General features: G+C 35.7%; 3 protein-coding genes, 2 long non-coding RNA genes and 2 other non-coding genes across 8 annotated transcripts; 2 read left to right on the top strand and 5 right to left on the bottom strand.

The window, feature by feature from the left end:
• Positions 1–5,996: 5,996 nt before the first annotated feature.
• On the bottom strand, positions 5,997–19,595 carry LOC149502553 (uncharacterized). Its single transcript, XR_016323482.1, has 2 exons — positions 19,263–19,595; positions 5,997–8,327 (listed from the first exon to the last, which is right to left on the bottom strand). It is a non-coding gene; the product is annotated as an uncharacterized LOC149502553 (long non-coding RNA).
• Positions 19,596–51,044: 31,449 nt separating this feature from the next.
• On the bottom strand, positions 51,045–54,222 carry LOC114251278 (uncharacterized). The gene is made up of 2 exons (XR_016323365.1): positions 52,963–54,222; positions 51,045–51,359 (listed from the first exon to the last, which is right to left on the bottom strand). It is a non-coding gene; the product is annotated as an uncharacterized LOC114251278 (long non-coding RNA).
• Positions 54,223–57,008: 2,786 nt separating this feature from the next.
• Positions 57,009–66,908, top strand: xmas (RRM_XMAS2 and SAC3_GANP domain-containing protein xmas). Its single transcript, XM_089729517.1, has 10 exons — positions 57,009–57,375; positions 57,458–57,667; positions 57,769–57,881; positions 58,028–58,178; positions 58,991–59,146; positions 59,252–59,369; positions 60,559–60,741; positions 61,323–61,410; positions 62,096–62,331; positions 62,939–66,908. The coding sequence occupies exons 1-10, from the start codon at positions 57,293–57,295 to the stop codon at positions 66,824–66,826; spliced, it is 5,226 nt and encodes a 1,741-aa protein (XP_089585643.1). The 5' UTR covers positions 57,009–57,292; the 3' UTR covers positions 66,827–66,908.
• LOC114251263 (zinc finger HIT domain-containing protein 3) lies at positions 66,897–69,217 on the bottom strand. Of its 2 annotated transcripts, XM_089729521.1 has the most exons (4): positions 69,080–69,217; positions 68,975–69,039; positions 68,744–68,892; positions 66,897–67,134 (listed from the first exon to the last, which is right to left on the bottom strand). In XM_089729521.1, exons 2-4 carry the CDS (start codon positions 69,034–69,036, stop codon positions 66,968–66,970), a joined length of 378 nt encoding a protein of 125 aa, XP_089585647.1. In that variant the 5' UTR covers positions 69,037–69,039; positions 69,080–69,217; the 3' UTR covers positions 66,897–66,967. The 2 variants fall into 2 exon arrangements, with proteins under 2 accessions (XP_089585647.1, XP_028041273.2); XM_028185472.2 differs by having other exon boundaries at positions 68,975–69,173.
• An 855-nt stretch (positions 69,218–70,072) lies between these two features.
• LOC114251271 (beta-glucuronidase) lies at positions 70,073–120,117 on the bottom strand. The gene is made up of 13 exons (XM_028185484.2): positions 119,810–120,117; positions 92,884–93,147; positions 92,397–92,579; positions 79,654–79,820; positions 77,956–78,098; positions 77,183–77,376; positions 76,713–76,859; positions 76,045–76,217; positions 75,154–75,297; positions 74,472–74,556; positions 74,125–74,301; positions 72,129–72,267; positions 70,073–71,670 (listed from the first exon to the last, which is right to left on the bottom strand). Exons 2-13 carry the CDS (start codon positions 93,145–93,147, stop codon positions 71,489–71,491), a joined length of 1,998 nt encoding a protein of 665 aa, XP_028041285.2. The 5' UTR covers positions 119,810–120,117; the 3' UTR covers positions 70,073–71,488.
• An 8,838-nt stretch (positions 120,118–128,955) lies between these two features.
• On the top strand, positions 128,956–129,026 carry TRNAG-GCC (transfer RNA glycine (anticodon GCC)). Its single transcript has one exon. It is a non-coding gene; the product is annotated as a tRNA-Gly (tRNA).
• A 6,863-nt stretch (positions 129,027–135,889) lies between these two features.
• On the bottom strand, positions 135,890–135,962 carry TRNAK-CUU (transfer RNA lysine (anticodon CUU)). Its single transcript has one exon. It is a non-coding gene; the product is annotated as a tRNA-Lys (tRNA).
• Positions 135,963–144,179: the final 8,217 nt, after the last annotated feature.

The raw sequence follows: 144,179 nt of genomic DNA, 5'->3' as shown, positions 1-144,179 counted from the left end.
ATATAAATTCATTACTAGAACCAAAACAGTACAGTTGGCAACTAGTAAACTTAGTGACGAATTAAAATCACGTGATCACTTAATTGCTAGAAATTATCGTTTGTTATCAAGAAAAAAACCTTACATAAATGTAAATAATAATTGTTCACCTGTAAATAGCAGCCGCCAGCGAAGAACGAGTATTTATTGAGTGAAATAAGAAGTCGGTTGCCTTCGGCCGACCTTCGATCGGCGCGCAAGAAGCGAGCACTGTGGCGAATGTCGGGCCGAGGAGCGCGCGGCGCCCGGCGTCGGCGGTGAACGAACTCACCTTGACAAATGCACCATTTGGCATTGTTCGCGGGAAAACCGGCGGCCTTGCGCGCGCGCCGCCGCCCCGCGCCCGCCAATCACAAGCCTTCGCGCCACAGCCTGCGACTGTTTTGGCGGGAATGACTCGTCTCGACCGCTTTGAGCACGTTGCACACAGTCACCGCAGTGCGGCGCTCTTGTCGCTTAATATACCGTTTCAGCATGACCACTGACTCGCCACTGAGGACGAGCCTTCAACCTGACCTTATGAATTTATGAATGATCCACTCACTTGCTTCCATAATTTAAAATTACAATGACAGGATGAAGTAACACCATATTAACTAAACATATTTGGTAATATTTTCAGTTACTCTTCTTTTAGTGTGTTTCTATTTTCTATTCGTGAACAAGCGCACAATTTATGTTAAAAACAACTTACTGAACGAGATTATAATTAGGTTTAGTTAGTCTATACCGCCTCTTACAATTATTCAATTAAAAGTTAATAAGAAGTTGTCTCGGCTACAATATGATGTATCATAGTCACGCACGACTGAAGCAGAGCCCGCTAACTATTTCACACTCAAATTGGCTGATTATTTTCTAGGTTTCGTTCAAGCAGGACATGCATTAGTTGAAATAATTGGTACTGAATTATTCTCTGGTGTTTTGAACTGCATAAATGCTTAATTATTAGGTCGCTGGGTTTATTTCGGCTGTTCCTCTGAGGACAGTGCTTTCTTTTTTTGGAACAGTAAAGATATCAAGTTTTAATATTCAATAAGTAGGCTTCATTGATTTACATTTAAATTGAAATAAATTATTTTAATACTTAACAGTACTATATTCAATTAGATTTTCCTATTACGCTCTACACAAACATCTGTATCATTCGAATTACCCGTGATTTCAAAGAATAATTTGATTTGTTACTTATTTCAATACGTAAAACATTTTGTTACAGCGGTCATTTTTCGATGATTGTAATTATAAAATGGCGGATGCAGCTCCGGCAATGACGTCATCTGCGCGGTGCCGACGCCGGTGCCATCTGTGTTTCGTGTTTCGTGGAAATTTGCTACGGCTCCAAGGCAAATTTATTTTTTCAATTAACATTCGACAACTCGTTAGAACTGTTCTTGAATAAAACGCTCAAAATATCAAGTGATCGCTTATTAAGAATTTTAAAATTAATCAACACATGAAAATAATCTATGAATATTTATAGTTTTGTGACTTTTTGGCGGGAACGCGAGGAGTGAAGTTGTGTGATTTGTTTTAATTTGTCTATTTAGTGTTTCTTCAGGTTTAAATGTGTAATAGCGGTGGTTTATTAACTGTTTATTATCTGTGAAAGTGCACAAATGTGGGAAAGTGAAACAAAGCCGCTGGACGTAACTTCTCGGGATCCTCCAAAAGGTCCACTGAAAATTTTTCAGTAAATGACCACCATTTTACTGAGATTATATTTCATCCCATATCATTTCATTTCATTTCATCCCAGTTGATTAATGTCTCATTTCATTTCACTCCATATTATAATTTTTCATAAGAATATAAATTAAAATAAGACTTGACCTAAAGGTTAGTTACCAGGTCATAAAATCCCTTAAAAAAAGTATTAGACTGAATTTTATTTTTAATTTATGTATTTTAAATTATCTCATTAAAAGGACTTTCTTTGGAAATTATGGAAATGACACTTTGGAAATGATGTTGCTTTGTGATCGTAATATGAATAAATATATTATTATGTTTAAAGTAATAATGTATTTTATTATTAAAATTGCTAGAGGTGTGATGTTAGATTTTATATTGTATAATTACATTTCCTTTTCATCGCAATGCCCTGGGAGATATTTAGAAATAAAATATGGGAATAAGTAAAATAATGCTACGCCGTAGCAGTCGCGTAGCACCAGCCGCTTATATTAAATTGTAATTAGTTACTTTTTTTCCTGAAAAATAAAAAATATTATATTTATTTCATCTCTGCAGTAAAAATGGTAATTAATTCGATTGGTGGTATCCGAAATATCTGGAGTGAACGTGGAGTCAAACGAGCACTTGTAAATAATTCGAAACGTGACAAGAATACAATTATATTGTTTAACATTTTTATTGTATAAGACGCCTTTCGGATAATGTTACTAATATGGGTCATTTCGGGTATACTTTTAAACCTCAGTTTATGAATCAGACTGTTATTAGGATCCTAATTAATGTGATCATCGCTGGGAACCGTAAATGTCAGAACTGGTTTTTGGAGAGGTCGTTTGATTCATATCTTGAAATAAAAATATGTATTATGTGTTTTTGGAACAATCCTTTTTGTTTAGGTGACTTGAAGATAATGTTGGCTAGAAAAAAGAACGTTGGTACAAGTATATATGTAACAACTTAAGCATTTCTACATTAGAATCTTTGGTATTTAAATTTAGACAAACTGTATTTTTAATCTAAAAAGGCAGATAAGTTTACGGGCTGACTGGCTTCAAATGTTAGCGGTTATATATATTACAAGGTTAGGTCGATGTTATAAGTAGTTGCATTGGAAAAACGATTTAATATCCCACCCCATTTAGATTGAAATACTTGATTACGTCATGACAGCAAAATATGGCCTACCTACCTACCGGTATTCTAGACCAGAAATAGAGTAGAAGCAGAAGACTTCGGTATTAAAGAAAAAGTATTAATCTCTAAATTAAACGGTTGTCTGGCAGAGATCGCTTTTAGTTAGCGGTAAGACCGCCTATTTTACAAATCTATCTGCTTTTATATTGTTTTTGAATGTAAATTGTGTTTTGGTGTGCAATAAAGGGTATTCTCTCTCTCTCTCTCTCTCTCTCACCTTCTATTAATATTAATTTAAGCCATAGACGAATAAAAGGCATTTTGTCTTGGAGACAGAAATAAAAACTTTTACGGCAAACAACGTTTCAAATTACATAAATTTAATTAATTAGTATCATTTTAAAACATTTCCATTAGCGTTTCGAATTTAATATTAATATTTTATTTTGTGATAAATTAATCTCAAATGGTATTAATATTTTTCGAAGGAAATATAAAGTAATAATTAAAAAAATTATATAAGAATATTTCGAACCTTTTCAAAAACATAATTAATAGAACAGGTTCTGGTAGGTTAATATTAATATATTACAAAATTTTATATGATAATAACTTGAAAAAGTTTTGAGCAATTAAAATATGTTTACATATTTTGTTTTAAAACCCGGTCGACCTCTAAAAGGAAAGCAGCGCGGCAGGTTCGGACAAACGGTGACTCACTGAGCAGAGAGTACAGTCTTCGCAATAATATTTACATTTAGTTTCTTAAAAACCTTCGCATCCTAATAACTTACGCTAATAAGTTGAGAAGGAACTGGAACTTATTGTTTTTTTTACATACTTTGTTTACTTGAATTGCATAATATTTATTTAAGGTAAATAAAAGGTAATAATAGTGATTAAGTCTTCAAAGCTCTGAGGTCGACATAAATGTTGAAATAAGACGATCATACGGCTCATGTGGTAGTGAATGGTGAGAGTCTCTACTCATCTATCTCATCGGCAATAGTTAAAGGCATAGATGAGATGCTGAAAACTTATTTTCAACATTCTTGGGGATTTAAATGATACGTAACAAAAATGTTTTCTATAAATGCAATTGGCATGAGCATAGGTATTTCAGCCAGTAGTTCTGCTGCGATGGTGTACACTGCGATGTCATTGTGAAACAACAGGAATATTTTATTAAACTATTTGCCAGAACATTCAACGTAAAAATCTTACACATCACAGAGATAATTAAACGATGTAGGTATTATCTATCTATATATATAAAAATGAATTGCTGTTCGTTAGTCTCGCTAAAACTCGAAAACGTCTGGACCGATTTAGCTGATTTTGGTCTTGAATTATTTGTGGAAGTCCAGAGAAGGTTTAAAAGGTAGACAAATATGAATATGCTCGGAATTAAATAAAAATAATTTTTTTTTTGTTTCCTTTTGTTTGTTTTAAGTTTATTTTATACAAAAGTTTAGGTCTTTTATTTATCGATTGAGGCACTACGAAGTCTGCCGGGTCAGCTAGTACATACATAAAAGAGTGTATCAAACATATTACGCAGACATAAAAACACAAATAGGTACTTTTTATATACGTTTATACATTATTTATATTACGATTTACAAAGTTATCACTTACACGGGCCTGTGTCTTAAGCGCGCGAGGGCAGGCCGTGAGTCAGGTGTCATTCACCCGACTGGAAACGTCATCGAGATAACTAACGTGCTCTTCGCAACACTTTTAATGTGAGGATCGCACATTTAAAAATTAGCAATCGGTCTTAATTAAGCTCGTTTTCTTTTTAATCCAAGGGTTAAGGGAAAAACTATGTCTTAGTTGTCCCCCAAACTTAAAACAAATTGGAATTAAGGTTCTGCGCTATAAACGATGGAGATTAAGACGAGATGCTCTGTTCTTTTCCCGCAAAGCTAATGTCGGTAAAAAATTGCTTGGTGCACGTGAACATTGACGTCATTTTCCACTATATTGCCTTCTCTGTCTACCATTAATAATTTAAGACGCTTAAAATATTCTTATTTTTTCCATAGATTTTATAATAATTGTAAATTTTTTCATAGGCTGGTCATATCGTTAATTTTTAATGAGACTGTAACAATTTACATATGTAAACGAGCAATTACAAACTTAGCCATGAATGGTGTCCTTTTTAGACATTCTATGTAAATATTAAAATGCAATCATAATCTATGCAATGCTAAAATATGAAACGAATATATTATTACTAAAAACGCGCCTACACATGTATATTATATGATTTGGCTTATATAATTAATGATCATTAAATACTCATCTATAGATTTAGTAGATACAAATACTTCTCAAAAAATAATGTTATATATTTTTACTGCCTTTGAAAGCACGGACGTGGGTCATAAACACAATAATGCCAAAGAAGCGGTCACAGCAAACAAAGTGCTAATAGGACAAGTAAAATGGCTCATGATTATTCCGCACAAATTCAAGTAATGAATGCTCTATGTTCGAATCTCAGTTAAAATCGATAACGGTTAAAATAAAAAGTAAATGTAACTCAAATTTTGTGTTCAATGATTTAGAGTTGTACGTCTAAATGCGTGGTATCTACGGATAACTTGTCGAAGGTTTGTTATAATCTTATTAGTAAACTAGCTGTACCCGTCCGCTTGGCTGTGTATTTAAAATTAACATCATTATTACTCACCCCCATAAAGATTCTCATCATTAACGCCCCCGCAACTGGTGTAGGGAGTCCAACACTCATAAATATTAGCCTATCCATTAAATACATGTATTTCTACATGGATACCAAGTTTCAAGTCAATCGGATGCACGGTTCAGTAGTTATAACGGAACATCCGTAAAAACCACTGTACATTTATATATTAGTATAGATTAAATTGAAATTTTTGAATAATTCAGAAGGAATCTGTTTATATTTTCATTAACCTTTAATTCATTTATTATTGACGCTGGTAAAAAAATATCTACTGGAATGAACTGGTCTGATGCTGTTATCCACATCGCTCCGCAGGTGACAGCGGAAGTACGGCGCCGCATTACCAATTGAGTAGTCACTGTTAGGCATTACTGAGCCGATAGCCTATTCCTAGTCTCGACATATTTCCTTTCTTTTCTTTTGTAATAACATTTTTGTAATTTATACTTGGAATAAAAGTTTATTGTTTTTATTGCAACCCAGGGTTTTGAGATTCGGTTACGACCTTGCATTGTTTTGTATTCTTACTTAACGCAACTTAATCGTGAGGTTAAGTTTTTTTTTTTAATGAATTATTTATCAGTCAGTCGAACATCCGGGAATGTGAATCACACATCGGACCACCGCTATTGGCACTGGTTGATGTCAATCATTTCGTATGATGAGTAATAGAAATGGTCTAGTATTATATAGGTATGTTATTGCAGTGAAACAAATTAGTTTTATAATCTTATACCTTTAAACGAGCAATTCTTGTATATATATATATAATCTGAATCTCGGAAACGGCTCCAACGATTTTCATAAAATTTAGTATAGGTACAGGGGATTTTGATAAATCGATCTAGCTACTAGTAGTACTACTACTAGCTACGATTTATTTTCAGAAAATGTTGTTTTATTCGTGTCTTCAATAATCAACTCTTTCCGACAGCGAATAATAATACTATTTTTCTTGATTGAGGGCAACTAACCGCTCTTAAGACACAACAAGATGGCGTCATCAAAAAAAAAAAAACGAGCAAAGCTTGGTCATCATCTAGTAATACGAAATAGTATGAAACGTTTTCACGATTTTGTATGTGGATACTAGCGGAAGAATGAACGGAGAAGGATTTTTGATTTTCTGTGTTTTGTACTGTATGTCTCATGAGGTTCTACTCTCAGTTCCAAATAGTTGTTAGAGATTATTCTTATGCAATTATATTTTTTGTCACCACTACACCGGTCAGTACGTTTCTTGAATTTTTTTTAATTGGCGTCCTTGGAATGTGTGTTCTATTACGGTATTTTTCGAAGGCTATAACCATGTCCAAACGAGGCATTATTAACACCTTGACCGATTTCTGTAGAAAAATAGCAATTAATATACAAGCTTTCTTCTATATAATTGTTGTCCTGAAATCATATTTCTCCTACCTTTAGTTCGTAGCTTTTTTTTTCCGGGAGCTTATTCTTTCTAATAATTACGCGTAATTTAAAAATTAATTCATGTATTTTTAATTAAGGTCCCAATGAATAATATAAACCACAGCTAAATAACTTCAGTCATGGTAGAGATTTTCAAACGCGCGATCGAAAACCTGTTTACGATTTGAATACAACTAAAGCTAAAGTAATTTCCTAGCAACTAACTCCTAAGAAGTTATATTAATAGAGCATTTGCGAGGCAGACGTTTTTTCTTAACCTTAAAAACAAGAAATACTAAACAAATTATTGAAATATGTCCCTGTAATCATTAAAAATATGTTTTTCCTTTCCGAAAGTGACGCATTATTAAAACTGATTTCGTAATAGCACGTACCGGTCGCCTGCAATCATGGGTCTAGTTCCATCCAGATTGAATCCAGTTTTGATTTGAAAAAGAAAACCCACTAAAGTTATAAAATATTATCAATGTAGTCGAATTCAAATATGAATTATTAAGGATAACTCGTAAACTAATGGTCAGCTTTTGATCAAATTTAAATGGAGCCACATGACTAACCTAGCACCAGCTCTCAAATAAAAAGAATCATCAGAATCGGTTCACCTACAAAAAAATTCTAAGGTACACCCAATTAAAGAAGTAGTCGAATTGAAAAGCTACCGCATATTTTTTGAAGTCGATTGATAATATTTTCCATTGCAAGCGTGTCTTTTATATTTCAAGGATTCACATGGACTTGTGGCCACATTTAAAACATATTTTTTGTTGAAGTTGTTGTGGAAATAATTATTTAAAGTAATTTTCTTTTAAATTCACGTGGAGTAAAGGACTTTAGTAGTTCTAGTACTTAAAAATTCGTGTCTAATTCAATGGTGCAGAGGTGCAGTCATAGGAATTTTAATACACTACAATATACATATTTGCTTCCGAAAAAGGAATTGATAATATTTCTCGATTAGCGTGGCTAGGGTGGTAGGGACATGTGATGCGTAGAGAACAGATGCATGTGACTAGGAGATGTATGGAAATGGTAGTGCAAGGTAGAGGGGAAAAGGTCGACCGAAGAAAACATGGATGGAGTGTGTGAATGATCATATGAGAGAGAGAGGAGTAAGTGTTGAGATGACGGCTGATAGAAGAGAATGAAACAGAAAAATTCGCTGTGCCGACCCCACCTAGTGGGATAAGGTGGAGAAAAAGGAGAAGAAGACTATTTAGTTTTGGTTTCTTTAATTTTCCAGGTACTATCATACTTAGCCAGTTTTCTATTGATTTATATTTATCTCCGTCTTGTATGCGTCCTTCGTGATCTGTAAAGATAAAAAAAATTGGTTTGGTTAAATTGAATTTTAGTGAGTAATATTGGTTAGTTAGATTAGTTAGTTGAGTAAGTGGCGATCTGTAATTACTTGCCTACTAGGTACATAGTTTCAATGACTTCTACAAATAAGTGAAGTTCAAATGATTCAAAATGTGTTTTCCTCAAAACATATTACTGTTGCATTCGGTAGTTCCCATGTGACGGAAATGGCTCAAAATATATATTTATGATAAAATAATAAAAAAATAACCAAAACATCAAAAATCTTCTTTCAATCAATACTGTACAAATTGTGGTTATTGTATGTATAAAGTTTGACAATCGATTGAAGTTAGTCAATTACAGTCAAAGTACACAATTAAAAACAGCTGACAGAAAGCAAGAAAAGCTTCATGTCATGGAGGTATTTCAGCCAGCCGCTTCACAAAAATGTGGAAAAACGACAGTCTCCAAAAGTTCCGCACAACCCTGTTCTTCATCAGGTAATTTATAGGAATTAATGGGTTGTTAGTGGCAGTCAACAAATTGCGTCAAATGAGTCATGATTCTCCGAAAAGAGGGAACGATTTAGGAGAACGAGATTTTTTTATCGCTTTAAGAGTTCCCTCATATATTGTATGAGTTCTAAAATGTTGCAACAAATAAAAATCTTTTGAAGATTTCTATCAGAGCCGGAACATCTGTCTGTCTCTCTCGCATGATTTGCTGTGACATCATAAGCCGCAATGGCCATCCCTATGCTATTATTTAGCAAATTCTCACGAGCCTTGAAATAAAATTGTTAGGCTTAACTTAGGTAAAACACAGTTTACATAATCGTAATTTTCATTTCATTCCCTCTTTCACAACACCGTGGCTTGACATATTTGAGTGTGTATCTATGTTATCAGCGGCAGTGTTCTGATAATTGCAATGTCGTATGTGACGTCAAATAGCTCAGCTGGTGCTCGGTATCTGGTATAAGTTATTTCGTTTTAAAAAAAACGATAAAAATTTCGATTTCGGCAAATCAAACAAAGCCAATAACAACAGCTTACGATAAAATGTTGAGCGCGTTAATAGTTCAGTTTTAATTTTTTTGATTAATTAAAAATAAACTGGTTTTCAAGACAAATTTGTTTAAATAAGCATAGCTTTCATTGGGTCTCTAATGCTCTTTATGGTACTGTAGTTTGTAGGCTCCAGTTGGTGTTTTCAACTGAAAATAGCTAAGCTACTTTTTTTAATTTAATGATCAAATAGCCTATAAAAGAACGAGAGAATAAAAATAATATTTCTTATGTAGAGCCCATGGAGAACAATAATCTAATACCACTGTCCATACAAAATATCTCTATATAGAGTTCATATTTATAATTATCATGTTGAAATCTATGAAAGCAAACGCAGCTAGGCGAAATTTGTGACTTATAAGTTTAATTATAAATATATTTTTTAATTGATCTTAAAACGAAAATATTAGTTCTAGTTGATCTAACGTATATCATGAACATCACGCGGTTGTCAAATAGGTTTTTTATTTATTTATTGCTGATGTTAAGTGGTTATCGCAACAAATAGATATGGACAACGTAAATGTTGCCAATCTTTTCTAATATTTAATTTCAGATCGGTGTATGTATGCTGACTTAACAAAAGTATTTTAGTCTTATATCACATGCAGACCCTACAATGAATTGTAAGTTATGTGTATAATTTCACATTACTCTACATTCGCTCCAATATATCTCTTTTTTGTCTACCTAATGTCAATAACCTCGAGGGGTTATGCTCGTTTCACCGATTACGTAGGCTCACGGGGCTCAACCTGTGAGAATTTGCTAACACTAGTCCTAGCGAACTGCTTCGCTACTCACTTAGAAGATCCGCCGAGAAACTCAATGGGTTCTGTCTCATTTAATTAGTTTTCAATCAATCATAAATTGTCACTTACAAATCACAAGTGCCGTTACCATCCAAATGAAACTAGACAAAAGATCGTTCTAAAAATAAACCAGAATAATTTCACTTTCACTGCGCATATTTCGGAGCGTTAAAATTAGGGTTCCGATGGTTTTCCTGTTGTATGCTTGTTGTATGCTTGCCTGTTGTACTACTTTTGACAAGTTTGTGAATACATACGTAAATCAAGAAATTACTGTCTATAAACATAAATCACAATTAATGGAAATATTAGGGTTCAATTCTCGTGTCATTTTATTGATTGTGAAAGAAGGAAAATATTTGAAACATAAGATTAAGGACCATTTTAATTATTTCTATGACAAGCGAAAACCTAAAATTAATAAACCCTTTTTTTATTGTTTTTGTCTACATTACTTCATCGCTATATGCAGAACCATCGGAACTTTGTTCACTCTTGTTTTTTTTTCTATGTTGGTGTTGGCACGATCGGTTGGCGTTCCCTCAGGAATGCAGCACGAAACCTGTTCAACAGCTGTGCTGTGATGTAACGCGCACAGAGCTCTTTTTTGTCTAAATACGTCATGATTGATTCGATAGTTATCCAAATTCGAATGACCATTCATCATTTAAGCGCTCCTATAAAAATATATTTTACAAATTATTATATTTTTAGTTTTTTGTTTCGTTTTATTTCCGAACGGTCATAATTCGAATTCAAAAGATTTTATTCAAACCTTTGCCCACGCTATTAAATCGTCTCGACTATGGCGTCTATACCATGGTATACTCGTATATGTGTTTCAAATTGTGATATAGACGTGTGCAGTTTTAAATAAACATAAACAGGCCTTAAATATTTTGTGATAAAAAATTAGATTTGCGATAGTAAGCGATTATCAGATTGACAAAATCAACTTAGTTGTATCAACTGAAAACACTAGTTTCGGGTATAGGGTTGTTCCAAGTCATAACGTTAATTTACTTTATATACTCGAATAGACCGAATTGGATTAGCGTAGTATTTGTTCGAAAGAGTTTATTGACATTAGCGAGTTCCAATAAAAATAAAACGTTAAAATATTTTGAACCGTATACGATAGGACGATAAGACACATACTCGTATTTTATAGAAACGAAAAATAACTCAACAATACATTATCATTTAGTGATTTAGTCGTACCTATTATTTTGTAAATGTCATTGAAAAGGTCAATAGCCTTTCGAGATATCGATTCTTGATGTACCTACGCGTAATATGTGTAATTCTGTAAGTTTTTTGTGCAATACAGTTTAGTTCAAAACATTTATGAGACGAATGACTACGGAGAGATCTTTAGACGATCTGGTGTTTTTCTCGGTTGATCAACGGTTCGAAGTTTATTATCCAGAACTAGGAAGAGGCTGGAAGGTGGTAACTACCCATGCGGTCTGCGTCATCGTAGGGCGTTTAATTAGTAATTCAGAGAACGCCGCTGCCCATATTCCGGTTAATCTCTTTTATGACACCCACGGTAGAATATCAGGAATGGGATTATATATAAATATATATAACCTTCACAATGTTGTTGGCGCGATCCAAGTTTCATGGAAGACCAATTTAGCCTATACAATTAAATTTAAGTTTTATTTATTTATTTTTTATTGCTTTGATATGTGGACGAGCTCATAGCCAACCTGGTGTTAAGTGGTTACTGGAGCCCATAGACATCTACAACCTAAATGCGCCACACACCTTAAGAATTAGAATCATTTTAAAAATAATCACCGTTCGATGATTCAATCAGGCAAATCGAATTTAATAATTGACGTGTTCCTTGCACGATAGAAACAGAGCGGTACTTAGAAAGGGAATTATTATCTCATTCGGAATAATGAATTTCAATAAACAACAGTTACACAACAAGTGATCAGTTGGAAGTTGCTAAAACATTATTCGTGTGCGTTTTGTGCGCCGCTCCCGTTTGAGTAATTTTAGCCCGTACCGTCCGTTCGTCCATTACTGTCGTAAACGTGCTCCAGCAGCGTTTTTAACGCGACAATTTCTACTTACTTTTACTGCACAGACAATTAATTATTGGGGGATCGATAATCGATCCTTATAGCCTCTACTGAAATAACGATTATATTTTTATGATATGAACTTCACACGTAATAAAAGAAAACATACTGTATATTTTATTGGTTATGAAAACGATTTGGGTGACATGCCTAAATTTTTTATACATACAGGCTACCGCCTCTCATGGAGTCCGCTGAGTATTCCCAAAGGCCATTTAAAGTCTTGTTAGCGTTCGAGGCACATCAGAACGGTACTAATGCTTCTATTATTACGTAGATTTTCTAAAATTTATAAGGAATATCTATTATATCATAGTCCACTCCTATATTAATTAGGATATCTCAAATTCTTGAGAATTCATTGAACAGCTACAAAAAAAACATTGTTAAATGTTAAATCTGCGTCTAAACTCGTGTGACCATTGAATCAATTACAAAATATGTTGATACATTTACGAAACGGAAAGAACAATAGGTCTACAATTTTTTTTTATTGCTTTGATGGGTGGACGAGCTCGCAGCCCACTGGTTACTGGAGCCCATAGACATCTACAACGTAAATGCGCCACCCACTTTGAGACATAAGTTCTAAGGTCTCATATATAGTTACAATACATTATTTGATTATCATTTTCCTACGTTTGTTGATTGGCACACTTCATTCACTCTATCACGTTATGCGGTGGATTGTTCGGCACATACGTTAACGTTAAACTTGACCGAATATTAAAGGAAAACTAAATAATTAGATCATTTATTGAATTGGTATAGACGACATATTAGTATTGGTCTTATAATGATGTCATTTGCAAAATACTTGTGTTCGGTTTACGTGCGTGTATGTATTTAGTCAAGTGGCCTTGTGTATGTTAGTTTAAAACAGTGAGCTCGGGTTTCAATTGCATCTTACTGTGGTCGGCAATATTTTAGAAACAAACAGACTCAATTATCACTCTTAGAATAATTACTAACTAGCGACCCGCCCTCGCTTCGCTTCAGAAACTGTAATTTATTATCGATTTCTCCAATATTTAATGGATGTTATTATACATATAAACCTTCCTCTTCAATCACTCTATCTATTAAAAAAAACTGCATCAAAATCCGTTGCGTAGTTTTAAAGATTTAAGCATACATAAGGACAGACAGATATAGGGACAGAGAAAGCGACTTTTTTTATACTATGTAGTGACAGACGAGTATTCACCGCTGGATCCTTAGCCTCATTATTAAGCTATCGTATCTTTATGAACATTATTTTTGTTGATATAATATTTTTAATAATTACACGAATGATTTATATCACGAAATGCACGGAATAAATTAGTTTTGACCGTGTAAATACTGGTTAATGTCCTAATTAAGGAATATTTGACTACGGCCGTCATAGTTCGTTAATTGATTAGATTATCCACTCGTTCCGGATCCGCTCGAGATCCAATTTCATACATTCATAAACGTAATTAACATAGAAATAGTTAATGATTTAAAAATCAAATACCTAATTGTTACGTGTTTCTTATAGTAAAGTTTTTTAACCTAACTAAAGTATTAGGTACCTATATTTTTTTCTCCATAAACAAATGGGTCCATCATAAAAGCGATTAGAAACGACATCATTAAAGAAAATAATAATTGACGAACGTATTATCAAATTCAAAGTCGGCTGGTTTGTGAATCGGTACTTTTCCAACTAGTTTGTCCCTTATCGTCACGTATCATCGGCCATCAGATACGTGAGGATCGATAGCCGGAATGCTCTTATTTGTTTAGTCTGGAACGGCGCCAAAATTTTCCGGAAACTTATAGGCGTGTGTTCGTACATTTTTTCACATTCCGTTCTAAATATATTAGTGACGACGTGAGTATCTCGCGTGACGTGCGCTGACGCCGCATGGCCCACGTCAGCGCCCACCGAATCACGCGCTCCTCCCCCCAAAGCCATCCGATAGCACATCGGAAAGCAATAATTAATATCCGTTGAGGTGTAATGTTTGAACTGCACACGTGAACGTGTTCGGCCAAACATAATTTTGGCAAATCCAAATCGGTTGGCAACAGTCGTTCGCTCTTTTAGTATTCGATTTAAGGTCACGTAAGCCAAGGTTGTTCGGTCGTGTCCAAATAAACAAGGACTTTGAACATATCTTGGTCGAATTAATTTCGCGTTTTAAGAAATGAACGAGATACGGTAGAGATAGTTCATTAACGATGCTTGTGACAACTTTTATAATAAACATAGTAATGACGGGTCATGCTCCGCTGTGACTCATTTATTGAATATCCAAACGCGCCACCAGTTGTACATTCATGGTACTATGACATAAACCTTCCCTGAACTACTAGCAACGACTGAACAAAGTTTTATCACGATTATATGAATATATTAAAATGCATAGAGGACAAATATACAAACATTCTTATTTATTTATGCTGTATGCTTTTGACGTACTTTGTCTTAAATCTCCTTTAATATTTCTTCTATTTCTACTCGTAAATGACTTCCTACTTTATATTTAATTCTATTATGAAATCGATTTTTTTTCAGTATTCTAAATATAAAATGTCAAGTAGGTACTGAGTGCAAAATTTAGATAAATATTTTAGTGAAAACATCAAAATAGTTATTTTCTATGTATTTATAGCATTGTTACATGGACATTAACGTAAATAGCGAGTTTTTGGCAGGTGTACCGATCTATTTACAATTGCCAGAGTGGCCGGCTATTTCAGTTTGCAGATAATGCACACATCCCCTTCTAGTACTCAGCTATTATTGTTTCTTTTGTATATTTGAACGTGTTTAATTTAAAATTCAACGCCTACAGGAATATTAAGGTAAATATTAAACGATAAATAATGACCACAGCTACGTATTTGACCTTAACGGAATTAATGTAATGTCATTCGTTCTAGTACCGACAAAAATTTAATTAGATGATATCTCTTAGAATTGTTTTTATCATTGATCGGTGTTAGGTACTTACAGCTCACCCGGTTTTAAGGTCTGGTTTTATATTCACAATCATATTTCACTAAGTTATGTTTTATCTATCAGAAAACATGAATATTTCGCGCTCGAAATATACAGAGTGAAGGTAGCTTAGCTTATTAGCTAAACCATATTATTATATGGTTTTCTTATAACCAAGTTAGTGGTTACCATCGCCCATGAACATCAGCAATGCCGGAGCAGAGCTAATAAGCCACTGCCTACCGTTAAAATGAGATGATGAGGATACCTAGATGATAAATGATAATGACATATTGACGCAATAATTACGCATGAACGCAGACAAGGTAACAGATTACAGAACTAAGTAATTTTAGCAGAAACATATCAAGCATATCTCAAAAGTTGACACTAAATAAATAGGAGGGCAAATGCATTGTCTTGGATTATCAGAATGTAAACAAGCATCAGTGCACTATCTGATAAAGAGTGAATTATTGTGCATCTTGTGTCTTGAATGCAATCGCAGTTTGCTTCGCGGCACGCCTTTATCTTTGCTCAAATGCAAGAGAACAGAGCATAATTTCTATATCTTATAGCCATATAAGGTGTTATTGTAGTGTAGCAAACAAATGGTGCGCAAATGACATTGTAATGGTAGTTAATATTGAAATATGTCTCTAGTGATTGCAGAGAAGAAGATTAATATTATAATTTTTATTATTTTATTGGAAATTAAATAAACGATTGGTTTGCATTAGAGATTGATTGTCAGATACATAAAGTACATTTACTGAATATTTACTTAAATTTGGTACTGTTTTTATTGTTATTTTGAATAACAATAAAAATATGTAGGTAATAATGTTATGTGAAAAAGGTACTTATGAAGCGGAATGAGATGAAGTTGAGATTATTAATTTGAGATTTTAATCAATTGGTGAAATTACGTGAAACGAGTTGAGATGGGACGAAATAAAGTCGCAGTAAAATGGTAGTTGTTTACTGAAACTTTTTTAGTTTACTTTTTTTTTTTTGTTGCTTAGTTGGGTGGACTATATAGTTACAACGGCTGCCCCACCATTCAAACCGAAACACATTACTGCTTCACGGTTGACATAGGCGGGGTGGTGGTACATACCCGTGCGGACTCACAAGAGGTCCTACCACCAGTAATAACTACTAAAGTAATAATTACTTTTTGGAAGAAGCCGTGGAGTCAAGTCCAGCGGTTTTGTTTCATTTTCCTACATTTATGCACATTCACTGATGCTAAAAAGTGAATAAACCATCGTTAAGTACACGTTCTAACCTGGAGAAACACTAAATTAACAATATAAAACAATTGACACATCTTCGCTATTCGTGTTCCCGCCAAAAAGTCTTCCCGTAGTGTTTCAAACGCATTGCTTGAAGAGTATGCCCATTGTCATTTTATTTTTTGTTCGTGTCATTAAATAATTAATCTACACTATTCTACAATTTTAGTTTATGTTCTACTATTGTATCTAAACACAAAATTGACAAAGCAGTTCGCATTAGTTGTGCTAGAGTAGCTAGAGGCATCAACGAAAATCTTTATGTGTGAATTTTTGTGTTCGTTACATATTACGTTATTTGTATTAAATAAAACCTATTATAATTACACTTAAAAAAAATTGAGCTAGCGAAAACCAAATATGATATGGGAGATGAGATGTATATGGGATCTTAATTATATCCAAATAGCGAAAACAATATGGTATCAGCACCAAATGAGCTAGGTACCCTACCTAACCACATTTTGCTAGCTAGCGCCATTTATAATTAGGCCTAATTCCTAAAATTCGACAAGGATATCATAAATTTATATAGTTTTCGTGTTATCGGCAAGTTCCAAGTAAAGATAATTAAATACATTTACAAATTATCTTTGTACAGTAATGATCCTTAATTACATAGATTTGAATAAAAGACTATTTCCAAACGCATTTGTGTGTTTCATAGCGTGTTTTCAAATATATTTTGTTTCATTTTAAATTGTGGTACAAAATTATTAAGGAGAGGTCTAAGTTATCGTGAAAAAGTTATGAAAAGTCGATTTCATTTTCAACCTAAATCATGTACTTTGTTTTTTGGTTTAAAAATACATAAATTAATCATCAAAATGGTGGCATCAATTGACGTTGTTCGTATTGATCAATAAGTTAATTAAATAGTAATTACAATTACTGATTATTTTAAATTGTAAATTTAAATGTTGAACTATATACAATTTACAAATCAAATGCACGAAAATCTATCATTACTTTAAAACAAACAGTAAAATTAACGATTGTAAAATAAAAATGTAACTCAACAATTTTATCAGTCTTAATTATTATTTTATCGTAAATAATGTTAGTTTTGTCTATGATTCTAAATTGGTTGGCTTTGAGATCTATATCTGTCGTATCCGATTGTGTTCACAACATTAAAATTTCCGTCTATATACATAGATGTACCCATTGGGATTTAAAGTCTATATACTAAATAGCTTGATTTAAGTAAGTAAGTCCGACGAAAGTAATTATTTATTTTTGGATATTATCTTTATTTCAGAAACAATAGAAACAAATTAAGCATAGCGTTTTCCTTTGTCTGTTATAGAATAGTGTTTGGTATTACCCGGCCGCGACAGGTCTCGACAGGTTGCACGGAGGCGATGGCCGGGGTCCCAACGATAACCTCGACCACTTAGATCGGACGCATATTGCACGTCCTCAGTGTCCAACGTGTAAGTATACGTACAGATAAATATTATAATATCAATCGCAGGCCGAAATTCAAGGCAGTTTTCGCATATTTTGCCCTAGAACCCCGAATTTAACAGATCGATTATTCTCGCCTAAAACTCAAGGTAGAGAGAGATAGCGACACTTTGGACGGAGACGTCGTATAATATGCGGTGGCCTTTGGGCCTTTGTTGCTACCCAGAAATAAATGTAAATTTTATTAAATAAATATTACTCCTCGAGGGAAGCAACTGACAAAACAACTGCAGTTAATTAAATCCATTACTACCTATATATTTATTTAATGTACAGACCATTACTTATTCAGCACGTGGCCTCTACTTGGTCATATTACTAAGTTTTGAGGTTAGATCGAATTCGATGAGGTGTATTTTAATGAATATAATGACTATATCGCTTTTTTCCATATTTGGTATTAGTCAATAAAGTGCTGTTATCAGTGGCAATGTCGCAAAGTTCAGCGTTCGAACTGCGACGGCGGCAGTCGGCACTTGACGTCACGCGCATGATAGCTCCTTTATCTTTCGCATGCTATGTTACCACGATTTTTTCGAGCAAAATTCAGTATATTCTTAAACAGTACTTTTATCATTTTCAGAGCATTCGCAATTTATCATGGTGTAGGTCATAAATGTGTTTAAATCATAAACCAATCACAAGCAACGTGTTCATATTTTATTCGTTTGATTTGCCTCGAAAATATTCAGCGAGCAACGTGCTTATTTATTGAGGAAGGTTTAATAGCGATAGCTCCAGCTTTCAAAGACTTGGACAGGCGTAAGATAATTTATAGAAAAAAAGAAGAGCGGAAATGCTCGTCCGTCTGTCAATGCGGCGACAATGTCGTGCTATTTTTGTTAAACGAGCGCTTTATTTCAGTTGGTCGACGGCGTGAACGTCCGCGACGGAATTTCGGCCGCAAGGAATCTGATTCCGTTAGTTGCAGCTAGAGGCAACTGTAAGAGCGCCCGTCCGCGTGGACGTCCACACCACTGGCGCCGGGCGACGTGACGGTGGCGTCTGCCCACCTCTGTGGCCGCGTGCCGACACCCCCTCTATGACAATGCCATTCGTTTCATGCATAAGGAAAATTCGAGATGCCGCTGACTCATCAGCCTGTTGACTGACGCCGTCGCGCTGTCCGCGTGGTAACACACTATCTCTATGAATATTTCCCTCGTTTTAGCCTTTAATAAAGGGGTTTTCAAATTATTCCTTCTCCATTGCACCTTACCTTAAAAACCGATCTCGCTCTACGCGAATCCACAGATAATTTGAAATAAGTTGTCCATCGAAGCCACACACATTTTATATTTGCACAATGATCCGTTCACGAGCTGCACTAAACGTCAGTCAGTGGATGGCCGGTTGCACTGTACGCACGCATAGACGTCGTGCAGACCAGCGAGCGCTCACGGAACTGACTGCGTCGGCGTTCCATTTGGGTCACTGTCATACAGTGGTGGGTAGTGGGGGACACGCGTTCGCCAGTTCGCCTCTGAAAAATTAGCGTCTCGCGAATATGCTTCATCGACGCGGGCGTTTTCCCTCCAAGCCGTGCACCAATGGGCCGCGTTCGCGCCACTGCCGTTCACTTGCTGCGCTGACAGTTTTCGGTGTTCATCGTCGCTTTCATTATTTTGCTACGCGATTAACAACTTGGATCCGATGATTTTCTAATGTTTATAATGTTAAGTTTAAAAGGTGTTTTAAATGTCTCATTTTAATAACTGAAAAGCTATTCTTTGTAATTTTGACAATTTTACAAAAATAAGAATACCGAAATGATTAATGTTAATGATTTAGAGCAGTGTGCTTTTTTTCGCAAACTAGGTCAAATGTATACGATATATGTAAGTGACTTTCTCGAAAACTCTTAATTAAACACAAAACTTGAAGAAAACTCTGTTATTTACTGATCTTTAAATAACGAATAAACTTGCAAGTCATAATCTGAAAATTATATTCATTCATAGGCCTTGTGAGTTTCCGGATTCTCATTGCCGTTTCTTTATCATGCGGACACGAAGCGGGCAATCGTTCTGTCATTTTAGGCACCGTAAGAGTACATTCAAAACGGTTCTGCGGTATTACAAAAGCCTCTTAAAATGTGGGTCATCAAAATTTCAAATAGCTCGAGTTGAAAACCGCTTGAATTGTTTTCCTCTTTGATTTCTAGTTAAAATAAAATTCGAATGCTTTCATTCATAAATCAGGCGCCATTTCGTCTGTTGCGTTCGCTTTCGGAGAAAGTTCTGACGGACCGGACCGTTCGATCGATCAAAATGAAATATGCGTTCGAAGCCTCTCTGATTACGAGCAATGAAGGTTTTATGAGAAAGCGTATGACAGGTTAAAATCTATAAATAAATACGGACATAGAACTTGAATGTAAGTGCGGAGATTTTAGAACGTCTTTGATTAGATCACGACCGTGTTTTGTACGTGGGTTTCAATTCACATCTATTCTGTGCTCGTTTAAAAGTTTATTGACTTTTATATACGTTTTGGAGCTATTTCGGAATCGAACAGCTTTTCGTTATTTTTTAGCGTTAATTTTACGTTTTATTTTCTAATAGTTTGCGTTAATCAGAATAATGTGGTTAGTCAAAATTACTCAAAATAAACATACCGTATTTTTTTTTTTGTTACAGGATTAATATTCGTCTGTGATTACCAAAACTGCAATGTTCAAAGCGGCGGAAAATTGTAAATGAATGAAATTAATGCGCTGTAAGAGTATACATACTTTTATTAGAATGTTAGAACATCACTTACTTCGATTTTATTTGGAGCATAGGTTAAATTTAAATATGGCGGAACTGTTGTAACTCGCATTGTAGGTAGCGACTTGGTTGTATCCAATGAAGCATTGCTGAAGTCCATGAACGTAAAGTCTTTTTTTTTATCCCACCTATGCTGATAGCCTTGAGAGGCTATATCAGCTTCTCCTTGACGTGTAGGTGGTGAGCTCACGGGGCTCAAGCCGGGAGTGTTGCTAACACTGGCCCTAGCAAGAGCAGTGCTTCACAGAATCTACCACCGGATTAGAAATGCGAACCACTGAGAAGATCCGGTGAGAAACTCAGTGGGCGGAGGCCGTCTATACTTTTGTCTAAAATGGGAATAAAAGTCACTACTTAAAAGGAGACTAAATCGCAATTTGAAACTCCAATAACACCAAAGTGAATGTTTTCTATCAAACACTTTCCACGTGTCTTGTCTTGGACATGTCTTAAAAGTTAGCATCAATGTTTGTTAGTAGCTATGCTGATTGCCATAAATTGAGTAAAACTACGTAGAGCAGTTACAAAAAAAGGCTACATTATTTATGTAATTTTAGGCTCGCAACCTTGAGGTTGTAGATTGGTGAGCGCTTGTGACGTAAACAACAATTGTCTGTTAGCGATGAAGTATGAATCGGTTCTACATGTATATTCTGATACTGTCATTTTAATTATTTTTAGATTATTATGCATTCGTTTGGAATTAAGAGGACATTTATCGAAATTATTTGATTTAATAAACTTGTCGTCAACGTGTTGTACCTACGTAAAGTTAGGTTATAATAAAAAATAAAATAAAACAAAAACGAACATTTGAAAAATTGAAATGTACACTTAAAGTATTGCTAATGTTTCAGATAATTATGACTGATAAGTCAATATGCCGTAGTATCTGTTTTTTTTACATTTATATAGTTATGTACATTATCTCGAATAGAAGTTTCTATCCGAGTGGGTCGGAATATGAACATGGAAATAACAAAAATTATGTTGAATGCTCATGTAGCGCCCACTCCAGTAAAGATCGGAAGCTCTACGCTCGAAGTTGTTGACGAGTATATTTACCTGGGACACACTGTCCAGCTAGGTAAGTCTAACTTCGAAGAAGAGGTCAACCGTCCAATCCAGTTCGCAGGGGCAGCGTTCGGAAAGCTACGTAAAATCTTCTCATCCCAAATAACAAAGTGTCTCAAGACGAAAGCCTTTGACCAGTGTGTGTTGCCAGTCATGATATATGGCACTGAGACGTGGTCGCTCACAATGGGCCTTATGAGAAGGCTCAAGGTCACCCAAAGAGCAATGGATAGGGCTATGCTCGGAGTTTCTATGCGAGATCAACTTAGAAATGAGGAGATTCGCAGGAAAAGCATGGTAACCGACATAGCCCAAAGGATTGCGACATTAAAGTGGCAGTGGGCAGGACGCATTGCTCGTAGGACGGATGGCCCTTGGGGCCAGAAAGTTCTTGAGTGGCGACCGCGTACCGGAAGAGGTAGCGTGGGTAGGCCTCCCACAAGATGGACCGACGATTTATTGAGGTTCGCGGGGATCCGCTGGATGCAGGCAGCGCAGGACCGGACTTTGTGGCGAGGCTTGGGGAGGCCTATGTCCAGCAGTGGACGTCTGTGCGCTGATAAGAAGAAGAAGTACATTATCTAAGTTACATACTGAAGGCAGAGGAGGTGGCGCACCTGATGGTGATCCGACGGTCGCTCACGACGTTGAGGATGCTGAAGCACCTCGTATAAAGAAGAACATATAACGCTCTGAAAGTACCATGGAGGTAATATCATTTCGTGAACGTTCGTCAACTCGTTGGACCAACATCGACAGGGGAAGTAATGGATTCATCACATTCCGATGCTTCAGGTCGATAGAAATGGCAATAGAGGTAAAAGTAATGGAACATCAAAGGGAGGATCCATCTTGTCACCATTGATGCAGCTACGACCAATACGAATAAGATTTAGATGAAGAACATTACATAGGCAACAAAGGCTTTTGTTTTCTTTTTGTGTATTTTTTTTCGTAACTACGAATCAACAAGGTTTGGAGATCGAATGTTTATTTACGAAATAATTAAGCGGCTGACGAGTGGCATATGCTTCTTTTATTCAAAACTAGCTGACCCGGCAGACTTCGTAGTGCCTCAATCGATTTTGTATAAAATAAACTTTAAAAAAACAAAAGGAATCCGTCCGACACATCAAAGAAAAAACAACATTGATTCTTTTTATATAATTTTCATATTTATTCACCTTTTAAACCTTCTCTGGACTTCCACGAATAATTCAAGACCAAAATTAGCCAAATCGGTCCAGCCGTTCTCGAGTTTTAGCGAGACTAACGAACAGCAATTCATTTTTATATACATAAAATATATAGATATGGAATTAAAACGTGTTTTTAAATTTAAAAAAAATCAAAATATGAAGACCAGTGAAACTAAAGTGTGCTTAGTACGAGTTTTTGCACTTCTCGACCGCGTAAAAGTTAACTCAGATTTGTATGGAGTGGTCCAACTCCATACAAATTCGCTTCGTTTGCCGCTAGGGGCGATTGAGAAGTTAAAAAACTCGCACTAAGCACACTGAGCCCTCCAATTACAAATTATAATTATGAAGAGTGTTAAAACCTATATATTTACTAACCAGATTATTACTGGGATCCGAATGTACATAAAATTGAATTCATGTGAAAAAATAACGATTTTTCTGTATATTCATACTTTACAAAGTAGCGTCACCGTTTCTTTGAACTCCAGCAATGTGTGTTTACTTGTAAACTTTTCCTCAATGTGGATGTACAGTCATGTCGTTGTTGCGATCGTTAGGTTATATTTTACAGCGCTTGATAATATATTTGTTTTATAATTCCCTAATTTAAGTGTACTCTATGAATAATAAGTTTTATGTCATATATTTCTATAATTTAAATGTAGTTATATTTTTGAAGTGAAGGTAGGTAAATCATGTCTTTAGTAAGCAGATTATTGATAGCATACAGGCATGTAGATTCTTTTTCTTTTTTCTTTTTTTTATTGCGTTCATAGCTGGACGTACTTACGCCCTACTGGCGTTATGCGAAATCACTATTATAAGGGCTACCGTCTGTCTTAACACATGAGGATAAACTCTCAAATGTATTGTTCGGCCACCCTTAAAACCGGAACGTATGATAGCTTCGTGGCAGAGAAAGGCCGGGTGGTAATACCGGTGCGGCCATACAATACGCAAACCACCAGTAAATGCCAGTTCGCGAACGCAGTACGCTGGTGTAATACTCAAAGAACACTGCTGCCCATTTCCCCTGATCTCTTTAAGGACACACGAGAAGAAGGTCATGCTGTTCCAAGCTTAGGATACAGCCACATTTTAAGCAGTTTTCCCTAATTATCACCTCACATATTCCCTGTCTAGTTCAATTGACCAGTTCCACGTGTCTGTCTTCGTTCTCTGGGCCTCTTTCGCTCGATCTTATCGGTCATCAACAGGATCAAGCTTCTCCGAGGTTGACTATCTGATTATAGGACCGAAATATTCAATAGTCTGCGGAGACACACAGTCGACATTTTCAGCTCACGCAATTTGCTTCAGGTAATGTACTTTGGTACGATTAATAGTGCATTGAATACTCAGAATTGTATAATAAATAATATGTATTATATTATGTTTTGTTTGAATTCATTCGAATTGTTTTTATAATTCGGTTAAATCAGCTTTATGTTGACTATGACAATTAAATTTTTTAGCAATCCGAAATTGATAAAAAAAATGCATTCTTGATTACTGTATACCAATAATTATACCCAATTTGCTTAGTGTTAACATAGTGTATGTTATGGATGCTAAGAATCATTTAAAAATATTTTAAAAGTATCTGTAAATTTGTAAATACCCCAAATGGAAATCGAAATAGTGAACAAAAAAATTAAAACGCAATTAAGGTAAAAAGTATGTTTTTTTCAATTGTGTTTGAAATTAAATCGTAATGCGGAAACAGAACACAATAAAGTCCTCCTAATAAAAAAAAAACATCAATAAGTGATCAATAGTGAATCAATATATGGTAATATGTAGTCTCTTTGCACAGTATTGTTTGTTATTATTGTAAATTTTCCATACAAACTACTTCCAAGAATGACAAGAAATAAAACGCAAAATTTTTTAGCAAAAAATTTAACATCCACTGAAAGTATCTCGCGACAAGTCGGGTTTTGTATTATAGTCAGGTTTTGTAGAGAAACTCTACATTTTAGTGTCCAGTCGAATTTATCTCAGACTTATTCTACACTAGGATTATAGTTTATAACAGACATTTTTTACATTACTGCCTAAATCTATGTAGAACTTATTACGAACATTAAGATGGATACTAGTACTTATTCACTGGATATTTGAATATACATTGAATGAATGAAAAAAAAAGTATTGAATAATAAAATGAAAAAAGTAATAGACCTACTTTCTATTCTTATATTTAATTGATAACACATTATCATTCCGGTATAGATTGCTATCGTGAAAGCTGATCGAGTGTATCGGAATACATACGATATCGTTAGGACTAAACTAGCCACTATCTTAAAACATTGTGTATCAATACTTTTATTTTCATAGTTGTCGTTATTTACAGCATAAGTTATTAAGTAAAATAACTCTTTTGTATTAAGAGAAATAATTGCACACACACACACACGTGAGATATGTGTACATATTTATATCTTATCTTACTAATAATAATCTGCCTACGTAGAGTTCTGGAATACTTTGGCCAATTGCAAGAAAAGATAAGAAACTAATGGTGACTGGCAAGGTGGACGGAAGAAGGTCACGAGGTAGAGGCACCACACGTTGGACTGACCAAATCCGCACTACCCTCGACACCACAGTTTACGATGCTCTACACTCGGCGGCAGATAGAAGCAAATGGCGTGGCATGATCCGAAATAAACTCTTGCTGCGTGGAGGTGGTCACGACCCTCAGTATTGAGGAAACCGAACCGAGAAGAAGACTAATAACATTCCAAACAAGAACGTTTCATTAAAAAAGCAAACTTTATATTCAAATTTCTTGTCAAGTATACCTTAGTCAGATTTTGTTTTATAAAATTATTTTGATGGGCTCACAAATATGTCATAAAATTACAAAATCAATATGATGTATAGAAAAAAAGTGACAATTCGAAATAGTTATTTAAGTGGTGGCATAAAAATCGCTCTATCACAAACACTTTGCCTTGCACTTTGATTTATTAATTTATTTATAAGAGAGGCAAGAGTAAGGGGAGTAAGTAAGCGGATATTGTCGAAGTTTAACCTTTAACTTTAATTATTTAATAAATAATACCTCAAGAAATAATCGAATCTCTATGATTGCCTGTAGACTTAAAATACTGTTAACATGACTTTTTTGAATTACGATCGCTCAGAAATAGTTATATTGTGATTGTTATTATATCAGCATTTTTTAACAGTATTTTTATTACGAATTTTAGGTTTACACGTAACAGATTTATTGAATGTGAATTTAATCCTCATTCCAATTGCTTGCAGTTAAAACATAATCAGAAAACACAAATTATTGTATGCTGTGGCACTTCTTTGTGTTATCAGATAAATATTGAATAATTATGATTATTATGTAACGAGGATTGCAACTCTATTTTAGGACTTAGTGTTTGATAGGCTTTGCTGAAATAAGTTAAGAAAATCAAAAAGGTTTTATTCGAGTGGGCTTTGACAGTTCCTTCCGATAGTCGACTTCTCCAACCATCCGAAATGCAGTTTCATTACTGATAAAATGGAAATTAGTTTTTTAGAGGTCTGATTGATTATATGCGTCATACATCCATTATCATGGCGTGTCGGTCGCAAAACTCCAATTGTTAAAATCATGTTTATTCAGTTTTTTGTTGTTACAGATTAATCGTATATTAATAACTATTTCTGAATTAGAAAGGAGAACACGTGTTGATGAACGAACACGAAAGCATTAAAATCCTATCCAAAAATTATATTGTACAAATATTTTTTGAATCACACTCAATCCGTATTTAATATAATGCCTGCGTTTGTGACTTGGTTTGTTTGTGATGCTATCTGATTTCAACTAAACAAAAGATAATCATGAAATTGCATACATTTGGTCAAGGGTGCAGAAAAGAATATAGGGTACCTTTTATTTGAAAACTAGTACTTTCCTCGAGGGATATTTTGTTTTTCTACATTAACGCGAGAAAACCTCATTTCAAAGCTAGTCCTATTTATATAAAATTAGGGATTGTTTATTCGTATTTCCTGCGATGCCATAAAATTCATCCGATTGTGATCAAACGTTTTTTTATGTTTGAGAGGTTACTGGTGGCCCGGAGTCCTTTCTTTATTCTTTATTGTACACACAGTTAATATTACAATAATTGCGTAAGATATAAAAAATGGCGAGCTTAACTCAACAATTGAGTTTTCTACCAGCTAACCGTTCTTAACGAAGGAAAGCTTTAAATGAGTGGGTAGAAGAATACAATCTAAACAATTTACAATTTACAATCTAGACAAGAACTTAATAAAAATAAAAATAAAACACTAATACATAATATATTAGACTACATATATATACATACACACATAAATAACGTAAACATATACATACACGTACATATTTAATGACGTGTTTCCAGTTTTACCAAAATAAGTAAGCGAGCAAGGGCTCAGCCAGGATGGGTGGGATTTGCTAACAGCTATCCGAGCGCCTCTAAAGGAGACCTAACAACTCAAGAGCAGCTGCTTCGTGAATGAATCTACTACCGGATCGGAATCGCGACCCGCTGAGAAGATCCGGAGAGAAACTCAGCGGGCTGATGCTTAGGTTAGGTTGCACGTCGAACTCTTTGCCAAATTCAACGAGTACCTACGGTTACCTGGGTCCCTACTCCTAGTGTTAGAGCTAAAGGTTTTTGGCAAGGATTTTTGGATCTGATGGATCCGTAAGACCATTTCTATGGCTTCGACGGTGACTGACTCCTGCGTGATCCGGATTCGGGAAGTAGTGAGTGGCGGCAACAAGGTGATTATCATGACGATGATCAAACTCTATCAGTTCATTGACATTTGTGCGAATTACTATGACTAATACTAAAGTAAGATAATGTAGCGTGCTTAATGTTAACTAATCCCTTTTTTCATACGCCTAGTCATAGTAATAGTGAAGGGTGCTGACGTTTCACGTGAACAATTTAATTAAAAGTCATTTGATGCCCGGAATAGTCTATATTTTAGTGGTAATATTTAGTCTAGAGGGGACGCGTGCTATTGTGCGTCCATGAAACATCAAGAATTTATGCTTGATTTAATTTGCTGATTAAAAAGTATTTATGCATCCTTTCGGGCTGGCAACACATTCTACCACTATTAAAAATAAGGAGAATGAGGAAGATAACACGAAGTTCCCACCACCACCGCATTAAATGTGTAATGTCCTTAAAAATATTTATGTATTGGGATTTGTTGAAATTTATTGCAAAGGAATGTATGTATTTGTACTGTTTTATATATTTTATATTTAGTTATATGAATATAGAGATCGTAAAAGTTATAAATTTAATTATTTAGGTCTCTAGTATTGCTTTTATTGTAATGGTGTAAAGACCTTTCTAGAACTAAAAATTTTAAAGGTTTAAAATTTAGTGGTTTATTACGGTGCAGCTTTTGCATTTTCTTATTTGTAGCTTTAGTATTGTGAATTGCAGCTCATGAAACCACTTTGAAGCTAAATTTATTAGATAAGTTACTAATAATCCCGGTTACGTTTTACTGTGACCGTGGCAAATTGTATGAAAAACATCGATTTTTTTTTCAAACTATTCTCTCGCCATATTGAACGTTGATGGAACTACAATAGAAGGAAGGACAGGGAAGCTTTCTTGGTGCGCCAACTACAATAGTTAAGAAACGTATAGAGGACAAATATTGATCTTTATTTAAACATGTAATATAAATAAACCGTAGCATACTAAATAAAATGTTTAGACTTTCAATACTGCGCCGTCTATTCGATACCTACCTAGCCCGGACACTAAAGCATAATCTCGCTAAGCTAACTTACTTACCGATATTAATAACTCTTTGTCATATATTAGACAAATAGCTTGCAATAAAAAAAGATTGTGATTATAAATTGAGATTAAAACAATCGTGTCTCTCAAATTGGAACAAAGCACACATTTAGAAATAATAAAATAAAAAATCGGATGGTTCGTTTCAGAGTTTATCCCGGACAATCATCGTGACATGTTAATTACATAGGTCTAAGAAGTTTTTCGTCAAAAAAAATTACAAAAGATTGACTGGAATTTTATTACAGCACAGTAATTACTTTGCAAATTATACAAAAACATTTAAAGCTTAAATACATTTAAAAATTAAATATTTATTGTTTTTTACTATTATTTTCTAATTGAACTATTAAATTAACTAATATAGCTGATTGCAAGTAAATCTTGGGGTAGATTCCATATTCAACAGCAAAATATATTCGGTTTTTTTTTATTGCTTGGGTGGGTGGGCGAGCTCACGGCGCACCTGTTGTTAAGTGGTTACCGGAGCCCATAGACACCTACGACGTAAATGCCGCCACCCACCTTGAGACATCAGTTCTAAGTCTCAGTTTCAACAATAAAGCAGCTGCCCTACACTTCAAACTGAAACGCATTACTGCTTCATGGTAGAAGTAGGCAGGGTACTGGTACCTACCCGTGCGGACTCAAGATGTCCTACCACCAGTAAAGCTGCAGTAAAAATATGTATTACATCAGTATAGACACCAAATTTTCATATCAACTTATTGTTTTGATATCTATTAGTCTTCCGTGACACACTGAAACTCGAAAATATTCGAGAGGTCGAGACAATATTATAATGAGAATAAAAAACCTAAGATTATATCGTAAAATGGGTTTTAATTCGACACGCAAAAGTCGGACAAAACAGTTAATTCCTTATTTTAATATTCTATGATTTAGACAATATTAACTTATGATAGGCCTATCTAGGAATTTTTATCAAGCGCTACTAATTATTTCGAACGTACAAATAATGAAGTTTCGTTTGGAATTTACAACCCGTTCTACATGCAATCAGCTCGAAGCTGTGAGAGCGTGCATTCTTCGAAGAATTACTCTAAAACATTGTTAGAACGCTCGATGATTATCTATTTAGCATCAGCATAATTAAACGAGCACCTCGGGATTTCAGATTACAGATTAACTTGGTACGCGACATTTGGTTTTCTTTGTGCACTACGAATTTTAATGTTGCCTATTTGTTCAGGAATGGGCACGTCTTATTATTGGTAAAATTTTCGGATAATGAGCAGTCTAAAGTGTGTAGGAAGTATTAAATGAGGTTTCACTGTAATGAAATCGTAACTCACCCGACAGCGAAGGCAAGGTCGCCGTACAGCCTCGTATCTTCAGAGCGTGAAAAAAACACGGCACAACGCTAGTTTTACACGTCACCGCGGCCATGAGAATCGATCAGAAAAATGCTCGAGCACGATTGTCGATAGACGAATCGAGCCGATGTCTACAATACTGTTTGGCAACACATTATGACTGGCTCTGATTGAGAAAAAAAAAGCGCGGCAAAATTTGTGGTACTGGGCGGGGCGGGGGGCGGAACAGGGCGTAGCGCCCTTGGTACCGCCCCTCTGACTCACCGCAGCCGGGTGCGCTGCCGCAAAAAAGAACACCAACCGTAGGAAGGAGCACTTGATAAATTTTATTTATGTAGATCGACATTTCAGAACATGACGTTAAAACTTATGACGCTACTTTATGTTCGCACTATTGCACTATCGTTCCGATCACTATTAGCAAAAAATAGACTACAATTTCCCTAGTCCTACCTATATAGTGCAGCTAATTGTCATTTCAAATTTGCGTATCAAAAGGTGCCATGCTGCTTGACAAACATGAATTCTTTTTTATCATAATTTTTTTTACGATCCGATAGAACCACAAAGTTAGTAGAAATAAATAGAAAATTTCAACCTGTTTTTATTGCAGTTATAAAAGTATACTTGTCTTATGAGTCACACATAAACCAGTTGCCGCAAAAGTAGGTACATCCGTGACTTTTTTGGAAATCGATAAAATGTTTTATTGAATCGTTTAACATACATTGTTGCTTCGTATACGAATCAATTTAATTCTGAGATGAAACTCGAAAACAAAAAGAGCAATGTATTTTAAAAGGTATTGAAGGTGAATATTTTGGTTGAGTTAGTAACAATTCTGAACGAATAATGTCGCGGGGCAAGGACGACCAGATATTCCTGGTTAGTGGCCGGTGGGTGGCCATTGAGACATGTATAAACTTGCCTCCTTGAAACTAGACTTTGTAACATAATTTAGTACAAAGAAATTGACTTGTGCTTACCTTTTTTTTTATTGCTTAGATGGGTGGACGAGCTCACAGCCCACCTGGTGTTAAGCGGTTACTGGAGCCCATAGACATTTACAACGTAAATGCGCCACCCACCTTGAGATATAAGTTCTAAGGTCTCAGTATAGTTACAACGGCTGCCCCACCCTTCAAACCGAAACGCATTACTGCTTCACGGCAGAAATAGGCGGGGCGATGGTACCTACCCGTGCGGACTCACATGAGGTCCTACCACCAGTAATAAGAACCTTCACCTTCTTGAAAATTTATCGAAAACCGACTGTGTTTCGTTTAACGACATGAACTTGTATTGAATGTAACTGTCGAAGTGCTAAGCTGTCTTTGTTCTTCTCCTCCTTGCATCGTGTTCCTCAGTGCTGAGGGTCATTACCTTTACGAGGCTTTTTTGTTTGGTCTCATTAATTCGACATTGGACTCCAGCTTTTTTTTCCTATGTAAGCTGCAGACCTTAGAGGGCTATGCCAGCGTCACAGAGCGAGTAGGTGAGCTCAAACTTGAGGACGTTGATAACACTAGCCCTAGCAAGAACAGTCGCAGAATCTACCACCGGATCGGAAACGCGACCCACTGAGAAGATCCAGCAGAGAACTCAGTGGGCTCAGTATGTGGGGTTAATTTACTCGCTGAAACCTTCGTCGCAAGCGACGGGTTCAACGAGTACGGTGACCGGGGTTCCAGGAAGGAATGGAGGAACATACCCAGTCTTTGTCTTAAAGACAATTTAATGTTTAATGATGGAATTTTTCTTCACAAGTCTCGATTACAATTTCAACTGTTAGGTAATAATACGATTGTCATTTGCTAACTCGTCGTAGTCTAAAGGTTAAGTCGCACTGCTGTTGCTAGGGATAATGTTAGCAATTTCTCGCAGGGTGAGCACGTGAGCTCATTTACCCGTCCGGGCATAGCTGGGATAGCCTCTTAGGCTACTAGCGAATTATTCCTATTCGTACACTCTTGACAGAGTGGTCGTGGTCATGCATCAGTCGGATCCTGCGATACCGATGCTCTCGCGATGCGACGCCATGTGGCACGTAGTTTCGCAGGGTGAGAGCAATCATTTATGTTGGAGTGAGTCACAGATTTTATGGGGTCGGTCCATCGTGTTGGAGATCGTCCGCGAGATCGAATAGGTAGGGGAAAAAAAGCAGGTATCTATCTATTATATTTTTTTAAATAAAACACGTGCCTCAATATTGTCATAAATGATTTTCACTGCGAAAGAATAACATTGTGTAATGCAAATAAAATAAAATATAATTTGCATTACTACTGGTGGAAGGACGTTTCTTGAGCTCGCATCGTTAGGTATCACCACCCTGGTTATTTTTAGCGTAAAGTAGTAAAAAAAAAAACCACATCATTATTGTTATGAATTACACATTATTTATACACCGAAATCAGTGCTTCAGAGCTAAATATTATATCAAAATGTTTTCGACTGTTGATCATTGCATAGTTTACCCTGATTACAATTACAAAGCAAACATTAGAAAATACATAAACAAGTATAAGAAGTTCTTAATAAAAAAAGCGGTTTTCCAAACCAGTTTCTTAGTATTTATGAGCATCGATTGTTAGATATATGTATGATAATGACGAAGTTACGTGACTAACTAGCTGGCTGTATTAGTGATGTCATTTTCACAAAATTAAAAAAAGCAACGCACGTCAACGCATATCATCTTGATAATGAGATGGATTTTAAACATTTTTGCAATTATGCAACTGAGTTGTATTCATTTATTGCTTCGATGTTTGGACGAGCACACGATCCACTTGGTGTTAAGTGGTTGCCGGAGCTCATAGATTACTGGTAGTAGGACCTATTATGAGTCCGCACGGGCAGGTACCACCACCCTGCCTGTTTTCTGCCGTGAAGCAGTAATGCTACTGCAGTATGCAGCCTACTGAAATTCTGCCGTGCGTTCTGAATTTACGTTGTTGATGTAGATCGGCTCTGGTAACCACTTAATACCAGGTGAGCCGTGATCTCGTTTATACATCTAACAAATCAAAACTGTTATAAGGCTTAAAGCGGCTAGGCCATTTGCCTTTATAAAATAATAATTTATGCTTATTGCGTAAATTAATAATCATAATTTAAGCGTAATAATACTCAGAAATGTTATGACTGTGGCGATTAAATATCATCATCATCATCAATCAATCATCATAGGTCACAGTGGTGAACCCAATCCTTCAGCAAGAAAGCAAATGGGGAATTTGACGGTGAAGGAATAACATCGTGTAATAAAAATCAAACCCGCAGAAATTATAATTTGCGTAATCACTGGTGGTAGGACCTCTTGTGAGTCCGCGCGGGTGGGTGCCACCACCCTGCCTATTTCTGCCGTGAAGCAGTAATGCGTTTCGGTTTGAAGGGTGGGGCAGCCGTTGCAACTATACTTGAGACCTTAGAACTTATATCTCAAGGTGGGTGGCGCATTTACGTTGTAGATGTCTATGGGCTCCAGTAACCACTTAACACCAGGTGAGCTGTGAGCTTGTCCACCCATCTAAGATATAAAAAAAAAGATTTATTTAAAAATCTTGATAAAACATAATCGTAACTGAAGTTAAGATGCACAAAAAAAAAACTGCTTCAAATCGTTATACGATAAGTTTAGTTTTTGGTTAGAATATTTTTCCGAATTCGATCATCTATTCAAATTAAAAAATACCTCAACTTATATCATAAATAATTTAAAATTATATGTTACTAAAAACTTGAAATGCGTCAAATCTTAAAATTCTCTCCATTGATATGAAAAGTATATAAAATCTTTTTTTAATTTAATATCCGCCTTATTCGATAAATTAGTAATTTATTTTAATAAACATTTACTCTTTAAGCCGTATGCATACTTAATTTCTTATCGACTTTATGGATTTATGGCCGACGAACTGACGGCCCAACTGATGGTGAGTGGTTACAGTCGCTGATCGAAGTCAGCAATAGCAGGGGCCCAACGAAGTTGCTGACAACTTCAAAAACAAATATTAATAATCTCTATAAGTATTTAAAAATATTTCGCCATATTCAAATAATCGACTTCCTGGCGACTTGGAACGTACACTGATCACTCGCGATCAGTCTCCAGAGTGACAGCTCAGCGTGGATTAAGTTGTTTCATCATGGTTCAAAATAATAACCAAAGTAGGTAGAAGGTACTTATAGGCTATAGCATTTAGTAAGCAGCTTAGCAGGCAGGCACAGTACAACTTATTGCGAGAATTAAGAGAAATTAGAAGCCGTCAGTCGCTGGAACGTGAGAGAGATAGAGATACAGAGTATGCTGTATTGTACACAAAAAAGATAAAAATTGAAAAAAATAACACAAGATAAAGTACAATGGGCCGTCTTATTTCTAAGAGCGACCTCTTCTAGACAACTATCAGGTGGACAGGAAGAATAATTTTAGAAAAAGAAATACATGCATTAATTTTTTAAGATCTCTTGGCATAGAGAGACATTGGTTTATTTATTTATTTATCACCGTAGACACACAAGAGATACATATCTTAATGTTAAGTGTTCATCGCTTTTCGCTTTGAGAGATGAGGTTAAAGTTTCAATTAGACTCCGTAAAGGCTATCAAACCTAGGGCAGGTCAAATCGGAACGCGTTATCGCTTTGCAGTAGAAATACGGCGGCTTAGAATACGCCCCAACACAAATAATTTGTTTTAAGCGCTTTCCTATATGTGTATGCTTTATTGATATCACTGTGAAGGCTTACGACGCGTTAGAATCCTGGAGAAACGTCATCGTCATCATCAGGTTACAGTTGTCCACCGCTGAACACAGACGTCTTTCGGAGAGAAAACTATTTCAAATTAATATTTACATTCCACGAGATCAATATTTTAATTTCATATTCAAAATTCAAAGCATCTCAGGTTTTCATAATGAGTCTTAGATCATGCATACGCCTATTATCTAATCAGGCTACTGCGATCGTTTTCTGTGTCCAGCCTTATTTGTGCGTGCAGCCTTCGAGGTGCGACTTTCAAATCCACGCTGAGTCACGCGAATACAACGATGACGTCATCGCAACCTGACCACCGTGCCGCGGATAATGTGCTCCTGTGAATACCTCACGAGAAAACCCTCTTTGTTCAGAATCGAAACTACATATCTGAAAAAAAAAAGGAAATTAAATTAACTACCTACCTACTTAATTAAAATAATATAAAAACTCATTCCTAGTTTGTTCTGACAAAGAGATGTCTTAGGTCAATGTTTTAAGAAAAAAAATACTGACAAATTTATGAGTGATATGATTCATGAGGACGTTTTAAATTAATAGATACTTATAAAACTTCATGAACTTTGTGCACATTCATAATCACTCACTAGCGGATGGGCTCAATGCGTTTGCCTCTTAAGGTAATAAACAAAAACCTTGAATATTTTTTGTCATAACTTTTATGTGGGTATCGGCTTAAAGCCGTGAATTATTATTTAAAAATTTCAGTAAAATTTGAATGTTCAAAAACACCTTCACAATAAGATATTCGGATATGAAATTCATAATAATGTTACTTATCTTTTTAATGTAGCGGCATTGCATGAAGAGCGGTGCTATGACCGGGTGGGGGTGAATGACCGCCAAACCGCGCCAATCCGCCATGTTGGATCCGTCACGGCGCGCGCGCATTATGTCTTCACTACGAACCTGCTCGCATCATTTTCATCCACTCAGTAACATCTCATGCTCCCATTTATATTCTACTTGAACACGTCGTCAGTAGTATGGTCAACATCAATCAAAATTTAGGTAATATCGATAAAAATCGCCATGTGTTACATTGTGGTGTTCTAACGGTGAGTGACACTGAGTTCACCATTATTTACTAATCTAGCCTTCAAACCGGAACTCGTAACGACTTTACTGCACCAATGGACAGGACTGTAGTACTGTACTCTCAACACTTGCAACCCAGAGAGTTGTTAATAACACCATAGTGGGCACAAAAGAAAGAAAATCCTTAGCGTAGCCGCCACTGACTTCAACTCAGACCTATTTCCTGCAGCCACCAATCACCATCGTCGCTCTAGACATGTCCTGAATAATCCACCCGGTTCACCCTCTGAGCTATGGAGAACTAGCCCATCCCATCCCTTTGTACCTAAGTACAGTATCCAAAGCACAGCTTAAATATTAAATGTGTGAAAATGTCGTTGCGTTGTTTTTGGAAACATAAATAAAATTCAAATTACATATATGCAAGATTTATTCATTAATTCGAACGTTTTGTCTCTACAAAAGCTTTTCTTGTAAAGGCGTTTTTGGGGACCCACGTGTCAGAGAAGTACGCGTAATCTGTACAAAAGATTCACACATAGGAAGAAAAAAAAAATGTTAAAGTAAGAAAAGAAAAAAAAAACTATACAGATTAGTGCGCACGCATTAGTACAGGCGAATTACAAAAACAGCGGCCGTAATGATGATATGGCACGTTGAGTGATCGCAGTTATCTGATTACACGGTGGCCGGCGGCTTGGCAACAGTTGTCGAAACGTCGATTTCTCCGCACTAGCATTACAGCCTTGGTGCAAGCTACAGAGCCTCACGCTCGAATGTTTGAAGCACTTCGGTTTTGGATTATTTGCAAGACTAGATGATGACCCGTTTTTTTTTTGATAACGCCATCTTGTTGTGTCTTTAAAGCGGTTAGTTGCCCTCAATTAAGATAAATAGTATTATTATTCGCCAATAGATGTCGGGAAGAGTTGATAATTGAAAACACGAATAAAACAACATTTTCTGAAAATAAATCGTAGCTAGATCGATTTATCGCCCCCGAAATCCCCTGTATACTAAATTTTATGAAAATTGGAGTCGTTTCCGAGATTCAGATTATATACCTACATATTATTATATATTAATATACAAGAATTGCTCGTTTAAAGGTATAAGATGTATACAGTTTGAAAGGTTAAAGATTACGGGAGAATATGTATTGCACGATCGTATTCAATCGATTGAAGCTAAAAAGGAAATGCTGCGGGAAAATAAATAATTGATTTAACGGTAATAAATAAAGCAATAATTCACCAGTTCAGTTATTACTTGTTATCGCGATGGTCAAACACGGTTATTTAAAGTTTAAATTTCTTCCATACGCATCCTATTCTGAATATGTATATAGTTTTTTCAATTTAATGGAATCGCACTAAATTAATATAGAAAATCAGTATTAAAAATTTTTTAAATTTTTAATTTCAGTTTTTTATTAAATGTTTTGAGATATTACTTACTTACAATTTCATGGTGATTTCTTCCTAAAACCCATCATTTATGTTTCATAAGAGAACAAATCAATTTTATAATATTAAAAATTATGTATGGAGGCCATACAAATTTTAGAAAGAATACAGTGGGGCATGGCACTAAAAATATTGGGAAACACTGATCTAGAGGGTATTTTGATGTCTCTTTGAAGTCCTAAGATATATTTTGTTGACTATGAACAATATGCATTGCTAAGAAAACTGTATTGCAGAGGTTGCAACCAAGTCTTGCCTTCAAACGTATTTATCTAGAACATTAGCTTGTCAGTGACTATACCTACGATAATTAAGCCATATTGTTTTTGATTTTAACTAAAAAAAGAGTTCGATTTACCTTTTACATATTTTTCGCTTCAACATTTTTTTTAATGTCAAGATTAACAATTTCGTTATTGAACTTCAGTCCATTACTATTTATAAGACAAAAATCAATACAAAACTTGAACAAACCGTTAAATAAGACTACAGAAACATTTACTTAGAATTATTTTTATTATGTTTATATGGGTATGCAATAAGTGGCATTCCTTGCACCGAGAGACTAGTTGGGCTGCATTCAGGGCTCGCCCTTAACCGCCAAGGAGGTCGAGTACCGTTGCTACCGACAGACATAAGTTTTCATTCATGGTTGCCATGCTTCCACTGTCTACACTTTGCTTATCATTAGACCATCATTGGTTTTTTGTTTTTGTTCTACCTATGCTGATAGCCTTAAGAGGCTATTTCGGCTTATCCTTGACGTGTAGGCGAGCTCACGGGGTTCGAGCCGGGAGTGTTGCTAATACTGGCCTTAGCAAGAGCAGTGCTTCGCAGTGCTTTGAAGTCGTCGTGACCTAAAGGATAAAACGTCCGGTGCATTCGTATGTAGCGATGCACCGGTGTTCGAATCCCGCAGGCGGGTACCAATTTTTCTAATGAAGTACGTACTCAACAAATGCTCACGATTGACTTCCACGGTGAAGGAATAACATCGTGTAATAAAAATCAAACCCGCAAAATTATAATTTGCGTAATCACTGGTCCTTGGGTAATCTTGGGAGTCCGCACGGGTAGGTACCACCACCCCGCCTATTTCCGCCGTGAAGCAGTAATGCGTTTCGGTTCGAAGGGTGGGGTAGCCGTTGTAACTATACTGAGACCTTAGAACTCATATCTCAAGGTGGGTTGCGCATTTACGTTGTAGATGTCTATGGGCTCCAGTAACCACTTAACACCAGGTGGGCTGTGAGCTCGTCCATCCATCTAAGCAATAAAATAAAAAAAAGGATCTACCACCGGATCGGAAACGCGACCCACTGAGAAGATCCGGCGAGAAACTCAGTGGGCTATGTCTATGGGCGACATTGGTGACGATGTTTTAAATGTATTATAACAAATATCAAATCATCTTATCACGAAAATTTTAAAATGTATTATTGCGGATGTTATTCTTAATTTTAATGTGGTCATTTTAAATTTAGATATTTGGTTATATAAGGCCTCGGATACGATTAAGAAATTAAGTCTGTAAAACTGTAAATCTACTTTGGGTCTCAATTAAGCACGTCTATTCGTTTGAAAAGAAGTGATCCCATATGTTATTTGTTTAAAAGGCCACAATTACATCAAACGCAACTTGATGACGCACGTAACGAAAACAATTATTTACATTTTTTGTTGCGTGAATTGGAGAAGAAGCTCACATTCTACCAGGTGTTGAATGAAGGCCATGGACATTCTGCCTTCCTCCTACAGACGTGAAGTTGAAATTACAGTTGTATTTTCTAATAATTAATGACCCCCAATGACATTAGGCGGCAAATATAGGCAGGAAGGTGGTACCCATTGTCTACACAGTTCATTCTACCACTAGCAAAAGCTGGCTATCGCAATATGTTGATATGATATTCAGAGAATCCTGTTAGCTCAGATTACCTTAATCGCTTTTTAGGCACACACGGAAAAAAGGGGTGATATTATACCTATAGGTACATACAGTATTTGCTACATACAGTATTTTATAAATATCTTTACAGCCAAGAATGCTTTACCGTTGATGAAATGGTTGGTCATTTAATTGGCATCACTGACTTTTTCAATGTCCTTGAGTTATCACGAATAATTTGAAGAGCAATTATGAATTTATTTTTAAATCCTGTTTAATTTGTCCAAGCCTTCACGACTTGCACAAACACCATTTGAGAAAACTGTTTAACATATGATTGGGCGGATTTCGTAGTAAATAATTGATAAGGTTTGATCGAAAGCTTCAAGAGGAGAACATATTACATGCAGCAAATTTCTCCTACCTAATCTATTAGTCCTGTAGCCTCAAGGGAATATTCCAGCTTCGCCGAGCTGGTGAGCGAATTCACGGGGTTCAACCTCAAAGACTGCTAATATCTGCCCTAGCAAGAGCAGTGCTTCGTTAAATCTACCACCTCATTGGAATCGCGGCTTTTAGAGCGTTTACGAATTTAATTTGTAATTCCTAGAAATAATATGAATAATGTGAAAGTTTTTACATTTGGTACTCAACCGCGGAATTAGATGAAATGTTACACAACGGTAGCTTATTTAACCTTAGCTAATAATACATGTAATTGTTTTTCTTTAAGTAAATTACTAGGCAATGCACGATAAATCCGGTATAATAGATACGACAATGTGTTTGCTTGTTTCTGATTTTTATATCAACGAATCTACAAATTTACTAGTGGTTTATTGATCGCAGTACAAGCAACTCTTTGGAAAAAAAACATTTTGAATAAGAAATTTAACGAAGGGTGAACTGCAGGCCATGTTTATTAAAAAAAAAAACCAAATCGCGTTTATGAATCAATAACACCAGATTTCTAAAGCGAAACAGTTATAGACTTCTTACTTTTCCTTTTCTTATGCAATATTATGTGGGATAGGCTCTTCTCATGTGGCATATGGATTTGGTATGAGTTTTACGACCGGCCGCACGTCGTCACCGTCCTTGGGTTATATCTCCAGATGTAAATCGATTGCTACGTGCCATAGAACTTCTTCCGTTTCTTCTATTGTTGTTTCTTTTACATCATCCGTTTCTAGTCCTGTGATTTTCATTTTGCTATTATAAACATTTACCAAAAAGCTATGAATATCACATTTCATTCGGTTTTCGGTATTAACGTAATAATGTCGAAATGTCATTGTTACTAATCATCATTAATTGCGTCGCTAGAAATCAATAGTGCTTAATATGTTTTAATGAATGTTATATAAATGTTAATTTTAGATAGATTACGACATCCACCCGTACATCCAACATCTGTGCACACAATTGAAAAACTTTAAACATTACGTTCAGCATTTATATTATTTTTCACAGTGAGAAAACGACAGAAACCTATATAAATTTTATCACATAGATGAAAGATCTCAGGAGCTCATAGGTAACATAACGCGAATACCACTAACCATCTTGGGACTTGGTTGAAATCTCAAGGCTAATTTAAATTTTAAGTTAATTTTAAATTTTAATACACCCTATTATCAGTAATTATTTTATATAATTATAGTATTTTGTGGGTTTGATATTTATTACATTATCTTATTATTTGTTTGTGGAAATCGTTCGTAACACTGTACTGTATATTTGTACGTATTTCCTTAGAATAACTCAGCCCACTGAGTTTCTCGCCGGATCTTCTCAATGGGTCGCGTTTCCGATCCGGTGGTAGATTCTGCGAAGTACTGCTCTTGCTAGGGTCAGTGTTAGCAACTCTCCGGTTTGAGCCCCGCGAGCTCACCTACAAACGTTAGGGCGAAGCTGAAATAGCCTCTCAAGGGTATCAGCATAGGTAAGAAAAAAAAAGAAAAAAAAAAGAATAATTGGTGGGTATTTGAACATCGACATACCCGTATAGCTCTTGATATGACTGTAGTGCTTGTCGTTTATGCTACGTTGAACTTTAAATGAATCTTATCAATTCCCCATTATATTTAATGTATGAGCTTTGTTATAGTCGATGAATAAAATAATTTACATAACATTTATTAGAAGACAATCACGAAGGCAAGATTATTAAGCGTATCCGTGAATGGCATACGACATTTATTACATGATAAATGATATAATCCTATATAGATAAATAACACAATATAATATTTAATTACATGCAAAAAAAAAACGAAAACTAAAAAACAAGTATAATAACTAAAATACATTATTAAAAGGAGTCCTTTTAAGCAAGGTTCCGAAGATACTGGCAGCGTTCCCCCTTTGAATAGCTAATAATTTAGTTACTTAACTTAAAAATATAATATAAATTGGCTAAAATAAAATAAATACCAACTAGCACAGATTTACAGTTTATGCAAATATGTACTCGTTACAACATTTTAATTAATCACCGCGTTTTATCATTGCGTATATCTTTTTCCAAAAGTGACTCGATTTTGGTATTGGCCGTATTAATAATAATAGCAATATATAATACAATAATGTAGCAACCATCAAATTTCATAAATACTTTTCGCTTAGAATAAAACTTTGAGAAACTTTAAAATTTTTAATTTAAAAGCGAAAGACCTATTAGAACGGCATATTTGCCAAAATATTTAATCACGTATTTTCTAGACAGCCCTGCTCGGCACGATTCTCCTGATATCTCAGCTTTAGTGGCTGGCACGAACTGTCGTATCAGGTTGGTCGCATGCGAGCAAGCACACTATATTATTAGATTCGCGAGTCTAGAATAATGCGTTCTCAACATCGATACAGTACCAATTCGTTCTGATCTTTCTCACCGAACTAGTCTTGATTTATTTATTGAAGTCAGTTGAATTGTGAATTGATATTTTACACCGGTAAAACGAATCTTTTGATACAAGAAATCGAATAATCAATATGACTGTGTATTCAGATTTAAAATTCCAAAAACAAAAGAAGTCACATAGTGTATAGAGAAACATTGTAGCTTCGAAAACTACTTTTTCGGTCGGTTGTCTTAAGATCCTAGTACCTATCTTTTTTTTGGATCTGCGTACGAATTTGACAACGATTGTATCTTTGGAAGCGTCGCTTCGACTCTATAGCAAAAAATATTAAGCGTCCATCAAATACGCCGATGCAATTAAAATTCAATAAATGTACAATAGAATACAACAAGTACGTGATATCCACAATTGGTTAAACTAGTGGTCCCCCGATAGTCGAAATTCCACTATAATTAATTGAAATTATAAGTTTGTACACTGTTATGGTTCTATTGTCAAAGACTAATAAACTTCTATAATCACACAAACCATAATTAATCTATTCTCAATTTGACCACAGACTATAATCAATAAGAAAAGTTTGACAATAAACAAATAGTAGGTATGCATGCGTGTCTGTGTCAAATACTTACATGGTAGTGTGTGTAATGTTTTTTTATCGATTCAATGTATTTTTATGCATAATTTAAAAAAATATTAGCATTATGCACTCCTTCTCTATATTCTCTATAAGTATGGGAAATTTCTTACTCCTCCGTCCGCGCAATTTTCGTAAAAAGGGGTACAAAGTTTTTGCTTCACGTATATAGATGATCAAAGACAAGGAAGGAATGACCGGCCTTGAGGAATGCCGTAGATATAAGTACGTATAGGTGCCTATATCATACAGCGGCATACGTAAATAGCCCATGAGACTTGTATGGGTAAAACAGGTTTTGGTCAGACAGAGGTCCTTAGTATATTAAGGGACTAAGTTGAACTTTAAATGTACATCAGAAAAATAAAAGCCTGTAAATTTCTTTCTCTCTCTCTCACACACAGATTACTCAAGTGTCAAAACTTAGGATATTATTATGACGATAAGGCTTGGGACATATTATATAATCAAGAAGAAAGATGATTCACGCCTTAAATATAATGGTGGCTTTCTTGTATTTTCTAATTTAAAATAAATGTTAAATAATTCATTTTAAAATTAAGTCATGTAGTTTTTTAAATTCGTATATTATTTATTAAGTTTATTTCATTATTTTAAAACATGGAAAGACATATCTTATAACAAGACTAGACACGAGACTTCTTAAAACTAATCTTAATATATGTATGTGCAAATTATTTAAATGAGCGAATAACAATAATTTCGTGAATGTTTCAATTCAGTATTTCCTCGTTGAATATGGTTAGGAATTCCGAATTATAATACATATTATTAATAAAGCCTATGTGACTTTAGGCGGGAGCACAAGGAACGAAGTTGTTTTATCTTGTTTTTTAGTGTTTCCTTAGGTTTCAATTTGTAATAATGGTGCTTTTTTTAGTATCTGTGAAAGTGTAGAATATGAAATAAAGTTGCCAGACGTGGGATCTTGGGTTCCAAAAACTTCACCAAAGTTTCAGTAAATTTTCATCATTAAACTGAGACTATTTCATCTCATTTTATCATTTACTGGTGGTAGGACGTCTTGTGAGTCCGCACGGGTATGTACCATCACCCTGCCTATTTCTGCCGTGACTGAAGCAGTAATGCGTTTCGATTTGAAGGTCGGGATAGCCGTTGCACTGTTAAAAGTGAGCTGTGAGACATTACAACTCAAGTCTTAAGGTGGGTGGTGCTTTTACGTTGTGGATGTCTATGGGCTCCGGTAACCACTCAAGATCAGGCCGTGAGCTCGTCCACCGAAACAAGCAACGAAAAATAAAAAAAATTGCAACTGATATTATCTCGTTTCATTTCATTTTATTCCAATTGATTATCTAATATCAAATAAATCAGCTTCACTTTAAAAGGCACCATAAGAAGCCGATTTTTTTCCTGAAAAAAGAAGACGAAGAATAAAAGCGAAAGAACAAAAAGAAAAATAAAAGTTTATAATTGGAACATTCCAGACTATATAAGATCTATAATAAAATTTTATTATTGTTTCAAATAAACCGGGCAAACTAAAAAAGAAAAAAAAATTGTTTCAAATAAAACACCAAGTTATTGGAGTCTCTTGTAAAAAGTACTCTGAATTGGACCGCTGTAAAAACAAAGTATTCTATTTTATTTGTTTCAATAATATACCAAATAATAACCTGCAAAAACGACATTTATATAATAGTAGTATATTTTATAGTAGTTCAGTTGACAATTCTAAATAGAAATTAGTTGCAATAACTGTATATTTTTTTATTTCTGTCACCGCTGTTTTATTGAAATTCCATTTCACATTATTCGAACTGCTTTTAAAATTCACTTTAAAGGAAGTTAACTTTCTTTTCATGTATTCAAGTGATATTTTGGAATGTAGGTGAACGGAAGTTAAAAGAATATGAAAAACTGTCATCTCGAAACGTAGGAGAGAAAAAAACATTAATAAATAACAACATTAACGTCGTTGTGGCGATGTCTTGCCTCGAAATATCCCTGCAGTTTCATTCAGACGGCTCTCATCAAAGAATTGACTCACCTTACTTAAGTATGATTCAGAGGTTGCGTGTTTTGTTCATTTCTCAATCCACGTGAATGTTTTTATTTCTGTATGACGCTCGTTTTGTAGCCATGACACGATGTTGTCCCATTCGTTTTAGTTATTTGAACTTTCCGGAATTTAAATTGTGTTTTTTAAAGTTTTGGTATTGATAAAGTAAGTGTACTTCGATGATTAAATTGTTTTCTGTCAAACCAATCGGCCTTAACACAATAAAATAATGAAGTGACAATTTTACGTAGTCCTCCTATGTTTTGAGTTTGTATGCTAATAGAATGTTGATTTCAATCTGTGGTACACAGCTCTGATAATTTTATTTTTATTTTATTGTTTGAACTATCAATAGCGACAATTATTAACGATCATTAGTCATGAAGCATGTTATTAAATCTGTCCTAAATGTATCACGAATATTTCTCACAGATATACGGAAGTGGATTAATGGTAAACGAATAAAAATTGTATCTAAAAACATATTGACACACACGACAAGTTAGCATTTAAAATTTAATGTATGTATAGCAAAGATTACCACGCACAGGCGGGTCATCTGCCTCGCTTAGTTACTTTATTTATCATTTAAACAACTGCAACGCAATTATAATATTACATTTTGTAATTGTTCATAAATTTACATTACAGTTACCGGCGATGTACAAGACTGTACCACCAAGGCGCATTTAATGAAATGCCTAATTAACTTAAAAATTGAGTAGGCAGAGGCGTCAATGTCCCGAGCAAAGACCGTGACGAATAAAATGGGTTTCATTTTTTTATTTCAAAAATTAATTTGTGGTATGCTCAGTAATTAAAACAGAATAATTTCTTCACGTTCTGACGGTGCTTAGATGAAATATTAAACTGATTATTCTATGTACGGTGCATAGCCAGATCAAACATTATAAGTGCTGTACACGATGCTATTAGGATCGAAATTTTGCTTATTTATTAAAATGTTCATCTGTTTCTTATAAAGTTTAAAATGTAATACGAAACATCACTAGAAATGCCGTAATTTATTACGTTTTTGCATACGTCACGGAACTGTGTACCTCTAATCTAGACAGAAGTAGACATATTATGAAAATTCAGGATAACTACAGACAGATATCAATGTTGATACCAAAGGGCGTCTCTAGTGCAGGAAGAACTGTTTATTTGTAAGAATATAAATAAATTATTCAGGATATAAATTTTGCCAATCAATAAAATGTACATATTACGGCATTTAGAATATACAGTATTGAAAGGAAGTGTAATGGTATCAAAGAGGATGATGAAGGACCACTCGTACAGTATAACTACTGTAGTTTAAACATTCATAATATCTCGATCACAGTGATTGACGCAGCCGCTGGGACTACAAACATGAAATTTTGATAGTTGATACTTTTAATGCTGTCACCATTTACTAGGGAAGTATCGACGTCGCCCAAAACACGTCATTTCAGATCCTCAAGAACCACTAACGGTGTTTTTAGACTTTTAGGTATCTCAATCACCGGTCATCGTTCTCGTCGAACCCGTCCGAGTAAATTAACCCACAGACACAGCCCACTGAGTTTCTCGCCGGATCTTCTCAGTGGGTCGCGGTTCTGATCCGGTGGTAGATTCCGCGAAGCACAGTTCTTGCTAGGGTTCGTGTTAGTAACATCGTCAGGTTTGAGGCCCGCTGAAATAGCCCATCAAGGTTATGAGTTTTGGTAGAAAAAAAAGGGAAGTATTATTGGAGCAAATACTTCTAAAACGTTAAAATAAACGATTAACGGTTGACGGTCATTTTCCAAGCATCAAAAACAACATTTTCATTAGTCTGCTTCTGGTCAAAAGTAAATGTACGCCTATCGGATCCGGGATTATAATTTTGCTCCTCTAAGAGGGTGACTCAGGGGTCGAACGTTTATATGGGAAGCTCGTCACTTTTAAAAGAAAGAATATATTATAATATTACAGCTCCTTATATAAAATTTACTAAAAACGACTGCAAATAATACAAATTTACATACACAGTGTACTCTTCAGCAAAATATAGAGCAAACAGTCTGAGTGTGTCGGTAGTTATCCTTAAAACAAAGCAATCTGTAAGCTAGCAATCTGTAAGTACCGAAAAAACTGAGATTTAGAAGTCATGTCTCAAGGTGGGTAGGGCATTTACGTTACTGATGTCCATGGGCTCTGGGAACCACTTAACACTTAATTAGAACGTGTCACAGACTCTTTAATTTCGAATATGATTTTATCGAATTTATCGCTGATATTATGTTTGCTTGTTCTAAAGATCGATATTAATTCCGAATCTACATATTTAATGCAATATTGAAGCATGTTGTTAATTCGTACTAAAGATCACAGAATGTATACTAGTTTATAAACAGTTACATATTCTCATATTTCAGAACGAGTTTCAATTTTATCAAACTTAATAGTTAGGTACTATTAGAAGTACGCATGTCATTTCTACAAATTCTTACGTAGGCCTATTTGATAATAGGGTTTTTCCTAGAATTACATAAATATAGTTTAAGTAGAATATTTTAGAAATTGTGCTTTAATACTGGAGTGTTTCTTTAAAAATATGGTTCATAATAATCTGGTTCTAAAATTGTAAAATGGATCAATGTTTGATGTTTATACAACCCCCTTAGTGGGTACATGTTAAAATAAAATTAATATGAAATTGTAATAATTAATACGTGAAGCAAAAACTTTGTATCCCTTTTTACGAAAATTGTGGGAACGGAGGAGTATGAAATTTTCCACACTTATAGAGAACATCGGGAAGAAGTGCACAATGCTAATATTTTGTTTAAATAATGCATAAAAGATACATTAAATCAATAAATAAAACATTACACACACTACAGACCATGTATTTGACGCACACACGCATGCATACTATTTATTGTCAAACTTTTGTTCTTGACATCTGTTGTCAAATTGAGAATAGATTACATATTGTTTGTCTTTGTTAATATTTTTATAGTGTAGTCTTGGCGAAATTTGTAATTATAGAAGTATAAAATACAATTATAATAGTGTACAAACTTACAATTCCAATTAATTATAGTCGAATTTCGACTACTGCGGGACCTCTAGTTGTAATAAATATACCAAAATTTGTTATTTAAGCGTTCCAATCTCCTCTCTATATGTTGACGTAATAGTCTGGAAATAATTACGGAGTTGTTTGCGTTATAAGTGATACACGGATATGCTGTTTTAGTAAAGTCTCTAATTTAAACCAATATGATTACTATTTTAATGCCTACAGTGATCAGTTTCAATACATCCCTCTTTTTTCTCTACCTTACCATTTGTAGCTTCAGAGGCTATCCCAACTGGCTATACAAACGCGCCGTTTGATAGGTGATCCGATGGGGCTCAACCTTGAAGGACTAGGAAAAAAAATAAGATATATACATTACTGTAAGAATAAAATATCAAAGCAATGTACATATAAAACTCCTGTAAATATTAATTATATATAAGAAATAAATAGAATAGTAAGAAATAATAAACCTAGCAGCTAAAGCTCCGATAATGTTGGAGGTAGGACGCATTTATAAAAAAAAAACCTTGAAGGACTTGCTAGTAAGAGCAGTGCTTCGCTGAATCTACCACCGGATTGGAATCGCGCCCACTGAGAAGATCCGGCCAGACTCTGTGGGTTATGTCTATGGGCCTCCCTTTTATCACACTGCGAGATTTACAAAGTTAGTACTGAGTATTGCTATTGTATTAATATATCGTCTTCTCGCATTAAAACTGTATAATCTCAAAAATTACTAATTTTACGGATGAGTGTTTTAAAGGTTTAACATGTGATATTTTTAATATTAATTATCTTTGCAACATTTTTTTTTTTTTTTTTTACCAGTTACATTATCTGTCTATTAAAGTAAGATAAAATTATGAATTAATTTTGTTAATAGTAGTAGTAGTAGTAGTAAAAAACTAAAACTAAACTACGCTCTTTTGACAGTATTTATGAGAAAAATACTGGTGTAACCAAATGATTCCGTATATTATCTCAATTTCGAATATTTTAGGAAATTGTACACTTTTAATGCGAAAAGACGATATGCTAATATATGTACACGAATGAATATGTTTGAATGGCGGGGCAGCCGTTGTAACTATACTTGAGACCTTAGAACTTATATCTCAAGGTGGGTGGCGCATTTACGTCTTAGATGTCTATGAGCTCTAGTAACCACTTAACACCAAGTGGGCTGTGAGCACGTCCGCCCATATAAGCAATAAAAAAAAGGCGTTAGAACGGAGGCCCAATCAGTACCACCTTAGGTAAACGTTGGAAAACATTGTTCTGCTAATCTAATTATCGTTTTAACAGTTTGGTATTTTGCAAGCTCTCGATGTGAAGGGTACGAAACTCAGGGTCAATGCATTTATCAAAGCTAATCACTTAATGTTTTTGTAATGTGCAGTATAAAATTGATTGCCGAGAAATACATTGTAGAAAATAAAATAATAACTCGCTATCTTTATTTATTGTCTGGTTCTTTACGATACTATCTCTGGAACGGGAGGCAATGCTATCTATTTCGACACAATGTGAACGTACAAAAGATTCATATATACATGCTTGAATTATAATTATTAAATGACACTTGGATTGACAGATAATTGAGTCGTGACTTTTGGACAATTATTGGTAAATCAGAAAAACGAATTATTGAATTTGTATTCCATTGGCAGTCACAAAACTCTTCTGAAGGACATCTTAGATAAATAACAGGTTAAGTATTAACCTTTATTTAATGCAGGTTTTGAACCGTATTCTTTGAAGGAGACGATTATATTCAAATCAATCTGTATTGACATATCAATAACATTTTTTTGTCCAAATGCACAGATTGCCACCTTTGATAATAGACGACTCAATTATTCAAACACAAAATATTGTCTAGTTGTCTCAATTTTACTATTTCGAGTTTCGTATATCATCATGCAGCCTTTTGCATTTAATGGAATTATTTCTAACAAAATATGCTTATATCAAGATTTTTTTCCAATGTTCAATATACGCACGTAATAGGTAACCGGAGACCAACAACAAAACAAAATGAGAAATAGTCACAAGGCAGGCTAGTTGAATTTAAAAGGATTATCCAAACATTAATTTTGCGATAAGTTAATGCATTATGTTTAAACTTCTAAATAAAATCGAAGAATCGTAATATTTTTTAACACCAATTACAACGCATAAGTATATGTATATTTGTATTCGGCTTATCGTTCTATTTTATTCGTACGTTACATGGTTCAGTTACAAAATATCAACCGGTAATTACCTCGATATTATCAAAATAGTGCTGCAAATACTGCTGAAATCAGCACGAAATTCCTACTTTATGGTTAGATCGTCGCTTATTTTGGCCCTAAATTACGTCGATTAAAATAATGCAACACTTGCGCGCCAAAATATACCGCTCTACGGTTCCCTATTTATCTATATATTAATACGTGAAGCAAAAACTTTGTATCCCTTTTTATGGAAAAATGAACTATCAAATTGAATGAACTATCAAATTGACAGAACGTTAAATGGGACAATGTTCTTCTGGAGAACCTTCAACAGTTACACATTGTGACCGCATCACAAGACCGTCGGCGGATGTTCTTTCAATTTATTCCGTAGATAGCGATCGATCGCCCGTGATCAGGGGAAATGTAGCAGTAATTCAATGGAGTGTTTCTGATCAATACAGTCCCTATTTGGGTTTAATTAACTACGGGTGTTCACGTCAAAAGTCTGTAGCGTACATTTTATTAGTCATCTTCGAAACTTTCATTGAACAGTTTAGTTACTAAGAAATCTAGGAGGTCATGAAAATGCAGTGAGTTCGTTCACATTGAACGATCGTGTCACTTACGAAATTATTGTGCGTTTGCATTAGATTATTTAAACTTAAAGCATTTTAGACTAGCACCGGCAAAATACCCGACGTACACAAATGAAAAATTGATAGTTTATCCATAGTGCTAGAGATTATAAATAAATTATGACCGTAATTAAAACAACAAGTTTTTAAAACGAAATTTTATTTGAAACTTATACTATCTATCGAGAGATAGACAATCTTATAGCCCATAGGATAGTTGCTTTTAAATGAAGAATTCTCATTTCGTTCTATCTTATTAATCTCAGATGTATAATAACTGAGAAATTTAAGAACAGTGTATAGGCCGGTATAGACAGTGAGCCAGACAAGCGTAGGATCGGGAGGGGGCTGCAGACAGCGCGGGGGCGAGGGAGGAGGCGAAGGCTGCGTTACGTCAGGCGCATCCGGGTTCGCGGCCGCAGCACGCGCCTCGCGACGTTGTCTGTGTTCCGCTGCCGCTGTATACAGGTGGACTAATAACATTCTAAATGAAAACTTTATTCTTAAAATAAGAATAATATTATTCAATATCAATACCAATCTTAATATATAATAGTCCCGTTTAAAATCGCGTCCTAATGTGCAGACAGACGGACGATTTATAGCAACTAGCTTTTCGTTTTTTTTTTAATCCACATTATACCTACCTAATTAATGAATTATTCAAACATATTACTGGACAGAGGTTCCTGTCTAGTCAATGCCGTATTAAATGTACATAATAAAATAAATAAAACCGATATCGAAATATCAAGCAAACTTATTGTGGTGAAACGTTGACTCGAGACGTTGTTGAGCAAAATTCAATGCCTATAATAGTTTTATGAAGGCACGATGCCTGGTTTTGTCTGTTGCTAGGCCGTAGCGCGCCCGCAGAGCGTGCCTATCGGAAATTGCTTGGATTCTAGGCCAACACGGCAGTGAGCATCGCCGTCTCGCTTGCACGCTTATGAATCAACAAGCAACTACGAACTTGGACGAACTTGGACTTTATCTCTTATTCTAATTGAGTGAATAAAGTTATAGGTAAATTTAAGTAATACTGTAATTATGGCGCCCTGTTTGTGAATGGTAAAAGTTTTTAACTTTTGATATTGTTCAGTCTTTTAATTAAATAACGAGGCTATTATACATATCTAACATATAAGTAATATATATAATAGTTGATTTTAAAGTCTACAAAATGAAATGAGTCTTATGCAATTGTGATATAGGCTCTATTGCATTTATCGAGTTAATAAGCGAATAAGCTAAATGAGCGTGTTTATCCCAGTATCAAGAATACCTTTTTGGATTCTAAATGCATACATTCTATTCTAGAAAATGTTTGACACAGATAGAAGAATAAGAATGTCTACTGCATTCAAACTTGAGTTAAAAATAACAATTCTGATCAAGAAATTTTATTTTAACAATGTAATTATTTTTATGGTTTTTAAATTAATTTATGATAAAAATGTTGAAGTTGTTACACTTCCATATACACCGAATTTTTCTCTGCCAAAGCTTACTAAAGGAAGCTCATGACTATTGGTAATTGTTTTATTTTTATAAAGTAAAATAATAGTAATAACAAAATAATAATAAAGTAAAATAAAGTACCTAAACCAAAATATAAGGAACAAATGCATGTAAATAAATATTTAAAATAATGTATTTCTCAAAAGGTATCTCGAAGGAAGCTAAGGTCGCTATTTACAGAAACTTAAATATTTTGAACTGAACTATTTAGCTCTCTGAGCACAGAGAGATGCCAGCCGAGTGACTCAAACGTGGAGTGCATTGAACGTGGCCGACTCTACAGCGTCCTTTGCCGTAGACTTTATTTTTTTAAGTTAATCATTACTGTATTGCTTCGTTGTTTTTTATATCCCATAAACGTATCTCGTTCAGTGCTGAAGTTAATCACGTTATAAATATTGTTTTTGTATTATTGGAATTGATTGACAGAGCAATTCCAATAATACAAAATTAAATAACAATTCGTAATTGTTAGCATTATTAAAAAAAAACATTTTAAAATTACCCTATTAAAACAGTATTCACATAAATAATTCATACCACACCATGTTTTATGTCCGCGTTCTAAATATTGTTTGCTGGCACCGGTCCAAGTGCGACAGTTGCATTTTTCGCTAATTCTCAACCGGTTACCGAAAGTTGCGCGGGCGCATAACGGCATGGCGGCGGGCGAGAGGCGCGGGATCTTGATCCGTGGGAAGAGTGAGTTCCGGCTGTGCCACTTGCACCACGCCTTTCACCGAGCAAGGTCGCCTCGCGACCGCGCCACTTTCTTTTATATAACAGCCGCGCGGCCGCCGACGGTATGCGGACGCCGACACCCGAATTTATGAGTATGCTGGTGACGTCACGCTCGAGGTGACTCACGGAACTGCCTCCAAAGCCCATTATCATATTTAAATGGCCTATAGATAAATGCGCTCGTGGTATCATATCGTATAAAATTGATAGTTGACAAAATAATAATGTATTTATCACTAGAATTCTTGGATTACATAAGTATTTAAGAATTTGCAAAGGCATTAAATATTACTTTTTTTTAAATACTAACATTTTAGTTTGTATCTCTTGTTTTGTAGACCGAGCTCCAGGACATCAATGAGTTAAGGCGCAGGAAAATAATGAATTATAAAATGTTATCTACCGGACTAAAAATGCCATTTTCATTGCTGTGTTGTTCTATTAATTGACTAAGTAAATATTTTTGTCTAAGCAATACTTGGTTCATTCAGGCTGAGCCGAAATAGTCTAAATATCGTTTCAATCTTTGAAAGTGAAGGGAGCATCCGGCTGTTACCGGAACTTGGTGCCTTGTGCGACTGTGCGGTGTTACATAATCGCGTTAATCAACCGTTCTGCCGTCACACCTTTCCACTAACCAACTGTGTAATTACAATACGTAAATTCCTAATATACATTCTCTAAAACGGTGACTAGCATATATTTATAACAAATAAGAAAATAAGAATGGTTCTAATTAGGTTAAGCGTGATAGCAATATGAGAGGACAATAAATGTGTCTAAAAATCCTTTTTTTTTAGTTTGGCAATAGACAGATAACATTTTTATTTGAGAAACGTTGAAGTTGCACTTTACTCGACAATTATCTTGAGATGTTTTTTTTCTTTTTGCACTATGGCGATCAGCATTCAGTGTCCAGTGTCAAATATAAATTTAATTTAGTATTAATCTTCAATAATGCTGCCACTGGATCCACTGCTATTTAGGCACGAACTATCAAATACCGGCCAAACGGTTAGTTTTGTTCAGTCTTTAAATTAAAATCATGACTACGAACAATGAAATCCCTTTACGACATTTATTACATCTAAGCAATAAAAAAAAACCTATCTACAGTGTGTATGATAACTAATGTTCAAAATTCTCAAATATATTAAGTGTATAATCTATGTTCAAAATCGTCAATGATTGTTTTTAACATCAATTCTTTTTTTTTCATAATGACTTTTGGATAAAGGTGTTTTTTGCTGTCTCAAAGACATTTTCATCTTCAACAGGAAAGGTGGGCGAGCAGGGGTCAGCCTGAAGGGGTGGGATTTGTTCTTCTGATCTGTTCTTTGGATGCTGTTACCAGTAGTTTGCAGAAGCACTAAGACTAGATTAGTTTCAGATCAGGTTCCGTTAAAACGTTTCTAAGGTGTCGAAGATGACTGGCTACTGCATGAGTCTAATCAGGAGAGTCAATATAGCTATCGGCTTTTTGCGATGCCACTATTTCCCGCGGCGAGCTTACATGGTATTCAACGATCTACTTTGTCATTTGAAAAATGAAAGGGAGCGGGAAAAACAGTTCATTAATTTAAATTTAAATCAATATGTATAAAATGAATGAAAACAAATGGAATGAAACGAATACAAATGAAATAATATATCAGTAAAATAGTGGCAACATATAAAGCCACATTAAATAATGATTTGTTGTTAATAGCTGATTCTATACATATTACTTATTAGGTATATTAATACGAGAAGGTTTTTATTTTTAATTTAGTTTCTACATAACAATTCAGCTATGTATAGTAAGCCATTTTGAATACCTAATATGATCATAAAAAATACACATACTTGTATTGTATTATTTGTTCTGATAAACTAATGCCATCTAGTTATGAGTACCTCAATTTTTTTATTACAAGTGGGTGGATGAGCTCACGGCCCACTTGATGTTAAGTGGTTACCGGAGCCCATAGACTGAAATGAAATATATTGTTTTAAATTCGTTAGTTAGCTTCGTTGATATGATTTCTGGAAATACTGGACTTTTCCTAAAAACTGCAGATATCTTTATGTACTAAAGCATTGTTTGTACGGTAGATTCATTATTATAAGTCATTAAAGATATTTTAGGATCTATCAGAACACAAAAAGGCAAATCATACTGTCGACTAATGGAAAGGATTCGAGGTTGGCGACATCATCGCCATCTAGTTTCTGGTGATGGTGTTCTAAAATATTTATTACTGTATCACAATGTTGTCGGTGTAAATATTATTTTTACCGTAAAGCAGTGTGAAGGGTGAAGCAGTGGATAAACCTTAAAATTGAGACTTCGACCTCATGTGTCCCGGTGGTGTCAGTGACACTATCTACAAATTTATTTTTTTGAAGATTTTATGGCCTGGTAAAACGAGACCTTTAAGTCGAGCCTTCTATTTTCTTCTTTTATTTTATTATAGTATGAAAAAGACATAAAACGAAATGAGATGATGTTTTGAAGGCAGAAGAATTAATTTGAGTTCATTTTTAAGATCTTTAATCAATTGGGATGAAATTAAATGAAACGGGGTGCGATCATATAAGATGAAATAAGTCCTCAGCAAAATGGTATTTTATTAGGTATTTACTGAGTTTTTTCAGTGGACTATTTGGAAGAACCTGAGAAGTTACTTGCAGCGGCTTTGTTTCATTTTCCACATTTGTGCACTTGTTACAGATGTTACACAGTCAATAAACCACCGTTATTACATATTTCAATATGAGGAAAAACTAAATTAACAAAATAAAACAATTGATACAACTTCTCCACTCGCATTTCCTCCAAAAAGCCATGTAAACAGACTCCGATAACCATTTATTTTGAAATGTTAAGTGCATTATCTATAGTCGCGACCTCCTTCACCTTAATAGTACAACAAAATGGCTTAAATAACTAAAATCTATTTATCACAGAAATATATAAAATACATGATGAGAGGTGAGAACTATTCCACATGGATGCTGGAAAGTGCAAGAGTAAGACCAGCCGTTGCTCATTAGCAGTACCTCAAAGAGCATACGGCCCACCTAATGGTAAGTGGTTACCGTCGCTCATGGACGTCAGCAATGCCAGGGGCAGAGCCAAGCCGCTGCCTACCATAAAGTACTCTCCGCAAGCCTCGTTTGAAGAAGGACATGTCATAGCGCTCGGAAAACACCGTGGAGGGGAGTTCATTCCAAAGCCGGATGGTACGTGGCAAAAAAGATCTTTGGAAACGCACTGTCAATGAACGCAGCGGTTCCAGATAATATGGATGAACTCTCCTCCGATGGCGGGAGGTGCGATGATAAAAAGGAGATGAAATACTAAATAATTTAAATTTGTATGAACTTGAATGGTATATATATACCTTTAATATACAGAATTCAAATATATCAAGTATTGGGTTTTTAAAATCGTAATATTTTAAAATGAATTTTATTATTAAAATAATCAAAAATACGATTTTGTAAAGACATGTAATTAATTGGATAAAATATAATGTGATGAATGTGAATGATCTGAGAAAGTGTTTGTGTCGATCTCTCATGGCTATTTGAATTCATGCTCCTCTTCTGCTTAATTCGATCAGCACTGATGCTGCTTTATGTACGCGTTTCCGTTTGAACATACCTTTTTTCAGGTACATATATATTGTAATTGAGCTGATATGTTGATTATTCTATTGCCAAATCGTATTATCTTTTGGCACTATTTTTAGAAATTTGTTCCATAGCTGTCAACACAGTTCTGAAATGTCAATCTGTCATTATTTGTTAACTTTTAAACTGTCAACGTCAACGCTCATGATTTTGGTGGTACCTACCTCAAATATATTAAGTGTATAATCTATGGTACCTACCTACCTAATACTTTAAACAACTAAAATAAACAGTGTTAAATAAATTCTGTTCTAAACTTCAATGTGATGAGCGTCATATTGTTAAATACCAATACTGTGTAAATGGGAAGTATGTTTAATTACTTTGTGGTGACAAATTTGTGTTAAACGAAATAACCTGGAAGTTGTGTTAAAAAAAACAAGTCATATCGAGGGTAAACAGTGGCCTCACTTGTTATTTTTTTTGACAGTAATTTTGTGATTTTGTAATAATGGACCCGGGGCCGGCCTTCCCCCGTAAGGTACCGAAAAGTCCTGGGGTAGAGCCTTTTGGAAATCCAAAATCATCTATCACGTACGTTATTTTTAAATTTGAAACAATCTGAGTACACATTTTTTACTTAGTTCTACTGAAGCTCATATTATTGTTTGTTTAGCTGTTCCAATGTTCCGGACGACTTATTCGAAGCTGCTACAGCCAAAAAGCATTTCAGTAAATTTGGTAGAGTTCAAAAGATCAGGCTTTTCCCAAAGAAACAGATGTGTATAGTAGAGTATGAAGAGCCCGTCTCGGCTGAGCGTGCTGTACTGAATGCTGGTGCATTTGATGGTTTTATGTTTGATGTGACTCGTTCAAAGCAGAGAACGTGAGTATTGTTATTAATTCAGTTAATATAAACCATATAGTTGTAATTTTTTGAAAAAAATGTATATTAATAATATAAAATATGTTTAATAACATCTGTAGGAGACGCAAAAGTATGTTGCTTGATGATCCAGATTGGCTACCAGATCCTGAAGTAGAAAAGGAATTGTCAGCTTTGAGTGGCATGCCAGTCTATAGAGTTCCACGTCAAAAACGTATGTAAACTAACAAAGACTTTTGTTTACTAAAAATCTATCAACAGTTGATAGATCAATAAATAATATTAGTTTTTTTAATACTTTAACTTGTCAAATGGGTAAAATCACACCATACATAAATAATAGTACTAAATATTTTGCAGCAATGGATATTGAAAATTCATCATTGCCAATCAAGTTGCCAAAAAGTCCTTTGAAAATCAACAAGAGTACTATGAAGTCCAAAAAAAATTTAGTTGTAAAAAAGACTATTGTTCCAAAGGTCCCTAGACAGTCAGTTGAAACTACTACAGCGTAAGTTTTATGCTCAGAGTATTTATTCATCATAATTAGTGAATTAAAGATTGTGATACAAAATGCATGTTAATTAAGTAAGTACCATGTGCTACTTGATTCTGCCAATGTAGCTATAATACTGTAGATATATAACCAAGGGGTAGTTCTTCCACCGAGCAGGTGATATTGCTTAGTAGATCGACGGTCCCAATGTCATTGTTCGGAACTTGTATACATTTCTCAAATATCTTGTGTTGTTGTATGATGACTACCAGCCACAAATTTGTAAGATAAAATATATTATCTACAATTATCTACCTTGTTGCCCACTCACCTCAATAGTGTGTATATTTTTATCTCTTCCTCAACCTTAGATGAAATTAAGGCGTGTAATTATATTTCTAGTATTATTGAAATTATTTTTCTCTACCTATATCAATAAATTAAGCCTGCCATTACCGATATATGGATAATATGTATGACTTGAGTCATGCTCAAAGCTGTTTACTTAGTAGGTTGTGTAAGCTTTATGTTAAGTAAAAATAAGTATTTTTTTATTGGAGTAGATCTGCAAACATGCTCATGGTCCACCTAAGATTGAATGGTTACTGGATAGCCCTCGGCTCTAATCAGTACATGATTATATGAACAATCACACCTATTAGGTGATAGACTTTTACAAAACTTCACTAAACTACTGAATTTTAATTATATCATTAAAAACAACAAACATATAATATATGTTTTGTGATTTAACATGTATAGGATTTAACATGTCATGTTGTGTATCTTAAATTATTACTCCACTATCTTAAAATATTTACACATAGTTCACAGATGGCCAGCGGAATAGAATCACCAATATTAGTATCATCTACACAAACAAGTATGAGTACATTTGAAGCGGCTGCCGAATTACACCAGTTGCGTTCAAGAACATCATTAACTCCTGATGAGAAATGGAGAACTTTAGATGCAAGGGACAGGTATCTTGTCGGAAAAATTCATTGAGTTGTTATGATAGATTCATTTTTAACACACACATTTTGGTTTTTTTTGCTCATTAATTTACATCAAGTATTAATTTATAGAGTCCTCAGAGCATGGGGCGGTGCAGGTTCACGTCTCAAGGTTGGTGGTGCCACTATTGGAACTTGTCCGGATATGTGTCCAGAAAAAGAGCTATTGCATCGACAAGCCGAACATCAGGTAATCAAAGACTATTTGTATTGTTTCTTACAACTGAATGATAATCTATTCACGAAGTGTGTGAAAGTTTTGTTTGTTTGTTGTTGTTTGTTGTAGTCCTAGGGTACCCTGCTGCTATATAGGACCCTTATAAGCTGTCTCCACTTGACCCTGTCTTGTGATTGCCCTTGACATTACTCCAGGTCATTCTGGCAGTCCTCATATCGCCCTCTACGGTGTGTCGCCAAGCGTGTACAGGACAACCAGGACTTCTCCTGCCACGCAGCTGCCACTCAAACGCAATTGATGCTGCATTGACTCTCCAATAATTTTTTTTTATAATAGTTTGCGCATTTAGTTATTTTTTCTTTTCTCAGAAGATAAATGTGTTTATATTGTGCCGCTGTATATAGTAAGTGGCACGTAAGTTGGCAAGGTTTTGGTTTAGTGGGGGTAATGTCGCGCATAGTGCACATTGCAACAAAAAAATGGTCACTTTTATTGCCCGCATGTAATTTAATTTTATTTTATTTTGTATTTGGCATAATTTATTTTTAAGCCTGTGTGGATAGAAGAAAGTTAAAGAAAAGAGAGAAATTCGTGAAGTGTATTAGGTGTTATAAATAAAATATAATTAAAAGTTTTTATTTAAAAAAATATACTTAATATTAAAAATTATGTGTCGCCGTCGTCACTATCATTTTCTAATAATGCTACCCCTTGGATTAAATTTATGGTAGCACCTGAGCTGGTGGAAGGAGTTGGCTCCTCATCGTCGACATAACCAAGAGTCGCTGTCGTCACTGGCGTAAATAATAAAATGCTCAGTGACTGGATCGACTATATGGTCATTGGTATTTGGTCCTCGCATTGCAAACAAATTTAAAACAATAACACTCGTAACAAAAACTAAATTTAAAACAATAATAACAACTCGTAACAAAAACTCAATATAAACAAAGGGTTCCTACAACTTTAGTAGGCGCATGTGTAATCGGGAGCGAATGGAACGCGGACGCGATGGGGGAGGGGAGGTCGACTGAGTTAATCGCGCGCTCGGACCGGTTCTACGTCTTTCCCCGCGTCCCGCTTGACAACCAAAGAGACCTAAAAAACGACTTCTGCGCATCTAACGACTCTTGTCAAGTTGCGTGCCGGGGACTATACAAATTAACAATTAAATCATATATCATGAATTTAATTGCTGCAGGTGATGACTTTGGAAACTGTGCTGGGTTCTGATGGGGAACTCGAGCCATGGCGCGCCGTGAAGCAGTACAGTCGCAGTTCAGCCGACCAGGAGATACCGATGTGCTATGAACTGAGACCTGCTTCTGTCCTCATGAAGACTTGTTCGTATCTGCTGCACGAAATAGCAGACACCACGAGACAGGTATCATTCATAAATACACATGGACTGCTGACTATGAGGAACTGTAATATAATGTAGGATATCGCAAAATCACTAAAACAGAAAAGAAAAGAAGCCAAAAGAAACATATTTCTAATAATGCCTACAAAACAAGAAAATTCTGAAACGCAACGATACAGTACAATTTGTCCATAGTTTAAATATTTTGTAGTAACACAACAATGGATTCGTGTGTCATATTCTGCGCCTCTTAATCATGAGAGATTTTATAACCCTGATCATCTGTCTCTATGTGTGGTACCGTAGCCATATTTGTAGCCTAAACCTAAGATTGGATCGATGTGTTTCCATTTTTTGTGAAGTAATATGTGAACTGAAATGTGAAATGTATCATACGAGGTTTACGGTTTGGGGTATGCTAGCTATGTTATTTGTTCTAGCTGATTGAAAGATAAATAATTTTTGTTTTGCCCTTGTAGGCAGACGAGCATACGGCCCATCTGATGGTGAGGGTTACCGTCGCCCATAGACTTCAGCAATGCCAGGGGCAGAGCCAAGCCGCTGCCTACCGCTAAATAAATTAATAAACGATTTTCTTGCAGGTGTCATTGGCCGACTGGTTTCACTTCATGTGGGATCGTTTCCGTAGTATTCGCAAGGATATAACGCAGCAGGCACTGTGTTGTGCAGGTGAATAGACAATATACCAACTAATAATATAAGCATAAAAGTAATTCTGTCGGTATCGTTTTTACGCCAAAAACATTCTACCGACTATGACGAAGTTTGGTACCGATCACTCTATAGTGAACATTTTTTGTTTGAGACCGCGCACTGGTGGTCAAACCTCTTGTGAGTCCGTACGGGTAGGTACTACCACCCTGCCTATTTCTGCCGTAAAGCAGTAATGCGTTTCGGTTTGAAGGGTGAGACAGCCGTTGTAACTACACTGAGACCTTAGAACTCATATCTCAAGGTGGGTGGCGTCATTTACGTTGTAGATGTCTATGGGCTCCGATAACTGCTTAACACCAGGTGGGCTGTGAGGTCGTCCACGCATCTATGCAATAAATAAAAAAAAGGCATGTCGGCAGGCATGTCTTCTTCCCGGCCAGGTGGATCATTCAGAGACAGGAGACACAAAGACGGTTCAGTAGTGTAAATTGACAGAGGTCTAATTCCAGCAGTGTATGACTGTGGGTCGATAATGATGATGACCTTATCTTGGAACCCGAAGATATCGCTCGACATCAACTACGCTTTAGAGGCGTTAGGCGGGTTATGTCGGAGTTGTGGCAACTAAAACCCGATAGCTCAACAACACGTTCGAATCACGGGTGAGATGGAAATAACAAAGTGTTGTTAATATTTTCAGATTCGATACGTCTCGTCGAGATGTGTGCCCGATTTCACGCTCACTGCGCGGCTCGCCTCGCAGACCTCGAGTACACGCAGTTTGATCAGAAATTGAACACCGACAACCTCACAAAGTGTCTCCAGACTCTGAAGCACATGTACGCGGACGTGGGACCGGAGCAAAAACCCAACGAAGCCGAATTTCGGGGATATATAGCACTTTTGAACCTCGGCGATGCCAACTTTTGGTGGGAGGTTAGTTGAAATGACTAGTGTTAATTGAAGACATGAGTGGATGAAGGGGATATGATACAATTTGTTAATTTTGAGAAAACAGACAACAAACTTTTGTTACTTGTACTTTTTCTTCATTCATAAATCCTTCGTCACATGCAATTTCTAAAAATAGCCTTTAAACCAGGGTTGTTAAGGTCTAATATGGTTTGTAGGCACACAACACCTTCATTCGATGTAAAAACTCAAAAATCTTAAAAATTGTACTTAACCGCTTCATCCACTCATGTCTTCAATGATCGAACTGTCTATTTAATGGTCAATACATCTATTATTGTACTTTATATAGGTAGGTAAACAGATATTCTTAAGAAAACACAAAACGTAGCTATGAAGGTTCAATTAATCCAATATTAAAGAAAAATAAATTTAAATAACAGTTAAAAAAATAATTTTTTGTATGTTTTAAATATTGATATTAATCAATGCTCAACGTTTGGTTTGAACCCAAATTACGTATTTTGAATAATAAGATCGGTACGGTTTCCTTTTGGGATCCACGAGTTTGTAAGCAGTTATGTATGTATAAAATATATAATATAATTTAAACTAAATTTATTTGTTACAGATCAAGCAACTTCCGGACGAGATACAAAAATCTGAACCTATAGTTTTGGCGATAAAAATATTTAATTGCTTAGATAATAATAACTATGTAAGATTCTTTCGATTAGTGAGTGAGAAGGCAACATATCTGCAAGCGTGTATTCTACTTCGATATTTCAATGACGTTCGCGCCAGAGCCTTGGCCAGGATTGTCAAAGCCTACGCTCCAAGAGGTGGCTCTCGGTTTCCGGCGAGCGACCTCATGAATGCACTCGCGTTTGAGTCCTTAGAACAAATGGGATCCTTCATAAGTCACTATGGCTTGAGATTTTCTAAATCGGATGATGTAGAATTTTCAATAATACTCGACAGACATCAGTTTATTGAAGACAGCGATCCTTATGCAATCGAACGCGCTGTTGAATTGATCGAGAGTAAAAGACAAAGTTCCGTGTGCGAAGTTATTGCTGGAGGGCACATACTGAAGCAAGATTATAAAAATCACGTGCTCAACACAAGTTTTTACTCGGACGGAAAATTAAAAGAGTCCGCTCTTATTGCCGAAGACCAAGGGTATAATACTGTGAACGATAGTAATAAAGATGTACAAGCATTAAAAGCTGAAATTCAGAGGCTCGCCCAAACAGATAAAACTTTTGTAAACACGCCTAAAGTGAATTTATTAGTTAAACCTGAAGTGAAGACGCCGTCAAGCTCACCATCCAAAGGTGTGCCTGAAATGACGAAAGGCCGTCAGTTATTTAGTTTCAAACCGGCGATACCCGTAGCACCAACAGAAATAATCAAACAGTCGCCAGAGAAGATTTTTTCTTGCGATTCACAAAATGTATTTTCTTTTTCGAAACCGCAAAACACTGTCGATTCAAATATTCGAACAGATGCTATAAGCAAATTCAAAGTGCAACATGGAAGAAGTTCATTCGAAGTCAAAAGCAGTTCGCCAGAGAAATCAAATGCAACATACATTCGTCCAAGTAATAGCAATACTAGTGTTTTCCAGAAGGTTAATGAAAAGGTAGATCCATCCCAAAATTCACGAAGTTTGTTCAGTACTGTCAATGCCGAAATAAAGACAAAACCTAAAACTCTACCAGTTAGCGATAATATATTTGCCAAAGCAATAACTATCAAAACAAAGGAGAACACCGCGGTTTCGATATTTCAAAACAAAAATACTAGTATTGGAAAAGATAATATATTTACGAAAAATGCTACTCACTTCACCAAATTTAATGAAAATACAGCGGGTAACAGTATTTTTGCAAAGCCGGAGAAGGTAGACGAGTCGGATGCCAGGTGTCAGAATATATTTGGCGGTTTTGGCAAAACAGACAAGAACATATTTTCTAAACCGCATGTTCTAGACGGTGGTTCATTTAACAAATTGAACGGAGAAGATAAATCAATAAATAAATTATCGCCCGGCACTCTTTTTAAAAGCGCAACAACTGGCCTACCTCCCAATGAAACAGATAAAACCTACTCCATATTTCATAGTAAAAATAGAGCACAAACTGTAGCTGATAACATATTGAATTCTCTGAGCAATGTCCAAAAGGGGGAAATTTATGACTTCAATCAAAATGACGACGAGGCAAAAAAATTAGAAGAAGTGGAACGAATTAGACAAGAGCACCTTAGGCAAGAGGAAGAAAAGCGTCAACAACAATTAAAACGTCAAGCAGAAGAACAAGAATTGCGGGATCAAGAATATCAAAGGCAAATAGAATTAGAGGTGCTCAAAGAAAAGCGAAAAATTGCAGCAGAGGCCCAACGAATGAAAGAAGAGATACGACGAAGGGAAGAAGAGGAACGGCGGATAGAAGAAGAAAAGAGAAAAAAGCTTGAAGAAGAAGAAAAGAAAGCTGAGCTAAAAAGGAAAGCCGAAGAAGAAAAACGCCGTTTTCTTGAAGCTGTAAATAAAGAGTCCAATGAACTTGTAGAATTATTAGTAAACGAAGTAGGAAATGAAACTATAAAACAGCTAATGAAAGACGAAATCGACCGTCTGCAGCAACTTGTCAAATATGCTGGCACCGTGACTGAAGAAATCATGACAGAGCTATGTAATGAAATATGTAATTCCGAAATGAAAGCAGAAATGTTTTGGACCGACAAAATACGCCGAAAGTGGTTTAGTGTTTGGAGAAGACATTATCTCAGAAATTACAATCGACGTTGTCTCTTAGAAGACACACCCGTATGGCTAACGGAAAAAACATCTACAGAAGAAGCTTTGCGACTTAGGAGGTCAGTTGAGTCGGCAACGTTAAAGAACATGAATGCAATTCACAGAGGATATAAATTCATTGGTGAACTGAAGCAGACACCTCTCCCAGACCCATATAATATAGTCGAACTCATCCGATCTCCTCTGCTCAAACGTATGAAACAAATTAGTTATCCTTACGACAAATGCTTCTTTTGGAAAATAACAATGGTTAGCCCTGAGGAACCAAGCTGGTTGTATCGAAAAATAAATATAGAGAAATGGATAAGACACGCCTTCTCTGATGGAAAAAAACACGAATCTAGTAATCTGATACACGTTGGAAAATATACCTGGAATCATTTGATGGACTTTGCTATTTCGGTTGGCTTCATGGGTTCTGGGAAAAGTGATGTTGTAGAGGCAATTGAAGGTACTAATGGAATTTTAATTTACAGCACGGAAACTGATAAATATTTATTAAATAGAATTCAAGAAATAATAAAGCAAAAATATCCATATCATATTATTCCCGTTGCAGTTGTAATGCCAAGAACTAAAGACTCTTCAAAAAATTGTGACTTGGAAAAACTATTAACTGATTTTGTCAAAGACAAAGTAATATCCGCCTATAAATTGTTTCATGTGAATTCGAACAATCTACCAGACATGATAAATTCATGTACAAAAAATGCGTTAAAATGGCTTGCTAAGCATTACCCACCGACGCCGCCTTTAGAGATCGATTTGTTGAAATCTGTCTGCCAAAGATATCTTGGCAATGAAATATGGTGTAACTTTAGAATAGAAAAGGATAACAGAGTGAGTTCTGTTCTCAAAGATTTATCGAAACTCGTTAAATGTTATAACACCGCAATCGACAAATTAACAGAGGTGATTACAAATGAAGATAATTTTAACTATCCATCATTCGCCTTGGAATTCAAGAAGTATTTGGATGACAATTCTCCATACCCAAAACCTTATGAATTCATCTCAAGCAGTGTCAAAAGTGATGAAAACAATATGGCCATAAAACATTTAATGTCTGATCTGAAATTAGCAGAGCCAACTTTTATGTTCAATCCTGTGGATGTTGAAAATATGCAGTATCAAATTCGAACTTACTGCAAACAAATTGGTTGGCTCGAAAATTCCGATGAAATTGTGTGCAAAGTAATAACAGTCCTACCTAATGAACTCACTGATTTGAATATGTCATGTGAGAATTTTAAAAAATATTTTATGAATTATAATTTAATAGATATGCTGAACGTAATTGTGTATGAAAAAATTAATAGCTTAAAAAATTTCGGCAATAGATATGCTATTTATAAGCCTTCATTACTAGAGGAATTTCGCACTTTAAATTGGTTATTTGAAAATAAACTTCTATTTGAAATAAAACATAAAGCTATAAACTATGAGGATGAAGATGAAATAGAGTGTTTTATTTTAGCTAAACGCCGAAAATTACATATTGATTCTCTTGAAAATCTCGAGCTGGATGACAAAGACAGTACTATGGTTGAAGAAAATATTACAAATGCTGAGGTTGGCATTTCAAAGTATAGAAATTGCACAGAAGCTGTCAAACAGCTTGAAATGCAACTCGAAGAGGGTAGACAAAAATCAATTGAATTTGAGAATATGCTCCAAGCAGCTCTCGCAAATGTTTAAGTGTGGATACATAAGTCTAATTTTTTGCATGAAAATTCTGATAATTTAATTAGTTAACAAATAAAAATGATTTGTTTTGTTATCGACTTTTATTTTTTCACAAAATAAATTCTCATAGACACTATATTTAGTTTCATGATATTATTGAGGTTGAACAACTTTCAAACATGCATCAACAAATTCTGTGAATATGGGTTCTTGCATATATTCTTGAACTAACTCATCAGGATTTACAGAAGAATCAAGCAGCTCTAATATTTCTCTCACATGGGGATTTTCTAGACATTTCTTAACTTCTGTTGAATTTTCTGAAAAATAAACAATTCTTTTAGTGACTACATCCCTTAGGCTATGTGGTGTTGGCCTAGAGTAGCACCATCCCTGCTTTTCCTTTGGGTGCCATTAAAGGGATTTACTGGAGTTTTATTTATTTATTGCCCTTGTATGCAGATGAGCATATGGCCTACCTGATAATGAGTGATAATGAGTTACTCTCGCCCATGGACTTCAGCCTACAATCAAGTACTCTCCACAAGCCTGGTTTAAAGAAGGATATGTCATAGCGTTCGGGAAACACCGTGGAGGGGAGCTCATTCCAAAGCCCAATAGTATGTGGCAAAAAAGATCTTTGGAAACGCACTGTGGATGAACGCAGTGACTCCAGGTAGCATGGATGAACTCTACTCCGTTGGCGGGCGGTGCGATGGTAACGAGATGATGGTATCATCTCAAACAATACCTCAGAGAACTCCCCATGGAATAGCACAAAATACAGAGGAAACTGAAGTCCCAGAGGCTCCAAACGATCTATGAGAATAGGATTATCGACAATCCAAACGGCCCTCTTCTGTATGGAGTCCAATAGAAGTAGTTGCTATTTGGGAGCCCCGGCCTAGAGATGGGAGCAGTACTCCATACGAGGCTGGACTTGTGCTTTATAAAGCAAAAGTTTTTGTTCAGGTGTGAAGTACTGCTTAGCTCTGTTGAGGATTCCCAGCATTTTGGACGCCAACTTGGCATTCCCTTCCAAATGTCTCCAAAATTTGACATAGCTTGAAATGTCGACCCCAAGTATCCCGAGTACCAAGTACTCTCGGAAGGATGCAGGGACACTCCTTGGAATTGCAGTGCCATAACAAAGGGGTCCTTCTTCACAGTGAAGATGCAAACTTGTGTCTTTAACGGATTGTATTGAACAAAGTATGCAGCAGCATTCTCTGATTATTTTACCAGCATGCCAATGCCATGGTAGTGGGGCATACTTGTAAACAAAGCTCACCTAGTTACCATCCTGCTGCCTATTCTTGTATAGAAGCAGTCATGTGTTCTTGAATGAAGGGTGGGATATCCATTATATGACAAATTTGAGATTTTAACCTAATATCTAAAGAGAGTAGTGAAATGTACACTGTATTCTGCAGGACTTAGGAAACAGTTTTACAAGGTCAAAACCATTACATACAAGTCAAGATTTCTTAGGATTTACTTAACTATTCTTTATAACTATTGTTGTACAATTCTTCAAATAATCAATTTTGAGGTGAAAACTATAAAAAAATACTGATCTTACACAGTGTTCACATAGGTAAGTACTGAAAACTAAATAGGTGTTTAGAAAATAGTTTCAGTTTATAAAGCCAGAAGATATATTGCAATCAACAAGGTCAATTATTTGGAAAGAGTTGTTATTAGGAGTTTAAAGTTGTTACTATAACTGCGTGAAACAATTAATAATTTTTTTTATAACATAAAACTGCCTTCTACTTGTTTGAAGGAAAAGTAAAGATCTAAACCACATTATTCCTAGAGAAAAAAAAACTGTATTCAAATTGGATCAAAAGAACTACGGTAGATTTCTAAATTAGTCGTAACTATTTTACTAACACAACATTATCATATAATATACACACAGGGTACCTAATAAATTGAGTCTATCCAATGGTACCGTATCTTCTGTAGGGTATAAATTTTCAACAACTTGCTTTACGCCTATTGTTTGTTTCGGCGGGGATGGTGGTTTGATACAAGGATTTTGTTTGTGTAATTTATAACAGGCGACTGAACAGCTGAAAATGGTTATAATAATATTATAATGGTACCTTATACATCTATTTAATTTAAATTTGTCTAATATTAAGTGTTACTTACTAAGGTACCATGCACGTGGGACACTTATATTTAGGATCTGATCTACAAGTTCCACAATTCATTTCGGAATGGGTAGGTTGGAACTTGATAGGGCAATTTGTGTACTTACTGTCACTTAATTAAGCGAGTTTATAGTTATTTTCATAATATATTTTTAGCCTATTTTTTAAGTGTTACATATTTATTTCGGTTATTCGGTATATTTTATGTGCCTAATTCGGTTTTATTTTTTGTTATTGTACTGTATTGTTATTAATGTAATTTTTTTGTCATTGATATCATTGATATCGTATTTTTTTATCCTTTATGGGCAAAAACATTTATAGCCATACAGCCCAATCGTGTATAATAATCTAAAATATAAATCAAATAAACTATGTATTATATTTTTTGGAAGAGCCCGAAAAACCACATTTCGTTTTTTGTTTCCCATGGGACCCTGCCTATATTTGTCTTGAAGCAATATTCCGACTTGACACTCGTTTTACAATATGAGGCTAGTTTTTATAATATTGTAAAAACGCTTTTACTTAGCTTAGACTTTTTCAGATATTTAAATTATTTTGTATTTTTATTTTATCATATATTTTCTTGTTTTTAGTTCTGTTTAGTTTAGGTCTGTGACTCGGTTTCAAGTCTTTTTTATTAATTTGATCACAGTTCTGTTTAATTACTTTTATTCCCAGATAGGAGTGAGCTTTGCACTGCTTTGATCGTTCACTGGTGATAACCTAATTACATTAGGAACGTCCTTGAAATTCGTTTTTTTTAATAATCAAATATTGCAGAAATTGAAAAATCTCAGTAGGTGTGTAACTGCATCGGGGCAGCATAATAATCGCGACTGAGGTTATTTGATAGCAACTGCCTGTACCCACCGAGAAAGGTCTAAGAGCTCAACAGCAGTTGCTACATACACGGGTACATTTACCGCTGAATTGTAATCGTAACCCATTGAGGTGCGACGCGAAATTCGGCTTTTCGTCAAGTTGGACTGTTGTCGAGTACGGTGACTGCTGCGTGAGTTAGCGCTTAGATTTCCAATCTGAATTTTCTATGCAAATTTGAATGATTAAAAATTTCAATAAAACACATTAGTAATTTTGTACTTTAATCACACTTAAATAAATATGTGCTTACTTATTTTGGTACTTCTATTTACTTAATATTTCAAGATTTTTAAACTTAACTATGAATCCTTTTTATACTGAACTTGATTTTTACGAATATACAATACTTTAAGTACCTCTTCAATACTTCAGTATCTTGAAATATGCAGATATGCGCTTCTGGATGTAGCTCTTATGTATGTCGACGTTGTTTATAATAAGTTGTTATAGCAAAAACCAATATGAAGTTTGTATATTAATCTACCTATAATTAGCTAAAGATTTATCTATTTGGTAAGAAATTCATGGCAAACCGTGCATTCGTGTAAAACAAATACATTTAACACACACGACAATCATTAACTTTTCACTATTACGATATTCAACTAATCATAAGATTTAAAACCATTTCAATACACTTTTACCAATTTTTTGAGGATTTAAATGTTTCAAAATTAATTTCGTCATAGATAATTTTAATACAGACCACCTAAATCAATGATTTTAATTATAACAAGACTGTATGCCTTTCTATGAAACTATGATCACATCAAACGAACAAAACACTAATAATGTTATAAATTACAATAAAGATCAATGCTCTGAAACTTTTTCCAAGCAATAAATCCATAATATAATACATACATTTTTAAACTTTACTTCAACTGCATAATTGCAATACTATTGAGAACTTTAAGTCAAACTTAAAAACTTATGTACCTATTAATATTTTTTATTTTATGAATTTACTAAAATTCAGACATAGACAAAGTGTCATCGTCATTCATCATTATTTCCTATTACCCTCTGCTGGGGTGTGGGGCTCGAATCAAATTTTTCCATTTATATCGGTCTTGGGCAGTCTGTTCTAACTCCTTCCACGTCATGCCCAAGACACCTAACTTCTGCTCCACCGAGCGACGCCAAGTTGTTCTAGGGCGGCCTCTCTTCCTTTTTCCAGACACTTTCCAGGTCAGTGCTCTCTTTGATAGATAAAATGTAGTAAATTTAATACGAGTTCATGTCTTGAGTTCGTGCCTTTCTACACGATAGAATTTTCCTCATAGTAGAAATCACATTGTATCAATAGATTAGATAATTTTAACAAATAAACTCCCTCGGTTCTGTTTGATTATCAAGTACAATGTATTGAACTTGTAAAAAAAAAAAAAAGTTATTGTAGATTATTAAATGCAGGCGTTTAATTCTGCCAAATCGGGCCAAACGTACGCACGAGCGGGCGCTGTTCGGGCAAACGAAATTCTATCCTGAATTTTTAGTGCGTCAGCCACAGATTATACACATAAGCGTCAGCGTGGGTTCTTTTACTTAGTTACGCTAATGATAAATTATTCAGTTGGATAATAAATGTATTTGTATCTTAATGTGATATTTGGGGCATAAATTATAGATCTTCGTGTAGGGTGGGCTTGTTGTCGGAGATGTAGTACGTGGGGTCCGGTATGTTGGCGGCGCCGTCGGCGACCGCGAGCGACAGATAGCGCGTGCGGAGGTGATGCGCGGACGCTTTAGGCTGCCGCGACCGAGTGAATATACCTTTCCTGTTGCCGCCAACGCGGGTTATTGCTGCAACGAATTGTTATATTATTATTATTATTTATGTAAAGAAATCAGACTTCCTTTTATCACGCTTGCGCTGTTTGAAAAGCAGTTCGAATAAATAATGTAGAATGTAAATAAAACAGCGATGACAGAGATGAGGAAATATGGAAGTTTTAAATTCATTTCTATGTAGAATTGTGAACGAATTTACTATAAAATATACCTTTAAGGTCGTTTCTTTGTTATTAAACAGTAAAATATTACAGAACATTGAAGCCTTACCTATTTACAAGAAGTTTATTAAAATTTGCGTATCGGTTATCGTAACAGTTATAGCAACACATACGGTTTGAGCCCCGTGAGCTCACCTACACGTTAGGGTGAAACTGAAATAGCCTCTCAAGGCTATCAGCACAAGTAGGAAAAAAAACTAAACCAGAATGTTCGCGAATATGCGCGTTCTGGTTTTAAGTAATACTAACTTTGCGCTGTTTTGAAATCCGCGAAATTCCATATGAACTCGCCAGCGAAGAAGCCGGTCTGTCTCAGTTTATCGAACGCTTTGAAATGTTCTGACATCAGCGCCACTTGGTATTCTTCAGACCACACATATTCTGGAATCTGAAATTAAAATAAAAAAATCTTTTCTAGATCCTTAAACGTCAAACTGATTTTCAACTCTCCAAGTTGAACTATACTTATACATAGTATACATACTATACTATACTTTTATTTATTTATTGCTTAGATGGGTGGGTGGACGAGCTCACAGCCCACCTGGTGCTAAGTAGTTACTGAAGCCCATAGACACCTACAACGTAAATGCGCCACCCACCTTGAGACATAAGTTCTAAGGTCTCAGTATAGTTACAACGGCTGCCCTGCCCTTCAAACCGAAACGCATTACTGCTTCATGGCAGAAATAGGCAGGGTGGTGGTACCTACCCGCGCGGACTCACAAGAGGTCCTACCACCAGTAAGTACTATAACTATATATACATAGATAATACACTAATGTCTTGTACGAATGACACCTACTAATGAATGTTGCCATTTCGTTCGTTGGTTTTGTTTGCATAACGCTTTGAGCAAGAGCAGTCGATAGATCGACTTTCTATTAGCGCGTACCTAAGTGCGGTGCGTTGGAATACTGACAGATTATTAGCCGCTATTTGCATTTTGCGCAGTTTATATAAAGGTAATTCTGATAGGTATTTCTTTGATTTTTTTAAAGTTAAAGTTTTTTATAAGGTACTTTATTCTATTTAATCCTTTAGCAATTTCTACAAAATAGGTGAAAATAAGTTCATCCACTAAAAGGGTTCAATAATTTTAAACATCAGTGTCGAATGAAGCTCATTATCACAACTATTCTGCTGCCTAATTCCAACTTACTAGTTTTGTCATCGGGACAGTAATAATTAACTTGAACATTTTAAGGTATTCTTCCACTAAATTCATTTTTTGACAAAAAGTTTTCCTTTAATTATAAGTATTCGATACCTAGTATTTACGATGTGCTGTGTGCATTCTTAAGCTCTTAGTCGGAAAGGATGCAAGAGAAAAAGGATTAATATTTTTATTTGATATTTTTTGTGTAGCACTTGCGTGTAGACATTATAACTCATAGTAGCGTGGTGGCGCGTAATCTGCTTCTGCATTAATGTATTTCATAATCTATTTAGCGTTCATAATAAATTTTTTATTGCTTAGATGGATGGATGAGCTCACAGCCCACCTGGTGATAAGTGGTTACTGGAGCTCATAGACATCTACGACGTAAATGCGCCACCCACCTTGAGATATAAATTCTAAGGTCTCAGTATAGTTACAACGGCCCCATCTTTCAAACCGAAACGCATTACTGCTTCACGGCAGAAATAGGTGGTGGTACCTACCCGTGCGGACGCACAAGACGTCCTACCACCAGTAATAACGCAAATTATAATTTTAGGGGTTTGATTTTTATTACTCGATAGAATTATTATGGATTTTCCTTCACCGTGGAAGTCAATTGTGAACATTTGTTAAGTGCGTATTTTTATTAGAAAAATTGGCACCCGCCCGCGGTGCCGACCGAGAGGGCTGGTGGTCGTGGCGCCGACGACCGCCAGTCCGGCGTCCCGAGGGGGAGGGTGATGGGAGAGATGTGCTCCGCATTAAACGCTTCACTTCCCCCCCTTTGCCTTTTCATGAGTTTTGTCTCATGCGAGGTTTGGACGTTGGTTGTTGAGAGACAGGAGGTTTTAGTCAGTTCGACTCCGACATGCCCCGCCCTCCACCCCCAGTGAAGGGTGGAAGTCCGGCGATTTAGTCCTGACAAAAATAAAAATAAAATACCCGCCCGCCGGGATTCGAACACCGGTAAATCGCAAGATACGAAGGCACCGGACGTCTTATCCTTTAGGCCACGGCGACTTATGGTAGGGTTTGACGAGTGAATGAATTGCTTTTAGTAATTGATACAATAAAACTCACAAAGTGTAGGCCGGCAACAGTGTCAGCGCCATATTCGGTCATGATGACCGGCTTGTTGTGTCGCCGGTGGAACTCGGTGGCTTCTTCCACCACCTTACTGACGATGTAGTCCAAGTCGCCGGTGTTTTGGTACCAGCCGTTGTAACGGTTGAAGCAGATCACGTCTAAGTGTTGACCCTGAGAACGAGTTATACTTAAAGGAATTGGTACACGAAAATCTAACTGACCCACATACGTGGAAGAATAAATAAAGATTCCAATCAAATGTATCGAAAAGGATACCTTACACTTGTTTTTGCGTATTTACATAAACATAACTAACTATAAAGTGGTAAAGTAAGACATACTGCTCTATCGGTGTTGTAGTATTGCGAGATCGCGATGGTGACGGGTCTGGAGAGGTCCATGGACTTCACGTGTTTCACTACTTCACTGAAAATTAAATGACCATTAAAAAAGTTTGAAAACAAAAATACAAATTATATAAAATGTACGAAAAAAAAATGAAGTCTTTCTGTCTTATTTTTTTTTTTTTAAATATATTTGAAGAGTTTTCGAAATGATAATAAACCGTAAACAATATTTATTTGTATTTATTGTGTCATCAATATTTTTATTTGCTTTACAGCGAATGGATATAACACACCCCGTATACGAGCATAGTACTGTAGGATTGGTAAGAACGGAACGTTAGAAAAGAGTGTGGAACGGAGCGTTAAGATGTGAGTGAGAGAAAACGAAAAGAAAGGGAAAAGAGAATGATGACAGAGAAAAGGAAGATGGCGAAGAAGGTTAGATGAGCAAGGCGTAAAAAGGTGTCAATTATTTTTTTAATATTTTAAAAAGATTTTGGAAGAGTAAAAGTGCAATAGTATAATAATTTTATTTTATATGGCACGATCCCAATTCTGCAGTACTATCAATGATCTACGAGCTGCTCGTGTGACGTCATAGATATCGAAGTACATTGCTGCTTGAGTGACGTAAGGTCAATTAATATAGTTGGCTCTGAAGGCGAAGGAGACTTACGCAAAATAGGCATCGGCCTGTTGTTTGGCAGACCGCGGCTCGTTGGAGATGGACCACATGATGACGCTCGGGTGATTCTTGTCGCGTCTGATGAGCTCCGTCAGTGATTGTTTGTGCTTATTCAGTAGAGACTGCGTGAAGATGCTAAGGGAAAACGGATAAACAAGTATTTTTTGTGAACTTTAAATAAAGATTTTTCTTTTCTTTTTTTCTCTATTTTTTTAACCAGAAATGACAAAATATTTATTTTTCGCAATAATTTATCGATTTGAAAGAAATGAACAGATTTGAATTGGTATTAAATTATGGTAAAATGATTAACCATATTATGTTTGATACCTTTTATGGGAACTTTGTTGGATAAAGGCAATGCAAGACCTATCGTTATGCCAAATTTTGGGGAAGTCTATCCCCAGCATTGAACGTCTGTGCGCTTCTAAAAGCTTTTTTGGTATTTCGTCGAGGGTTTTTATCGAGATTCCCAAGAATGTACGAAATGATTGGTGTAACGACTTGACGTCTTCTATACTATTTTTATCTATTCGCTGGTGGCCTAAGAGACTATTCCAGCTACGCCCGGATGGGAGCTCAAGGGCTCAACCTGAATTTGCTAACACTGGCCCTAGCAAGAGCAGTGCTTCGCTGAATCTACCACCGGATCGGAATCGTGACTCACTAAGAAGACCTGACAAGAAACTTAGTGGGTTGTGTCTATGGGTTAGTTCTCTCGTCGAACTCTTGTGTGACCGGTACTTGAGGGTCCTAAAAGCGCCAAAAGAGGATCCGGGAGATAAGACAATACATGTTTCGGGCAACGTCGGTTTTGCGTTGCTCCGTCGCGTTTGGATAATACGTCTGAAAATTTTGGCCATAGTCATTTAAACAACTCACTCTGTGTCTCCGCTGGGACACTCATCAATTATCATTATCCCATATTCGTCGGCCAACTGGTATATTTCCTCAGCGTACGGATAATGTGATGTCCGGAATGCGTTCGCTCCGATCCATTTGATCAAGTTAAAGTTCTTCACCCACAAAACTGGGTCCCATCCTTTGCCTCTGAGCTGAACATCAAAAACAATAACTTCATTGAAAACTGCCTTATGGTTTATAGGGAGCGAATGCAATAAAGTTGAAAAAGGCTGTTTGTAATTGATTCCTGTAAAACTTTTTACAGAATTAAAAAGTCTAAATCAATTAAATCAATAAAAACATCATTACACACACTACCATGTATTTGACACACACTCGCATGCATACTATTTGTTTATTGTTAAACTTTTCTTATTGCTTATAGTCTGTGGTCAAATTGAGAATAGATTAAATATTGTTTGTCTTTATTAATATTATTATTTGTCTAAAGATTAGTCTTGGCGAAATCTGTGATTATAGAAGTATTTTATGTGATTATAGTATTTGATAATAGAATCATAAAAATGTTCAATCTTATAATTTCAATTAATTATAATCGAATTTCGACTATGTAAGGACTAGTATTAACAAAAACTTAATAAATAAATATTGAATTTGTCTTGTTGGCGAAACTACATTGAACTTACATCCGAGTCTTCATGCATCCCGAATCCCCTCAGATATAATGGTTTCGAATTCAAGTATATGGTTGTGTTTGTCCACGTGACCGTTCTAATACCGATCTTCTGACTGTAAGTGTCGATTATATCTCCGCGTCTACTTATTAGAGAAGCCTTAAACAAAAAAAACAGTACATTATCACGAGACGCGAACATGTCTTTGATGTCTGGTTTGTAAATATGTATATTATATGAATCACACAAAAACCGCACCGGTGTGCTTAGTGCTAGTTTTTAAAATTCTGGATTGCGTAAGAGTTAACTCAAATTTGTATGGAGTTGGAACAGCTTCCCTTCGTTTGCCGTTAAGGGCGCTGTTCTAAGTCCATACAAATTTCAGTTAACTTTAACGCGATCGAAAAGTTAAAAACCCATACTAAGCACACAGTACAATTTGTTAAAGAACGTTTTTGAAGTTGACTCAATTTTTTGCTCACCCTAAAAGTGTACAAGTATCCCGGCTCGGGGTTCATGAGGTAAGGCCACCAGAATCTAGCATTCGCTATTTCCAATAGACCGGCGCACTCGTTTGAGGCCACGACTTGTGTGTCCGACTTATCGAACACTTGAATGAAGCAGAGAACGTCTTCTGTGGTCGGCCCCTTATGGGTTACGTTGTATACCACGAATCCTGTGTGGAACAAATGCATTTCGTCGAAATATTAAATTATTCAAAGATATGTTGAAAAATTCTTCAAATTTTTTTTTTATCAAACATTAATTTATTTTTCAACAAGTAGGTATAAATTCAATCGAACACATTACTATTGTCACTAAACACATGGTCAAAGACAGAATTTCTGAAAACTAATACCAAATACCTTACAGGTACTTATTAATTCTCACAGTCCATGCTCAATCATTTCCTTACTCCTAGAGGCTCCCTTCCTTATTATTGACAGTTTGACGTATTCGTTAACAGAGCTGTGCAGCCCAATACGATCAATAAAGGTTGCACAGTTTAATTCTCGTAATGTCTGTCTTCTTTAATTTTACCAACTCATTTATTCTGTATTGTAAATATTTTTTTCGTGCCTAGCGTGCATTTGATGCGAGAGGGCGTAGTTAAGAAACTGGATAAAAATGTTGCAGTATGTAGTTAGTGCAATTTGGGTTCACGAATTCTCAAGATTGACATGTGTATAATATATTGAAGATTGTGAGCATAAGAGAATATTAATTGGCCTGTACGTCGGAAGCATACATTTACCTGTGAATCCTTGAATGTCGGTGTTAACAATAACATCGTCAATATAAACTTGAGGCGTTGAATATAAGAATACCGTCCTATGAATACCAGCGTAATTGAAAAAGTCAAACGTGTACGTCTGCTCCTGTCGCACTTTATCAAAACTGAAAAAAAAAAATGTTCTCTATTTGTTGGCTGAATAAGATTATAGTTACCTAAATTAATCTCTTAACTAATACTTCGTAATTCGTTGTATTCTGGTTTCTATAAGCTTTGGTAGTTGAAAACTCGCAAGGTTTTGACGCAGTAATTTTTTTAGGGTTTCGAAGATATGCTTTTAGACGAATATTAAAGTGAATTACTAAGGGACAAGGTTTTTGCATCGGGCCGATTCTGGTCCGCGAATACTTTCCATCATGGCCCATTACGAAATTGGGCCCCTTAATAAATAATCTGCTACCTCAGAAGGAAAATCAGCTTAGTTGAGGCCCATGAAGAAACAAACTAATACGGGGCCGTGGAGTGCAAAAATAAGTCTTTAATCGTACTTCTGAGAAGAGCACTTTGTACAAAATTTTATGGATAATGAGATGGAAAATAGAATTAGTACTTAGAGTAGATATTATTAATAGAGCTTCTGCAGATACCATTTAGTTAGCATTCACTTAGTACTGCTATTTGATATCTTTGATTTGATTTAAAGTTTTGGATGGAACAGGTAAGCAGCACACTCTTTGTGTGTGAAAAAGTATCAAGTCCAAATATTGCTTTAAAAGTTATCAAATTTTCAACTCCGTAAATTTCACTCCGCTTAAAACTGTTACATTCATTCACAATAATTGCTATGCTGGTTTTATTTCGAGGAGTTTTTGAGTTTCGAGGGGTTTGCTCACAGTTGGATACTTTTTTAACTTGTCCCCTATAAAAATATTTTTTACCGCTACCCTCCATAATTTACAAAATCCAATGTTCCTTGTTTTGACAGAGGCCAATGGACTACCGATTGCTAAAGACTACAAATACAAAAGTCAATTTGACAGACTGTCTTAATGTAAAAATAATAATAATAATAATTGGGACCAAATCGCCCACGGTCATCCGGCCCCAAATTAGGATTCTCTGTGTTATAGGTACCAGAGACTGACATACATACTTATATATGTTTTAAATATATACCTTTATAGATAATAAACATCCAGACAAAGAGCTAGCAAACCTGTTCATAACACGAATGTTTGCCCAATGTGGGAATCGAACCCACGACCCTTAGCGCAACAGTCAGGGGCGCTAACAACTGCATTACCGAGTTACTTAAAAATATATCTTAACGAAAACATTTCAAATTGTTAGATAGTTACAATATAAAGGTGACTTTTCAATATGCTAATTTAAATATGTATTTGCTTTTCAAAACACAAACATTAACCGAAACCACAAAATCTTTATTATCATGACGAAACCGAAGACGTGAATGTGACTTACGATTTATCAAGATTATCGCTATATTGTATTATGGAACAAAAGAATCAGATGATAAATACATTTGATACATTTAAATTGGCTTTAAAGGATTTCTACTGCAAATCAATTGTTTTATCGGACGTCTTACAGATCATATCATAAAATGATTGAATTTGATTAAGTCTTAAGTTAAGTACAGATCTGTAAAGTCACTTTCATGTCGAGTGCTCTTCAAATTAGCTAGACCGATGTACTTACTCAATAATTTGTTTGACATATCCCTGTGGTACAGTATCGCTTAGTAGGGTGTTGTCGACCGCAACAGTGAGGAGATTGCTCGTATTGTAATTCACTACATCCGTGATCTCTACTTCGAACGGTAAGTGACCTATCTCGTGATATGTCACTGATTTGCCGTTTACAAACTGAAATGAAAATTAAACACTAATTATAATTAAATAATTATAGACTTATATAAATATATAACCGTAGTATTTTAACCTGTATTTATTTTGTATGAAAGAGTTTTCAAGACCATTTTGCAAGATTAATAAAATGTAATCTACCCAATCAATTTGTTTTTTAGTACCCTACGGATAAATTAATTAATGGATAGGGTGCCGATATTTGGAGGGTACATAAAACTTATTTTCATAGGGCACGTAATGGTAACGGAACGTGAAATAGACACGGATGCACGTTGTTTTATTATTGGTAGATGAGTTATAATTTTTATTTATTTATGAGCATACTTAGACGTGTATACCAGGCCGCGCTCTGCTAAGAGTATGAACTATTAGCTAACCGTATTAAAAACATCGATTTCGAGAAAGTACTTGCGCGCCATCCATACTACTGCGACCTTCCTTGAAGTGTCAAAAACAGCTGTACTGTGTGCTCAGTGCGAGTTTCTTAACTTCTCGATCGCGTAAAAGTTAACTTTAATTTGTATGGAGTTGTAACAACTTTCCTTCCTTTGCCACTAGGAGCGCTTTTCCAACTCCATACAAATTTGAGTTAACTTTTACGAGATCGAGAAGCTAAAAAACTTCACACTAAACACACTGATGTAATCTTTCCTACCCTTCACGTGGGCCTACCGTGCACGTGCGCTTGATCGTCGAGAGCAATGATCCACGGAGGACGGTGCTGCGATGATAATTATCTTTGCGTAATTATGTGCTATAAATTTCCATAAATAAAAATAAAATATGATGATGTCTTAGTGTTGATTGATTTCTTGTTTGAATATGTACATAATATACATTGAATTACCCAAGCCTGGGACTATGACGAATAGCTTGCTCTTTGTCTGGGTGTTTAATATCTATATAAGTATTTATTTAAAACATCTGATTTTTATAGTACAGGGAATCCTAGTTCGGGACTAAATGAATGATCCTGTGTAATTTGTCTTTTTATTCCCTCCCTAATAGTTGGTAGCTTAAGGGGCTATTCCAACTACTCACTGTGGTAGGTGAGCTCACGCGCTCAACCTGAAAGAGTTTCTAACAATGACCCAATCAAGAGCAGTGCTTCACTGAATCTATCACCGGATTGGAATCGCGATCCACTGAGAAGATACAACGAGAAACTCAGTGCTTGTGTCTATAGATTTGTCCTGATTATTGTTTATAGCGGGTATAAGGTGGATGGGTGAATTCATGTTTGTGATGACGTGATGTTTATCAATGTGATGTTTGCGGACTCCGGTTACCACTTAACACTAGGTGGACCTTGAGCTGGTTCACCCATCTATGGAATAAAAAAAATTTGTGAAACTATACGACGGAAAACCAATCGACTTAATTGCCTCGTCCTTTACTTGTTAAGAATTTATGATTTTAATATTCTGCGGTAATCTTCGTGTGTAAATTTAATTGTTGTACATTTGCAATATATTTGTTGTGTTAATTTTTTTTTGGAGGCCAGAATAAATACAAAAAATGCAGTTTCAAAATATAGAATATAAAGCTAATTTTTTGTCAAATTGCAAACGCAAGCGCGAACAAGAAATAGATTACTGTGTTTGTAGTTGGTGGCAGAGCGTCTTGTGAGTCCAAGTGTGAAGGTACCCTGCCTATTTCTGCCGTGAAGCAGTATTGCGTTCCTGTGAAGGGTGGAGCACCGTTCTAATTTAGAAATGATACTTTAGAACTCATATCTCAGGGTTAGTGGCGGGATTTACATTGTTGATATGTATGAGCTCCGGTAACTTATTAACACCGGGTGGGCAGTGAACTCATACACCGATCTAAGCCATAGAAAATTACCCAATGGCAGGCGGCTTGACGCGTTAGTCGATGATCTCGCCTTCGATATCGTCGCTCCGCTAACCCCGACTCACTACCCGCTAAATATCGCACATCGCCCGGATATACTCGACATAGCGTTATTAAAAAACGTAACTCTGCGCTTACATTCGATCGAAGTCGTTTCAGAGTTAGATTCAGACCATCGTCCCGTCGTTATGAAGCTCGGTCGCGCTTCCGATTCCGTTCCTGTCGCGAGGCCTGTGGTGGATTGGCACACACTGGGCATTAGCCTGGCTGAATCTGATCCACCATCGCTCCCGTTTAGCTCGGACTCTACCCCGTCTCCTCAGGATACCGCTGAAGCCATAGACATCTTAACGTCACACATCACCTCGACATTAGATAGGTCATCGAAACAAGTTGTAGCGGAGGACTTCCTTTACCGCTTCGGGTTGCCCGACGATATTAGGGAGCTCCTTAGAGCTAAGAACGCCTCGATACGCGCCTACGACAGGTATCCTACCGCGGAAAATCGTATTCGAATGCGTGCCTTACAACGCGACGTAAAGTCTCGCATCGCCGAAGTCCGAGATGCCAGATGGTCTGATTTCTTAGAAGGACTCGCGCCCTCCCAAAGGTCTTACTACCGCTTAGCTCGTAGTCTCAAATCGGATACGGTAGTAACTATGCCCCCCCTCGTAGGCCCCTCAGGCCGACTCGCGGCGTTCGATGATGACGAAAAAGCAGAGCTGCTGGCCGATACATTGCAAACCCAGTGCACGCCCAGCACTCAATCCGTGGACCCTGTTCATGTAGAATTAGTAGACAGTGAGGTAGAACGCAGAGTCTCCTTGCCACCCTCGGATGCGTTACCACCCGTCACCCCGATGGAAGTTAAAGACTTGATCAAAGACCTACGTCCTCGCAAGGCTCCCGGTTCCGACGGTATATCCAACCGCGTTATTAAACTTCTACCCGTCCAACTCATCGTGATGTTGGCATCTATTTTCAATGCCGCTATGGCGAACTGTATCTTTCCCGCGGTGTGGAAAGAAGCGGACGTTATCGGCATACATAAACCCGGTAAACCAAAAAATCATCCGACGAGCTACCGCCCGATTAGCCTCCTCATGTCTCTAGGCAAACTGTATGAGCGTCTGCTCTACAAACGCCTCAGAGACTTCGTCTCATCCAAGGGCATTCTCATCGATGAACAATTCGGATTCCGTACAAATCACTCATGCGTTCAACAGGTGCACCGCCTCACGGAGCACATTCTGGTGGGGCTTAATCGACCAAAACCGTTATACACGGGAGCTCTCTTCTTCGACGTCGCAAAAGCGTTCGACAAAGTCTGGCACAATGGTTTGATTTTCAAACTATTCAACATGGGCGTGCCGGATAGTCTCGTGCTCATCATACGGGACTTCTTGTCGAACCGCTCTTTTCGATATCGAGTCGAAGGAACCCGCTCCTCCCCACGATCTCTCACAGCTGGAGTCCCGCAAGGCTCTGTCCTCTCACCCCTCCTATTTAGCTTATTCGTTAACGATATTCCCCGGTCGCCGCCGACCCATTTAGCCTTATTCGCCGACGATACGACTGTTTACTATTCCAGTAGAAACAAGTCCCTAATCGCGAAGAATCTTCAGAGCGCAGCCCTAGCCCTAGGACAGTGGTTCCGAAAATGGCGCATAGACATCAACCCAGCGAAAAGTACTGCGGTGCTATTTCAGAGGGGAAGCTCCACACGGATTTCCTCCCGGATTAGGAGGAGGAATCTCACACCCCCGATTACTCTCTTTAGACAACCCATACCCTGGGCCAGGAAGGTCAAGTACCTGGGCGTTACCCTGGATGCATCGATGACATTCCGCCCGCATATAAAATCAGTCCGTGACCGTGCCGCGTTTATTCTCGGTAGACTCTACCCCATGATCTGTAAGCGGAGTAAAATGTCCCTTCGGAACAAGGTGACACTTTACAAAACTTGCATTAGGCCCATCATGACTTACGCGAGTGTGGTGTTCGCTCACGCGGCCCGCACACACATAGACACCCTCCAATCTTTACAATCCCGCTTTTGCAGGTTAGCCGTCGGAGCTCCGTGGTTCGTGAGGAACGTTGACCTACACGACGACCTGGGCCTCGAATCTATCCAGAAATACATGAAGTCAGCGTCGGAACGGTACCTCGATAAGGCTATGCGTCATGATAATCGCCTTATCGTTGCCGCCGCTGACTACTCCCCAAATCCTGATCACGCAGGAGCCAGTCACCGTCGACGCCCTAGACACGTCCTTACGGATCCATCAGATCCAATAACCTTTGCATTAGACGCCTTCAGCTGTAACACTAGGAGCAGGCTTAGGGACCTCGGTAACCGTACTCGTCGAACTCGACAAAGAGTTCGCCGTGCAACCTAACCCATGAATCAGCTCGCTGAGTTTCTCGCCGGATCTTCTCAGCGGGTCGCGATTCCGATCCGGTAGTAGATTCATTCGCGAAGCAGCTACTCTTGAGCTGTTAGGTCTCCTTCGGAGGCGCTCGGGTAGCTGTTAGCAAATCCCACCTCTCCTGGCTGAGCCTTTGCTCGCCCACGTGTCCTGGTGAAACTGGAAAGGCCTCCGGGCCACCAGTAATATTTCAAACATAAAAAAAAAAAAAAAAAAAAAAAAGAAAATTACCCTTAGCCAGGCGTATAAATTACGGCCGTTCTTTTCTCACGAATGTGGTTATGTGCTAACTTACACCAACCATAGACACCGCAATGTAAATGTCCCCATCCGAAGTCGTTGTGACACCTAATGGTTAAAATTGCCAACGAAGATGTTTTTTTTTTAATTACACACACGCATTACGCTCATTATACTGATGAATCAACTCCCAGCCGATGCCGCGATGGGCCGATAAACTTTTTTTTTTATTGTTTAGATGGATGGACGAGTTCACATCCCACCTGGTGTTAAGTGGTTACTGGAGCCCATAGACATCTACAACGTAAATGCGCCACCCACCTTGAGAAATAAGTTCTAATGTCTCAGTATAGTTACAACGGCTGCCCCGCTCTTCAAACCGAAACGCATTAGTGCTTCACGGCAGAAATAGGCAGGGTGGTGGTACCTACCCGTGCGGACTCACAAGAGGTTCTACCACCAGTAAACGAGATGTCGTGTAGAGTAATGCTTCTGTGCCGGTGCTTATATCAAAGGACAAGAACTACTTACTGCATATAGTCTGGTTAAAGACGAGACAAAATTATGATCTAAATCAATTATTCTAATGAACTGAATAAATTCAGTGTATATTAAATAGGATACAAACTTTTGGTTCTCTTAATAAATTCAAAATATTAAAGTACCTAATACCCTTTAAAAAAGAACTTTAAAGTATTTTAAATTGAGTGAACATAAATTACGTTAAAGTCAGCGCGCTCACCTAATGGTGTTAACAATTTTATCGGATTAATCCTGCTGCGAAGTGAATGAGACGTGTTTGTGTAAACACTACACTTAGCGATAAGTTAAAAGTCGATAAAGAACGCTCAGGAATGACCTTGCACTTTTCTCAATAGTTTTATTGCCTTTCTTCTTTTTAATACTTATAAGCCAGTTTTGTAATCGTTAATAAGCAACTAATTAATCTGAAGATAGGATCACTAGTGCATAGTTATTTATGTAATCATGTTCGTGATTGGCAATTAATTAGTAGCTAAAGAGAAGCGAAACTAACGATGTTCGATAAATAATTTGCATACTTTAATTGACTAGCATATACATATTCTGGAATTACATTAAAATATATATTAATAAATATTTCTACAACAAAAAAAAAAACGTTTTAATCTGCTTCCGAGAAGGTGATTTTGGGTTCAATGTCGGAGTCGTAAAATTTAAAAAATGAAAGAACTGGCTGTGGAGTTTAATAGACAAAAACGAGTGGTAACAGACGGAATAATCTTTCAAATCAAATAAACGACCTCTCAGTTTTATTGAATCTTTAAGTTTTATATAATTACGGACTTACTGCTAACCATTGATGAGTTCAAGTCGGCTTTTGTTTTTATGTTTGAGGGATTACTGGTGGCCCGGAGGCCTTTCCAGTTTCACCAGGACAGGTGGGCGAGCAAAAACTCAGCCAGGAGGGCTGTGATTTGATCAAAGTTGCCCGAGTACCTCCAGGAAGACCTAACAACTCAAGAGCAGTTGCTTCGCGAATTACTACCGTATCGGAATCGCAACCCGCTGAGAAGTTCCGGCGAGAAACTCAACGGGCTGATGCATGGGTTAGGTTACACGTCGAATTATTTGCCGAGTTCGACGAGTACGGTTACCGGGGTTCCTAAGCCTGCTCCTAGTGTTGGCTTTTGTATATTTTTTTTATTTTTTTTTACTCTATGGCAATGCTTGGTGCTGGTATCCCGTTCAATTAGACGCGCAGTCACCGAGCAAATTGGCAGGAAATTTAAAATTTCAACAAAGAATCTGAGGCGCAATATTATGAACTGTAAGCTGAGAGATACATTTGTTATTATTTGTGTTATCATTGAATATGATAATAATTAATTAGTTGTAATATTTAAGTAATGACTTAGTAAGACATTGTCTGTTTTCACTAACGCGGACCCGTGGTCTAAAAATATTGTTAGTTTTATAAATCTAGCTTATTAGTTTAATTATCATCTTAAAGACGTTTAGAGGTCAATTTACATGTTTGAACAAAGACTCATCACAAAATATCTACGCTAAATTGTAAAAAATATACTAAATATCGTTATACACGTATAAATAAATAATAAATATTTACTAACAATCACGCCACGTTAACGTTCAGTTCAAATTTAATTTCTACGTAATAATTTATGTACCATAAATTCGCGGGCAAAAATAATTTAAATGATTTTGAATATTTTATTCTGTCTTATTAAAAGTAAAAACGTACGTATGATGTATAACTTAAAAAATGATTATTTTGAAACCTTTCGCTTCCAGCTTCATTCATTAGAGGTTTGTCGTTATAATATTTTGAATTGATTACAAATGGTAAAGCCTTGAGTTTTATTTTATTTTATTGCCCATGTAGGCAGACGAGCATACGGCCCACCTGATGGTGAGTGGTTACCGACGCCCATGGACTACAGCAATGCCAGGGGCAGAGCCAAGCCACTGCCTACCGCTGCTTTATACATATTTATGTTTCATATTATTATTTACTAACACTATTAATTTAATTCAAGACAATAATAACGGAGGTAATTATATAATATAATATCATTAAACGGCTCTAACTACTTTTGCTTAAGAAATGCTTGGAACATACACATAGAAACAAAGAGAGAGTACACTAAACCTTATGAAAAAATCATTAACAAAAATATTCCTATCTGTAGTAGAGCGGTTTAGTAGTAGTAGTCGTACTATGTAGTAATAATAAACTATAACAATAACAATAAACTCATTTCATTTCGACTTTGAACCTATATTAGCTCGACAAAGAATTACATTTCCACCTTTACTGCTAAAACACTTCCTAGTAATTTTATTTGCTACGTAACGTTCATACGAAGCACGATTTTGTTTTTAATTATGAGATCATAGGTAATGTTTGTATTCAGAGGATCATATATTTGATTGTCTGTAAAGAAAGGCCGTAAATTAATTTCCGATCGAAATCAAACGACAATGATTTATATTCATGTCCAAATGAAATCTATCTATCTATCTATCTATATATATATACAGTCAAACCTGGATAAGCGAGAGTTCAAGGGAGCACAATCTCATTCTGGCTTATAGAGGTTTCTCACTAACCCGAGTTTCTCGCTAATGCTCCCTCTGAATTTCATTTCGCGATTTTCCGGATTCAAACGCATTCACTATTTTAAGTTTATCACTTAATGACAGTACTTTAATTTTCCGTTTTGTCATGATGCAGAACAGAACTTTCCTTCGCAATTGATTAACGATAAACTGAGTAAGGCCGACAAACAGGACAGTACACAGGCACACGTGTCCAGTCGAAAAGAATGTTCGTTCGATGTCGATAAAATAACAATGTTATTTAGTTCCACGAAAGTTAAGAATAAGTCATAAAATAGCAGATGTTAAATTGGTAATTTTTTTTATCCTTTGTTCTTCTATACTAATATTATAAAGAGGAAAGATTTGTTTGTTTGTTTGTTTCGAATAGGCTCCGAAACTACTGGACCGATTTGAAAAATTATTTTTCCATTAGAAGCCGACATTGTCCCTGATGAACATAGGCTACTTTTTTTTTCATTTTTTATTATTTTTTTTGTTTTTGTTTAATGTGTGTTTTAATGTTTCCGAAGCGAAGCGAGGGCGGGTCGCTAGTCCTAAATAACATAAATAAATAAAGCTCGACTCTCGCTTATAGAGGTATAGATAAGTAGCAGTCTCACTTACGGAGGTCCATGAGGGAAAAATGACTCTCTCTAACACAGGTTTCTGTTTCTCGCTAATAAAGGTTTAGGGAGCTTAAAATGACGGGTCCTGGCTATTACTCTCACTTATAGAGTTTTCTCACTTATCCAGTTCTCGCTTATCCAGGTTTGACTGTAAATGAATTGCTTCGTTTGTCTCGCAAAAAGTCGAGAACGACTATACTGATTTGGCTAATTTTGGTCTTGAATTATTTGTGGAAGTCCAGAGAAGGTTTAAAAGGTAGATAAATGAATGAAAATGTTCGAAATTAAATAAAAATAACAATTTTGTTTTTTCTTTGATGTGTCCCCTGTCGGACGGATTCGTTTTGTTTGTTTTAAGTTTATTTTATAGGTCTTTTGTTTATCGATTGCGGCACTAAGAAGTCTGCCGGATCAACTAGTCACTGATATATTAATTCAAAGATACAATTTAATTAGTAAATATAAGAATTTGTTTCGTTTAAAAAACTTTCTTAGCGTATTGAATATTAAGTACGATAAGTGTCCGTCTTCTTGGGTAATTTTCACTCCGCTCGGTCGAACAACGCGGCTCTGTGTGCTTAGTGCGGGTTTTTTAACGTTCTCGATAGCGTAAAAGTTAACTCAATTTTGTATGCAGTTGGAACAGCGCCCCTAGCGGCAAACGTAGGCAAACGATCCCATTCCATACGAATATGAGCTAACTTTTACGCTATCGAGAACGTTAAAAAACCCGCACTAAGCACACTGTTCATTACAAAATGAACTTGAAACGATCCGAATCTAAATTCCCACAAGTGGTTAGGTCGAACCAGTGCTCGCTCACGACTCGGGACCGGTGTCGTTCGACAAATTGTTCAATTACAATCAGGCAGATTGCCTAGCGACAGACACCGCATTCGCCGATTTATTATACCCTTTCCTCCTAACGTAGGGTCTAGTCACTCTGGTGTATAAGATGCACCTCCATTTAAATTGAATTAAAACTAATCTGTGTGGGGTTTGCATTAATCTGTAGTTCTTTATTCCACAAAGGTGCAAATTGCTTTGAGTATTGCTATTTTTCTTTCAAAAAAATGTCGAATCGAAACGCCAGGAACATTGGCAGCCCTACGCTAGTACTGTCTTCATAGTTCATTGCGATTTCACCCGCCAGAAATAGTATCATGTTTCTTGCATGTAAATTTGTACCTCATTCGTATGAAATCTGATAAGTAAGTATTTCACCTAGATGTGACTGCGGAATAACTTACGTTTTATTACTTTCATTGACTTAGGTTTCATATCCGGGATGCAAAATAGTACACACCTTTGCCTATTGTGTCATATAAAGTAAGTATACGTATGTATGTATATGTGTGTATATGTATTGTTTTGTATCTTGTAATATGCATATATTATTATATGTAATGTTTACTAAATGCACTAGGTTTGTGGTTCCTAATTCTTCTTTCCTTCTGCGGGCCTACTAGAAGAGATTTCAACATGAAATAAGAAATACCCTTGTACTCTGTATCCTTATTGTCGTGTTTCTTCTAACAGCTGTGTGTTCAAAATATATTGAATAAATAAATAAATGAAATTTTCATCTCACATTTCAGATCACGCCGGCTTCAACGCAATCATTGTTCCTAGATGATTCGAAATATTTACCCGAATAATAACTAGTCAGGTCATAAGTATTGTCACACAGTAAAAACTTTTCTTTTAGAATGCTGGCCACAAAAAAGTTTATTGAATTCGAATTTCGAATTGTTCATGAAAATAAAAATGTATACTTTTTAGAATTTTACTAATTTTTAAATATGGAGTGGACGCTTAAAGAAGACCGTGTTGCAGTTATTGCGTTGCATCGTTGCGGTTACGCGCCAATTCAAAATTTTAACATACTGAAAAATTTGAATATAACCAAAAGATTCGTTTATCGTACCATCAAACGATACAATGAAGACTCTAGTGTAGATGACAGGTCAAGAAGTGGTCGCCCTCGGTCTGTTAGAACTCTAGCAGTGATAAAAGCTGTGAAGGCGCGAATTGAAAGAAATCCCAAACGTAAGCAGAAACTGTTGGCCCTTCAGATGGGGTTAAGCAGAACCACGGTGAAAAGGGTGTTAAATGAAGACTTAGGGCTTCGGGCATATCGAAGAAAAACAGGACATCGTTTGAATGCTCGTCTAATGGACCTGAGACTGAAGAGATGCCGCGCTTTGATGAAGCGGTACGCGTGAAAAAAATATCGGGAAATTCTTTTTTGGGATGAAAAAATTTTTACCGTAGAAGAGAGCTACAACAAACAAAATGATAAGGTGTACGCACACAGTAATGAAGAAGCGAGCAACCATATTCCGCGTGTCCAACGAGGTCATTTTCCATCCTCGCTCATGGTATGGTTGGGAGTTTCTTATTGGGGCTTAACAGAGGTACATTTTTGTGAGAAAGGTGTAAAAACGAATGCAGTTGTGTATCAAAATACAGTCCTGACGAACCTTGTGGAACCTGTTTCTCATACCATGTTCAATAACAGGCACTGGGTATTCCAACAAGATTCGGCGCCAGCTCATAGAGCGAAGAGCACACAAGACTGGCTGGCGGCGCGTGAAATCGACTTCATCCGGCACGAAGACTGGCCCTCCTCCAGTCCAGATTTGAATCCGTTAGATTACAAGATATGGCAACACTTGGAGGAAAAGGCGTGTTCAAAGCCTCATCCCAATTTGGAGTCACTCAAGACATCCTTGATTAAGGCAGCCGCCGATATTGACATGGACCTCGTTCGTGCTGCGATAGACGACTGGCCGCGCAGATTGAAGGCCTGTATTCAAAATCACGGAGGTCATTTTGAATAAACTTTAGTATCATAAGAATCTATGTTTTGTTAAGTTCATTTTGGTATATGAATGGTTACATAATGAATAAACTTGTTTCAATTATTTTACATTAAACGTGTGACAGAATTTATGACCTGACTAGGTATATAAATTGTTCTTAAATCATTCAAAATTTGGTTTGTTCAAACTGGATGGATTCAATGTTATAATAATACATGTTACTTAAAAATTACTGTCAGTCGAACCAAATAAATATTTGTAGTACAAACACAATTGTGAAGTGTTTAATATTCTTGACATTTGACATTCTTTGACTTGAACATGTAGAAGGATACGCGATGTCTAAAGATGATGTAACGAGCAAGAGCACCGTTTATATGTTAATCGTGTGAATTTCGTTTTTTATATCGCCCTCGTTCTCGGTAAGAACACCATTGTGCTATGGGAATGGGTTATTTTCTTCACCTTTTTTTTTTTCGTAACAGATATGACTTAAGCGTCATGAATAATTAATGATTTAAATTATGAAAACGAACCTTTAATTGGTTCGAAGTTTAATTAAATGTGAATGAATGATTTTTGTGCTTTAGATAAGAAACGAATCACGTTCCAGCCGGTTTTTATTTTACAAAGTGAATGGCCTACATGCCTACCTACATTTAGACACGAGGGCGAAGTATTAATTATATTCTAATGCTTGAAATATTGAAATGTCCCATCCTCGAAACCGGATCATATTGCCGTTTCACTGCAGGAATGGGTACTGTGCCATAAGCGTAGTCTGGAGAAGCCAGAAATGGAGTGTAGTTAATAAAAACAATTAGGTTTTTTTTATTGCTTAGATGGGTGGACGAACTCACAGCCCACCTGGGGTTAAGTGGTTACTGGAGCCCATAGACATCTACTTCGTAAATGCGCCACCCACCTTGAGATATAAGTTCTAAGGTCTCAAGTATAGTTACAACGGCTGCCCCACCCTTTAAACCGAAACGCATTACTGCTTCACGACAGAAATAGGCAGGGTGGTGGTACCTACCCGTGCGGACTCACAAGAGGTCCTTAGGTAAAAAAAACTCTTCTTTGTTGTTATATACATACGATTTTTTTTAAATCACACTTTAAATAATGTATGTATAGCAATACCAAATCGATGTCCACAGATTATAATCGTTTTGACAGACCGAACCAAATTGATTTCGATTTTTTATAAAAGTATAACAAAAAGTATAAGGCCATGCATAACATATTTATAATTTTGTAAGCTCTTTAGTATGTGCACATAAAAACTAAACATGCCTCAAACTAGTTAGACGCTTACCTTATGCTATATTGACTTAGTTACTAATACGGATGTTGTCGAGCTAAATACACTTTTTACGTAGATATGCAATTATAACAAATTCAACTACATGAATGTTTTTTTTTTAAATAGCATACCTAATAATCTAATTGGCAGAATCTGAACAAAAACGTATACAAAAAAGCATTAATTACCACTTCGGCGGCATAGTGAACGCTGCTGAATCTCAGCCAGACCCGTTGTTTCGCCGTCTGCCACCACGGCGGAACGTGGAACCTCCTGTCGTACCACACCAAGCCTACATGGTCCCGAAGAGAGGCGTCTTCGCCAACGTCATTATATGAAGAAGGCACAGGCATGTGTATCACAGAGCCTGTCTAAAAGAAAAAAAAGTGTTTTTAAATTATTATTTTTTATTTATTTTTATTACTTGTTTAGGTGGACGAGCTCACAGCCCATAGATATCTACAACGTAAATGCGCCACCCACCTTGAGATATCTCTAAGGTCTCAGTTTAGTTACAACGCTGCCCCGCCCTTCAAGCCGAAACGCGTTACTGCTTCACGGCAGAAATAGGCAGGGCGGTGGTACGTACCCGTGCGGACTCACAAGAAGTCCTACCACCAGTAATAAATTTATTGATATTGTTCGAACTGTGCTTTGTAATTAAAAAAAAGCTACCTTTTCAAGATCTTGCGCATACCAGCCATTTCTATAGCCGAATTCTGGGTCGGCAGGCGATGGCCGAAAACTCCATATCCCATCTAGGGTTCTTAAGTCCCTAGTTTCTGTAGCACGTGGGTACAATGCACCCCCGTTGCTTGGTAATTTTCTTTTATACAATTGGTTGATTTCATTTGAGCTAGACGACAGCGGCACCACTGCTATCGTCACGGACACTATGCATATTAGCAGAAGCGCGAAAGCAAATCTCGGCTTTATCATCTGAAAAAAAAAAAAACAATATGTTACATACACTTTAAACTGTTTTAAAAGAATGGCGAAGGAACACTACTTATCTGCTTAGTGTTGTTTGTTGCATCATTATCATTTATCATTTCCATTATGATTTATTATGTGTGTGTAAGTATATTAGTATGTATTGTATGTATGTATATTGGTATATATTACATATAAACGGTATATATCTGTTTATTATATGTAATGTATTGTCTATGGTACACCGCAACATACCTGCTATATTTTTATATTTTACAGAATTTCTGTAAATTAAACGGTTGTCTGGAAGAGATCGCTTTTAGCGATAAGACCGCCTATTGTACAAATGTATGTGCTTTTTGACTGTTTTTTTGAATGTAAATTGTGTTGGTGTGCAATAAAGTGTATTCTCTCTCTCTCTCTATCTCTACACTATACATACAACATTACATACAATAAGGTGTATTTATTATACTTTTTACACACAATCACGACAGGATGGTGGTTACTTTCAATCAAGAAAATATATTAATGCCAGGGCCAGAGCAAATACCATAGTTCAAGTCAGAGCTGGAATATAAAACTGTTTAAAATCATCTCACGAAATGTAACAACAGTAGGCCAACAGTTTCTTTATTTATGGTTGGTTCAGTTTTATTCGAATGCCCGTTTTATTTTTATTTACACTTCCATGTAAACATGTAATGAGATAATGAAATGTAACAAAAAAAAAACGAATTAGTTGTGTAGTCGATTGACGAAACGACATGTTTATATTGTTTGAAATAATGTATCGTCTTTATCTTTTGTAGCAACAAAGTACGTTGTAATATATACATCCAAAGGAGGAATTTGTGTTCCGGTTCGAATTGTTTTAATTATTTTTTATGTAACCTACGAAGGCAATGTGTAAGGACATCAGTAATGATACAGACAAGCTACTGCCTACCCCACAGATCTCCTTTCAAACCTTCCTTTGAAGGATTTGATAGAAAACACCGTGGAGAGGAGCTATGCAATTCCAAAGCCGTGCGTGCGTGGTCAGAAATATTTCTACGGACGAACTGAGGTTGAGATCGTAATGACAAGGATAATGGGACAGGGCACGTAGCAATACCACTCCGATAAGGAAATTACCAAATGCGTATTGTATTACAAATGTGAGATTTTGAAGAAAAACAAGTAAAGCATGAAAATTTTAGTATAAAGAAAACTGACTTCGTCGAAATAAAGTGAGAATACTATCAATGTAGTACTAGTCAATTAAATAAACAATATTTTTAAGAATCGCCCAAAAAGTATTGGTCGATTTTAAATGGGAACACAGGAGAAGCACAGAATTAAAAAAAAAAAAAAAGAAATCTCTTAACCTACGAAAATGTTTCGCGGTAACGCACATGAAGCATTTTATCGTGTTACTTTTCTATCATTAATTAAACTAGTGAAAATTGATTTGGTTTCATAAGGAAAATTAGCTTTAGCTTTAATTTATGGTCCGACTTCGGTCTCCTCGATCGAATACTATGCAATTTAACCATCATCTGGCCCAAGTAGACGTAAAGAAAGAGAGAGAAAATCCCAATCTCATTTTCTATCAAAGTTTTATCCAAATCCCTATATTGAATACTGTTTTGTTATGAATTGCGATCTCAAACTTATGTCTGAGGATACCTTAATCGTAAGTCATAAGTTGTACCGGCTATCGATGCTACAAAATACTAATATTCACGAAAAATTTGTAAAAACTACAAAGAAAAATCACATCACACACAAATATCACCGATACTGTTTAAGATTATTAGTACTGCAAAATAAATATTTCCGACTCAATGGTACAGTTAATCTACTGCAATCACCAAATGGGAAACGTAGACTAACTTGGCCTGACTACATATAGGCACTCCAAACATCAGAAAAAGATTTTTTTTGTTTTACTACGATTTTCATAATTCATTTTGGGAAATGCTTGTTCGGTTGGAATTTTGTAATTGATTTTAAAGCACTTTATTTTATTACTTTTATTTTATTTTAGTGAACTAGATTTTATTTGACACTGAAAATAACACAGAATTATTTGACATTTCACGGGAAGAAAAAGAATACATATATTTTGTTTCGCTAAAAGCATTAAGGGATAAAATGAATTCCTTTAGTAGAATAGTACCATTTTTTAGTTGATTAGGTAATTGTTTTCTGCACTTTTTTATTTCTGTTTATTACAGAGATGGGTAAGCGATCATACGGCCCTCTTGAGATTAAGCGGTCGCCTAAGCTCATAGATATCACAACGCGAATGACGATTTGAAAGCCTCAATTGTAGTATAGTTTAGCTGTCCCAACCTTCAAGTATGAACAGAGGACAAGAAATAGACACGACGATGCTACCTACCCTTGTGGGCTTAAATTACGCCTTACTACCAGTATATCGGTATTATCAATGATCGTGTTTCCATTTGTACAATCGCCAGCGCGAAGTCGAAGCCACCAAGTTTCTTCGAGAGTACTGTACTTGACTTGGACTGATGTGACAGAGTAAGCTCAAAACAGGGTGAAGTGAAAACAGCTCGTGAGGGTCCTATGTACCAGCAGGATACCCTAGGTCTACAACAGCACTGTACCTCTTGAGGTACCTTAATCACATTATGGTGTGATTCAGGTAAGAGCGCCGGCAGGCTGGTGACCAATTCTTTATTTTTATTGCTTATATGGGTGGATGAGCCCACAGCTCACCTGGTGTTAAGTGGTTACTGGAGCCCATAGACATCTACAACGTAAATGCGTCACCCACCTTGAGATATACGTTCTAAGGTCTCGAGTATAGTTACAACGGCTGTCCCACCCTTCAAACCGAAACGCACTACTTCTTCACGGCAGAAATAGGTGGGGTGGTGGTACCTACCCGCGCGGACTCACAAGAGGTCCTACCACCAGTGAAGGGCCTACCACCAGTAACTCACCAGTAATTCACTGAGCATCTGTTCATCTACTTTACCGAAATGTAATCTAGTCATCGTACCTTTCTTTTTAAAACGTAAATAATATGGTATTTACGATGTATAATAGACAAATTAAAAATACGAGATTTACTTCGTTGTTCTTGCATTTTGTATTATTGTAAATTATTATAAACTATTTTATTTTATTCACTTTAGTTTGCTAACGAAACACTTTGTTTGATGTCCAAGGAAGACTAATCGTCATGCTTTTTACTCAGTTGTACTTTTATCACACAATTTACTGGTACATGTACTAGATGTTATCAATTGTTTTCATATTATGATAACAACGAATACAGTAAATCAGTTACGACCTTTTATTAAATTAGATTTTCTGATTCACGCAAGAGAACCGCGAAAATAATTATCTTCTGAATATTGTTTTTTTTTTTAAGTCGGTAAGAGAGATTTTGACAAGCTCCCAATTAATTTATCTATTTTGATTTTAAATACGGAACACATCACTATTATGTGCTGTGTCGACTCACAAAATGGGGTATCGTTATGGGTAAGTTATGCGGATTTAAAACCGGAAATTTTGGTACTTAATAATGTATCTTCGTCGTAAAAGTTGATTATGAACAGTGTATATGAAATTATCTAGAAGTATAGAAAAACACAAAGGCGAATTTTTTTCTTGATACGAATTTATCAGTTCTAGTGGCCCCGCAGTAGTCGAGATTCGACTTTAATTAATTGAAATTATAAGTTTAAACATTATTATGGTTCTATTGTTAAACACTATTTATATTTCGATAATATAATCACAGTATTCGTCAAAACTGCACTATAGATCAATAATATTAAAGACAAACGATATTATACAAACAAAATAGATTTATTTTCAATTCGACCACAGACTTTAAACAATAACAAAACTTTCCCAATTGACAGTAAACAAAGAGCATATTTTTATGTATGTGTTGTGTCAAATACATGGTAGTGTGTGTAATGTTTTCTTTATTGATTTAAAGTATCTAATATGCATTATTTAAAAAAAAATTAGCATTGTGCACTTCTTCTCTATATTCTTTATAAGTGTGAGAAATTTCATACTCTTTCGTCCGCGCAATTTTCGTAAAAAGGGGTACAAAGTTTTTGCTTCACGTATTAATATATTGATATCATCCTTATTAACATCGGGCTTAACATGTTAATAATACATTTCCCGAAACACAACTATATTTCGCCGCCGCACTGTGACTTTAGCTAAATTGAAGAAACACATTCATTCATCCATCAGTTGAAGGTTTCCAAGAAAACTTCCTCGGGTTGTCAACGACCATACAAAGCTTCTACTGAATCGGATAAATAAAGCACGTCAATGTTAAACATCGACAAACAAACCCGTATTCATTAAATGCAGTATATTATTATATTAAGTAAATAATTATTATTCATTGTGGAAGTCGTACGTGAATACGGGATTTTAACATCGGCAAAATCGAAATGTTCCCTCATCATTATATTAAATTAACAAACGTTAATATTAGTGGCTGAATGCCTACATTTTACATTCTAAAGTTATGTATAAATCTATGAATATTTCTTATGTCGTATATAATATATACCGAAGTGACCTCTATACAATATCAATCCGCAAATAAAACGAGCAACGTCCTAAGTTAGCAAAAAAAACTGGTTTGTACGCATGAGGTGTGCTCGCCAAACAATTCTGGTACTGGCTCCGGCATTTTTGAAATTCGTAAAGGAATTAGGATGGTGCTGTAACCTGTTTTGTGTTTTGAGCACGGCTATCTTAAACTTTGATAATACAGTGATTATTTTTTCACATATTTAAATAATATTTTTTTTTTGCTTAGTTGGGTGGATGAGCTCACAGCCCACCTGGTGTTAAGTGGTTACTGGAGCCCATGGACATCTACAACGTAAATGCGCCACCCACCTTGAGATATAAGTTCTAAGATCTCAGTATAGTTACAATGGCTGCGTCAACCTTCAAACCGAAACGCATTACTGCTTCACGGCAGAAATAGGCAGGGCGGTGGTATCTGCCCGCGCGGACTCACAAGAGGTCCTCCCACCAGTAAGGTAATTAAAAACTATGTATTCATTACAATATTATGTTGTAATAAAATTTATAAGTAAGAAAAAATATTATAAAGACGTGAATGATATGGAATGCATTGATGACTTTTCAATTAGAATTTAATGAAAATAATTATTATCATTTGAGTAATTACTTCTATTTTTACGTATCGTTTATCCATATCACCAGTGCTATTTTTATTTTCCTATCTATTTGTTCTGTATATAAGAGGAACTTAAGTCACATAATAAAAAAAATATGTCAATTTAAAAAAAACCATTGACATATTTAATAATAAATCAGTGGTACTACAAGTGGTGAAAGACGTATTCGAAAAGTTGAATTATGAATTAATTGATATATGATATTCGATGTCTGTTTAATTCCCGGAACTAGTGGTAGGAAGTATTATTATAAGCCCGCACGGCCATTCTAATTATATTACATAGACATTATTGACAATGCAAAAGAGATTTCTACCCTATATCAGAAAATAGACGTCAATATCCACATTGGGTCTCTGGGCTCGGCTAAACAATTAACACCAAGTGCTCTTCCGTAAAATAAAGTCCAGCAACAAAGCAAAAAAAAAACAACAGAAAACCTGCACAATCAATTTGAACAATGTTTTCTATGCAAATTGCATGCGCTGATGTGTACATTACAAAACCAGTGACTTTCTAGTACACGGGTTCAAACAATACACGCTGGGAGCTAATCTAAATTCTGTGTAGGATTTAATGCATTGAAACACTAACTACAATACACCAATACAAATATTACGGTCCGTCTATTTAATTTGACTAGAGGTCCCGCAGTAGTCGAAATTCGACTATAATGAATTGGAATTGTAGGTTTGTATACTATTATGATTGTGTTTTATACTTCTATAATCACAAATTTCGCCAAGTCTACAACTATAAAAAATATTAACAAAGACAAACAATATTTAATCTATTCTCAATTTGACAACAGACGTCAAGAACAAAAGTTTGACAATAAATAGTATGCATGCGTGTGTGCGTCAAATACATGGTATGTAGTGTGTGTAATGTTTTCTTTATTGATTTAATGTATCTTATATGCATTATTTTAAAAAAATATTAGCATTGTGCACTTCTTCTCTATATTCTCTATAAGTGTGGAAAATTTCATACTCCTCCGTCCGCGCAATTTTCGTAAAAAGGGATACAAAGTTTTTGCTTCACGTATTATTTAATTTGATAACTTCATTTTGACTTTGAAATGTTTCGTAATGATGTTCGAATCTATTAAATATAGCGAGGTCGCGTATTTCTGTATTTCTAACGTTGAAGGTAAACAATTATCAGTCTAAAAGCCAACCGTGGGACTAAAAATGTTCATCTAATTTAATAAAAATATCTTTTATAGATATTAAATATTTCATAAATACGGACCTATCGAATTATGGCCGCGAGTATTTCGTAAATCGTGTATAAACACTGAAATGTTTTGTTAATTTTTTTAAATAATTAATGCATAGAGTTAAGGGTTTACACATTAAGAGTACCTAGTTCTTTTTGACGTTCAACAAGTATGTACCTTCATTTAAGTTGAATAAAAAAAATATTGATTTTGATTTGATTTGATTTGATTTGATTTGACATAATATGAGAATAATAACATAAATAATAGCTAAATGAATAACTGGGAGCAAATCACGCACGCTCATCTGGTCTCCGACTTACGACTCCTTGTGTTTATACTGAGACTGACGTAAATACTCTTATACGTTTCTTTACCGATATACATACCTAGTCAGGTCATAAATTCTGTCACATGTTTAATGTAAAATAATTGAAACAAGTTTATTCATTATGTAACCATTCATATACCAAAATGAACTTAACAAAACATAGATTCTTATGACACTAAAGTTTATTCAAAATGACCTCCGTGATTGTGAATACAGGCCTTCAATCTGCGCGGCCAGTCGTCTATCGCAGCACGAACGAGGTCCATGTCAATATCGGCGGCTGCCTTAATTAAGAATGTCTTGAGTGACTCCAAATCGGGATGAGGCTTTGAGCACGCCTTTTCCTTCAAGTGTTGCCATATCATGTAATCTAACGGATTCAAATCTGGACTGGAGGAGGGCCAGTCTTCGTGCCGGATGAAGTCGATTTCACGCGCCGCCAGCCAGTCTTGCGTGCTCTTCGCTCTATGAGCTGGCGCCGAATCTTGTTGGAATACCCAGTGCCTGTTATTGAACATGGTATCAGAAACAGGTTCCACAAGGTTCGTCAGGACTATATTTTGATACACAACTGCATTCGTTTTTACACCTTTCTCACAAAAATGTACCTCTGTTAAGCCCCAATAAGAAACTCCCAACCATACCATGAGCGAGGATGGAAAATGACCTCGTTGGACACGCGGAATACGGTTGCTCGCTTCTTCACTACTGTGTGCGTACACCTTATCATTTTGTTTGTTGTAGCTCTCTTCTACGGTAAAAATTTTTTCATCCGAAAAAAGAATTTCCCGATATTTTTTTCCCGCGTACCGCTTCAACAAAGCGCGGCATCTCTTCAGTCTCAGGTCCATTAGACGAGCATTCAAACGATGTCCTGTTTTTCTTCGATATGCCCGAAGCCCAAAGTCTTCATTTAACACCCTTTTCACCGTGGTTCTGCTTAATCCCATCTGAAGGGCCAACAGTTTCTGCTTACGTTTGGGATTTCTTTGAATTCGCGCCTTCACAGCTTTTATCACTGCTGGAGTCCTAACAGACCGAGGGCGACCACTTCTTGACCTGTCATCTACACTAGAGTCTTCATTGTATCGTTTGATGGTACGAAAAACGAATCTTTTGGTTATATTCAAATTTTTCAGTATGTTAAAAATTTGAATTGGCGCGTAACCGCAACGATGCAACGCAATAACTGCAACACGGTCTTCTTTAAGCGTCCACTCCATATTTAAAAATGAGTAAAATTCTAAAAGTTATACATTTTTATTTTCATGAACAATTCGAAATTCGAATTCAATAAACTTTTTTGTGACCAGCATTCTAAAAGAAAAGTTTTTCCTGTGTGACAATACTTATGACCTGACTAGTTATATAGATAATAATCTCACAGATAAAGAGCAAACAAACCTGTTCATCACACGAATGAGTGCCCGATGTGGGAATTGAACCTCGGCGCAACAGTCTTGGGCGCTAACTTAGCACCACCGAGCCAGTCAATAATAAAGAATGAAGTGAAATAAAACATGTTTATGTTAGGGTTCTCGCTTATTTACAACTATCAGACAAAAGCGTGAAGAGATTTTTTATAAGTACATAGAATAATGAAAAAATATTTTTTCAATAAGACTGCCTATGCACATATTATGTAAAAGTCCACATATATAAGAATTGATATAAGTCTAATGTTACCTAAGAGCGTCTGTATTTTCTACACTAAAAAGTCTGGTACAACTTACAATTCTTTCGATCTTGATATTATTGACTTGACAGACCTTTGATATCCTATCTTTTTTTGTCCCTACCTATTTGCTGGTCGTCTAAGCGGCTATTCCCGCTATGCCCAGACGGGTAGGTGAGCTCACGGACTCAACCTGAGAGAGTTTGCTAATGCTAGCCCTAGCAAGAGCAGTGCTTCGCAGAATCACTGAGAAGATCCGGCGAGAAAGTCCGTAGGCTGTGTCTATGGTTTAATTCGCTCGTCGAACTCATCGTCGTAATCGACGAGGACGGTGACCGGTGCTTCAGGGTCCTAAAAGCGCCGAGAGTGAATCCGGAGGTTCCGATAAGACATGGCTTTGTCTTTGTCCGTCGGGGTCGGATAAGATCCCATCTTTAATTATAGTCAATGTTCACACCATTGAGTTTATCGTCGGCTCTTTTCAGTGGGTCGCAATATCGACCCGGCGAAAGATTCAGCGAATCACTGTTCTTGTTAGGGTATATGGTAGCAAACTCTTACAAGCCGAGGCCTGTGAGCTTGCCCACCAATCTAGGCTAACAACAAAAGGGTAGGCAAAAAATCAAAGTTAATAATATAATTGTTACATTAGTTTCTAATTCAGTATGTAGCTTATTTATGCATATAGCTGTATATATCAGCTTATATATAGTTTACATTGACAAGGTCTTAATAATCCCGTAGATTCATATTCTGTATCCTATTCGATGAAAAAATACGTAAAATACCTAGTTTTTGCTGGTGTGCCGTTCCATATGCAAATGACGTATCGCGTCTCTTATTAACAAACTGCGTGTTTCTACAAGAGAACCAATAAAATTAAAAAATTAGTTGATATTATTACTTTCGAAAATTGTTCTCGTACCAGAAGTAAACATTTTATAAAAACACTCAATGAATCTTTATGAACGTCAAAATGCCGCGTAGTTCAGTTTCCTTATACGACTAAAGGACACAACTATAACTTTTTTTTTATAAAGGAAGGATTACTGGTGTCCCGATGGCCTTTTCAGTTTCCCTAGGACAGCTGGGCGAGCAAAAGTTAAGCCAGGAGGACAACTATAACTCTTTCACGTTATCACGGCGCCAAAGACAAATTTGTTAATGTTTCTAGTATTCATTGCTTTGTCTCCTAACTCCAAAAATGAAACAGGTCATAAACTATTTCCCTTAAATAAAGTAAAAATACATTCTGTTAAAATTACGTCATAGTGGTGGGAGTGTAAGATAAACTGTATTACCTTTGTTAACATCGTATTGAAGTAAGTTTTGCATAGACAAGTTATAAATATAACAAAAAATACAGTCTAATTAAATATAAATCCTTATTTTAATTACATCTGAGATTCGTTAAATATTGAAGTACCTCATGTTTCTATCTATAAATCAGCTCACAAAAAAAAAGTTTACATTACATTTTCATATCAGATGCAATTAATCTCAATGATATAAATAAAATAATGACTTACGTTTACAGAGGAAATTAAAAGTAAAAAAGCACACATGTACATACTAGTAGTTACAAGATTTGCTTTTGTTTGTTTTTTCATTGTATCAATAAATTACTTCCTAGATTCAATTAATTTTGAACTTGACATATCCATGTAAGTACATCGTATTGAATGATGTAATCTCAAGGTATAGTTATATATAAGTTAGTTTTTTTGTTTATAGTTTTTGTTGCTCTAGATCATTAGACGAGTTTACGGCCCACCTGTTGTTAATTGGTTACCGGGGCCTATGCAAAGGATAACGTGAATAATGGCATCCGTCTCGAATCATATGACTTACAATAATTCAATCTCGATGATTATGCTATCAGAAAATCATTTGTTCACGTACATAAAACAGTTATAGATGATTTGATTAAGAATTAGCGATTTCCTTTATGTTTCATGCAAAATTAACAGATTCGACATACATAATTTTAATTATTATTGTTGTCGAAGTAGAATCCGTATCTATGTTTTATGGAGTCACTCTTTCTTGCCAAGGTGGCTAGCAGATATCAAACATCAAGATGCTAACCGAAATATTGGTGAATATAACTTATGTTACATTATTATTATAAAGACATTTGGAATGAGTGTTGTGGTATATGCCCAGTCTCAATACTACGATTACTCTCATGAGGAGCATGCGTGAGACCGCTATGTCACTTCGTACCTCTCTTTTTTTCACTCTTAAAGACTAGCAAAGCGACTTGTATTGTTTATTTACTTATTTAGGACTTATTTATGTTCCATTTTTTGTTTATTCGTAGTTTTTAATCCGAGTTTTTACCAGAATACTACAGGTTATTAATATTAACGGTACGGTACATACGGTTTCTAATATAAACTCGATTAAATGTCCGGTTGTAAATGGCTCTGAAAAGTGGATATGTAAGAACATTGGATTTGCAGGAATGAGATAAACTTATCCCCTTTCTGCATAGTATCCACACTAACAACCTTTTCATCTTAGAACTTTACTAGCTATTAAATAGTTCTTTAAAGCATGTAAATATATTTAAAATAATATACGTGCTTTAATAATATGCACAATTGAGGCTTTTGGTTTTAATAACACGATAATCAGTTAACTCTATTGTGTTTGCAAGCCAGCACATTGAAATTCTCGCCGAATCTTCTCAGTGAGTCGTGTTTCCGATCCAGTGGTAGATTCTGCGAAGCACTACTCTTGCTACGGCTAGTATGAGCAATGCTCTCGGGTTGAGCTCGTGAGCTCACCTACACACGTTAGAGTAAAGCTGAAATAGCCTCTCAAGGCTATCAGCATAGGTAGGAAGAAAAAAAAGTTTGCAAATCGTTAACCCATTGAGTTTTACGCCGGATCTTCTTAGTAGGTCACGATTCCGATCCGGTAGTACTACTCTTGCTACGGCTAGTATGAGCAATTCTCTCAGGTTGAGCCCGTGAGCTTACCTAACCGTTCGAGTGTAGCTGGAATAGCCCCTTAGGTTACCAGCGATTAGGTGAGGTAGGAGAAAAAAAAACTCAAGTACTCAAGCTAAGTACTCTCCACAAGCCCCGTTTGAAGAAGGACATGTCATAGCGCTCGGGAAACACTATGGAGGGGAGCTCATTTTAAAGCCGGATGGTACGTGGTAAAAAAGAACTCTGGAAACGCACTGTGGATGACCGCAGTGGTTCCAGGTAGTATGGATGAATTTTACTCCGGTAGAACTCTACTCAGCACACGTACTGATTTTGCTAATGTTCTTGAGCGACAGTAAGCACGGTGAATTAGACGATTCTATAGGTACATATCTAAAATTTTTATATACGCACACAAATTGTAACAAACGTTCTTTGTCGCAGTTCGAATCGCATTCTGCATCAATGTTTTGTTAGCTGAGCAATTAATTACATACATTTCATTGCAGCTAAAAAAGTAATAAATCTAAAACACAATATTGTGTTTTGAAAATAATTATTGTTACTTAATTGTGTAATAATGAATAATGTTTTTATTATATTTAAGCAGGTGCTAATTGGTTTCTTTAGTTAAGCCGACGGAACACGGTACTGTTTGAATGTTTCGTATCAAACAATTTATAGTAGGCCACGGCTACTCTCCGGCTCATGGGCTAGTCGGTGTTCATTTGTTACCGCTGTAATATTAGTTTGAGCCGTGATAAGTCATTTTGCTAGTCGGCAGTCGGGAGTAGTTTTCATTACCCTGCCTATATCTGCCGCGAAGCCACACATACATATGTGTACATGCATGATAATTAAGCTTTTGACCTCATCTTAACAACAAATAGTATATTATTTGAGTATTTTATTTTTATTTTGATTTCCTTATCTTATTTATTATTTACTTTATTGAGATTCCTTCTATTTGGAATAACAGAAGTTGGCAATTATTAAAGTTGATTTAAATATCTTCATGGTTGTTGCACAGCTTGTTAAAAATATTACCTGACCTATAAAAATACTTTTCATCGATCCATATCTATACTAATATTATAAAGCTGAAGAGTTTGTTTGTTTGAACGCGCTAATCTCAGGAACTACTGGTCCGATTTGAAAAATCCTCTCAGTGTTAGATAGCCCATTTATCGTGGAAGGCTATATAACACCACGCTAAGACTAATACAAGTGAAGCACCAATAAAGAATGTTTCAAAATCTGGGTTTTTTTTACCTTTTGAGAGCTCCGCTGCGTGCGCTGCAGAAACGGTTAAAGTTTCGCTAAAATAATGTATGACAGAATTGTTCCCCTTTAAAATATCTAAAAAAAGTCCGCGACAGCATATGTCTATATGTTAAGGTTGGCTACTATAACGGTTTTTATGCTAAGCAAATTTGTTCTAATATAAAGCATTACTTGTGAACTATTCTATAGAACTATTATATATAAATATACTTGTTTTAAGAAATTTCATAAAATGCGTTTCAATTTTCCATTTATTTTCGTGATTATGTTGAATCGATTGGCCAATAAAATTTTTGTGAGAGTGTCGAGAGCTGGCCAATTTAGGATAAAAATTATGAACACCATGTGAGAATAATAAGGCGTCGTTCGTTTGTTTACCGGTTCACGTGGAGCACGTGTGCATTAGAACTTTAGTAGCACATGCTTCGAATCACTGCATTTACTTAGTTTTAATGAACGCAACTGACCTCATTTTCGTTCAAACATATGATTACTGATTTAAAGCGTCAGTAGTTGTAGTACTCGTTAGTAATAAACATAATATATTAAAGAGCATTTAACACAGTAATATCACGTTATTAACATTACTAGAGGTCCCGCAGTAGTCGAAATTCGACTATAATTAATTGGAATTGTAAGTTTGTACACTATTATTATTGTATTTTATACTTCTATAATCACAAATTTCGCCAAGTCTATAACTATAAAAAATATTAACAAAGACAAACAATATTTAATCTATTCTCAATTTGACAACAGACGTCAAGAACAAAAGTTTGACAATAAATAGTATGCATGCGTGTGTGCGTCAAATACATGGTATGTAGTGTGTGTAATGTTTTCTTTATTGATTTAATGTATCTTTTATGCATTATTTTAAAAAGATATTAGCATTGTGCACTTCTTCTCTCCGTCCGTGCAATTTTCGTAAAAAGGGATGCAAAGTTTTTGCTTCACGTATTAATATATAGATTCAAGAAGTATTAAGTTGTTTCTATTTAGGGACTGCGTCATTAAATTGTCCATTTGGAAGGTTTTGCGATTTTCGTAATTTACAAATCGAAGACCATTTTAGAACGCACCGGTTTTTATAAAGGTTATTTTTAGATTAAACATAAAAAAATACGATGCAAACGTTGTGAGAAACGTGTGTGATGTATTCCTTTAGTTACACGCTTATAACATGCTCTAAGTGTTATCTAATTAGTTTAATATCCATATTGCATTGTACAACATCTAAAATAACTTAATTGGCCTCGTATATTGTTGCATTTAGTCCCGGAAGTCAGAGCATTATTGCTATCACTACGTCTAATCTATGTTACCTATTTCCATTGAGTGTTCCTATTAAAATTTATCTATCCTTACATAGTACATTGAATGAATAGATGCATTATGCCCGCAGAAACAGCGTATCGTTGATCTTGCTTGTACAATTACCAATAAAAGTTTGTTTTAAATATATATATATATATTTTTTTTTATTGCCTTTGTAGGCAGACGGGCATACGGCCCACCTGATGGTGAGTGGTTACCGTCGCCCATGGACTTCAGCAATGCCAGGGGCAGAGCCAAGCCGCTGCCTACCGCTGATATTTTTATTTTACTACTCAGAATGAAACATTTAGATCGTTGACAAAGTCAGTTCCCTTGAAAACTGTAAAGTACACAATAAGCGTAATTAAATAAACGTGCCTCAGTTCAAATTGTAGTACAATTTCTTAAATCTTTTTTGCTGCCAATAGGAGACAAGCCTTCGGTCTACAAATGCGGATACCCGGTCGAGGGGGTAACGGACCGGGTTATGTCGGACTCCGGCGCCTCCTGAGAGGAAGAAGGGGAGAAGAGGAGGGCCGAGGTCCTTCACCTCTCCCAATTTCTCACAGGAGACTACGCCTTGAAAAAGCCGCGCGAAGCACTTGCCCCGCAGAACGACTACCGACTAAACCCCACGAGGACTTAACAGATATGTATTTATCCCTAATCAAGAATGCTTACCTAACGGCCAATAAAATTAAGAAAAAATGCCATTATTTAAATACATTATGAGTGCACACTGAATAAAATATTTAAAAAAAAAAAGCAGGTGGTTCAAATTACAAAGTAAAAAAAAAAAAGGTTTAAGTTCATTTTGTTTTAAAGAATACGGTTGTCAATCAACATCTTTCAATATTCGGCGATACGTAATTAAGTGATATTACGATATTATGAAGCTCAGTAAACCTACAAAGCAATTTTGTGCACACCAGTACAACATGTAGGCCGGCATCTTATAATTTATCGCTGGATCAATGTGTTATTCCGACGGCCTTTCAGCAATCGTGAGTTCCATACATCAGTTTAGCATGCTATAAGCATTTTGCCAATATAATTAAATAACTTGTTGTATATCGTACTGTTTTGTAAAGTTCAACGACATTTGTGGTTTTTTTTTGAAGTACAAAATTAATAGATCTGCCATATATATAAAAATATTTTTTATTAGTTTTTGTGCGTTTGTTGCAAATGTAAACAAACGAACCAACAATCTAATGTGGTAGAGCATCTTGTGAGTACCACTGCTCTGCTTATTTCTGCCGTGAAGCAGTAATACCTTTCGGTTTGAAGGGCGGTGTAGCCGATGTACTGCAAAGATTGAGAATTGGAACCCATGTGTTAAGATGGGTGACAGGATTATCGTGGTCGATGTCTGGGGGCTCCGGTAACTACTTAATAGCTGGTGAGCTGTGTCCCTCCATCATAGCAATAATTAATAAAAAGTGAATATAGATACTGCTTTATCTTAAAACGAGTCTTTGATATGGTTAAATGTTAATATGTTACCAAGCGGATATGTTTTTTTTTTTTTTTAATAGCTTAGATGGGTGGACGAGCTCACAGCCCACCTGGTGTTAAGTGGTTACTGGAGTCCATAGACATCACGCAAATACGCCACCCACCTTGAGATATAAGTTCTAAGGTCTCAAGTATAGTTACAACGGCCGGCCCACCCTTCAAACCGAAACGCATTACTGCTTCACGGCAGAAATAGGCAGGGTGGTGGTACCCACCCGCGCGGACTCACAAGAGGTCCTACCACCAGTAAAGTACCATGTCTGGAGTAAGTTATTAGTGAGCGGCGATAGGTACAAGCTGTGAGCACTGGTAGACATTTCCTTAGTCCCACTTACCAGTTTAACTCTGCCAAACGACAATTTTTGTAAAAGTATTCAGTTTGTCTGCAGACTAAATATTTATTAGTTTTATTTAAAAAAAAACCCTTTAGACGTATTTAGGTGAAGCAAGTAATTTAGTGAAAAATTTTCTTTAGTGCTTCACATTTCATAAGCATTCTATTTAGAGCACAAAGTGTGTTGTAAATACTTAATCATTTGTTAATTAGTGAAGAACTCAGTGTGTGCATCGATAGACGTATTCTAGTTTTTAAGCAACTGTATATATGTATTAGCAGTATAAGAAATATTACCTGCTTTGATTGTTCTTGTCCTTAATTGTTCATCAAACACAAATAAATCTTTTCTATAATTACTTTAGATATCACTATACTTGATTTTGTTTGGTAGCTTTGTTTGGTAACTTATAATATTTAGCTTGTGATTCTTATATCGTGATGTGAATACATAATTTCGAGATTTTTTTATTTTTTTTTATTGCTTAGATGTGTGGACGAGCTCACAGCCCATCTGGTGTTAAGTGGTTACTGGAGCCCATAGACATTTACAACGTAAATGCGCCACACACCTTGAGATATAAGTTCTAAGGTCTCAGTATAGTTACAACGGCTGCCCCACCCTTCAAAGCGAAACGCATTAAGTACTGCTTCACGGCAGAAATAGGCGGAAATAAATTCGACGAGTTTATGTATTGTGGTACAAAATAAGTCACCCTTTTGACTGGTGCGTAGAATATACTATACAACCATTATTATCAATATTAAATTATATTATGGCTTGTTATAAATAAAATAATTATAATAATAATTTAATAATAAGCGAAAAATTTATGTTCCTTACGAAAATCTCCATAGTTTTTCTGTTAAAACCTTTGAATGGTATTTAGTGCTATGAAATGGTAAAATTACACAGAAAGATTTCTACAATTATAAAAGTCGTCTCCACGTTTAGAAAATATTCCTTTTATTTTTTAGTTTCCAGAATTTAATTTTACTCCAAAATTGGTCTTATACAATAACCAACTGTGGCTTATAAACATATTTATATTAAGTTTCATGTACATTAGTATACATTAGTGGACTTATTATCTAATATGTTCTATACCAGTCAGACGAACGTCCGTAGTAAGCGCATTCGGAGATAAATTAACGTAAAAATAATTTATATACAACATATAATTTGCATAGAATATGAATCAATAAAATTATATTATAATACGTTATAATATAATTTTATTAATATATATTAAATTAATAATCATAATACATTACGCAAACTGGTATGTATAATTATATTTTGAATTTTGAGACGATTCTAATGAATTTATCTAAATTAATTTGTCGAATTTATTAATTTAAATATTGAAGTTGAAAAGATGGAATTATGAATCGGCGATCTTATGAATTATTACAGTATGGGGTAAGGTTAATTGGGTGAGATGAAAACAATTTCAGCTGTAATATGATAGTATTATTTCCTTGGTTTCCGGATGTAAACAGTAATAAGGAAGAACAAACAACGGTCCGGCAGTAACCGTGTAATGATCATCTATAGGAATAGTATTTGTAAACATATCGATGTTTTAATTCAATTAGTTATACGTATCAATCCTCACTGATTATGAATCAACGAAGATGTTTACATAATTTATACCGAGTTAATGTGTACTATGAAATATTAGATTTGAATTTTTCACCAACACATGCCCAACGACATTTTGAGCTGCATTAGAAAATCGCAATAGATTTAAAGTCGATCATCTTTCCCAGATCAACATTTTTTTTTTGCCTACCTAAGCTGATAGCCTTGAGAAGCTATATCAGCGTCGCCTTAACTAGTAGGTGAGCTCACGGGGCTCAAACCTGATGACGTTGCTAACACGAACCCTAGCTAGAGCCGTGCTTCGCAGAATCTACCACCGGATCGAAAACGCGACCCACTGAGAAGATCCAGCGAGAAACTCAGTGGGCTGTGTCTGAGGGTTAATTTACTCGTCGAGCCCTTCGTCGGGTTCGACGAGAACGATGACCGGCCAGATCAATAAATTACATAGCATAATTATATATTTCTGCAAAAAATAATCCGTTCGTTCGTTGCTAGGTTAAACCTGTACAAACAATGCACACTTTCGGATTTATAAAATTATTGTTATTGTTATTATAATATGGATTACGTTCCTTATGACCTTGTTGTTCAGCATCTACTGAAACCTGAGGCCATAGCGTGAATGTTGCCACTCATCTTAAGGCATGCAGTTCAATTCGCAATTGTACCGTGATTGAAATTTAAGATCGACTTTGGGCTTCTTAATACCAGCGTGTATTGAAGTAATAAATATTAAATTCCAATAATAAACGTGACGGAATAAATTCTAGTACCTAACAAATGAAGTATAGTACAGTATAATAAATTATAAGCAATGATGATATTAATGGATTGTGTATTAAATTCACGAAACCTGTTTTGGATTTTAACTGACTTTGATAGCCTTAATTTTATTAAACAAACAGCTTCATCAGAAAATTTGCTAAATTATGTAACTAATACTTTTCAATGCTTTGTCTAGAAATGACAGGATTTTAAATAACACAAAAAAATTATATACAAATACGTATGTACGTATTCTATTCTATTTTACAAGACTGATTCCCATAATTTAAATATCTTATTTATTTCGTTCTTTGTAATGTCCAAAATAAGTTGTGAAATTTAAACATCGGTAAATACTGTAGAGCATAGAGAAAAGCTAATGTATTATGAGTTTCACAAAACAATACGCTAATCACGTACACAAATACCATTACTAAGTACACGCTTAAATATTTAAGAGGATTTAATGTGCCTTTTCTTTTTGCATCTACAATGCAAAAGGCAGTAATTAGTCAGTCGTTTTGTCGTAGTGTGAGTGACGCGTGTTGCCGGTGACCTGCTTATTAAAATGTCTCATTAAAGCAATGGGTTTAATTGCTTAAGCCCAATGCTTCCGGCGGATCGGGCACGAGATATTCTGTCGCTTGACACTAATTATTGCACGAGCAACTTAAAAACATAAAAGGAGATTTAGAATTTTAAATTAAAAAAAACAAAGCAATCAGCCGTTTTTAAGTATAGTACTATCTATGATATACCATACCTTTGTATAATTACGTGCTACGGGCATACAGAGTATATCGTTAATCAACAAACTTTTATGTATACATATATGATAAAATTTCGAAAAAGCGTATGTGTTAATATTTCTGGGAAATTTAACTTTTTATGATCCATCAAATTTCCTTTTTTATAACATCTTTTAAAAATCCGGTAGCGTTTATGTATGGTTTTTATCAAGTCTTTTTATCAGACGAACCTTGAAAAAATGCATTGATGTTGCAATATCTAACGCTTCCTATATTTGGTACATATTTAATCGTGTTTCCGAACAATAATAATGCAAACTATGCTATTATTATAGCTATTCCAGAACTTTGCTTCGACATTTGTTTGTTGTCGTTAAGAAAAAATTCTTCAAACACAATTATAAAATTCATGCTAGCAGTGTTCGGAAACGAATTTATAGACAGTGAACAGAGAGAGTGAATACAATGACAGGGAAATGATAAGATATGAGTTAATTTTTGTCCCAATAATTGTCTCAGGTTATTATATTATAGGTCTATGGGTTATTCCATTAACATATTGCCATACGGAAATGTCGATGTGTCAATGGAATAATTTCACCATAGACCTATCAGCATAATTTCACAAATGTGACTTAAAAATGTCATAGTCACTACAACAGATATTGCCCAAATTGGCAACAAATATTGTAAATTTAACTTTAATTAGAAGATGAACGCTAATCACTAGAGTATCTTAAAAATTTTCAGCAATGATAAATTGTATGCAATTGATAAAAAGCATATGATAATGATTTAAATAAAATAAACCATTAGTATTTTTTTGGTCTATGAGGTTATTTAAGAATGTTGTTTTCATTTTGATTAGCGTTGATTGGCGGACGAACTCTTTATTGACCATTAGGTCATTATCATTAGATTACTAGTGTCGAAAAACAACACGACTTGAATTACGTCCACCGCCCACCTCGGGACCGTGTCTGTCGTGAAGCAGTATCGCGTTTCGGTTTGAAGGCTAGGGCAGCCGTTGTAACTATACTGAGACCTCAGAACTCATATCTCAAGGGGGGTGGCGGCATTTACGTTGTAGATATCTATGGGCTCCGGTAACCACTTAAAACCAGGTAGCTCGTCCACCCACCTATGCAATAAATAAAAATAAATAAATGCTTAGATAAGTGAACAACCTCACTGCCACGGCCACGGTATTCAGAGGCTACCAGAGCGCATAGACTAAAGTGAATATCGCCGTCCACCATGAGATATAATATTGAAGTTCCAATTGAATTGTATAACGGCTAATCCGCTCTTCAGGTCGGATAGCATAACAGTTTCACTATAGAAATTTATGGTGACATCTACCCTTGTGCGTCCACAACACCACTAGTAACTTTTCGGGTTTGATTTTATACAAAACAAGTCCTTAGCAGAGAAAAGCATGAAACATATTTAAAGATTAATTCGTTTAAGTCACGCAACACACAATGAGTCACGTTAGTACTGTCCAAACTGTGTTAACAGGTTTATGTTGTTGGGCCTAGGAAAATAAACAATGACCCAGTTAGATCTACCTATGGATGGGACGAGCGATACGGGTCGTCGTCCAGCTGTCCAATTACAAGCTATGCAGTAATCAATGTCAAAGTGTTGGCTTCTTATTTTGAAAGTAAGGTTTATTTCAGGATCACTTTTTTCTGTAATATATGACCCTAGAAAACATGTACTTAGTCAAAAACAATGGTTTCTCAAAGTGTTCCAAAAAAACTGTCGATACCGTAATTGTCACCGAGTTTCAGTGGTAGCACTAAGAAACGAGTCAAAAAGAAGGTAGGCAAATGTTTCTGCTCCTAGCATCCTACCCGCAGTCTTCAGTTCACAGACGCTTGCTGCAGTGCCGAAACATCGGGATTAGCTTGTAATTATAATTTGTTGGCGACGACCAAAACATGCAGCAAGTCCAAAATGCCAGTGCGCAACCTGGGTTAACCTAACTGCTATTTCGTCATCTTAATACTGTTCTTCGGATTCTTCTTACGTTATTTCCACCTTGAGTAAAAAAGATGATTGATGATTGATGGTAGTAAAGTTCGTGTGTGGGTTTAGGTTGGTAAAATCAACCTCTTTATCTACTTTGATTCTTTATTTATTAACTAAACTTGCATTGTTACCCGCGTTAAATTTCTAATTCAAAATTAATGAAACATAAAGCAATTTTGAATTGCGAACCCAGCGTTGTCCGGTTATTGTCGTTTAAAACAATGTAAAGTATACTATGCGTTAATCCAGGTTATTAAATATTCTTGGACGACTTTTCATCAAAATCCGTTCGGACAAATTTTTACATTTATACCTACATTATAATTTATTGTAATTACAATGAGATTATAGATTACTAGCGACCCGCCCTCGCTTGGCTTCGGAAACATTAAAACACACATGAAACCAAAAAAATAAAATAAAAAAAAAGGAAAAAAAGTAGCCTATGTTCATCAGGGACAATGTCGGCTTCTAATGGTAAAGAATTTTTCAAATCGGTCCAGTAGTTTCGGAGCCTATTCGAAACAAACAAACAAACAAATCTTTCCTCTTTATAATATTATTAGTATATTAGTATAGACATGGATTGATGTTTTCCTGGTTTTTTGTTTTTAAAAAATATTAAACGAATAGAAGTTCTACTTGAATGTAAACAAATTATATTGCTCTGCAACACACCAGTTTTGTGATAAGTTATCGTCTCAGAATTGCTTTAACAACACAATAAATTTTTCTTTGATAAAATACTACAAAGGCCTCGTTGTTCAAGTTTTTTAAATTGTGACGAAAAAAGCAACTAACTGTAAGTTTTAAATACAAAAACTCGCTTATTCTTACGTATTCTCCATAAAGTCGGTGCAAATTTTATAGTAAATTTTCTGTTGTATAATCTGGGTAGTGGTTTCATAATAAGCTGAACTTAGTATTCCCCTGAGTCTGTCTGTTTTATCGTATGCAATGGGACGTCACTCATACATGTTTCTAAGCCACAATGTCGGGCATACCAATATGGTCAGCTTTATACATATAGAAAAGTATTATTCAGAACGCGTTACGTAAGTAAACACATTCTTTTGATTTTTGTTATTGAATAGGGCTTAAAGATTTTTAAATCTCACTACATTCATAAGGATCGCTATTTCTTATTTTAGGCGTCTGCGTTTAAATTTAATTTTAAACTACAAACGTGTACGGCTTCTTAATGTTCAATACTTATTCTATCCTAAGAGTTATGCGGAAATATTCGTATCAACGAAGAAACTTTCAAAATGAAGTATTTCAAAGTACCTGTAGCAATATCTTACCGAACACTCTAAAAATAATTTATCTTAGTACAGAATCATTACTTCATCACACAGCAATCGTAGTGGAAGTCGTTGAAGACCTCATCTAAACTTCATTTAGGAAACGAAGACAAAGGAGCGATAGAAAAAAAAATTGATGGTTCTGAAGACTTGGATTTGTGAGTAAATATTTCGAAATGCTATGATCGCAATCCAGGGTATTGCGAGAAAATCGCAAGTGGAGCGTGGGTAAGCTCCAACGATCATTTAATGTTGCAAATGAATAGTTTTTGCTGAATTATTATGTAACAAATTTTCCGATGAAGACATTGTCGCATCGGTTGTGCAACTTTTTAACGTAATCAGGAAACGCTATATCAAGATATTGAAACAATACGTATTATGTAATCTCATCTCCCTGTTTTTATTCCTCATAATGTTCTATCGACCAAATATATATTATTATTTTGTTGCTCTAATCGTGTCCGTCCGCTCATATTTCATATAACCCATCACATAATCTTCTGTAATCCATCTCTCATCCTTTAAATTTGTGTTTTTGATGATAAAATATAATAATTAGATGAGCTTGCTGAGTGAATCTAATGTTTTTACAAGCAAATGACAATTTTTTTTATTATTTTTTTATTGCTTAGATGGGTGGACGCCCACCTGGTGTTAAGTGGTTACTGGAGCCCATAGACATCTACAACGTAAATGCGCCACCCACCTCGAGATATAAGTTCTAAGGTCTCAGTATATCTTAATTATATATACCAAGGAATAGTAAAGACACAAATAGGTAGCAACATATTAGCGGCACAGCCATTTGAGCATGGATTGTGGACGGAATCTATCGCAAAATTTTTTTTTTTAATAATTAATTGTAATTGCAATAATACGTTACCACAGCGTGCGGATAATAAAATACTCTGTCGTGAGCACCGTGACTTATTATAAACGTGCGCAGATAGCATTATGTAATAATATTTACCACTCCTATAAATAGTAGATACTGTACCCGAATCCAACTTCATATTTCACTTTTATTACAGCGATACCAAGATATTCTTTGAAATGCTATGTCGCTGGCTCGAATAAATTAATGGACACTAACAACTTTCTGTATATCAAAATTAGGTCCCGAACGTTGAGTTCACGATAGCCACAATTGGCTTCTTGTTAACAATGTGTTTACATAATGATATGGCCAGAGGTTGCAACCTCTTGCTCATTTGCCGTTGTAATCTAACAAGAATAAGATAGAGTGAAATTTAAATAATAAAGAATATGAGTCCGCGACCAGGTGTGACAGCATATATAGAGGAGAGCTTTATGGTATATAACCTAATACTATTGTAACTTAAGCTAAAAGAATCTACACAAAATTATAGTGGGTGTAGAAGAATTAAGATACTTCTTAGAGAGTCATTTTTAGCAAGGAAAATATTGGGTGAAAAAAACACCATGAACCAACCGATCTTCACGCATTACTTCGAAAGTTATGAAAATAATCATCACTGCATATTTTCATGTTAAAAATATGATTATTCTCATAGGATGTATGATATTCAATTATATTTTTCTCCTTGAAGTTAGGAATTTCGTAACAGATATCCAAAACTCGTTCTGACAAAGGTCATTGTGAGCGGGTCATCGATCTATGTAGTATTGATATAATAATGTTAAAGTCAATTGGAAATTAGGGAAACGAATCTTTCCGTTGTTTTCATAGTGATAATTAGTTCAGGTCAACAATACTTAATAAACAAAGTGCTTTTTTTTTTTTGTCTGCAATATAGTGAACCGTGTCTTTGTTATTATATGTGTATATGTTATTATAGGCAATTTTGGGCTTATAATGCATTTGATTTCCATAAAAGTTTTTGGGCGCTTTCATCTACTCTCAATTTAGTTTTATTTTATTAAAATGAAGCCAATATTGTATGATGTTCATTAATTGCGGGATAGAAGCACTCGGGAAAATTATCTTATTTTTTACATAAACCATTATTTTTCCGGCTTCTATCTTTTTCTTGAGAAACACCAAATGAATGCATTATTTAAAAAAAAGTGTTGTGACATTTATGCCAGAGAACTTGAGAACGCCTCAATAGATTTGACTGATTAATTTTTCGTTGTGTACTTAAGTGCGAGGACAGTGTACGAACAGTTTAGAAATAATCCAGAAAAGTCGTTAATTTGGAGGGTATTTTATATCAGAGCCATATTAATGGTGACTTCTGACGTTTTAGAATTGATAGTCATTACGTGAGATAAGGAACTATTTGACAGAGCTGCGGTAGCGTGTTTTTATAACAAACAAATTGTGATTTAAAAGTCTCGCAACAATAAAATAATGTTAAGACGCAACTCTGCATGTAATGTCAACATTTATGATCGGGCAGGACAACTCAAGCCGGTTTCTGCTGGAAGAATTGAGTTTAATTTTTATGTATGTGGTTTGAGACAGTTCCTGTTTGTTTTGGATTTACAATTGAACCCGTCAAGTGTCGCTGCGATTTGGATGCCACAGTTTCAGGGTAGGACATCTGCTGAGTCAGCTAGTATGTTTTTAATTATTAGAATATGTATAATTATTAATTTAATTATCTTATCTTATACCTTTAAACGAGCAATTCTTGGATATTAATATATACTTATATAATCTGAATCTCGGAAACGGCTCCAACGATTTTCATAAAATTTAGTATACAGGGGATTTCGGGGGCGATAAATCGATCTAGCTACGATTTATTTTCAGAAAATGTTGTTTTATTCGTGTTTTCAATAATCAACTATTCCCGACATCTATTGGCGAATAATAATACTATTTTTCTTAATTGAGGACAACTAACCGCTTCAAAGACACAACAAGATGGTCATCATCTAGTTAGTATAAAACACAAATAACTTGTAACATTGCTCGCGAATGCATTTGAAATTATTGTTATCAATGTTATGTATTAAGTCTAATAAATTGTGTTTCTGGTTCATTTGAAGCTTCATACAATAAATAACGAATCTCATAAATAAACAATAATGATTGTATAGGTATCTAGAATTTCTCACGCGTTATCAAATTTATTGAAACAGATGTCGACGCACGACGGGTATTTAATAAAATATATTTTATTTATTTACAGCGGTCTGTTTTTACTAATTTATAATTTAGTTTTATGTAATATTAAATGGTGGGAGAGGTTAATTCGGTTTGATTGAGATGGTGGAACAGTCAAACCGAGGGGGCGGATGTATGGGTTAAGTTTCACGTTGAGCCCCTCGACGAGTTCGCCGAATACGGTTTTCAGAGTCTCTCTGTTCGCTCCTAGTGTTAGAGATGAAGGCGTCTAATAATTGTGTTAGTGGATCGGATGGATTTGTAAGGACGTGTCTAGGACATCGACCTTAAATGGCTCCAGCGTGACCCGGATTCAGAGAATATTTTTTCACTTGTGGTAAGACCTCTTGTGAGTCCGCACGGGTAGGTACCATCACCCTGCCTGTTTCTGACGTGAAGCAGTAATGCATTTCGGCTTGAAGGGTGGGGCAGCCGTTGTAACTATACTGAGATCTTATAACTTATCTCAAGGTGGGTGGCGCATTTACGTTGTAGATATTTATGGGCTCCAGTAACCACTTAACACCAGGGGGCTGTGAGCTCGTCCACGCATCTAAGCAATAAAAAAAAAAGAATACTCAGCGGCGGCCACGATAAGAAGATTTTCATAACGCATTATCGAAGTACGGTCTTGTGGTGTGGAGACCGCTATCGATACTGGCTACGCAAGAGTTACAGTCGGCACTCATACCACGAGCAAATCAACAAATACGGCATCAGGAATTGAAATAAAATATTCAGTTAATGAAAAAAATTCAAAAACAATAATATGGTGAAAATACAAAGTTGAAAAACAAATTCGAATACCAAAATAATTCGTTTATTTGAATTCGCCAACTCATCTAGAACTATGATAATCCTGACCTAACTATTTTCCTAAATTAATATTTTTTTGAGTACATATTATGTTGAATTAGTACTATAGTATAACTGTTTTGGCTTAGGGAATAGTTCTCTTACGACCAGCGTATATGTCCTTAAAAAATTCTAAATATCTCCCATATATTAATTACACTCAATCATTCCAATCGCCGTAATAAATATTTTACTAAAAAGCATTATTATTATATAGTTATACTTAACTGTGGCTTAATTTTCAAAATATAAGTTTACCTAGTATCATTCATGTTTCATATGTACTATTTTAATCTTGGATTTAGACAATTTAAAATCTTAATCTTAATTTTTTGGCAAAGGCTGTTTACATAGTTCTAATTTATTGAAATTATTATTGTAACAAACACATCAGAATTATTTAGAAAATATTTACTTACGTTTAATAAAACTTTCCTCGCTAGTGAAAATTAATTGAATCTCAGTTTTACTATTCGAATCTAGTCACCCGCGATATTTATTTGTTTTTTTAACGATTCCGAATACTAAAAAAAAATTTTAATACACAAAATGAAAAAAATCAGTTTTCAACAAGATCTTGGCGCGCTTATCGTAATAATATTCGATATGTTATTTTCGAATTTGAAATTGGAATGCGCGTTCTCCGCCCGACGCGTGTCGGCGGACTGGCTGGAGCTGGAATTGGACGCTAAACTCCGTGGCCACAGTCACAGCTCACAGATCACAAAAAATTCTGAACGCACACCTACCTACCTACCGACTGGATTTTTATCAGCGTAGATGGGTAGCACGAGCACAATCAAATGTTGCGGCTCACGTTGAGACATGAGGTCGAAGTCTCGATAGCTTAGGTAATACTATAGGTATTATTATTATTATTATTATTATTACCTATAGTATTATTGGGTATTATTAGGTAATACTATATAATTATAATAATTCTATAGCATCCTTTCTTCACGGCAAAATACGCGGCACGTTAATGTCAATTGATGCGGTAGTAGTAGCCTGTCAGGCTGGGAATTTGAATAGTACATAAATACATATAATGAAATTCTTAATGGTGTGAACGGGGTGAATGAGTAGAAAGTAGCTCGAGGATCTTCTGATTAACATAAGGAAACATTATAATCATGAAGATCGTTTAGATTGAAATAATATGTAACGAGACGATTCTCCACACATTTGCAGTTCATATTCATTCATTCTTCTGAGAAGACAAACTTAAATAATAAAAATAATAAACTAGTACTTACGTTTGATTTAATACCTTCGATTTGGCAGACGCTTAGTTTGCAAATACGAACTGTTGGATATGAATTTTTTTAATGACTTTTATAGTGCTTTTTCAACAAAATATCTCAGGTATGCTATCGTTTATCGGCCCATATGAACTATGAATACATTAAAATACTTTACGCAATAAGCCTATGTAACAATCCAATCGTTACAATTGACGTGACATTTTTTTTTGTCACGACACTAAAAAAGTGATAAAACTTATAACTTGCTGCTAAATTGTGATTTTCATTAACCTATCACATTAAGTGACTACATTGAATATACGTGTCACAAAAACCAGTGACCGTCGTCATTATATTAATACAGTACAGTATTCAATAATATAGGTAATATTATAATATAATGACAATAGAAACGCGAGATAAAACCGTAAAAGAAATTGTAATTTATTTAATTACGACTCGCGAAAAGCAGAGAAAACACCATATTTATCTAATTAATATTACCAAAATTTCTCTATTTGTGGCGGTACGTGTACACTCAGTAAGGGAACACTTCGTAGATAACTTAAAAAATTATTAAAAAATTAAATTCACAAATAGAGGAAGATGGACAAGTCTCTCAAAAGCCGCAACCAAACATTAAGACTTACGTAACCACGACCACTCCGCCAGGAGTGGACGACTGAGAAGAAGAAGAAATTACCAAAATATGAATAGTAATAATACGCATAATTTAGGTTAAATTCATTGTTACATGCATAATAGAGAGTTGAGAGGTCTTTGCTCTGCATTGGGTAATAATATACTTAAAATAACACGAAGGTATTTAAATTAATTATACATAATTAAATTATTTACTTGCATATTTTTTATATAATCGCGTTCTATTTGGTTGTTATAATATTCAAATACTTTGATGGACGCGTTCTGGCAAAGATCTACGTAAACTTTTTAATTTAACTATGCATATTAACGCGTTTAGCGTTCTTTGACGACGTTATTTTGAAAATGATTCATTTTGAAATTTGTTTTTAATTGCCCAATTTTGTAAGATCTCTTTGTTCAGTCTATTTGAAACGACGAACGATTTGTTGACGAATATTGAAAACCTTAAATACTCGCCTGTTAGGTTGGTAGTATCTATTCCTTCAAATTCAAAATCATTTCTTACAACTTAGATGTCAGTATGACACACTTGTTGAATGTCAAAATACAAATAACAATGTTAACTCTACCACCGGTTCCAAAAAAAGCCACAGTCCTGAGAAGAACCGGCGAAACAAACTCAGCGGGCTTTTTTTTTTGTTTTTACTCAAATATTTTCTTTTTTTTAAATAAATAGAAATATTCACAATAAAAGAAAAAACAAGTCAAAAAAATACAATTAAAAAAAAAAAAATGAAAAATGAAAAGGCCAGGAGCGAGCGCCTCATTCCCACGTAGTGCCATCTAGTAAATAATCCTTAACTTTATAATATGCCTTGTTGCACAAACGTTCCATAACAGTTTTCTTAAATCTATGAACAGGTAGTAGTTGAACGTTTAGTGGGATCTTGTTGAAAAGTTGTACACCCAGCCCCCTAAAAGAGTTGCTTATTTTCTTAATTCGAGCCGCCGGCAACGCGAAATAAACATAATTAATCATTCTCTTACTTATTCCTTGTGGGCGTTTAAATTCCAACGCCTGCAAAGTTTCGATTTCGTCTCAGAACAAAATCTCTTTATAGAGCTGTTTTTAAATCGTCATGACTTTACCCACGGTTCCAAATGCAGTTTCATCGCTGAGGAGAATCAGCGAGACTCGAAGATAGTTTTTTTCTACTAAATTTACATCACACACAAAATATGCAATAGATTATTTTTATGATAAACTAGTATTTAACAAAGATAAGTTAGAAAGAAGGAATAGGCTTGCGTTATTGCGCTCTCGCTGACTGAGGAGTAGTGGTGTATGGGTTGCAGTTCTGTATGGAGGCATCTTCATGATAAACAGAAAACAAATTGTTCAATAAAATTTTGTGGTATTAATTGATACCCAAGACTATTGGCATCACAACGTGAATTCCGTTGCCAACCCCAATAATGACATTTTCGAAGTGTCAATTATCTAGCTGTCGCACACTGACAACCGGGTTGGCATGATTTGTTCGTGGCAAAACATGGCGGATGGTATCTAACCGTACGACCTCACAATGTACCTACTCACCACTAGAAAATATGGGTGGAACATGGCACTCACTCAGAGAACGCTTCTGCCTATTATTCGGTTAATTCTTTGGTCGCCTCTTACGACATCCACGATAGAAAATGGAAGGATGTTATCTTATACAGCCCAAGATTATTTGTATTCTAAGTTTTTTTTGGATGGCATTAGTACCGCCAATTTATACCGCGCTTCAATTTTAAACCCGCGTTTAAAAGGAAGATTTATTTTATTCCAAGTAATCAAGGCGTGTCTGCGTTTCCCGGTAACCTTTCGAGAGCAGGTGGATCGTGTTCTATCGGTCATTAGGAATAAAAAATCTCAGCCGCAAGACGTTCATTAGAATTTCTTGAAATGGGTAGGACGTGTTAGGGCACGAAAACTGATTCGACTTTTCATTTCGGAGTTGAAGCGTTGCGTGTTATCCAGTTTAAGCCACTTAACACAAGGCGGACCGTGAGCTGCCCTTCTGCGGACGTTGATAAAGAAAACTAGAGCGAAGCGACCAGCATCTAGCACTCTCCGACAAACTTCGGTATTAGTCTGTTCATCTCGATGCTCGATGAAAACTTCTTCAATTTTTGCTTCTAAATGAATTTGTACCGATTTTAAAGAAATGTCATTAAATTATGAACATGACGTAAATAAAATAAAAAAACACTGTTGATTTGCTGGGTCCAGGCAAAAGCAGGAACCCATACGCGCAATTTACAGCATAGGAAGCAGACAGATAACTGCAGCACGGCCACGCGTATTTGGGCACGCGTGCAAATTTGTTTTGAATTATATTGTGTACAATGAGGAAACAGTTTATAATCTCTGATCCTTCGAAGTACGTTCGCTAATTGGCTGTATACTAACATGGCCAAGTCACAGCTTAGCACTGAGAACTCCTTTCAAACGAGTAGAATTAATGCCAAGATCTGACAGTACCTGTGTTAAGAATGACACTTTGTAACGTATTTTTAGTGAATCCTGTGAATTATCTAGATGGGATAATTCAGCGTGTCCTCCTTTAAGTAGGTAATTATCGTAGTAATAATATTTCATGAATCTCATCAAACCTCAAGCCATTTTTGTTTTAATTGTCAAACGTTTTACACACACGGATAAAAATTAGTTCTTCGTAATTAAATTAAATTCGTAAAAAAATTTTGATACCGTCAAGTGGTGGAAGCTGTGGTTGGTACTGACGGAAATGGGTGTACCGCAACATCTTGTACACACCATCAGACGTCTGTACGAAGATGGCACGGCCGCTGTTCGTGTTGACAGTATTGACTCCGAACGCTTCAGCACACAGGCAGGCGTTAGGCAGGGCTGCATACTATCTCCTCTTTTATTTAATATATACACAGAGTATATAATGCGGATAGTTCTTGAAGATTGGGATAAAGGAATATCCGTTGGTGGTCGGAAAATATCAAACTTGAGATACGCCGATGATACTACCCTCTTGGCGTCAACCAGAGACGAAATCGAGGTGCTTCTTCGCCGGCTGGAGACTACAGCGTTGGATTTTGGACTTGCGATCAATCGTGATAAGACCAAAATGATGATCGTAGATCGTGCTAACATCAACCAACCGGAAGTCCAACATATAGCGGGATGCGAGGTGGTTAATAGCTATGTATATCTAGGCTCCACTATCACCAACGCTGGAGGCTGCGAAGATGAGATCCGAAGACGTTGCGCCGTGACAAGATCCTCAGTTGAGAGGCTAACAAAGATTTGGAGAGACCGCAGAATAACCAAAAATACAAAAGTTCGGTTAATGAGATGCCTGGTCTTTCCAATCTTTCTGTATGGGGCTGAGACGTGGACGCTGAGGATGCAAGACCGTCGTAAGATCGACGCACTAGAAATGTGGTGTTGGAGACGTCTCCTCAGAATTCCGTGGACCGCGCACCGTACCAACATTTCGATCCTGAAAGAGCTCAACATCAAGGAGAGACTATCGTCAACAGTCCAATTACGAATCCTCAAATTCTTCGGGCACATCACTCGTAATGAGGACTCCATTGAGCGGTTGGTGGTGCAAGGGAAAGTCGAGGGCAAAAGATCTCGCGGACGATCTCCAACACGATGGACCGACCTCATAAAATCTGTTACTCACTCCAACATAAATGCTTGCTCTCACTCTGCGAAACATCGTGCCACATGGCGTCGCATCGCGAGAGCATCGGTATCGCAGGATCCGACTGATGCATGACCACGACCACTCTGTCAAGAGTGTACGAATAGGAAGAATTAAATTACGACTGAACAATCATCGTTCTACATTGACTTTTCGTAAAGACAGTTAAAATGTTTGTGTACCTAGCACACAAACTTTCTTATTACTATAATTTGTGTCTTACAAAAGTTTATTTGCGAGATTCCATGGCTTTTTACGCGCCTTTGGACGAAAACGTACCCTACACGTTTGGCGGCAACGTGAGAAGTGTAGATGTGTTAATTGTTTTTTCAGCTTTTACGTGTAATAATCGATGGTAATACATAATTAATTATAAACAGTTGGGTATTTGTGATAGTGGCTTCTCGGCTCCTTCCAAAAAGTGCACTGAATTTTCATTTTATGCCACTCAGTAGTATTTTTCACACAAAAAACTACAATTAGGTACGTATCTCATAATAACAAGTATCTATTTAATAAATTATAAAAAAAAAACTCGACATTGTCAACAATAGTATTGCAAGGAGACGATTACCACACTAAAATAAAGGAGAAGAAGAAAAATAAAATTAAAATTAGAAACAGAAAATTTTTACCTGTTTAAATATAAATCAATATATTAAGTGTATAATCTATGATAGTGATTGTACTTCGGTATGCCACGTACAAACGAACCAAAAAGATTCATAGCGACAATTTATATTACTGTCAATTTATAAAACTATTTTATAAACGTATTGTATCAAATTGTATTTAAAAAAAAACGACCATACTTTATTCGTAAGTGCGTAATTTTGTTAGTTTAACATAATTATTATGTTTTGTTTGCCCGAACATTTCGGCTATGCCGTTTCGAAATCAAATTAATAATACGAACTGTCAATAAACATTTTATAACGTAATGAGGATAATAATATTAATTACCTCGAGCTGGCTGGTTATTTGTATCGCTATTAAACATTTTAGATTGAAATGGACCGTAATGTAAGGCGTATTTTAATTTGGCGTTCGACTAAAAAAACAACTGGCTGTTTGTTAACTCCTCCTGTACAAGCGTAGTTGTAATAGCCTCTGCTACCAGGGATTAGGTAGAGAAAAGAAAAAAAGTTAACTGCTCGTTGGAAGGTAGGTCTTGAACACATAATATAATGGTATTACCTTTTCTGTTTATCTTCAGCTTCTCTGTACCTCAAGTATTGTAGAATACTGCAAACCAAATCAATGATTAATCCGCTAGTCAAACCTGGCCCGCTTTTTTTGCTAATCTTTTATTTGACTTTGATCCGATCGCTACCAAATTCACAGGGTCACCAACCTCCCTGGGCCAATCTTAAGATTTCCTGAAAATATTATCGAAATCTGTCCAACCGTTTCGGAGTCGTCTATAGAGAGCACACACACACACACACACACACGCATACGCACACACACACACATACACACACACACACACACACACACACACACAAACACATATACACACTGAGTTTTATGTTGTCTGGCGTGTCCTTTTTACAAACAGGGCTAAAGATAAATTGTAATTAGTGGACAGCAGTTCAGTTGTGCTCCTCGAGTGAGAGAAATCTCCTAGAGAGAAATCCCCTCTATCCCAGACAGTTCTATTCCCAATTCCGCGCGGCGCGGTTGGCGTCATTGTCATTACAATCATTTTTTTTATTAAAGTATTTTCTTAAATGTATTCTCTCGATTTTGTCTGACAGTCCGACAATCACCATCAGGTGGGTCGTTTGTCTTCCTTCAAAGGTCATAACTAATAAATATCCGAACTTGCTAGAACGAGTATAAAAGAACATTCGAGAACGCGGACCAGCCAATCCCAGTATTCATTAGTTCGGGCACAATGCGGAATTGGGCAGACGACCTCGTCCCTGCGACCTTGCGCCCGAATATCCAACAGTTCGAATGGATAATAACGATAGTTTTATTAATTCACCGAATCTTCTTAGTCTGATAATCAGGCCGAGAATGTCCGTTATAAGTTTAAAAGTCCTAGTCGATGTTGCCCTTACAAAATCCAAAACTTAAATGAGGAATATAATGTTAAGTAATAACTTTTATGAAGTTGCAATTCAAATCGCTTAGTAAAGTTTTGACGAAAAACCTTTTATGGTGGCGATTTTGGAGATAGTCCTCTCTGGCTCTTTCCTGCAATGCGACTTTTAGCAAAGAATTTAAGGTTCTAATGAACATGACGTCATTATTGAATGTGGTACGTCTTTTTTTATTCAAGAAGGGTAAACGACCTCATGGTCACCGGAGTAACACATTGATACATTAGGTCTAAATCTCGATTGTATAATATTATAACGACTGTCTCAACCTTCAAACAAGGACGAATTAGGTACCTACTGCTTCGCGACAGAAATGAGCAGGGTGGCAAAACTATAATTTGCGTAATTACTGGTGGTAGGATTCGGTGTGAGTCCGCACGGGTAGATACCATCACCTTGCCTATTTCTGCCGTGAAGCAGTAGGTAATACGTTTCGGTTTGAAGGGTGGGACAGCCGTTGTAACTATACTGAGACCTTAGAACTTATATTTCAAGGTGGGTGGCGCATTTACGTTGTAGATGTCTATGGGCTCCAGTAACCACTTAACACCAGGTGGGCTGTGAACTCGTCCATCCATCTAAATAATAAGAAAAAAACCTACCTACCATTCAATTAAAAAAAAAGTATTATTGTTAAATTTTTTGTTTGAAATATCAGCTAGCACGAGGCTTGAGACTTCAAACACATCGTCCAGGGAGTTAAACTGCCTTCGTGTAACCCTAATGACCTCTGATATCATTCATTTAACTTCTAATTTAAATCAGCCACGAGTTCGTCGTCTATACTAATTAATATCTATTCGTTTAAGCACAACGTATTTTCTTAAAGTACACGGTAAGTAAAGACAAACACATCACTAATAAATTTATTGTCAAAGCGTGTCATATCTCAGCGATGTGGTCGTGGTGTTATCGAAAAATAAACGTCATTATAAAAATTTATAGGTACCTACATACATATATATATATCGTGGAGCAATGTGGCACGTAACCTGTTTGCCCGTTGAGAATAAACGTCATATCATTGTAATGTAAACGATAGTTGATTACGGCAATCATTCTTCTGACGAAACGTGAACACGGGGCTCTCGGTTGAATGGTCATTTGCAGTTATTTTAATCATTCTTACGACGTAAAGGATAATATTTAAGGTGAGGATTACATTACCGAGTTCTTCCGCAATAGATACCGACTAAACTGCATGACGAGATGAGTGAGTACATTAATCTAGAATTGGAGTTTGTATGTCGCGTATCCGACTTACCTAAACCGAGGAGGATAATATGAGAGGATGTATGAGTCGACTATTATCAAAGCCGGCAATGTGACTTTTGGACAATTATTGGTAAATCAGAAAAACGAATTATTGACTTTGTATTCCATTGGCAGTCACAAAACTCTTCTGAACGACATCTTAGATAAATAACAGGTTAAGTTTTAACCTTTATTTAATGTAGATTTTGAACCGTTTTCTTTGAAGGAGACGATTATATTCAAATCAATCTGTATTGACATATCAATAAATTTTTTTTGTCCAAATGCACAGATTGCCATCTTTGATAATAGACGACTCGTATCTACTATTTGCCAATGGAGATATACAGTGACAGAATGACAGTTTAGCTATTAGTGTGTTATTAAAATCATGATACGCCTACCGAAGTAGTAGGGTATTAGGGTAATGCACGCTAGTTCGTCTTGCAGGATAGTAAGTGGTACCTATTCGTGTGGGATTAAAATACGACAGATGTCATTAATAATTTATGATGCTTTACACTTTTCAAATAAAATATAAAAATTTATATTAATTAAATTTTAGTAGTGCATGCTTTGTGTTATACAATAGATTATTTTCTTCACTATTCCATACGCATCGGTGGTTCAGTGGTAGAATGCTCGCCTGCCACGCGGGCGGCCCGGGTTCGATTCCCGGCCGATGCAATTTTTTGCTCTTCTCCTACAACTTTTTAAGATCACAATTAAGTTTTGAAACAATATATTACTTTGTTTAGGTACGATTTCAACTTTTTTTGTAAATATCCTATAATACTAAATTGTACGCAGCATCCTATAATCTACTTTTCTGCAGAACAATATTTTATGTGATTCAGTATGATATACAGTATAACTAAGCATACAACTAAAAAAAAATCTTTCAAACTCCTAATATCAACCCAATCCAGTCAATCCTGTGATGTCAAAATCTTATTTTTTAGTATTTATTGAACTGTTCATCTAGTCACAATTGAATAGCTGATCCATTCACAGCTTTTTACGAAAATAATCATACATTTGATTTTTATAATGAGTTCTCTCTGTGAATATAAATACATAGATATTATCAATAAAACTTAATTAGATGCTGCACTAACATTTACGAAGTATAAAAATGGTAACGCTATCTGTTGGACAATTTTTTAAGCTGTTGCCGAAATGCTTTTACTACTTAGCCACAGATGTCGCCTTTTCATTTCCCAATCTTATTAATAGATGGCGCTTAAGTTTCAATGAAATACATAAATCCAAAATACAAATTCAATTTTGATTATAAAGTAATAATTAATTTAATAATAAACCGTTACAAGAATATATTTTTATTAGGTAAATATTTGACGCAAAATGCATAGTTAATTTAATATTCAACCAAAAAATAGTATTTATAGAATATTATATACAATATATGGATACCTATATAAAAAAAATTTTTAATGCTTATATGGGTGGATGATCTCACAGCCCACCAAGTGTTATGTGGTTACTGGAGCCCATAGATATCTACAACGTAAATGTGCCACTCACCTTGAGATATAAGTTCTAGGTCTCAACTTTCAAGTATAGTTACAACGCTGCCCCGCTCTTCAAACCGAAACGCATTACCGCTTCACGGCAGAAATAGGCGGGGTGGTGGTACCATACCGTGCGGACTCGCAAGAGGTCCTACCACCAGTAATGATAATAACACATATTATATTATACATTTTATGATAAATTGTCTTTAGTAGTATACTAACATGTTTGCCGAGTTTTATGATGAAGCAACTATTAGTAGCAAGAGAAAAAATTTCATTGAAACATACGTAATAAAAGCGAGTTAAAAATATTGCTTCATTTTATAATTCTTAACATTCAAACTATCAAAGATTAAAAAACTAAGAAAGTAATTGAAAAACTGCAAACCCATCGTATTTAGGTACATTTGTTTAAGAACATCACTTTAATACCTCTGTTAAGCCGTCCAAAATTCGATTTCCTTCGAAAATATAAACGGACGACAGAGCCATTGTGGGTGTGGATTACAGGATAATTGGACATTGTGTCTCTTAAGCAACGAGATTTCAGGGTAATATAAACGTAAACAAAAGGTAAAAAGACTTAAAACAAGGACGCTCGTTTAGGAACGTGCGCTCGCGGGATTAAAGATAATCCGATCGAAGCAATAAAGTTAATACTAACACGGTGTATACTTTAATTTATTACGTACTAAAATAATGCAATTCGCTTGAGTTGTACCACCGGAAATCGCACGAGATGTTCGTTTGTTAGGAAAACAAAAAGTACCAACAAAAAACACTTAGGATTCAATGTTATGGTAATATGAAAATTTTTGATATTGTTGTTTCTAAACGGCCGTCTGGTGTAGTGGTAAGTGACATGGTCACTAAACAAGGGGGTCGCGGGTTCGAATCCCGTCAAGGGAAGATATTTGTATGATAAATATAAATGTCTTTCCAGGATTATGGGTGTATATTAAATATATGTATGTGTATAATAAAAATATTATATTTATTTCCGTTATCTGGTACTTGTAACACAAGTTCTTTACGAACTTAGCACGGGACCAGTTAACGTGGCGTGATTGTTAGAACTGTCATTAGTATGCTCAAAAAATGGACATTCATAATGAAACCTAATGTTTGATGTACTTAACTGGAGTAGCTCCTTAGGCTACTGATACGATATCTTAGCCTAGCGGTAAGGTACGAAAAAATATCGGTTGTCTGTAAAGTCGGCTTACTGACGATAGTTGAACGTGACAACGTCGAAAATACTGATGGAATGGTTTCATTTTTGTATAGCAGCTGTCCACGCGGATGCATCGCTCACTCAAGTAGGAGAGAGACAGATGTCGAACGCTCCCGAATGCGGAGACGGAGGCTGACTGTGCCTCTTTGACACTCGGTGCACGCTCTCGCTTGTACTTCAAGCCTTAAATGGAACGCCTCAGAGCGAGGTAACGCCGCATGAGTCGTGTTTTTTGGTGCGTGCAGCCGGCTCTATCGAATTATAAGACGTTGTCACGTCAAAAAGTTAATGTAGGTAACTATTGAAAATTTTTCTTGTAAATAAAAAGTATCAGCACTCTATATTTTAAGGTTGGCTGACTATAACCTTTTTTATGTTAACTGAATTGGTTCTAAATTATGTATTATTTGTGAAGGTGTTTTAAAAAGATGATATTAATCTTTATCCAAATAAATACGTATTTAATAATAACATTCCAAGTATTTAATTTAAAATTAATTTTCCCTTTACATCATTTGATTTTAGAGAGAGAGAGAGAGAGAGAGAGAGAGAGAGAGAGAGAGAGAGAGAGAGAGAGAGAGAGAGAGAGAGTATTCTTTATTGTACATCAAAAAACAAATAAACAGTGCGATACATTAAACACAAAAAAGTACAATTGGCGGTCTTATCGCAAAGAGCGATCTCTTCCAGACAACCATCAGGTGGACAAGAATCATTTGAAAACGAACTACGCGCGGTGTATCATTCCAGTGAAATACATATACATATATGTACACAAACATAAACACATACATACACACATACATATCTCCGTAATGATTTTAATGAGTATCTTAGAAGATATCGCCGTTTTCAAATAACATCGCAGCAAAATAATGATCAAGCGCTTAATAATGATGTACAAGGCGCCGGCCAGCCGGTGCGTGGCGGCATAGATAAGAAGAATACGAGGGCGGCACTGAAAATTTCGGGAATTAACGAAGTGACACAACATTACTATTTAAAAATGTATTTATTGCTTTTCGAAGTATTCTCCGCGAAATTTGACACATTTTTCCATACGATGGAACCAATCATTGAAGCAACCATTCCATTCGGAAGTTGGGGTCTCCAAAATGGCCGTTTTGTAGGCGTCCACAGCTTCTTCAGGTGATGAAAATCTCTGTCCACGCAATTTATTCTTTATTTTAGGGAAAGTATAGAAATCATTAGGGCTTAGGTCGGGGCTGTACGTCGGATGGTCTAATAATTCTATGTTTTCTTGCTCTAAAAACTCTTTTGTTCTGTGCGCGGTGTGAGAACTCGCATTGTCGTGATGGAGGATGATGCGGCGGTTGCAGTTCTCTTTACGGAGTTCAGAAACGACCTGTGGCAAACAAATGCTAGCATACCATTCTGCATTAACCGTTCTTTGTCACTCAAGAGGAATAGTCGTAACATGGCCGGTTTTGGAGACAAACGTGGCCACCATTTTTTTTGCAACACTCCGTGAACGAACAATTTTTGTTGGCTTTAACTCATTTTCGAACACCCAAACTCGTGACTGGTTTTTTGTTTCGGGTTCGTACGCGTATATCCAGGATTCGTCACCTGATACAATGTTGTATACAGCATTTGATGATCCTGCGTGGAATCTTTCGAGAGTTCTGACGCACCAAGTAACGCGAGCCGTTTTTTGCTCTTCACAGAGTGAATGCGGTATCCATCGGGAAAACAACTTTTTTACACCTAATTGTTCATGCAAGATTATTTATATTTGACTCATGCCAATGTCTAAAGTTGCCTGAATTTCGCGGTATGTCACATGTCGATCTTCCTCAATCAGCTTACGCACAGCATCAACGTTTTATTGGGTGACTGCAGTTTTTGGACGACCTTGGCGGGGATCATCACTGAGCTTGACACGTCCACGTTGAAATTCAGCAAACCAGCGATAAATTGTGGTTTTGGATGGGGCTTCATCACCAAATGCAGAAATCATCCGGTCAACACACTGTTTTTGTGTTAAACCACTTCGAAAGTCATAATAAATCATCGCTCTTGAATTTTCTCGAGTCAATTCCATTTTCTCAACGACTAAACAAGTTTGACAAAACCTCGTGACAAGACCGAGAATCTTTTTTTAAATAAATAAATGGTATTCGATTTTTAAAACCAAGGAGTTTTCAATTAAAAAGATTTTAATATGACAAGAACAGTGGAAATATTCCATTCCCGATACTTTTAGTGCAGCCTAGTAACAAGAAACATCCAAATCACTTCAAGATATGCTTTGAAAATTGTAGATTTTTCTCGGTTTCTCCAGGATTCCATCATCATATCCTGATCCTTATGATTGCAGAACCATTTGGGAAGTCTACCCTTTTGAACAAAAAAATATCATAATCGGTTCAAGCATCCTCGAGAAATCGGCGAACATACATAGATAAAAAAATGGTGCTCGAATTGATAATTGAAATCGGTTAAAAAGCGTGATTTTGGTAGACAGCGGCTTTGCTCTGCCTTTTGGCATTACTAACGTCCATGAGCGGTGGTAACCACTCACCATCAGGTGGGCCGTGCTCAACTATTCATACGACAATGAAATAAAAAAACCCTTAAATAACCCCTTACATTCTATTATTTAAAAATATTTTCATCTCCGTAAATGAAGTCGAAGGTAAAATTTAGCGTTATCCCAAAGTAACTATTCCACGTGGACGAAGTCGCAGGCAAAACCTAGTTTTAAAAATAAAGTGCATGACCTAAAAGTTCTAAAATATTTGTTTTTTTTTTAATAATTATTTTATGACAGGATTAGGTAATTAAATATGAGGTGTTCGTAATCATATGCACAACATCTGAACTGTATATTATATTGTTAGCATAGTTTTATGAAATAATTAAAATTCGACCTTGGAATATTTTGTTTTGGGTGAAAAACACATTTTTTTAAATATAAAGAAACTAGCGACCCCGACAGACGTTGCCCTGCAAAAATTCATTCAAGTCGATCCAGCTGAATAGTTGTAGTATAGATAAATAAACTAGATACCGACTGCAGCGCCATCTTCCGGGCTGATTTGTGAATTTAAACCATTCAGAGTGCCATCCAATACAAAAAAAATCATTCAAATCAGTGACAAACACACGCACAGAAAAAATATATAATATACTAGTTGACCCAGCAAACGTTGTTTTGCCATATTTAAGATTTGTAGAGAATTTCTAGTATACAAAAAAAACTAACTTATTGTAAGTGTGTAAGGATGTGGTAAATGAGTGAAAGAGGCATGTAGCGCTGTGAACGATGAGGAAATATAAAAAGAACCAAACCTCATTGAATCACATAATGCCTTATTATAACATAAAAAAAATGTCTAAGAAATAAAAAATAAATGTTAGAGGTGGACAACCCTTATCACTTAGGGGTATGAAGAATAGATAATAGCCGATTCTCAGACCTAATGAACATGCTTATAAAATTTCATAAAAGTGGGTCAAACCGTTTCAGAGGAGTATGGTAACTAACATTGTTACACGAGAATTTTATATATATAGAGATAAAATATAAAGATAAAGCTAGTCTTGGCATATAGAAATAGTTTATTCATTTATTTTGTTTATATTATACTTATTTTTCAATTACCACTTAAGTTTATCGTACTGTTGAAGCTTTCGTATGGAACGTACGCTTAGTGCGAGCTTTTTAACTTCTCGATCACGTAAAAGTCAACTCAGATTTGTATGAAGTTGGAACAGCTTCCGTTTTTATGTCGTTAGGGTTAAAAAACTCGCACAAAGCACATGTGAATTATCTTCTCTTGGTTACATAATGAATAATTTCTCTTATCACATTTTACGTCGCAGACGGACAATGTCGGTGGTGATTCAGTACTCATGACACACCCTACAGTTATGTTATTGATTGTAAATTATAAAAAAAAAATGTGCCCACATGAACACAGGACGGGATGTGAGTGTTTCAATGCAATGTCTGTCCAGAATTATTAGAATTGAACTTTGGTTAGATCTTGTTGATTTTCCTTTATTACAACCAACACAATTTATTGTTACGTTTTTTTTACGCAATTTATTTATAGTTTGTGCATTTCCAGAGGTCTTTTTTGCCACGTACCATCCGGCTATGGAATGAGCTTCCCTCCACGGTGTTTCCCGAGCGCTATGACATGTCCTTCTTCAAACGAGGCTTGTGGAGAGTATTAAGCGGTAGGCAGCGGCTTGGCTCTGCCCCTGGCATTGCTGAAGTCCATGGGCGACGGTAACCACTCACCATCTGGTGGGTGGGTGGCCATAAAAGTCATTTTAATTTGAATCACATCGTTATCATTTTTCATTCACAAATATTTCACTTTCTCCCGCGAAATCTGAGAAAGCAATATCCGTCTGTCCTATCACGAACTTCAACGCTTCATAAAAATCAATTATACTAAAATCGAGTACCTATACAAAAATTTCAAACAGTCATTGCTATGACTGTTCAAACCTAAACTGCACTGAATGATTTAAATGAATCATTACTTTCCCAGTTAGTTCGTCATATTATTATTATTTATAACGACCGCTTGTTCTAACAATGAAGTGGCGGTAACTGGTGACTGTCGTGAATGAAAATAAGCAAATTGTGGTAACAGCCATTTTACAGTGACCTCACTATTAAAATTTATTTCGGATAAAAAGGTTGCAAATTGTGTACTCTCATACTCATACACAAAAAAAAGTCTGCAATATTATTTTTTGAAAAAACAAATTAAAAATAAACCTGAGATCAAAATGTATATCGCCCAACGTGGGGCTCGAACCCACGACCCTGAGATTAAGAGTCTCATGCTCTACCGACTGAGCTAGCCGGGCTATCCATTGCTGTTAAAAATAGCTGATAGGTTTTCAAAAGAAAATCTTCATACATACCAGGAAGATTATGAACTGACGAAATTGTACTACAAAGCTTATTACAGATGTCATAAGGCACCTAATTGTAATCAATGATATAATCCCCAATGATAGAGTCGAAATTTCAACCATAAGTACTCACGATTTAGATTAACTTTGTGTATTAAATTGTCTCTATTTTGTTATGAATATTTAAAAATAAACTAACAATATACAAATGATATGTTGACATCACTAAATCTTGTTAACGGCTACGCCATAACAAAGATAGACAGTTATTTTTTGTTTATTTAAAATTACATTATTAATGTTACAACCGCTGTATATATTTAAGCAAAATAATAATATTTTAACGTTAAAAGCAGGCAGTTTCAAACGTAATTGCCTCTTGTAACATCATATGGCGTGAGCTTTTCTGTATGGAGAGCAGAGTCGCATTAAGATACAAGTGAAACATCCATATAATGGCTATAGACTGGCAGTATTTACTTCCTGATATCTTATTACCACTTAACATAAGGTGGGATTTAAGCTCATAATTCCCGAGCAAAAAATCCAGCAGTATACCGCGTATATTTAAGAACCATATTTCACTCACAGTGAAGTTCAAGAGCTAAATTCGTGTCACAGCGAAAACACGACAAAATGCGTGCGTGGCGCCACATTTTGTTAGATTGTACTGGCAGCAACAAAAGAGTTAGCGTTTTTGCTTCGTACACTTGAGGCCGGCAAAAGATAGGCGATTATCGATTAATCGCGATATTGTATTGTGATACCTCACTTGACAATCTTTACGTGTGCTCGCAAGAGTGCATCTCGCCTATCTATCTTTTTCTGTAGCGAATGTCATGCGTTCCAGTTTGAAGTGTGAAACAGCCATAATGCTGTATAACTGAGGATTTGACCCTCTATCTCGAGATAGCAGTATTCCTATTGTGACCTCTACTAGCTCCAGTAACCTATTAAAATCATAGGCCGTGAACTCGTGCAGAGAAATCAAGAATATTGATGGTATAATAAAACCTATATGCATGGTTTAACCTCGTGTTTATTATTTTCTTTTTATAATTCTCGATGTTTCGAACACTAGTTACAGTATAAGTTTAAGTGATACGCCACTGGTATTGATATCGATAGCGTACCGATATTTCTGTAACACGTTATCACCAGTAATTGTACTACTGGTAATATTAGTATCACCACTGAGCCTATGTCACGGGGTTTTCCCCGGTCGAGGGGTAACAGACCGGATTATGTCAGACTTCGGCGTCTCCAGAGAAGCATGAGAGAAGAGGAAGACCGAGGTCCTCCGCCTCCTCCAATTTCCCCTAGGAGACTACGCCTTGAAAAAGGCGCGCCAACTATATAATGCCTACATTATGCATGAATCGTGTGGTGTTGAGTGGATATCAAGAAGAAAAGCTATTATTCCACTCTTCAAGCCTGAACACATTGCATCGTCGCTTGGCTACGATGTAATATCCTTGTGAATTCTAGCCACGTTTCGTTGTGACTACAGCGCCAAATGGCATACAGCTATTTATTGAAACTACTCCATTGATGCTGGAGGTTTTCCGCGAAGTACTCACAACTGTTCCAAGTTTCAACTGTTTTCACGCTAAATCTGAGATACCTATTCGATATTTTTCTTTACAAATGTTATACGTGAATTTTTTTTTATTCTAGATATTGTACTTACGAAGAGATCCTATTTAGTACTGAGTCACAGAATGAGTTCCGGAATAAATATATCTAAGATTGCAGCACCTTATTTATGGCCACTGCTCTTCTGGTGTTTGGTCTGGTGGTTCTATTTCCATAATGCCCTTCATGAAGCAAAGGATCGCGGCAGATGGAGGGAAGTCGTATGGGAGAAACTGATGCAGCGGGGGAGTCTCGACCCTCAGTAATGAGGAAAACGACGCGAGAAGGAAGGAAGGAAGAAGCTCTTCTGGTGTTAAGTAGCTTGTGATCCGAGGTCATTGACATTACAACTTGAATGACAATATTACTCTGCGTAAGAATAAAACGGCCGTATCCAAGAATATGTTCTAATATAGGAATATTTAAGCTATTCCGTTCACTGTCACTCAGTTTCAAAGATAATATATCGTATATTTAAGTATTATATTTAAACCAAGAGTAATTACATCGCATTTATCAATAAGGTCATAAAGTCGTTAACTTTTGTCCGCGATGTTACATGATTAATATGCAACACACACGGCGCGAAGGAAATGGCACGCTTTGACAGTTAGAGTCAGCAACCAAGCAACGCCGATGACCTAAGTCAGACCTGAGACCACACACTACATTGACCTTATAAAGGAAATGATACGAAAGTGACATATTATAGTGTTGTTATCATAAATGTTCGCTAACAAAATGCGTTTTAGTTAAATAATTTGAATGCGACCTTGCAGGCATCATTTAGATATTTTTTTAGGTAGATGAGCTTGTAGCTTACCTGAGGGTAAGTTGTCAACATCGCTCGTGGACATCAGCAATTCCCATCAAGCTATTGCTTCTTAAGTCATCAAGAAAATAGGCATAAAATAGGCATCAAATTTTATTACATTAGAATTTCACGGCTTGCGATGATCGTAAACAGTTTTACGGAAATAGTTAGAAATTATTTTATGCAAATTGTAAATGTTAGATCAAGCCCTTGATTCGTTTCAAAAAGGGACACTTCAATTATCAGAAGAAAATATTATAGTAAAATTGCTAAAAGCTACATACATAATATATTTAAAGTTATATAATTGATACCACTCGTAGACAAACCCGCCCCGCTTTGCTGGCGGAGCTTTGATTTGTCTTTGGCACTACTAAACTACACAGTATCATCCGCTAGGCCAATGTCAAGATCCCCTAAAAAAATCCTCGAAATCGGTCCAGCCGTCTAGTCTATAGAGGATATACATAGATACACATCCACTTTTGTATGCTTAGATTTAATGTTGAAAATAAATTCACCAACAAAAAAAAATTATAATAAAACAAGGCAGACTTGACTCGTACATGAGTTTTATTATAGTAAACAAACAAAATATAGCAATCAAAAGTATTAAAGAAAGATAAAATTGTGCAACATAAAAACGTTAAAATTAAATATGGTAATGAAATGTTTCAATTCCTTTAACAACGGGAATTTTGATCACATTCAATAAAATCGACAGGAGCATCTCTGAAATGACCCGATTCTATTCTCAGAAGCCATGAATGTAGGTTAGTGCTCCCGGATGTGGGCTGTTCGATTCTATTGTCCAAATTTCGGACAAGGGCTGATCTAAGTATTAAACTACCTAAACCAGATGATGTCCGCTACGTCATATGTTAAGATGATATGATTAATTTTAGCGGTGTTGAGTTTTAATTGGCGTATAAACTATACGCCGATCCTGAGAAAAGAAATCGACATTTCAATTGTTGTAGAATATTTATGGGGGAGAGCCAAACGTTCATTGGATTGGATCGCTTAAGACGGGCAATAATTTGGTTCATTTGTTTTAAAGGACAATTATTCATTAAGACTAGTTTTATCTGTACTACCTAATATATATATTTCACATAGTACTTACTTTATATTCTATTCGTAAAGCCAATGTTTACTGGGAGGGATCGATAACATGATGTATTTATAAAAGAGTGATAAACATTTTATTTATAAATTTAGTTGGACTTAAAAAAAAATGAACAGTCGCTTAACAAAACGCTGGCTGTTTGTTAAAAAAAAAAAAAAGCCAACAAAAGTGTTGATCGTCATCTCATTGTGGGGTATTTAGTTGGTAAGAGTCATAAAATATGTAAAGGTTTTTTTTTTAATTTTACCCTCACAGCCTGAACTGAAAACAATGGCTTAGAGTAGTGACAGACTTTTTTCTCCGAAAAAATGCGGTTTCAGTTCGATGAATCAGAATATAAATTTCCGTTTTACGTCAGGATTAGTTTACAATTGACCTACAACTAATTAAAGGTAACCGGTAATTGTTTTGCGGTTGTTCAGACGTGCGTTTGTTCTTGTACGTTCGGTGGCCGGTATTCCCTTTGAATCATCCGTCAGAGTTGAAGAAACGAAAACGAAACCGCCTTTTTTAATACCGTTAAGTTTTAAGAATTCACATGCCGCCGGTTTGTGAGTAGGTACAGTATTAAAATGCAACGGTGACTCACGATCATTTGGACGGTTCTAACTACAGTCGGTTAGGGTAGCTTTAATATTACTGGGTAAAATTGATATTCTATTTATTTAGATATTTGTAAAATAGTATAATATTAGTTTAATGTCTTGCATTTTTTGTACGATCATTTTTTTATGAATATACTAGGTGATCCGGCAGACTTCGTAGTGCCTCAATCGATAAATAAAAGACCTAAACTTTTGTAAAAAATAAACATAAAACAAACAAAAGAAATCCGTCCGACGAGGGACACATCAAAGGAAAAACAAATTTGTTATTTTTATTTAATTCCGGGCATTTTCATATTTATCTACCTTTTAAACCTTCTCTGGACTTCCACAAATAATTCAAGACCAAAATTAGCCAAATCGGTCCAGCCGTTCTCGAGTTTTAGTGAGACTAACGAACAGCAATTTATTTTTATATATACTTATATAGATGTATGTGGATAGGGAAATTGCTGATGGTCCACCCGATGTGTGGCTCAACTATTAGATTAAAGTCTCTCAATTCTATCTTATAATGTCTCATAATTACGGAAAATTTAAAACTTTTACGGTCTTATTTTAATAACTTAATTTCAAATCTTATTCCTTGGTAGTGGAAGTCGTTCGAAAGTTAAGTATGTGTTCGTTTAGAAAACTTGGTATCTGTGGAGTTTGTACGTCGGTGTTTGTAAAAACTTACCAAGCGAAAATTGTACAAAATAGGATAAACTCTTAGAATAAGTTTAGTTATAGATTTTTTTCGGAATAAATAAATAAATATTTAAATATACACCGGAAGTATACTTCTATCAATGTTACCCAAACGATTTAAAGTTATCTAAATGAACTGTAAACGGGACGTGCAATTAAAAGAATCTGATTGATGTTTTTATTGAAATCATTATGGATGTCTTCGATAAGGCAGTAAGTAAGATCGAGTACGCGTAAAAAACGACTTTTATTATCGACACATTTTAACTGTAAATAATCAGATATTATGTAGAATAATTCTGAATTTCTTTAAAAAAGAATTTCGTGTTTGGTTCTTTACAATAATTGACTGATTAATACGAAGCACCTAGTAACGAAACCATATTGTCTTTTGTCGTGAAGAAGGCTACCTGAATGATAATGTATCAAACTATTCAAATCAAACAGGTCTCTGTAGCACCTCCGGGGCCTCGGTAGATCGGATTTCAAGGCCCCAAAAGCTGTCTTCAAGGAAATAGCCAAACTGAAAGAGTTCGATCAGTAAGAAATACATGTAAATTTTTCAATAACGTATGCCATAAAATGCAATTATGGTTAATGTGTCCGTCATTACATTCACTTGTCGGTGCGAAGACAGGATCGTATTATTCACAAAATGCGGGGTGGCTACACGTTGTGACAAGCCTATTAAAAGATCTTACACGATAATTGTCTATCTATTAAAACTGGTATGTATTATTGGGACCCACCAAATCAAAACTAAAATGGGGTCCCCTAAATGAGTACAGTAGGTTAGCCTCGAGTAGAGAGATGAAGGGACATCTTGAGACGCGTCAAGTATGTTCCATCCAGCATTATATGATGACTAGCTGTACCCGTCTGCTTCGCTGGGCATTTAAAATTAACATTATTATTTCTAACCCCCATAAAGATTCTCATCATTAACGCCTCCGCAACTGGTGTAGGGAGTCCAATATTCAAATAAATATTAGCCTATCCATTAAGCACATGAATATTCTATATGGATACCAAGTTTCAAGACAATCAGATGCATGGCTTAGTAGTTAAAACGGAACATCCGTCAAAACCACTGTAGATTTATATATTAGTATAGATTACGACCACTCTGTCAAAAGTGACACGATTGAGAAGAAGAAGTGAGTCGACTATTATCAAAGGCGGCAATCTGACTTTTGGACAATGATTGGTAAATCAGAAAAACGAATTATTGACTTTGTATTCCATTGGCAGTCACAAAACTCTTCGGAACGACATCTTAGATAAATAACAGGTTAACTATTAACCTTTATTTAATGCAGGTTTTGAACCGTATTCTTTGAAGGAGACGATTATATTCAAATAAATCTGTATTGACATATCAATAAAATTTTTTTGTCCAAATGTACAGATTGCCGCCTTTGATAATAGACGACTCAAGTATCGGTCTCCTTGATCTACGACTACCGTACTCTGCCAGTATTGAAAGATACACTATTGTTACAGTATTATTTGGAATCCCACTGCTCTTAGTGTACGCTGCATTTTTAAAACAGTATTCAGACGACGCAGAAGAAAAGAGTTCTCGAGTTTGTCAAATTTATTTCTATCCACTTACTTTTTCTAATGTTAATAATGAAAAACTGTGAATGATAACAAATAACAGAGGTTAGTCTGGCTACTAGAATAAAGGACAATATTAATAAAGTATTTGAATATATTATGTAATTCAAAGGGCTGTGTAAATTTTATACCAAATAATTAAGGTTTCACTATTCAAATTTATAACAATGTACCCCTTCTGTAAGTGACATTTTAATTAATAATCTGAATTTCAGTGAATACGAATTTGTGTTACTATAAAAAAGCTGTATTTATGGCAAATAAATAACAGTATTTATATCTCAAAATCATCGCATATTTTTCAATTCCAAGTGTAAAAAGCACATTAATTCCACATACATCTTATAATTCCAATATTGATGGAAAAATAAAATTAATATATATCATTATGTCGTCGCCATTTAAAAATGTCGCAGGCCATATCACAAAACAAATACAGTTGAAGTATATAAAAATGAGAATGAAGGTATAATATGCGAGTGTAATTCCTAAAATTATGGTTACTGCACTGTGAATTGAATCTGATGAGCACGAGTAGTTCATAATTAATTTAGTGTTCAAAGATTTACAAGTTACGATTATTATGTCTTGAGATCTCTCTATATTGCACTAGTATAACATTATTTATGATCCTTTGTGACACAGAGTAATAGCTGCATTAGTTTTTTTTTCCATACGAATTAAGTGATGATTTGTTATTTATTTTCACAACACATCATCATCATCATCATCATTCTCCTGCCCTTCTCCCAGTCACCTGGGGTCGACGCAACATGTTTTCTTTTTCCATACTTCTCTATCATATATCATTTCTTCGCTCACTCCCCTCTTACACATATCGTCTTTCACGCAATCCATCCGTTTCTTCTTAGGTCTACCCCTTTCTCTATATCCTTCCATATTCATAGTTAACATTCTCTTACCAACCTCATTTTCTTTTCGTCTCATCACATGTCCATACCATCCCAAATGCTCACTTCTCAGCTTTTTTATTCACAACAAATATAGTTTATATTCATATTAATCGATAGGAACACCGCGCGTAATTTGTTTCCTAAAGTAATTTTTGTCCACTTGACAGTTGCCTGGAAGAGGTCGCTCTTAGTGATAAGACCGCCCATTGTACTTTTTTTGTATTTAAGGTTTTGCATTTTATTTTTATTTTGTGTACAATAAAGTATACTCTCTCTCTCTCTCTTTCTCTCTCTTTACCCCAGCAATATTTTGTACAAATACTTACTTATTTATGTATGTACATGAAGTTTTCCTGGAAAATTAAATAACAACAAATAGATCAATATTAAACTAGTTTTATCAAAATCTCATATTCATTAGTATAGATACAGTTTTTCCGTGAACTCTAAAATATCGTTCGTAATATTCTTAAGGCCTATGCAATATGAAGTTTCTTTTAACAATAAATCTAAAATTAAGCATTTGAAACCAACTTCACGCTTGTGAATAATGCGGACATTGACCACGGTGGTATATTTTTAGATAATTGCTAAATTTGCTTTTCCAGGTATAATGTAAGCTTGCACATCTGAAAATATCTACGAGTATTAGACGATAGTATACGATTAATTTTATGGTTTGTTTTACGTAGGATTAAAAAAATGGATTTAAAAAAAACGTTGTCTATGGATGGCCTGACGAGATCGCGAGCCACCTTTTGT

Source organism: Bombyx mandarina, chromosome 08, assembly GCF_030267445.1.
Source record: "Bombyx mandarina strain Sakado chromosome 08, ASM3026744v2".
Classification (NCBI taxonomy): Eukaryota; Metazoa; Arthropoda; class Insecta; order Lepidoptera; family Bombycidae; genus Bombyx; species Bombyx mandarina.
Note: the sequence above shows the minus strand (reverse complement) of the source record. Positions and strands in the feature narration are given on the sequence as shown.

What these genes read in the sequence shown, in the direction of transcription:
- LOC114251263 (XM_089729521.1), bottom strand. Translation starts at nt 69,036, where the DNA reads ATGAATTGTGGAACTTGTAGATCAGATCCTAAATATAAGTGTCCCACG. An exon ending in CCCACGTGCATGGTACCTTA is followed by an intron (nt 68,893 to 68,974) that starts GTAAGTAACACT and finishes AACCATTTTCAG; the next exon opens with CTGTTCAGTCGCCTGTTATA. An exon ending in GGATAGACTCAATTTATTAG is followed by an intron (nt 67,135 to 68,743) that starts GTACCCTGTGTG and finishes TTTATTTTTCAG; the next exon opens with AAAATTCAACAGAAGTTAAG.
- LOC114251271 (XM_028185484.2), bottom strand. Translation starts at nt 93,147, where the DNA reads ATGATAAAGCCGAGATTTGCTTTCGCGCTTCTGCTAATATGCATAGTG. An exon ending in TATGTCAAACAAATTATTGA is followed by an intron (nt 78,099 to 79,653) that starts GTAAGTACATCG and finishes TTTTTTTTTCAG; the next exon opens with TTTTGATAAAGTGCGACAGG. An exon ending in ACTACAACACCGATAGAGCA is followed by an intron (nt 74,302 to 74,471) that starts GTATGTCTTACT and finishes ACTCGTTCTCAG; the next exon opens with GGTCAACACTTAGACGTGAT.
- xmas (XM_089729517.1), top strand. Translation starts at nt 57,293, where the DNA reads ATGGACCCGGGGCCGGCCTTCCCCCGTAAGGTACCGAAAAGTCCTGGG. An exon ending in AATCCAAAATCATCTATCAC is followed by an intron (nt 57,376 to 57,457) that starts GTACGTTATTTT and finishes TTGTTTGTTTAG; the next exon opens with CTGTTCCAATGTTCCGGACG. An exon ending in ACTCGTTCAAAGCAGAGAAC is followed by an intron (nt 57,668 to 57,768) that starts GTGAGTATTGTT and finishes TAACATCTGTAG; the next exon opens with GAGACGCAAAAGTATGTTGC.